Source organism: Notolabrus celidotus, chromosome 9, assembly GCF_009762535.1.
Source record: "Notolabrus celidotus isolate fNotCel1 chromosome 9, fNotCel1.pri, whole genome shotgun sequence".
Classification (NCBI taxonomy): domain Eukaryota; kingdom Metazoa; phylum Chordata; class Actinopteri; order Labriformes; family Labridae; genus Notolabrus; species Notolabrus celidotus.
The window spans coordinates 18,807,585-18,920,868 of record NC_048280.1 but is presented as its reverse complement, the minus strand read 5'-3'; the positions used below and the strand labels follow the sequence as shown (position 1 = coordinate 18,920,868).

The following is a 113,284-nucleotide window of genomic DNA, read 5'->3' as shown; positions in this document are numbered from 1 at the left end:
GGCCCAATGCCAAGGAGGAGGGCTTGTTTTCATTTAAAAGAGGGATGTGTCTATGTAAGAGAGAGAGAAAGAAATGAAAGGTAGAGGCAGGAAACAGAGATAGAAAAAAGAGAGCAAGAGAGAGAAGAAGAGGGGGGGTGATGAGATCATTTTCTTGGCCTGGATGAATCAGCTTTTCTGTCTGTAAAGACGCAGAGAATTCAGCACTGTTAATTCACACAAGGAACAGGCCACAGCAAGTCAGGCACTCCAAGGTGTCGGCTGCAGGGTTTTCCAAGAGGATAGCTAAGAGGACCACAAGTGAGAGAAAAAAGCACAAGCAACTTGCTAAATGTTTGTCACCAATAAGAAAAAACATGTAATGGGGCTGAGCTGTGAGAGGGGATAGAAGGCCTTCCTGCTCTTCATATAATCAATGGAGTAGTTAGCGCTTGGTTTTCCCCATCACTGGGACAACAGAAAAGAGGGTTAGGAACAGTTCAGAACTTGAGCTGGAACAAGTTACGTCCTATACTTTTACACTTTTACAAGTTGGATTATTCAATCCATCTTTTCACCATCAGACAACTCAATGATGCGATTACTCCCAGTTCAAAGCCACAGCGCAGATGCCAAAGTTATTCTTTGATTGTAGCAGATTGTTGGTTTCAAAATCTAAAATACTGCACAGAAAGTTCTGTCTATGACTTTAACTGGCTGGATGATCCATTAATGACCAAGTGGGTGTATGAAATGAAAACATGGAAGAGCTTAAAGGTTGTCTTAATATCCATATGTTTATCAGATGTTAAAAGAACATGGCTCTGGTTGTCATCTGAGATCAATAGGAGTTTGATTATTTTATTATCTGATACGACACACTGCTCATTAAATTCTGTTTATTTTCGAGGTCCATATCAAACAGGATTCTTTGGTTCAAAGATAATGACAGGAAAACGGTGATGTCAATGTGTCTTTGGCTCTGATTAAGTAAACAATAAGCCAAAGGATGAGTTATTGTCAGTTTCAGAAGGTGTGTGTTTCACAAGTGTTTGATGCTTTGTGGAATCAATGATACAGCGTCATAGTGACGCAATGCACTTGGACACAAGGCTCAGGAAGTACCTTGACTCACAACTGCAGGGGCACAACTCTGGTTTAACATGCGCCACCTCCTGGCAAGAGAAGCAGCAGCAGCCTTTAAGAGCTATTTGTGTTTCCATCTTGAAGTGTCTGGAATGGTAAATGGTCTACTCATTCGGTCAGCCCAAATCTGAAGAATATTATGACAGGAATAAATACATTTTGTCTCAAGGTGGAGGTTACTTTCATCATCACACACAGGAAACCATAATGCATGACTTCGAATTGTGTAACTCCTCTTCACCACCTACAGTGTCTATTATTACAGCAGACCTTTAAAGTCCAGTGGGCTTCCTCGTGTTCTAACTCAGTGACCAGGTTTCTTTTGAGAACTATTTCAATGAGACTTCAGTAGCTACAAAATCACAGCTGCCATCATTGGTCTGACTATAAAAATAAAAACCTTCACCCTCATAGCTATTAAGTTATTGGTGATTTTTAGAGGCAACTTACAAGGGAGATAATTTCTCTATTTGTGATTCAGATATTTTCACAACTTCATATTGTAAAGAGAAATAAAGCCAAAAACAATAAATGAGTAAAATTTTATTTCCCAAGTTTGTCACCATACAACTATCAGTTGTCAGGGAAAGGGGAGGCAACTATACTAACAAATGAAACATTTTGTATTACAATACAAAAAGGGAGAAACTAATCCGCATACATAAAAAAACAGCAATAAACATGTACAAGATGAATCATAAACACGGGTAAACTAAAATAGAAAAATGGAAACACGAGTTAAAGGAAACTGCAAAGGGTGTTTGAAAGCAGTTCAATAACCATCAATTTATGGAATCATAAATTAAAAATTCCTGTCTTAAAAAACAAATTCCAACAGAGGAACAGTTTAGGAGTTGTTCTTCAGTAGGGTCGCTCTCTGCGCTCCTGGCGAAGGTCCCTTAAAAATGAAAGAAGAAAGGTTTTTTTTGTCAGATTTCATTACACTTCTGGTCACAGCTTTGCATTCATGTACTTGATCAGAGTCTTCCAAAAGTCTAATGTGGCGTTCACACCAAACGAATAGACGCGAGTAGTGGCCTGGTGGTGCGAATCAGGCGATATGAATGAAGCAAACTGCAAGGTGAAAAATCTGAAATCCAGCTAATCTATTGCGCCCTGATAGCCAATCAGCTTGCAGATCATCCGGTGACGTACGGCTTCCCCAAACTTTGTGACACTACCTGCTTTTTTTTGGATCAGGAATAAATAGGAGCTCACTGAGGTGAGTTAGTGAAGAGGGGTTAGTATCCAGTAAGATGTGAAAAACTTTGTCACTGTAATCCAGCTATGGCTTCTACTAGGAAGTTAGCTCTACCCCCTTTAGGATAACCGGCTTCCCCATTCTATGTCCGCGAGCTCAACCTTGTTTGGCAATGGGCTGGTGTGGCCAGTAAACAAAACATTGTTGCGTTTACCTACGCTTTATAGCGCTGTCGTTTGCGTCTGGTGTGAACGTGACATTACAATGTATAACTAAGTAAGCAAACCAAACCAGCCTACCTCATATCCATCTTGCCACCTGGTGGGCCCATTCCTCTTCCACCTCTGCCCCCCATTCGGTCCATGGGTGGCCCCCCACGCCCAGCCCCACGGAAACCTCCCCTATCCATTCCACCGCGTCCTCTGAATCCACCACGGTCGCCTCCCCAGGATCCACGGAAACCTCCAGGGCCACCGGGGCCTCCACCACCTGCTGGCCCACCGCGGTCCATTCCTCTGCCTCCACGCATTCCCATTCCTCCTCTGCCTCTGTCACCACCTGGGGGAAAAGGAGGGCCACCTCCTAGCCCTTCAGGTTTGGGGGCTTTGCACTGGTTACACTCCATCCTCCAGGCAAAGTTCTGGTTGCCACAACCCCTATGACCAGACCACGGAACAAATTAACATGACATCTTTTAAAAAAGAGAAAGTTTAAAAAGAAGACGCTGAAAAACCAATACATACGGGTTAGGACACTCCCAGTCACCAGCTCTCTGCTGCATGTTACCTCCTGTAGGTCCGCCTCTGCCCATACCACGAGGACCACCACGAGGGCCAAACCCACCACGTTCTCCACCACGTCCCATCATTCCTGATCAGAAGAAATGACAACTCTTAAGCTTGGCAGCACAACATCTTTAAATGTTTACGCATTGAGGACACTGCTTGCTTTATGAGCGCATCAAAATGCTACAGGGCTCCTGCCTCCTTTAGGATTTTGTTCAAGAGCTGCCAGTGTTTCAGAACAACTGAACGTGTGAAACACTCGATTATCACTAACAACTGCTGTCAACAGTTACCTCCACGTCCCATCATACCATCTCGCATGGGCATGCCCCTCATTCCACCCATCATGGGCTTGCGGCGGGCCATGGATACCTTCAGTCTTCTGCCCTGATACTCCTTGCCTGCAAATTAAAGGGTAAAACCATTAGTTACATAAATCTCTATTCATACTTTATCTGGTACAAAAATGTATTAGAAATTCTATTTAGGTCTGACGGTCAGGATAATTAACACATACCATCAAAATGTTCCACAGCTGCTTTGGCACAGACTGGCTCCTCGTAGGACAGCGTGGCATCTCCCTTAGGCTTTCCAGAGTCCTTGTCAGTGTAGATGTTAATGGCAGGCTGTCCCAGTCTGCGGTTAATCTTGACACACAAAGAGATTTGGTTTTGTTAACATCCCATATAAGTTTTGCTTGGAACCAAAGGTGAGATTTAAGTGCTGCTCTTACCCTGATTGGGCCGACATGTTTAAAGAATTCAGCCATCTCCTCCAGGTTAGCTTTCTCAGTCAACCCTGTGATGTAGATTGTGCTGTTCTCGGAGTCATCCTGCTCTTCAGGGCGTCCTATAACAAATGCACAAGAAAGGTTAATATGTTGGAAAACAGTATTTTGTGATTAGACAGTTTATCATTCATGTCATGGAATACTAAAATGGTCAAAGTGTGATCCTACTCACCCATTTCGCGCTCTTCCCCGCCCATCGGTCCTGTTGTCCATCATTGCAGAGAGAGAGACAGATTGGGAATAGTCAGTGTGGGCAACTGAAGCTCAGTGTACAACACCAGAGGAGTACTACAACATACAATCCAGACATTCCTTATAAACGTGGTCAGCCATATTGGGAGGTAAAAAAAGAATGGCACCTTATGGTACACCAAAAATCCCACAAGTGATATCTTGAATTGGAAATAGAACACCTCAAACCCTTTGGCAAAAAAATGGTGTAAAAGCCTCTTAGACCAGTAAGAAATCCTAATAAAGCCCAGGAATTCAGCTCAGGAGATTTTGTAAAGCAGTAACCGACACATTTGAGTGAAAATTTGTCATTAACCTCAAAAACTCGTTGTCAAACCATAAGCAGTGACTGACTTATACCAAGTACCCTAGAGAAAATGGTCTCAGGCATTGAAATAAATTCCCAAATATTTTCAGATGTGTTCACGTAGATAAATTTGCATACCACAATGTAATGTCGGAGGATATTGACTCAATAAGTTTAAGGCTTGGAAAGGACTAACCAGTGTAATACTCGTTAACTTACCACCAGGCTTACTGAAGCCACCTCTCTCTCCAGCGCTGCTAGGGGGAATAAATGAAGATATGAAGGCGATTTCCTTTTACAGCCACTTCCATGGCTCGAGCAAAGTGGCTTGATTGAGGGATTAATGAAAACATTCTAACTAACCCAACAGCAACTAAAAATCTCCCCCAAACTATAAATACACAATCTTATTTGAGGGATTAGAGTATTAGCGATGTGAAATTCCTTGGTTAGCTCAGTACAACTTTGAGTTACATTTTGCAGTAGTGGAGACATTTGTGCAATAACATGGATAACTAACATTTGTTTTACTGCCTTTCAAAATGTAACAAAACCCAACATAATAACACAAGTAGAACGATTTCAGATGCATTGATGCCATGGGAATTTTAACTAAAGACACGTTACCACCCTGACAACAGAAGTTCTGGCAAAAATTAAATCTGAATTTGTTGTTTAAAGACAATGCATCTGAAATTTTACAAGAACAGGTGACATTCACCAAGTAATAATAAAAAAAAGAATAAAATAAAAAGGTACAATCATACACTGTTTGAGAAAATCAACACCAAAAACAATTGTACAGATTAACCAATGTTATGTTTAACTCAACACAAACACTTAAAATATAACCATCATGCTTAGAAAAACCAGCATCCTCAGTTCTTGAAAAAAGGCAGACCCCGAATCTTTGTTTAAGCTCCCTCCTGCTGCTTAAGCTGGCGGCTCTGTACTGAGTACAGATACTTTAAAGAGAATAGATGGTTTTAAATGGCTCTCACTGTTACCTGTACGGTATAAATGTGACAAAGCATGTTAAAAAGTGCTCAAGGAATAACCAAACATTTGTATTTCATACCACAAAACATTTAAACATTTAACAAAGTACAATGTGCCCCCCAACCTCCCCCAGAACACACAAATACCTGTGCCAGGCTACAAAGCTAGAAAGAAGCTCTTAATACTTACTGCTTTGTCTAAATTTAGAGTTAGGGTAGTTCTTCTATTTATGTCTTTGCTTCTTCTGCACTCCTACTTAACCCTGCATTGATAAGCACGTCTGAATCCTGTATTTGCAAAAAGATCACTGAATTGTCTCGAGAATGAATTATTTTGTGCATTTCTTGTGCTCACAAGCCCAAAAACACACCTCATACAGAGTTCTATTACTTTAAGGTTTCCTCCAGTTAACCTGAAATTATTAAACGGTATGCATGAAACACAAAAAGCAGTTCTGCATTCCCGACCCAAAAGTGATAGTTCAAAATTTATGGAAAAAAAAACATCCATTCAGACAAATCCTTTCAGCGGAAACCTGTCTAAATGATTTTTGGTTGTTGGTTGGGGGCAGTGACTCGGTTGCTTTTGAGAGACCAAATATGGTAAACGTAAATTAAGAAATGTTCCTTTATTTCTCTAGCGTGACAACCTAAACAGAAGTCCAAAACAACCTCTTTTGGTAAAACCTTCAGGTTTTGGGCAAATCTAATTTGTGGTTTGGTCAAAACATTACCACAACCGGAAAATGGTATGAAAGGTGATCTTCCACGGAGCAAACTTCTCTACAGCCTAGTCCATGGTAATAGAAGCTTTGATTGGCATTTCAGTGAGGGTACCATAAAAACAACACGTATTTAATTACCAATTTCACCATCAAAAGGAATGCAACACACATAAATGATATAAATGATGAGTTTTTGATGCTACACTCGGATGAGATTGGCTAAAACACTGGACTGCATCTGAACCAAAATGAACCCAGGCATCTCTAACATGCTGATTCAAGGAGGAAAATGTTCAACGCACGGTGTCTGAACATGCCATGTAATCCTTTAAATATCATTAAACCTGCCTTCCCCTCTGTACTGGTGAAGGTGTGACACCAGAGAAGTTTGCCAGTAAATGGCTGGAAAATAAAAAACAATGAGCAAAACTTGTGCATAAAGTGAGTCAAATTTTCCCTCAGTGCATTTTGAATGTCATATATGTTTATCCTTCGAACTGAGGAATTTCAGTTCATGGTAATATAAAACCATAAACAACAATGACAAAAAGCAGATAAAAGATTCAAAACTTTCCAAAAATAATGTGGAGATGAATTCAAATCATCTTTCAGTAAAAATATGAGGCTTTAACCCAAAACTTGACATGGAAATTTGAAAGAAAAGTTTGTTTTCTTTGTGTCTCTTCAGTTAATGCCAGCACTGTCTTTAGCACGTTTGACCCTGATATGTTATTGAGCCCTTCTTCCTTTCAATATTTCTGACCAAATACTTTTTTGCCAGAGACAGCCTCACAAATAAAACAGCCACAGACTGAAAACCCCAGTAAATGAAAAAGGAACAACCTTATCAGTGAGAAAATATATCAACCAAAAAGTTTCTCTGGAGTTAGTGTAAATGTGTATTTGGAATGCAACAACTCCTATTTGTAGACTGCTCCCGATCTCAGCACTGGTTTATAAGTTCTCAGGACACTACATTTGACCTAAAGCCTCCAACTTCATCATCATTAAGAAAAAACTTTGCATTTGAAAGTGACAAATCTTTTCATTCTTCCTAATACGGCGCTACTGTGATATTAAGATTGTCCGAACCCTCCTTCAAGAAACCTCTTTATAAATTTGAATAGCCTGCAGTGTGATTCTTCTACATTTCCCAAGGATTCGTGAAGTTTGCAGCCTTAATTTGCCTAAAACTGATTTGACATCAGATTTCTTTAAGGTTATAAGCTGTTCAATCTGAATGTTTATGCACAGGCCCCGGATCAAACCTTATTTGTGAAAATATAAAAAAGAAAAACCCCTTTCTTACCTTTGGCCAAATGAGAGGCAGGGCTGAAACTGCACATCAGCTACCAATTTGGATTATGTGAGATTAGATAACAGATCTCAATAATGAATTTGAATGAATAAATGATTTGAATTCACTACCATATATAAAGAAATTATGTTTTAAAAAGATAAATGTTATTTAAGAATATGTCAACTGCTGTTGATTGGTGACATCTTTCAACCCTACCCCATTGACCTCAGCACCTGTGGAATCAAAAGGAGGTTAAGTGCTAAGGAAAGGCACATACCCCATTCCACGGCCCATGCCTCCACGCCCGCGATGCATCATTCCACCGCGATCAAAACCGTCTCTGCCCCCTCTTTCTCCAGACCCAGAGTACCTTGAAGAATCAGAACCAGAGTATCCGGAACCTCCACCCTGGCCCTCCTGTCTGTAGTTGTCTTAAAAAGAGAAGCACACAATTAAGAAAACACTTCAAATTTTACCGGGGAAGGAAAAATAAATTGCACAGCAAAGCTTACTGTAATGGTTGTTCTGGTTGTAACTGGGCGGTCCACCTTGCTGGCTGTACTGGCTGGACTGAGGCTGCCCATAGGAACCAGAGGCCTGAGGTGGGTAAGCAGGGGGAGCCTGTTGCTGCTGCTGCTGGGTCGACTGCTGGTAGCCCTGCTGCTGGCCATAGCTGGTCTGCTGGGCCTGGTATCCAGCCTGTTGCTGGCCATATGCTGCGGGCTGGGAATAGCTACTTTGGTTGTAACTGGCCGGCTGGCTGTTAGCATTGTAACTGACAGAGACAAAGTGAGAGAGCAGAGTGTAAACAGATAAATGGACCTAAATATTGTGTGCAAATTTCACTTGTTCTTTCACCTTAGGTTACCTACCTTTGGGGGGCAGTAGGAGCAGCCTGCTGGCCATAACCAGGGTAGGCAGACTGGGCAGTGTACCCTGGTTGAGAGCCATAAGACTGTGAGGCAGCTGGAGCAGCAGCAGCAGGAGTGCTTTCATAACCACTGGCTCCATAACCCGTAGCTGACTGGGAGTAGCTATGAGTGGTAGACTGGGCAGCAGGATAGCCAGCTATTCAAAACCCAGATAGCAAAAAAGAAAATGTTACAGTAGTATTTCTGTGGCACAGAAGTGCAAGAATCTGCATTTCTGAATTTTAATAGTGATGAACAACATTTTAATTGTCCTAATTCAGAATCTGAGCAGTGTCAGTTTAGGATGCTTGTTCTAAACAAAATCCACCCAAGCCTACTCGTGAAATTTCAATGTATTTTGTTTTAATTAGATCATCAAAACCAGTTTCTTTCATAGCACATACCTGATGCCGGCTGGCCGTAAGAAGAGCCATACTGCTGTTGCTGTTGGGGATAGGTTCCAGCTGCAGGCGTTGTCTGGGTGTAACTGCCGTCAGCAGCGGCAGGTGCGGCATATGATCCATAATTCTGTTGACTGTAGCCCTGCTAAAAGAAACAACATTGATTTAAAAAAACGACTAATTTGCAGATTTCGTCATTTTCAATATCTAGATACATTAACAGAGAGGAAATGTTTGAATTGATCCAACAAGTATCATAGATAGATAAAACGATGCCTTTTCATTTTCGTATCATAAGATCCCGCTTTAAAACAAAAGGTGATCATGTCTTTTCAATCAGAGCTCCAAGTTACAGTCCACAACCTTAACCGTTTCTAAATCCTAACTAAAAACATTTTTATATAAGAAGGCATTTCTCCACCACTAATTCTTGAATTTGCTCTGCATTCAGATGTCTTGTTTTGCTTCAGTCTTTTTTCTTCCCCCTGTTTGCACCTTTTTATTGCTTTGTAATTCTTTGCTTTTTGTTGTGAAGCACTTTATAACCTTGTTAAGAAAAAGTGTTTTATAAATTAAGTTTATTATTATCAATGTTTTTGCTATTATTTCAACCATTTCCTGTTCCAGTTAATCTTCATTAAGTACCGAGATACATTTCTACCTGAACAAATTGAATCTAAATCTCAAGTCATCATTTGCAAATCACAAAGCAATCCAAATCGTTAAAAGATGTATCCTGCAGTGTGAAGAAATCTTACCTGTGCAGACTGCCCATAGCTTTGTGAGGGCTGGGCAGCGTATGAAGCATACCTGTGAAAGTAAATGTCAGAAGATGAGGAGTCTTCATCAAACAGTCATTTAATTCAGTATTATAAATCTTAATTTGCGAACAAGTAACACAAATACAGCACATTCAGTTACATGACCTCAAATTTTAGGTAGATAATCAGAGACTCTTACCCCTGCTGAGCACTGGTCTGATTGTAGCTGCTGTAATCTGCTAAAGAAGAATTACATGTTTATTAGATTTTGGTTAAACACACAGAGGAAGCCTACAAATCACCTTTTGCGCGCGAGCAAAGCTGCTAATGCTAACAGCACGCTCCACGGCCTGTCGTTAGGTCGCCATTTAGCTACACCAAGAAATAAAATACTTAACGAGGCCAAGCCGTACAACTATCAGAGGCATGCGGGGAGGTTTAAAGAAACATGGAGTTTGGAGAAACTGTAATAAAACTGATGGAAACACGGTGGAAAGAAAGAATCCATCCGTTAGACGGTAACGCAGCGGCTCGATGACTAGGCCCTGCGCATGGCTTCAGCTAACGCTATGCTGAAGTTCAAACAATTTAAAGCGAAACAAAGGTTTTTGCATCCATAATATCGATTGGTATTCATTCCACTGCAGGAATTGTTGAATGAAGTAACATATATAGTTCAGAAACAGCATAAAATATAACAATTTCTCACTCACCCGGAGCCGACGCCATTTTAGTGAGGCCGTGAAAGACGACTGGACGGAACTGGCGATCGAAGTACCTACTTCTTCCCACAGGGAGGATTCAAATCTCGCGAGATTAGTTCGCTTGAACCGTGACGCTACATCTGAACCGATCTGAACCTTATTTATACCGTCTATGATCTGAATCATTCACTTTCACGATTTAAGACTAAATTTAACCCTCCTGTTATTTTCGTTTCTAAGGGACGGCAATAATGTTTGTGGGTCAACTTGATCCGGGGCATGTTTAATTATCCAGAAGTGTCAAAACTCAAAAAAATCCCAATAAACAATTTTTAAAATCTCATTATTAACACCATTGCTAACCATTTAAATCAATATTTAGTGCAATGATTTTTTTTTAATTCTCACAGATCATGGTTCAATGAGGATAACTCACTCGTTTTTTGTTTTTTTTTTACATTATTTTAATGTACATTTGAAAGACCTTAATATGAATACAATAGTTTTACAAGACATAGATTTTTGTTTATTTATTTTTTATTTATTTTTATTTTTTTATGAAGTGATGTTGATAAAGTAACAGGAGACACCTCTTCTGTCACATGCTGCCCAGATTTTGATGCTGTATTTAGCTGGCTTAGAAGGTATATATTGCCTAAAATGGAAGGAACCTCTGAATGCCTCTAGCCTTTCATCCACTGTGACATTAGGGCCTGGTTTATAGAGTAGTGGAAGTTGCTCTACCCACTTGTCCCTCACTGTTCTAATGGCTGACAGCTTGTCTCTATTCGATCTCATCTCCTGCAGTCAAATGCCGAAGTGTCCTTGGGCAAGACACTGAACCCCAAACTGCTCCTTCAGTTGTTCAGCAGTGTATGAATGTCTAGAATAAGATTAGCTAATACTGATGGTCCCTTACTATAGCAGCCTCCACCATCATTGGGTGAGCAAGTAATGTAAAAGAGCTTTGAGTGGTCAGAAGACTGGAAAAGAGATATATGAGTAAAAGTCTATTTACCATTTACTATTTACTATGACCTGCTCAAAAGCTGACTTGATGTCTGCCACATGAGTCACTGCTATCCTAGTGGCTCTGTCTTTATAATGTTTTCTGTCTTTATACAGTTTTGCCTGACGTATATTTGGGATGAAGATCGCTGTATTTCCCCATTTTTGATGTGAATGTCTGCTTGACATTTTCTGGATTTGAGCGTACAACATGTTGCAGTAGGAAATCCACACAAGTCTTTGTACATGAGGCCCCAGGTGATCAACTTCTTTCATTTATATATGATGGACACCACCACGCTCTTTGGGACCTTCAATGCAGCAGAATTTTTTCTGTACCCAAAAATTTCTACAAAACATTTTTCACTTTTTCATTATGGAGTATTGTATGTAGAATGTTGAGGGGAAAAAATAATTTAATCAATTTTGAAATAAGGCTGTAACATAACAAATTGTATAGAAAAAGTGAAGGGGTCTGAACACTTTCCGTACCCACTGTATATAACAAACAAATCTAATATAATTTAGAATACAATCTTTCCTCAGAGAATTATTGTCTTGCATCCAATAATTCAACTTGAAGTCTAGTAAGAATGAAACTTTTTGTTTTGTTGAGTATTATAAACGCATTTAACTAAGAAGTTGCAAAGATGGAGTACATTTTCTCCGATCATCTTTTTAAAAATGAATGGAATGTTTTAAAATTTCATGTACGGTGAGGATATTAGTTAAGAAACAATTTTTTTTTCTGTTTATTCTTGTCGACGTTGTAAAAAAAATTTTTGTACATTTTATTTAAAGTGTGTTTCTACATTGGGTATCAAATCCTATACTCAAGGATGAGTTAAAAAATGAGCTGTTAACTTACAGAAGATAGTCTTATATATATGTATGAAAAATCATCAAATGCTGACATGCTGCCACGTCTTTGTTTTGTTTCCTTGTTGTTGTTTCTTTGTGTGTGAAAAATACTAAATAAAAAGTATTAAAAAAAAAAGATAAATGTTTTTAACTGATGAAATTGAAACTTAAAACATTTTGTAGATAACCGTTGAACTGAAACCTTGAAACATTCTTAAAGTGTAAAAACAACAATTTAATCAGAAAAAAAGACATCTGAATAACAGGTCTGTCTGTCTGTCTGTCTGTCTGTCTGTCTGTCTGTCTGTCTGTCTGTCTGTCTGTCTGTTTATGTATGTATTTCAAGGAAATTATTCAGTCTTATAAATTTTTCATATGAAAGGTGATAATGATTTGGTTGCTTGCATTGCAAACTTACCTACTGGGTGTCAGACCGTCACCGACCGCATTCTGCGGTGGCAGTAATGCGCCTTTCCTGCAGTTTGCCGACTGACAGAGACGAAGAAGAAGCTGACGTGACGTAGCGGAGATCGTGTTGTTCTTTCAGTGATGTTAGCTAACTCTTTTAACATTTTGCTCCACTTTTGCTGCTTAAACAAGCAATAAGTAATTCCAGGGTAAATGTTCAGATCGTTGGCTTGTCGCACGATAACAACACACTCCTCGTCTGTTCGAGAGGATTTAACAAGAAGAACTGTGAAGGATCCTCAGCATCAACAATCGTGGATGTATACCTTTATTAGAACACCCACTTCCAACTTTCACCGTTTTAGTAAATGAAGAGGGTGATGTAGTTTAATCCGTTTTATTGCTAGTATACTTGGAGCACACCGATTTTTGTTTATTAGAATTATGACGTAAAAAGATAAGTAAGTGGACAAACTGAAGCTAATCATCAACGATGTTTGATCGTATGATGTCAGTGTGGTTTTGGTTTGGATCAGATCGCAGAGGATTCTGTCTGGGAACATGTTTCTTGCTAACAATCATGCTGCTGATGTATGCGGGGGGCATCCAAGCAAGCCTCAGTTTAGGTCCAGGTGGAGACTTCCCAAGGGTCAGAGGTAACTGTACTCTGTGATGACACATGATAACATGGGTCCCATGCATATTTGATATTTTGGGATGGGTGATATCACAGCAATGTAACACATTTTTTAACCCCATTTTATTCTCCTTTCCTCAGATGTGTTCCTGTATGCTTACAGTCATGATGAGCTGCCCTCTCTTCTGATCAGTGTTGTTTTCCTGCTGTTGGTTGGACCCTGTCAGGAGCGTCGCTGGGGGACTGTTGCCTTCCTCGCCCTCTCCATCCTGACATTGGTCATATTGCCTTTTCTTTACACCCTGGTCCTCTTCATTGGAGGGGGTGAGGCGAGTCGGATCTGTGGTTACTCTGCCATCCAGCTGGCTCTGTTAACAGCGCAGTGTCGTCAGGTGACACAGAGAAGGCTGCTGAGGTGTTTACCAGTCTGGTTTCTCCCCTGGCTTGTTTTGCTGATCGGTCTGCTTCTGCTGCCCGGGACACCTGCTCTGCTTCACTTCTGCACTATCTGCATTGGACACAACTGTATCCTTCCCTGTTAATAGACTCATTTGGTACATGTAACAGGAGATATTTTCCCACCTACATATTATACTTGTTTTATATATTTTTTGTGGTGATGAAATTGGAGAAATCCATGGTAGTTGTAAATATATGGTCCTGTAGCCATGCTATTTAATGCTAATGTGAACCTTATGTGTGCCCCCCCCTACCAGGTCTGTCATGGAGCATATCTCTTCTTGGATATAACATCTGTTCCAAGTCTTTCTGAAGATTACTTAATCAATCTATCAGATCATCAACCATTTATTGTGACGTTACAGGAGTTGGAAGATTCAAGGGTCTTGGACTTCATCCCTGATTGGGCATATGTTTCAACATTATCCAGGCTAAGATTGCCAACTTATTCTACCTCACAGAGGTGCAGTTTGTCTCGTTCACATATAAATGTTTACTCTTAACAAGCATTATGTATGATAGTGGTTTGTTCCACCATTTTAACTTCATCTTTTGTCACACATCTAGATCTCATTCTCAGATGATGCCTGGAGACAATGCCATTGCTCCTCCCTTGAGGGATCCCTTGTTTTTTAACCACCACCCACAGCAGTATCCAGTTCATGCCTGGTTAACGACTGAATCTGCTGCACAGTCTGAGTCCGAGGTGTTGGAGGAGCAGATGCTGAGGGCAGGAATACTGGCCTCATTACAGGACGCACCTGACAACCCTGATGCCAAAGTGGAGGTTCCTAAATCGTCTGTTTCTTCTCTGCGGTTTGTAATCATTTATCCTTTTTTGTAGTTGAAACTCCTCCCATCATTTCATATTTCCAGTGTGTAAGAGATTATTTTATTTGGCTAAATGTCCACTGTTTCATCCCTCAGACTGCAGCAACTGGAGAAGATGGGCTTCCCCACAGAAAAAGCTGTTGTGGCATTAGCAGCCTCCAAACAGCTAGATGGAGCCATTTCCCTGCTCATTGATGACAGTGTTGGAGAGCAGGCTGTGGTGGTATCAAAGGGAAAGAGCCCAGTCCCATCTCAGAGTACATAGTTGGCATCACACTCCCAGACTGAAGGACTGTTTGCTCTTGTGCAGTACACTGGAAATAATGCTTAGGTTTTGCTGAGCGTCAGTACTAGACTTCCCTGTGGGCTACTTATACAAGTATTTAAATCATCAACATTTCAGTGAGGAAAAAAGTGTGAGGGAAGACTTGAGTTTATCTTCTCTGTATCATTAAAAGCAAATCAGAGAGAGTTAATGTCATTTATTTCTGCCGTAATCATGTTTAATAAACAAATGATGAGAGGTACCATGTTAAAAAAAACAGTGAACATCATTTTATTACATTAATTATTGAGACAGGATTATCTTACCACAATGAAACATTTTCACGAAAGAAACTTGAAATATGAATGGTTACACAACAGCATACAACATAAACTAACATTGATACTTTTTTAAATAGTTTCACAAAAAGTTTGATATAAGATGAAAAAACACACATCAAGTCTTTTCATCAGGACATTTAAAGCAGATTACCAGCACAGCAGCGGTAACATATGTTCAAGTTCCGTTAAGTTTTATTTCCTCTGAGTGTGTGTTGACAATTTCAAAATGGACAGCCAGTTTACAAGAGTTGTCTTTAAATGTTTTGTCCGTATTTAGATCATACATGGATCATTTATAAAGTTCACGTTCAACTGAACTCAAATATTTGTGCTTTTTTGTTGCACAGATTAAATGTAAATATATGTATGTATTGGAAATCACTTTATCAGTGTGTATTTGAAGGGGAAACACATCAGAAACCTACAAACAGTTAGCAACAAATATCTCAGTAAAAGTGGAGATGACTTCATCTTCATAGTGCACTACATAACATTGAGTTAAACAATATGATAAAAGTGTAACAAAATGAATACTACATGAAGAGGTTTGTTTGTGTACTTGTGTCCTGCAAACTGTACATGCGCAATATATTTAAATAGTGGAATCTTTTCAGATTGCAGTTACGTACATAGTGAAAGCATTACAAACTCAAATCCAGTCTGTCTACTCACATCTGATTCCTCCTTCAGTTGATTACCATAAATAACCCTTATTGTCCGGAGCTGTTCGTAGCTCGGGGAGCACCACAGAAGATTTTCCTTTTTTTTTTTTCCACATGTGAACATCTTTAATCTGAGGGGGCAGCTTTGTGGCCAAATAACTGAGACTCAAGAGGAGCTGCTGGGTGTTATGGTAAAGTGTTCAGTTATGGTGAGTTGTAGGGGTCAAACTAGTTCTCAGGGTCCGGAGGAGGATTGTGGAGTATCAGTGGAGTTTCCCTGAGGTGTCCCCCATCCTTAGACTGACAGTTAAGCCCAGAAAAGGTCTTAATCTGTTGAGTGCTGATGAGACCTTTGGGAAGGGGAATCAACCCAGCCTGTGATCCTCAGGGTGAGCGGGAGAGGGGAGGGGGGGGGGGGGGGGGGGGGGCTACTTCCCTCGAACCTTGGTGTCAGACAGAGGAGAAGCAAGTCGATATGGAAGCGCACCTGCTCGCTTATCTCTGTAGAAACTAGGGGAGGCTGTGCCAAACGGTCCGTCCCCAGACCCTAGATCAGGCTCTGTTGAAGAGAGACAGCAGTTGGAACGGGGCCTCCTGTCCGTCACCTTGTGTGAACATGTGATTTCTGTGCTCCTAATCCAAGTCTAACCTGATGTTGCTGCTAACCCGGAGGCCTCATGATAGACAGCAGGTGCCTGGTTTCTGGGATAAACTTAATAAATCACTAATAAGGGAGAATGTCAAGGCGATTTATCAAACCTTTCTTTGCCCTATTCTGTCGTACAGTAGGAGGTGCAAATGGCTAGAGGGGCTGCAACAGTTAATTTCAATCTTAAACTAATAAGATGCCTTTTTTCTGGCGGATTTATAATTGTCTTGTCTATTACATTGTTTAAAACAACAGAAAATGTCTTCTAATGGACTTTACTGTCAGTTTAAAACCCAAAGATCAACAATTTGAATGTGCAAATGTTCACTTTTGGGATGCCAAAACCAGCAACTGTTACACATTTTTCCTTCACAATGAATTTGATTTAAGTGGACCAAAATTGTGGTTAATTTATTCTCTGTCTTTTTGATTTATCAAAAAGGTATTTATTTTTCTTGCAGCTCTCCTAGCTGGACTTGGATACTTTACATCAACTTTTGTTCATGGCTAATTACAAATTAAAGCTTAAATGTTTTAATCATTATTTATTCAATCAGTTAAAGGAATAGTCAAATTTTTTGAAGTAGGGATGTATGAGGTACTTCTGAATATTGTATTACCCAGGGGTGATGCTGGTCAGCTTAGGCTACACACAGCTTTTATATACAGGCAGAGGGAACATATGTGTGAATGTGCTGTGTCTTGAAACAGTGCCAAACATTGTTGCTTTTGACAGCAAAGTAAGGCATGGCATATTTTTTTTGGCAAACACTTAGACCAACATTGGTATTTGGTTTGGGCTTCCTTAGAATTAGCTAAATTATGTGGTATAAATGGAAATGTCCAAAGCAGGTTGTTGCCTTGGTTGCAGGCCAGTACTCCTGATGGTTTCTCAATAAAAGGGCTGACTGGCGCCTCCTGCAGGTAACTAGTGACAAATACCTTATACAACCCCATTTAAAGAAATGAACTATCCTTTTGACTAAAAGGTGGAAGAACAAAAAATAGCTAATCTGCTTCAGTGTGAATTTAATGTTTGATATTTGATTGCTAATTATGGTATCATCACAGAAAAGTTGTATTAATTGTTGCAGAATTGTAATTGGCTAAGTAATTACATAATTACTCTTTTAAAATGGGCTCCACCCACTGTAAAAGAGTGAGAAAAGAGCAGGAAAAACACATGTCTACAAATATCTTGTGAAACAACTGACAATGTCCAAAATTGGCAAAATAGTGTTCTTGAAAGACATATGTGTCACAGAATTAATCAGTTATGAGTAAATAAGTATTCAAGTAATATTTGTGCTGCCATCATACTATAAGTGTGTCACAATCCAAACAATTCACATTTCTTATCTACATCTAGTTTGGAGATCCTTATTCAGCAGTTCATTGACAAGTGGGAGTCACAATTTGTACACTTCCCAAACTCTATCAACACTTTCTAGATCTTGTCAAAAAGGTGAGTGAGGGCCTTCAGAGCTGTGGGTGAGGAAGTCTCAGTGTTACCTGGCCAGATGATCGCCTCCAGCAGCGTCACCCTGCGAGCCAGAAGCTCAAGGTCTGCCTGCAAGTCGTGGAACATCTGCAAGCTAATGTCCTATCAGAGAGCAGTGACAGGGGGAGGGTGGGACTGTGTGAGGGGCTGGAAACACCAGCCCAAGTCCTGGGGCCGCTCGTGACTGTACGGTGGGAGTTTAACAACATCTACCCCCACCTTTGACCCCCGCCTAAAGCTGACCCTGCCTCAGGCCTCCTACTCACCATGAATACCGATCATAGTCTCGAGGATTAAAACCCTCTCGGCTAAGATCTTCAGCGCCTCTCTGATCTGATGTATCCCGTCCCCCTGTGAAGATAGATACAGCCGTCAAGGTAAGGAGCACAAGCCAAGAATCGCACGCCAAGATGCAAGTCTTTTTTTTAATTCAATACAGTTCAAGAGTTAGAAGGTTAAACACAGTCCACAAATCTGCCCAGCACTCTCAGACATATCTGCTCCCTGTATGTCTCTGTTTCTCCCTCATTCACTGACCATGCTGCTAGATGGAGTCAGTTTCTGCCATGCTGGGCTGGGCAGCATCAGCATGCATATTACAGACTGTATATATCACAGCTGCATTTATTAATCAATATTCACAAATGTATTAAGCTGATCATGCCATCTGCATTCCTGTTGTTGGGTTGCATTAAAGCCAGGCGTGTATTTTTGTTTAGCACCACAGCTTTCACTCTTTTTGTTACCCTTAAAGGACAGCTAGTACAGACTTGGAGGAACATTTTTAATGGATAAAGCTCCTAAAGCCTACTATCAAATAAAAAAAGTAGTAAAAATAGAGAAATACGCAGACCATCACATAAGAAGACATGCAGGGAACATCAGAAGCTTTGGTGACCAGGTGAGTTATTCCCACTTTTGTATGCTCTTATTAGTAAATCAAACACAGGACATATTTAATGTTTGACAAAAAGAGGCAGAGTGTCGCTCAGTCATAGAAAGACTTATTCCATTTTGTATTTAGCCATGCAAGCTGCAACCACTTTGTTCCAGATGGTTACGTCTCAACACTTGATTGAGAACCGTTGTAAGGACTGCCTTGAACATTTTTAGAGACACTCACATCCGGAAAAAGGATTGTGATATGAAGTTTCCCTGACTTCTTTTATTTAGCCCCATCAGCAAATCCATATCTTAGTGAATCAAAGGCTTTGGTTTTTAATTAGCAAAATTTGGCAAACTCAAAAGATGAACTCAGTAAGAGTATCTGCAAAAAAAATCTGCAAGCTAACGCAGTCACTCTGAACATAAAAGCTGATGATAGGGAACAGCAAGCATGACTAAAAGCTCTGGAGTCTTGTTAGCAGAAAATGAATCCACTAATGAAGAGGCTACTTTGCCTTCTTTCTGTCTCATCAACATTGTATTATGTCACTTATTAGAAACTTTTGTAATTGGTTTTCACATTCAGAGAAGAAAGTTTTTGTGGTGCAGCACTTAAAGATTAAATCATGCAAGGTTGTGGGATAGAGGGGGATAGCTGTATCCACTCCATTCACATCAGAGCACAACACCTCTAAACCCATCACGACCCACCACTGAAACATATGGAGTGATTTGGCATATACATTTATCTCATCACCATTTAAAGCCAACCAAAGTGATCAAATTTAAGTCACAGTTTGACCAGAAAGTGCTTATGAATTTCTTTCCGAAGAGGTTTTGATATCATCTTTCAAATAGTCAGAGCTGGTGCATGATGTTATAGCAAGGTACATTTTGTTTTTCACTCTTTGTATGTATATGCCAAAGTGGGATGCTGAAAAAGTGACTGTGAAAGGTAGCCATGGGGACAGTAGCTTGCAGAGGGAGTCAGACAGCTTTAGGGTCAAGAGGACAGTGTCCAGAGCACACCCCAAAGACCAACAAAAACAAAAACACATTAAAGGGTTCACACACACAAACAATAACAGACAGATAAACCACTAAAATCATATATACTCTAACAAAAACACTGTAATGAAACAGTAAAACAGACACTTTATGACTAAACAGCAGGAAAAGTATGGAGTTGAGAGAAAGAGAGACACATCCATAAACACAGTGATTGTAAAAAGATCATAACCATTACCAGAGATATGGGTCATGGTTTGACTACATTTAAGTTTCTAAGCAGACTCACTGCATTGCAAAGTGAACACGTGATGACATGAATTGAAATATCTTACATTTAGATTGCTCTTGTAAAATGTGAAGGAAGCAAGAAAAATAAGGGTTAGACAGAAACAGAAGAAATACTTAATTCAAAGGAATCTTAAACTTTAAATAATACTTCAAAGTCCCTGTGAAGAACATATGAAGTGTGATCTACTGACTACTCTCTTACCGGCAAACCCTTCTCTCCTGGCTCTCCCTTTGGACCCGGTGTTCCCTGTGAAGAAGTATTAACAACAAAAAAATCTGAATCAAAACATTAATGAAAGCAGAGCAGCACTTTACTGCAACAGACAGCTCTCATTCTTTGTGTCTCTGTGGGGTTTGTGGTGCTGCTGGGTAGTGTAGTTTACAGTAAAATAACCAGCTATGACATGTGTTGATGTTCCCTGAATGCACCCATATACTCAGGTCGTAATCCTGGAGGCAGCAGAGCGGAGGTGGCTTACCGACTCGCCTCTGAAGCCCCTCTCTCCTGGGTAACCCAAAGGACCCTGAAGAGCAAATGAACATTAGGAACACACAGATTTGTTTGGGTGTGTAGAATAAATAACTGAATCCTGCTGAATGTTATGAAGCTCTGGCTGTACTTACTCTCTCCCCTCGTTCTCCCTTTGGCCCCACAGGGCCCTGCGCTCCAGGAGCTCCAGATTTCCCCTGTGGTGAAAGGAAATATTAAGTGACAATGAAGAATTTCTTCTTTGTATAATTAGTACTAAGTAAGGTCCTGCAGTGTGGTTTTGAGGAAGCTTACATTCAGTCCTGATGGGCCAGGAGGTCCTACTGGGCCCCTGGGACCTGGAGGACCTATGCAAAGGATTAAAATAATCACATTGGCACCAGGTATGTTTACAGGCTTTTTAAAGTTTGAGGGCACTGGATTCAACCTGACACATGTACTGCACCTGTAAGTGTTTATGACTATAAATTGAGCAGCTTTCAGTGTGCAGGCTGTTTTGTGGTTGGCCTCTGATGTTAAGTGAGGATTTTTCCAATAAAATCAACAAGAATTAACCTAAATCCTTTTGACAGAAGCAAAATGTTACCAAAATGTGAAATCGATTAATATCCGATTTTGAAAGCTGACTGAATCTGTACATCTGTATTAACATTATAAAGTATATAATCCAATATCACACTATCTGTGGTTATCTCCTCTTTCTTTGTATGCTTAATAATTTGAAATATTTGTGTTTCACAAACTAAGTCAACACAAACACATTCTGTGCAGCAAAGGCAGAAACACAACATGGACAGAGACTTACCGGTTGGCCCGGGAGGACCCTGAGGTCCTGGAACAGGCGACCCTCGTGAGTCATGGAAAGTGTTGGTAAAGAACGGGTCTTTTCCACGGCCTGCGAAACAAAATGAGTGTGTTTAATGGAAGCTACTTTCCTGGCTAACGACCGTATTTACAAACAGGAAGAAGACTAAAAAGCAAAAGCACTAAGAACGTTTTTTATACTGTTTATCTTTAAGAGGTATGTCAGTTATTATAAATGATTCTGTTGTTGTTGTTTTGCCTTTAGGGGAGACAGTGAGACTCAGACCTGGTTCTTGTTACGGGCTCCAGTAATGTTTTAACTGATTGTCAAGAAATCCAAAGATTGTCGCCAAAACCTGATAATTTGTTGTTATTCACTTTATAGATGCAGATTTGTACTGTCAAAATGCATGTTTCTATTATAGTTCTATCTACAGGTGGGATATTTACATTTAGGGCAATGGTTGCTGTTTGGGTTGGCAAATTCAATTTAAAGATGACCTATTTGTAAGAAACCTGGGAGGAAGAGTTCTCCTAAAAGCAAATCTAAAGAACTTCCAAAAAAGTGTCAGTCCAACATTTGGAGTTGTGATTCAAAGAGCATGATCTTGTGAAGACTCCTGATGTTTTGCTCTGGTTGTGATGTAAGTAATTAGCAACGGGAAATGAAGGCTGTGTGCAATGCTATCGCAGCATGTTAAAGCTGCCTGAGAGGCTCCACTCAGAAAATGAAAACCCTTTTTATTACACAAGAGTAACCACCGGGGGGCATTGTTTTCCAACAAACACTCAAATGACTTCCACAGTGTAAAAAACTGCACCAAAAATGTGTTAATTTCAGCTGGAGACAAGTGATTCACATTCATAACAAGAAGTTACGCAATACTGGAAAAAAAAAGTCCATATCCAATGTGTAACATCTACAACTAGAGGGAAGAGGGTCAAGAGGAAGAGGGTGGTGAGTGTGTGAGCGATCGAGGAAATGTGCGGTCACTGGGTCACTCAAAGCTGACAGGAAACATGGATCCAATAGCAGCATGAGATATCAGGAGACACAGAGGAGGAGAAGCAGGAGGAGGATAGGCAGAGCCAGGAACATCATCCAGCTGTATAAAAGTTGCACACGCAGAAAGATCAGGATTAGAGAAGACATCCAAACATAGCTGCTCTGCTTTCTCTGACTATTACTAATCCCTTTCTTCATTTCCTAGTAAGAACGCTCTTGGAGCCCTTACAAACACTGAAAACAGATTTCTCTGCAACAGCCCTACTCTCCAGTCCTACAGAAGGGGATTCCAACCTCCTGAAGCAGACGTACAAGCCAAATAAGCCAGTGTTTTAAAAAGGAAGCTCAGCACAGGACTCCCTCCCCCTTCACATCCCCTACTGTTACTTTGATGTGAAAGAAATGGCTCAGTCTCGGAAATCATCATACCAACCTCAGCGCACCACAACTTTCTTCTCACAGGAACCCAGAGCTTAGAAATCGGTGTGCTTCATACTTTGTTTTACCACTGAGTCCACACATAAAATCCCCCAATGTGCTGACCTTGAAGGAGCCGCAGAGGGCCCCTGTCTTTCTCTCACACTCCCCCCTGAGCTGTCTGATCGGCAGCCTACATCTGGAAGTTGTTGAGTGACATCAGTGATGGACAGGTTCTCATCTCAGCATGTGAAGTGCGTCGACCTCAGACTGTCTCTGACTCAAGTTTAATACTCTTTGATACTGTTCTACTTGGCTGGTACACAATAAGGAGCAAGTAACATTTAAAGGATTACCACCATCCTGTCTGTTTTTCATTCTCTTTGTTTCTTTTGTTCCTCATTAGCCTTAAAACCCGTGGGAGCTCTCATGCAGCAGGAGAGAACATGCCCTCTAAACACATGAATATCAGCAGTTTGAAGTGTGTGTGAAACCTTAATCACGCTTTCCTGATAATGTGGACTTGAAAAAAATGTAGCTTAGCGGACCGCTGTAGCCTATTCCCCATATCCGCTACAAGCTTACAGACTTGTCGTTACAGCAGCTACTAGAATAATGAACCAAAAGACTGTCAAAGCTTTAGACGGTTGAGTTGGATTATAGGAAACATAGGTGCCAGGTTTTAAAATTGAAGAAAAAAATATAACTAATGTTGACCTATAGTGATTTGTATTTTTTTAAACTGTCTGTTAAGAGTCTGATGACCTAAAAGAATAAAGCCGAATCAGTGGATTGCTGTTTAAAAAGTCATATCTTTTAAACATCAGTCACGCTTAGGAAGCCAAAGCTGCTATAATGTTGTACTTCTCTTTTCAAGATCTGAATATCATTAAACATTTGAGGAACTGTTAACATTTCACCACCTGTCCAAGCTAGGGAAATACATTTGATAACATATTAGCACCGCTGAGTAACAACAACTGATGTAAACATTTTAGCTAACACTGTCAGCTATCCAATAGTTCCTGTGCTAGCAAACATTACAGATAGCTAGCTAACATTATCGTTAGCATAGATTTTAGTTTCTCCTACTGTTCCATAACTAAAAAATTGAAATGTTAGTCACAAAAGGGTTTGTCCATCAGTGGCTAAGAAGTGATTGAAAACTGTAGTTTAAAAAAAGAAAAGTCAGTTATATTTTGGGCCTTTTATTTATTTTTTTTGGTCCTTATTTATAGGACAACGGAGTCGAACCGGTGACCTCTGCGACAAGTGCTATAGCCTCTATACGTGGGGTGCTTAGACCACTAGGCCACCAGCGCCCCAAAAACTGTAGTTCATCTAGAAATATGACCCCATGTCTGTCAGAATTTTTACAATCTTTTGTATTTAATTCTCTGATTAACTCAGGATCAGTGAAATGGCAACTACTTGTCAGATTCTTTATGTTCACATGACTTCTAACTTAAGTCACATCAGAGAAAAGAAAGTGTCATGTAGAATGTGTTTCATAGGGACGTTATGAAGTCTGTAAGTAGTCTAGGTCAAGGTCTTACTTTGGTCAGGATCTGGGATGTGGGCACTGGCCGGTGCTGGAGGTCCTGGAGGGCCAGGTGGTCCTGGTAGACCCCTGTCTCCTGGGAGTCCTTGAGGACCACGTGGACCTGAGGGAAGGAAGAACAGAAACAGACATGTGGTGATAGAGATGAGGGATGGTTCAGCAAAGTATTATTTTAAATGTTTCCTCTGGAGAGGCAGAGCACAATAGTCGAAAAGTAGTGATACATTACGTGATGAAAGGAGGATATACCATGACAAGACCAGAGAGGAAACAGATTAGATAAAGTGCTGAATGATGCAACATAACTGTGCCTGGCAGGAGTGTGTGTGTGTGTCTTTATATCTGTGCCTATGTGTGTCGAGTAAGCTCAGCAGCTGGAGGGAGAAGGAGAAGTGAACTGGTTGACTTTGCTCATTTGTTAACAGGAGGAGGGTGTTTAATGGTCGAGTGCAGGGGCATGGGAAAACTCAAATAAACACAATTAAACTCTATAAAGTGTTACTGGAAATGGTTCATAGTGAATTACATGTTCCCTGCATGCACCCCACCAGCTTTTCCACATGTGTTTGTAACACAAACAGCCTGTAGTTGGTTCACAAGAGCTACTAGGGCAGTGAAAGTCTCCCGTCATTTCTCCGCTTGTCTTTTATTTTGGAGCAACTATATCTGACCTCATTGTTTAGACTCTCCTGCGGTAATTCTGCCCCCTAAACACAACCTCTCAGCCTCTGATGGACCTAAACTCACCACCTCTCTGTTTATGTGCTGATGCAACATACAATGACAGTCCACTAATTACTACTTTGCAAGCAAATTTTTTTTACAGATATGACACCTCTGTGGGCCATTTTCACTTTGCCTTGGTAAACACTGCAGCATGACCGACTGTGTTTTGGCTGCAGCGAGGGAGTCTGCAGGCTGCAATCTGCGGCACAGTGGTTCAAATGGCCAGTCAAAGTGGCCCTTTAAAATCTATGTGACATGTTGGGGAAAACAATTTTCATTTTGCCAGCAGAATTATGGTACCCTGGAGGATGGTGCGTCAAAATATGAGTCAAAGCTTGTAAAATAACTCTTCTCTAACTTATCAGGACTTGTCATACTGTACAATATCAGTTCTCCTAACACAATGAGTTCACTCTTCTCTCAATCTTTCCCATAACCTCATACTCTAAAACATATTTATCTCCATTTTCCATGACATTGGACACATTCCAGTCCAATGTTTATCTTTCTCTTTGAAATGAAAAAATCAGCACAATAAGGAAAACACAGCTTGGGATGTAAGACATAGCACTGGTTTTGGGTACTTATGTAGTAATGGAGATAGAAAAACAATAACACCACAGGCATATGGAAATCATAAGGACCAGGGATTTGTGTATATATAGCTCATGTTCGGTGCAGATTGAAGTCACATGGCGCTTCTCAGAAAGTGGGTTTGTAGTTTAACTTTTGCTCTAAATCTCATAGTTACCCAGCAGCAGGCACTGAGCAGGGGTCATATGCTCGCCTGTGAGGAGGGGCACTCCCTTCATGATCCTGAACAGAGGAATAACAGTCTATAGCCAGAGCAGATGTTGCGACACACTAATACCAACTTTTGCTATATTATCATTTAAGTCAAAGCTACCTATGGATTTACTTTTTCCTAACAGGTCATTTTTATTTGTACATAAGCAGTGAAACCGGAACATTAACATCTATTTGTAGTCTAAAAAACAAATGCCTTCTCTGCCCACTGGATGAGCCATTTTTGGAAACATATAATTTTATAATGCCCAAATGCCAGCATTTTACCACCAGCAGGCCTCAGGGGCCACAGGGACGCGCCGACATTCACCACTGGAGGGTCTGTGGGCTGAAAGAGTGGTTTAAGAGACAGACAAATACCGTGGAGCAGGATGTCAAGAGTCAGTCTATTGTTGGAGAACTCTCTGATTTTTCCACAGGTCTTTGGTCAACAGAGAGCCATTCAATTGTCTTTTCAACAGACAATAGGCTGAGCATACAAATGCCTTGCACACAAACCTTTGTAAAAAAAACTTTGTCAACATCTCCTTAGCTCAGCTTGGCTACTTACATGAGTAAATTCTGCTCTAAGTCCTCTCTTACCTGCAGGTCCAGAGGATCCCCTTGATCCAGGAGTTCCAGGTGGACCCTTCCACCCAGCATCCCCACGAGGCCCACTTGGACCTGGCATCCCTCGAGATCCTGGCTTTCCTAAAAGGAGGAAGTAGTTATGACATGAGTAATCATGGAGCCTTAAATTTTTTTTATCTTAAATAGTTCACTTTCATCAACTGAAATGCAATGGTTAAAATTTACCCTCTCTGCCAGGAAGCCCATCTCTCCCCTTCTCACCCTGAGGACCTGTGATGAAAACAGAGAGGTGGCTTAATTGAAACTCAAAGAATGGTCTCAAACCACCTGGAGTAGATGTAGTGTAATATCCACAGAGGGAGGATAAAACTTGTGCAGAAAGACTGTGTGTATGTTGTTATGGCTGATTTAGATTTCAGTTCCAAAATATGTATACTTTCCTCTACTTTATAAATGAGGAAATATTTCTATTTGACCCATTTTAAAGTCAATAAGAAAAGATGGCAGGCTGAATGGCAGGTATTTAATGCTGTTAAGGTGGCCTTAGTGAAAGGTTCAAAAGGTCTAAAGGTGTATGGGAACAACAATGAGTAAAATTAAGGTACCGTATGTGTTAAGTCCATTCATTTGTCTTAGGTAATGTCACTTGAGTCAGGATACTTTTTAGAATTTTTTTTTGAAGTACTTTTTAACTAATACACTTTTAATACTTCCTCTGACAAAGCAGCTGGGTTTGGGGTTTGAGATGACTTTCATGATCCAAAATGTCCACTTTTCCAACAGCCACATAGGGCTGACACTGAGCAGCACAGTCAACTGGGCTCCAGCTTTTTCTGAAGGAAATGAGCAGCACAGACAGTGTGTGTGCGTTCGTGGTGTGTGTGTCTTGTGGAGGAAATAGGATATGTATGAGCAGTGTTGAGCAGGTAGAGAGCAAGAATAGAGTTGCTGCTCTTTGAGAAAAGCTGCAGTGAGTGATTTCTGACTCAATTATAAAAATTTAAAACCCAGCAGTACACTGTGGAGCTCAGTAAATTTTATCTTTACTAATGATGCACAACAGTACGACAAACCAACCTGCAGGCCCCTGCTCACCAGGAGCTCCCTGAGCGGGCACAGCCCCCATCAGTAATGATGCCTCTGCTACGGCTCCTCCTTTTCCCTGAAGGTGGCGATGTGACACAGAAGCCGGGGCGGAGAGTAATTGGACCTGGGATCAGAACATGTAACACAAGAGATGACAATTAAACGAGGAGCTTGTTTCCTGACGGCCTTTCATATTTCTCATTAATTTAGATACTGCGGCTGAAAGAGTCTGATTCTTACCTTTGTCTCCAGTGAGTTCAGTCTATCGCTTAAAGCTGTGATTCGACTGCAGTTGAGACAATCTACAAAATAAAAAAGAATGAAAAAAGACTCTTTACCTTCAGGAAACTTTCAACTGTACTTTATCTTTGGTTTGGTGTCACATGCACAAAGAATGAAGATATTCCTAGCTCTTACTAGAAATGGACTCTCCTGTGCGTGCAGGCTGGCGTCGCAGCGTGGACGGTTTCCTCACTGCCTCTTGTGCTACAAGCAGGTTTGCCCCCTCTGTAAGTTAAGATAGAAAGCCAGAGTACATCAGGGTTATGGTTATTTCCTGGCCCTGAAAACATAACCTACAAACATTTGTATACAACATGATTCAAATAGCTGTAATCAGAGTTACACATTCTTCCAAAGATCTGTCCAAAACTGGATAAGTCCAAATGTTTTTGCAGTATATGGCTAATATGAAAGATTCTTGGGACTAATCAAATCATTTTTAAACAAAAATACAGACTCTCTGGTTTAGCTTCTAGAATGTGAGGATTGCTGTTTCTCTCCATAATATGTTGTTAAAAGCTGACCCCTTTTTGGCTGGAATGACAAAACAAGACATCTGAAGACATCAGGCTAGGTTCTTGGAAGTTATGACAGTGATAAATGTTTTTTTCTGAAATTGAATAGACAAAAAATGACTGATCATCCCAGAAGATAGCTATTAACATAAATAGGTAATGAAAATGTTAATTTCAGCCCATAAATCAGAGGAGCTACGTCCACACTCAATGATTCTGCCAGAAGTAGTTTTTCCCTTCTGCAGAGATTTTGGAAACAACAGTGTGGACGTGGCCTCCATAAATGGGTGTGTAGTGCATCAGACTTCATGAGGAAGACCAAAGTCAGGTACCCTTAACCAACCTTTAATAGAAACTTGTTTTCATACATTACTAATCAACTCATCCCATTATATATCAAGTGACAGGTGCCTAACCTCACACATAGTGTGTTGGCAAAGTTTAAGCCTATTTTAGAGGCCATGTACAGGTACTAGAGGAATGAGAAAATTAAAGATGGGAAATAATTATGAATTATTACTGTTCAGAGTTTAAAAATGCTCACATGCTTAAGTTATAATAAACACACCAAGGTCTCACTGACATCTGCAGTGATTGTGAGAATTAGGGAGAATGAGAAACAGAGATGATTTGAAGAAACAGACGAAAAGATGTCTCTGATTCCTTTAAAAAATCTGAGTAATCACTCCAATGATTTGGAAGTTGCACAGCATTTGTGTTGAGTGAAGGTCTGTCACTGGGAAACTCCAGAAATAAAATGTGCTGTTTCTCTGCTTTTCTCCAGGTGAGCTTCTTACTATCAGCCGGGAATAACTGGCACAAAGTCGGGAGGTTGAAGAATGCTAGAAATGGAAATCAGCAGACAGTCACAGCTTTTGTCTGTGTTACATTTAAAGAGACAAAGAGTGTGTTCTGTGCATCTTTGCCAATTTGCTTTCCTTTTGCCTTCTGTCTTTACAGAGCATAAAAAACTCAAAGCCTGGGAGAGAGGGCGTGTAAAGACAAACAATAGTTTCCTTGTGCAGACAGAATGGGTAGTCTCGGCTCGCATTCTGTGTCTTGCCTTCATTTTATGAAGTGTGGGAGGTTGTGTCTGTGGGTTCTGGATGTTTTGAATGGGCAGACCTTTGTGGCAAAGCTAGACTGACTTCTTTGTCCAGCTTGGTCTGGCTCTGGTAGGCCCAGGTGCTCCTGATACAAACAAGAGGCCGGGTTCAGAACCTAATTAGCCACCAGGAAGCACAACTTTGCCATTCAGTAGCCGGCAGATGCAGACATCGCCAAGTGCTACACTAGAAAGCAGCCATGATACAGCACCTGTAGCATTGAACTAGAGCAGGAAATTATACTTCTAGAACAGCTTAAATTTATTGCAACATAAGAGATCATGATCTGTCTCTAACCACTACAAACCCAAGAAAGAAAAATGGAGGAGCTTATTGTCATGAAGAAAAATAAACATTAGGGAACTTAAGACAAGGAAACATAACAGGTTTAATGTTTACCCAGACTGAGAAGACAGAAAGCAAAGAGGAGTTTGAATAGTTCACAGAACACATGATTAAGGGTAAAGTGAGACTGCACAGATGATTCACCCCCCTCAACTCTGAACTCATGAGTTCACCATTCTCAGTTCTTGGTATTTCTCAAGAGTATTACAAATAGTTCAGCAATTTCAGAACAATATCAGCATAAAATTGCAAAAAAAAATTAAGAATTTCATCATCTATAGAACATAATATCATGAAAAGATTCAGAGAACTTGGAGAAATCTATGTACAAATGGTACAAGGTTGAAAATCAATCCTGGAGAAATGACGCTGTACTAGAAATCACTGCATTTGCTTAAAATCACTTCAAAAACCACTGTAAATTTTTTCTCTGTAGCAAATGGATGTATTCAATCACAAAGGATTGCTCTGGATGGGTAATCCATCTCTTGCCCCATCTGGCGCCTCTTCTTCTCCCTGTAGAGTAAAGACAGTTCAAGCACCAGGATCCCCTCACCCACACTCAAGTTATTGTGTATAGTATTGAGCCGGCTCTGGCTCAAGGACAACTGTCTCCCACACAACCCTCTTACATACACACCTTTTCTCTGTCTGTCTGCAACAACCCATTTTAGATCCTGCAAGACCCATTGAGTGTCTGTCAGCTACAAAACTGCAGAGTGTGTGTGTTCGTCTTCAAGAGGAAGACTTGGATGCCTCTGCTATGATCCATTGCTCTCTTGGCCAACAATAACATCATCACACTAATGGATAGCCCCCAATAGACACGGCTTATTGCATCCCCTCTTTGTTCTCAGTGTGCTAATTGCCCCAGCAGGGGGGTTAAAGAAATGTGTGAATGTATTTGACCTTCGACCCCATGTTGCACTGGGCCCTAATCAGTGACTGAGTCAGGGAGTTCAGTGGACCAGAGGCCGTCCTGACATCAGCTCTCCACCTTTGTCTTACACACACACACACACACACACACACACACACACACACACACACACACACACACACACACACACACACACACACACACAAGAGTTAAGTCATTTGTTTACAAACAATCTTTGAATAATCTTAGCCCCTGCAGGTGCAATAAGCTCATAAGAAACTAAGCAGGAGATGAGAGGAGGTCACACTGGAGGGTTATCTTTTCTTATTCAATAATTGGGTCTGTGTATTATTGTGTATTATGAAGGATGGCATATGGGAATGTTAATGCACAAGTGCATGATAATATGCTCTGTATATTGTGATAAAGATATGCTGTTGCAGCCTCAAAACGCCTGAGGACTCGGGCAGCGACCAGTAAAAGAAACAGATTTTGAAGAACAACTAATGCAGATAAAACTGATTTAAAGTCAAGTTTATGTAGAGCTCTGAGGCCATCCAGGAGTCAAGAGGAGCTCTAACGGGGTACAGTCTTTTGAAGCATGTAGCTGGGGGCTAAAGTTTGACAGACCGATGAAACTGTTTGCTGAAATTGGAGCAAATGCTCTGCCAAGCCACACATGTACTCCCATAAGCCTGTTTTCCCTCAGCTGCACATCACTGCCTGACTAAGTAAAAACACAAAAGGTGAGGAATCTGATCAGCAGCCTGTCATATTAAAAGAAAATATTTAATTTTAAGTTTCATTTAACTATATCATACAACTATTATTTGTTTATTTTACTATTCTTTTACATCATTTACCTTAACATAACACTGACTGTATGTTTACTGGTGACTAAGTTAACTTTTTTAGTTCACCTTCATTCTTTTCTTCGTGGAGAATTCATAACATCACAAAAAGAAGCTTTAAAAAGTTTGAGACACAGTATTCAGATAGAAGGCGGGAGAATATTGCTGTCCTCAGACACAGACTCTGTTTGTGCGCCAACATCACACACACATTAGTGCCAAGTGTGAACAAGGCCAGAGGGGAAAGCCTACAGTCCGCACTGACTGCATTTGAGACTAAAATGCAACAACACATTAGCAGCCTTCTGTTACGGTTATGTCATGATATTATCATTAAGCAGCTTTGTTCCAGGCTTATTATTATTGGCTTCAGAGATCCCACTTGGAGCTCTGCTGGGGCCACCGCAGAGAGAGACACCTCTTGCTTGACACACTGAGGTGTGTGTGCATGTGCTATTGTGTGGGATTTGTCTTTGTGTGTGTGCATGGGAGTGAGTGTGCGAGTAAGTGCATGCTGGCTGTGTTATTAATGGGCCAAGGTCATTCCCTTAGTGATATTCTCCCAGTGAAAATAAACCAGAGCCCTCATGCTAAGAGCCCAGTTAGCCCTGCCAACCAGAGCCTGTAGACACACATCTCACACTCAGCTGCAACAAACTTCCTAATGCTCCAAGCTCATCACATCCTGCCAGGTTTGTTTGTTCTCCCCTTTTGCAGAAAGAGTAACAAAAAAATGAAAGAGTGATACTTTTGTTGTTCTCTCATGCAGTCTGCAGCACTGGCCGGATGTCTTTGAAAGCTTGTCTGTGCTTTTTCCTTCAGTCTATCTGCGCTGTCTCAAAGTTTGGAGTTAAAGTTAGTAGATACAGTACAGATCCTGGCATCAGTTCTGAATGCAAACATCAAAACACATACACACACAAAGCACACACAAAGCAGGTAGCAGACACAGCAGACTGTAAGGTCCTGATCCATCTCTGTCTGGTCAACTAGCTGAGCTCAGCGCAGCAGCATCATTAGTAACCAGCTGCTGACAGAAAACCGGAAGAAGTGTTTGTCTCTGTCTATGCTTCGCTTCGGACAGACTGAAGATAAACGCACACACACATGCACACAAGCATCCAGTCTGCTCAAAAAGAACAGCGCACTCTTCAAGATACGCCAAGCTGAACATGGTGTCATCTCAGACCACATGTTTGCTGAGTGTGCGCTTTCTTTTCCCAATTCTGTATCCAATTAAGAAAAATTGAGGTGTTTTTTCATTCTGTTCTTCTCCTTTTCACTTTATTCATTCTGTTATCTTCTTATAGTTCTTTTCAAAAAAATATTTGACAAGAACATGCACAGTGCATCACCCAGTTAATCATTTGACATGTGTGTGTTTTAACATCAAGCTTCACCACATTTATCCTGATCCTGATCTCATGATAGGTGATCAATACTTACCTGATTCAAACAGATTTGACTCAGAGCAACAACAGCCACTTGGTGTCTAACTGATTTAAATGAGTTCCAGATCTACAGATTTTTTTGATTTGGAGAAATAAAAAAGGCATAAGTACCGTATCTGCAACATTACCAATCACTATACTCAGCAGATACCCTGAAGAAGTAAAAGTAAGTCTACACCTTGCATGTACTAGTATAAGCCCGTACACATGCCACAAACTTCACATGCAAACAAGGGGACTTCCTCTCACTTCCTAAAGTTGAGGTTTGGATTTGATCACATAGGCTGTTTCAAAACAGCCTGCTACATACTCCCTACTAATGTAGTAGGCCTACTACATACTGCGTTTGAATTTAGTATGTAGTATGACTGTTCTGTTCAATCTGTGGTGCAGTATGCTGGGCCAGATGTCACGGAATTTCCGGTTTCGGAAAGCGGAAGTAAACAACATCCAAGCTGATAGAGAAACTGCTTCTTTAGAATCACTTATGATTTAAAAGTTAGGAAGTGGTTTATATGTAATTTAATAATTTTCACAGCACCTAAAAACTGAGTTCCCCCATCAAAAAAAGAAGAGAAAAGAAAAAGTGGAACGAGCGCTGTGCATTGTGAGAAACAGTATGCAAGGCAGACTGGTCCGATGCATACTGTGAAATTTTCCAGAATCAGTAGACATCCGGGGAGTAGTGGCATACTGCAGATTTTGCTCTTGTTCACATACTATTAACTACATATTGAATTTTGGCCAAATTAGTACGTACTGTTAGTATAGTAGGCGGTTTCGAAAACAGCCACTGTCTAGATGTCTTCATTGAAGGTCAAATCTAAAAGATGTTAGTCTGTAAAAGTGTATTAAAGCTGGCCCAATCAGCGTCCTTGACCTTCCAAACAGCTGATTCTTTCAGTCATCTGGTATTGGTGCTCTGGAAACCTGCACATGAACCCCAGTGTTAACCACTATTTCCCAGGGTAGCAGGCTCCTTTTATTAGGTGATTGCCTTAAAGGACACACTTCATCATTTCCTTCCCTTGAATTTTCCCCTAAGCTTGAGAAAGAGTGGCAGCCCACACACTGGACAGGTTCAGTTGTGATCACAGGTGAGAAGTAAGTGCACTCCTGCAAGAACAACTGGTCAGATAATTGATCTCAGAGGACTCGGAGGTGAGTCTGAATCCTCCCCCTCAACACGGTGTTTAAGTTGAAATCAAGTGCACCTTGGCTGCAGGTCTACATCTGCTCCGGTTTATTAGTCTACATGAGGTGTTGCAAAGACCTGCGGCAAATGAAACCATGCTGAGGCCTCCAGGACCCTGAGGTGAGACCGGGCAGGGTCACGCACACATTGCACCTCATCAATCAGCACAGACACTTAGGGCAAGGCAGAGTGGGGCAGCAAACAGTCGTCCCTCCACCTTAAACACACCCTCCAAAGAGCAAGACCTCCATCAGTCACAACAAAGGCAGAAAATAATTAATGACATTTAAACATGTCACTACACCTGAAGTAAAGAGTTATGTTCTCCTTTCTGTAGAACTTTCCAATGAACTCTTAGCATCTTGTGTGTGTATAACTTTTTTGTATCACCAAAAAGGTAATGTATTCTCAATTTTGTTAACATATCTGTCGTAGCCTCCACTTTTTGTGTCTTTAACCTCTTATGCCTTTTCCCCACTGTTAACAAACTACAATGTTAAATTAACTGAGCTTCTTTCACCATTTTGCACATCCACTTAAAGTGAAATGAATGCTGCAGAGGCCTTTTTTACTTATGACCAGCAGTGTTGTTTTACTAATCTTCTTCAATTTAGCCCTGCAGATTCTCACATCAGTCCTTTCAGCCCCTCCAGCCCCCTCCAGATGTGCTCTAACACAGCCTGTAATCTTTCCCAGGAAGGAGGAGGGTCTCCTGCCGCTCCTCCGGCCTCTCTGTGCCAGACAGAGCTGTCTTTAGCTCACCTTTCCTCTCACTCACTCTCCCCGTGTCTCTCACTCTCTCTGTTTTTCCAGCACATGTCTGCAGTGATGCTGATGGCAGTGGTGGGGTCTGCATCTCCCCCTCCTCAGCAGGCGGTGGTGTGTAATTACAGAGCAGCATCGGGGCTGAATGGTCTGACTGGTGGGGCGACTGCGGTCTGCTGACAGAGGTGTTTGTCTGGCCTGAAGACATGTGCTCCCACTGGCATTCTGGGATGGGAGACTGGCCTTGTTGGGCACAGACAGCTGCAGGGTGAGACCTCTTTGCACAGGATGCAGCTCTCACCTTCCATAACCTCCCTCCTGTCAGGCTTCCTGCTTTCCAGAGGATTCCATCATGAGACCCATAGCTATTTACCCCACAGAGGTTTTGTCCAGACTGTCGAGAAAACCTGCAGGGCACTTGCAGATACTAATTACAGGAAAATTGAGCTTTGTTTCGGAATCACTCACCAGGATTTGCCTCTAATTACTAAGCAGCACAGATCCACCTCCTCTGTTTGCTAACCACTTGTTTTTGGGTGTAGCAGTGTGGCAGTGTTCACTCTGAACACAAGCCTGAATAAGTCTTCTTGGCCATATTAGTGGGTAAAACAAAGCCCCTGAATGTCCACAACAGCAAGAGAGTCAGTTTATGTTCAAAGACAGAGCCACAACATAAAAACACAATCTGCTTTTTAAGCTGACACGAGAGAATAAAAACCTATGGGATTTAAAAATGGAATAACCGTAATTTGTGTATGCCCTATTAGAACCTCAAAAAAAACAAAACACAAGCTCATGGCAAAATGGAAACAATTTTCTCAGTGCAGTGAAAGCAAACAATCCTGCGGTCTATGTAAAGTGGCTAAAATTAGTGGTAGGCACATCTGTGGTGCTGATTTGATATAGTATGTGGTCTGGAGAGGCTGCACTCCAAATCCACCCGCCTGCCTTTAAACGTTTCCTCCACTTGAAAGCAGCAGATGTCTAATAAAAGCATGTGGCAGCTCACACCCAACACTTTTTATTAAGAGAGACACAATAACACAGAAGCACGATGACACCCAGCTCCTCCTTCATGGCCCCGCTTCACCCAAATAAAAGCTGCTTTGTAAACTTTTCCCTGGCGTCACTCTCCCTCTATATGACCTCGGTTGGCATCATCTCCAGTGATGTGCGACCCCCCTTTTACTCTCCATCTCTCTTAATACGTCTAATGTGGTCTCCAAGGAAACCAGTGAAAACATGACTCAAGCCTGCAGACCGGGACATGACTGGATGAAGTCACACACTCCTCTTCTTCTTCTTCTTCTTCTTCAGCTTTATTGCAGCAGGGAGGGGTCTGTCTTGTCTGTGACCTCTCTGTATAAAACTCTCCTCAAACACCGCAGTCTTTAAACGCCACTCCTCTCTCTGCCAAAAAACTGCTGCAAGTGGTCAACGAACACTAAATCTAAGAACAGCTGGATGGAGCAGAATTAGACATCTACACACATGCTTACATGCACACAAATTAAAACACATTACTCCTGAGTACAGAAGTTTTTAATATGAGCTGTTGAAGACACTGAGACCTAAAATTAGCAAAGCCCATCAACTTCAAGTGTGGCTGGGTTGCTTTAAAACTCATTCCTTACAGTATTTAGCCACCACTTCTTATGTTATTGACATCACAGTCAGAAATTGCACGAGACATTGAGGACATTTTACAGACAGCTCAAATCAAATCTGGTGGAGCAAGTAACAAAACAGACACATTTGAAGGTGTCATTCTTTATTTGACTCTTTAATTGAAAAAAGTGTATGAATTCTGCAAGTAATAGTCCCTGAAATAGACTCAAAAGGGCAACTGCAAAGAGTCCTGAAGGTCATCATAATGGTTATTGTTTTCCTGTTCTTTGTAACTTTCCTTTTACAGATAAGCCCAGCTAAGCGTCTTTATTTGTTTAAATAATATATAATAATCTGACCTCTTTTTCTCTCAGCGTCAGAATTCCTACATGCGACATCTCAGCAAACTTAGTGAGTACAATCTTTTGACAAATAGTGTCAATGGCCAAAAGAACACATATAAGACCAGAAATGTGTTTGTGATAACTTTTACATTAGAGATCACTTATTAAACATTTTATTACAGCACTTCACAAAACGACACTCTGGATATACACAATAAGAGGAAATCTCCTCAGAAAAATAAGCATCATTTGAAAATGTGTTTTGTAGAGCTGAAACGACATCATCTCAGCTGTGCAGAACGTTGGTGTGTATTGAATGTAATTAACTTAAAATCAAAACATATGAGTATACATAAATGCTCAGCCTGAAATAAAATCATGAACTTGTCATCAAAAAGAGTTGAGCTCTGTATGTGGCTTGAGTGTCAGTCAGTGGGATCTGTTATTTCAAACACTGGTTCTTTTTTGGCCAATGAAACATCCTTCTACTATGTTTGATGAAAATCAAGCCTCCAGTTGGGAATAGTTTTCCCTAATCCTGCTGAAGATCATACAAACAGGAAATTAGCACTGAATAGATAACCTTCCTTGCAGGGGTAATTACTACACAGTGAAGGTAAGTACTTACATTACTTGTTAGATTATTTTTAATGCACCTCAGGCTCATCAGACTTGTCTTTGAACAGCTTCAAAGATTACACGTGTTGGCAGCGAGCAACATTTCATGATTGAGCTAGTTCAGTCTGCTACGTGCACATAGCACTACAGAAGTCTTTTGCTCACACTTCAGTGGCAACCCAGCAAAACGTGCTGTTTGCTGGGTGACGTTCGTATAAAGTCATGGACAGAACAACTGTGAACCCCAGTGCAGCCATAACTTTAACAGCTCCCCTGGTGACAGGCTGCAGTGTAGCTCTTAAAGCCTGCCTCCTCCATTATAACAGACGTAACATGAGCCAAACTAGAAAATTAAAATACACATCAAATTAATGTTTCTCAAACATGCTTTCTGTCCAAGCGGTAACCTCCGGGCTCAAACTATGAAGCCCATGGGGAAGTGTCATACACTGCAATTCATCAATAATCCGCTTGAGGCCATGTTTACAGACTGGTTAAAAAAATGGCTTGGCCCTGCAAAGCTAATCTTTCTATCAGCACACACTGTACGGGGGGTGAATTTTTTTCTAAAGTGACGGTTCACAAGATATTAAGATTACTAGTTTTTGCCCAAATAAGGACATGACTGACTTGACTCCCGGACAGGGACACATAGCTGTTGGCTAAGAGGCTCAAACTCCACCCCTTTACGTCACACTCTGCCTGGTTGAGTTGCGCATTTCTAATATGGCTGCCGCCGTTGATTGGCTTCAGAACAGCTCTCAGGAACAGATGGGTGACGTCATGGATATTAAGTCCATTATACAGTCTATGACTATAACAGACAGAACATGAGCCAAACTAGAAAATCAAAATAAACGTCAAATAAATGTTTCTCAAACATGCTTTCTGTTGTTGCAATTAGTGCTTATCATGCTGATGATTTATGCTGATTTTGTACTATTGTGTGATGTGACGTCATGATTGACACATCTGTTGACTAATGCAGGCCGCTGCAGCATTCTTTAAAAGATTAGCAAGTAGAGGAGGAACGGTGAGAGTAAATGTAACAAACACAAACAAAAGAGTCATGGAACTTTCCATGACGATGAGTGTCTGCTTCAAATCAACAGAAAAATCTGTTCTGCTGTGGACTGTAGGGGATCTTTGACGTTGTATTGGTGTGTTTTTGGTTAGCAGATAAGATGTGACGTCAGTTCAGATCATGGGCCAGATCTCTTCTGCAAATGCCTCTGCTCGGCCAGCACAGTATGTCAATGCCCATCGAGGCGGCATCTCACAATGGAAGGAAAAGGAGGAGCACTGTCGATGTTAATACATAGTCAGTGATATGGACTCATCGGTAGTTAGCTACAACAACATTCACGTTAATCGTAGATATCATTTTCCTCTTTCAATTTGTGGAGAATTTGAGCTGCTGCAGCATCATACATATCGCGGGCTAACTGGACAGACCCTCAATTGTACCATGACAAAAAAAAACAGCCTCTAAAAGTGATCCTATACAACTTGCATTAGTTATTGCGGAGTAATTGCTCAATTTTAATCTGTATTCCTGTGGTTGGGATGAGTCTTGTTCTCTTGCGTTACTGCCCAACACTGAATAGGACCAAAGTTTTAATAAAAAGAAAGATGCATGAGTCATGACAAAAAGTTTTGCAGGGTCCAAAGAAAGATGAAAATATCCAAACAATCCGTTCCAGAGACAGAAAAAGTGTTTAACTGACTAAAAGAAGAAGTGTAGTACATACACTGCTGTTCTCAGCAAAAACACACTCCTGCTGCATTCCTGTCCAGCAGCCCCTTCACTCTGACCCTGTTCATTACCATACAGAGGCTGACAGGCGTTTCAGCTCTCTGCCCACAGCTGCAGCCAAGCGGAGCACCGGCCAATCCACGAATCTTCAGCTAAACATCCTGCGCAGTGTCTGCTGCTAAACACACTCAGTGCTGGGTGAGTAAATCCTGTGCCATGACTGTTTGAAGGACACGACTGGTCCAAATCACAGTTTATTTTCCCAAGGTTGGTCTGAACACACACTTATTTCAGCTTGAACACCAGCTAAATGTAGTTCCCCTCCAGTGAGTGGGAGTACACATGAGAGATATTTTTTTGATAAGTGATACTTTTCCTTAACCACCCATGTAAACAATAAAAAAACGATCCATTCTCTTTCTACAAGGATGCAGCAGGATCCATGACAACCAAACACAAAAGCTCCAGTGGAACACAATGACTGATAGTGACTGCACTCGTCCATCCAGAGCCAGGACATGACTGCCAGACTTGCTACTCTTACTCCCTTCAGGACAATATTCTGCTTCAATAGCAAACTAAAAACCTGCCTCACTCCGCACCGCTACAAATGAACTGAGAGCAGCAGACATGTGTGGTTAGACGTAGGCCAAAACTTTCTTCACTATTGTTTCCATTTTCCTCATGATTCAGCTTCTCTCAGAGAGTATTGTCCATTTCCTCTACCATAACAAATCATTTGATTTGTCAGTTTCCTTTGGGACGTTTCATATAACTCCCTAATCTCCATTTTGCCTGCATAAGTTTGGATTATTTTTCAGTGGAGGTATTCAGCCTTGCTCAGAGGTTTTTCAGTTTAAAAAACATTGGATGTAACAGTCTCATATGGCTTAGCAGTGCTGTGTCCAACACTTTAAAATGGGACAGCGGCAGAGGAGAAGAAATTTTATTTGCAACATCCTCTCATCAGCTAATCCCCCTGTCCCAGTGAATACGCTTCACTGCCAGCATAAATAGTCTGTAGGAACATAAACTATGGTCCCCTCTGAGCGTAGCAGTTTCAAGAATTACCCGTTTATTGCTGTCATTAAAATGAAGAAATTGTGTGAAATTTTGTACAATGATGGGATGTTAACTCAATTTTAGAAATCAACAGGAGGGGAACCAGAGAAATCATGAAATCCAACTAAATGTAAGGCCCAAGACTACTTTCACAAGGAATACATTGTTTTCCTTAAATGCATTACTTTTGCCTTGAGCTTCCACACTTTTCATATGTTTTTAATCACAGCTGACGCTGTTTCACCAAGAAAAATCAAGGAAAGTGCTACAAGCAGAAACAGAGACATTGAGAAACTTTGATACAGAGAAAGTTCACTTCCTGATTGGGTCTCATCATTCCTGATATGTCTGCCTCTTTTTTCTGTAGCCCTTCTCATTGTCCAATTCAAGCGGTGTAACGTCTCATCTTCAATATAAATGTCACAGAGGCATGAGGGTGGCACCAAGCCGTCCTATCACTGTGCCGGCACTAAAGGCAGTAACAGAGGCAAGAGAGGATCACTTTGAGCTGGCAGAGCACTAGCGTATGTGTGTGCATGTCTGAGTGTGTGTGTATGTCGAGTTCCTAATGTGTGTTTACCTCTAGTGCTTCTGCAACACTATAACACAATATGAATTCACAAATGGACACTAATTTCATGCCGTTGCAGAGCCATTTGAAAGTACAACGGCGTGATGACAGCAGAGCTGCATTACAGTGTTTTTGCAGACTTGCAATATAAAAAGGGCCAGAGTCTTTATTTGTTGTATTTTCATCAACTAAACAACACTATTCCAGATTGTATATGGATACATGTCACTTAGTATGCTGTAAATAAGGAAGTGTGGTCTTTCTGAATCATAGAAGAGCATGAACTGTTCATGTGTGACCTAACTTTATTTTCTTTTTGAGACCAATAACTGACAAGCGTTACAAGAACATTCATTTACAAGAACTCTGTGGAGTTATAAATACTAGTACTGTTGTTGTTGATGTTGAGCATTGTATTTCAGAACACTGATTGCACCATGTACACACACACACACACACACACACACACACACACACACACACACACACACACACACACACACAAACACACACACACACGATATTGTTTCTGATTTTGTATTGTAGATTAAGAGTTAGAGCCAGCAAACAAGCCAAGAAACCCAAAAGACTTCATATTCTTAATCCATCTTTAAACAGGTGTGTAATGTTGTGGTGAGATGAAATGTGGTTGAATACAGTATTTGTGGATTGTACTGAGGTTAAAGTAAGGATGATTTAACTAATTGATGTACTTGCATGTACTTTATGTTTCTGTCCGTGCATTCAAGTGCAACAGCGTGAATGTCTCAAATGTGTGACCTTCTGCAGGTTGTCATAACCATTTGCAGTTACTGGGTCTCCTTTGACAGTAAGCTGTGAAAACACATTTGTTTTAAGCATACTGAAACTTTAGGCCCCACAAGTTCTTGCAATGTATCACTTCAGAGACATAAGTTCTCATATCAGCACTTCAAGTACCTGGAGCAAGAAGAGGTTCCCTGACAGCAGATATGTTCATGCATGGAAGAAGAGCAGACATGAAAGTCTGGCTGATAAAAGCTCAGTGTGGCAGATATGCTGCATGTTTAAGAAAGTCCTTTGTGGTGGACATGGCTGAGTGGCATACAGTGTATCAGTGTAGACACAGTCCTGACATAACAGCAGGGCCTCAAAGCCTCTGATAGGGACGGTTCATATTCTCCTCTAAGATAAAAACATCCCAGAGATTGCAGTTAAAAAGTCAAATCTGAATAAACCAGAGGAAAACGCAAGACTACTCACAGGTCAGAGAGAAGAAGAGGCAATAAACTCAACTGACATCAGACATCTCATCCATAGCCACTAAATCTACACGGCTCTATAACACACAAACAGACACATATGGGTGAGCCCTCACAGCAGTGGCAGGGAGCCAGAATCAACATCACTCCCTCCGCACTGCAGCTTCGGCGACAGATTGATGTGTCTGCTGCACACTGCTGCCTCATTGTCTTCACCATCAACTCTGAGCATCACTTTTTACATTATATTACTATAAGTGAATCTCTGCACCTGTTAAAACACATAACACAGGACTGAAACTGACCATGACACAGTGCATGTGTGGTGTAAGTTTAAATAACACAGCGCTCCACCTGATACTACTGTTACATCCCTCCGACAGCCAGGGCCTCTGCTCTCAGTATATTCCAGCGGACTTGTATAATCCCGCGGCTGCAGAAAATGAAACTATAATTAAAAGCAGCAGGTTTGTGTTTGCAGCTCTCAGCTCTCTCCTCTGAGGATCAATAGTGTATCAGGAAAATCTGCACAGAGCAGCGATAGTGCGATCAAACTGTATGGAGATCAGCTGCTGGTGATTTCTGGGCTCCAGATGTTTATAGGAGGTGTTTCAGGTTCCAGACTGACAAATGAGCAGACAGTTATCTAATTACAGAGGAAACACAGATTAACATCAGACATACAGTAATGTTCTAATACGTATTTGGCTTCTAGTGTGAGCATCTGCAAAAGGGCTGGGTTATAATTCGGTAACATTCAATTACAGTGTATCGACTTTCAATGGACCCATGTCAAAGCGGATCAGTATACAAAAGTCTGTCATGTAAATTAATAATTGTGAGTCGTGATCTCATGGCTGAGTGATTGTCGGCTTGTTTTACATGTTTTTTGTCTGATATTATGAAAGCAGTTGGACAGTCCATACTTCAAGATTGTCATGTCAAAGAGGGAAGGTCATTAATTGTAGAAAAAAGGTCTTTAGATGATGGGACTGTCTATTTGTTAGTAGTGAGAAAATATTTGTTGCAGCATGTACAGTATATATATATATATATGTATATATATATATATATATATATATATATATATATATATATATATATATATATATATATATATATATACACATATATATATATATATATATATATATATATATATATATACATATATATATATATATATATATATATATATATATACACATATATATATATATATATATAATTCAAATAAGAGCTGTTGGTACCAGATCTAAAATTTGTCTTTAGATAGATATTTTGTGTGAACAATATTCTGAGTGAAATATTATCATGTTTAGTCTTATGAGGTATATTTGTTAATTAGCTGCCTACCCAGTGTTGACACTAAAATGTTTGAGTTAACCTGTGCTGCTTGTTTGTGCTTGTGTGTGTGGGTGTGACGCATGTGTACTCCTCCTCGAACCTGTGACAGTGAGCGCGCTGATGGGCAACCTTTAAAGGTGCTGTGATTTGCTTTGTTCGGGTGGGTTAGATGGCGGAGAGGAACAGTTTTCCGACAGCAATTAAGTTTAAGCCTGTTTTCTGCTGTTTTTAAACCAGAAAAGTGAACCCGAGTATGTCAGCAACATTAAATTATTTCAGTTACTGCAGCCGACTACTCTGTGTATGCTTTGTGGAAGATGTGCATCGGTAACTCCTCTACTAACCTCAGGTGGCTAAAGGAGAAAAGTTTGATTAGCCTCATCAAGAGCTACTCCTATAACAGTATCAGTAGTAGACTATGATACTTTCTGAAATGCAACATTGATGGCAAGCAGGTGAATGCATTGGGACAATATTTTAAGCTTCCAAAAATCCACTGGTTTCAGCTTTAGAAGTAAATATGAAGTACTTTAACAACATGGTTTTATCAGTGTTTTAACAACAGAATAATCTCTAGTATTGATTTCGACTTGTCTTACTTTTTACTGATTCTAAAGTATTTTACTAATCCTAATACCATATTGTTTTTTTAATGGTGTTTATTTTATCTCGTCTGATTATTATTTTGTAATCCCCAAAAATCCATCACCTTCTTCATTCTTGTGTTAGTCTAATATGTTGTTGCTGGTAATTTATTTTCTGTATTTCTGTTTGTTCTTTTGTGTAGCACTTCAGGCTGCAAGCTTTTATGTATGAAGAGTGCTATATAAATAAAGCTGAGTTGAGTTGGTTGAGTTCAGATAAATTATAACAAGATGCCAAAAAACAACAACATTGTGCAAGCGGAGTCTGTCAGCTTAGCAAAATTTTTAGCAATCAGTGTTTTTTCACAAATAGTATCCACATATTGAGGGTCACTGTAGCAGCCAAAAGTCTAGGTATCAGGATCAGTATCAGACAGGAAAAATAATTGTACTCTCTATCTCTTTTCAAGAAATCATAATAGCCCGATTTGGAATCAGGTTTCACTTGGCTGACTAAATATTTGTTTTTGGACCACTGCACAGGCTTGGCACACAGAACTTGGCCTCTTTAAAGCTCCTGCTGCTTTTTAAAGCCCAGGGTATCAAAGAGCTGATTGCCAGCCCTCTTTTTATGACTAAATGCTAATTAGCATTCAACCTTACATGACCTGACTCTCTTAGCAGAGTCAGAAAAGTCCTCTGGACGATTCGGATTGTCTTCCCCTTGTATGCTTACATGCAGAATTTGCATACATGAGCGTATGCATGCACACACCTCCAATCCCCGCGTAAAAACTTCCAGAGTGGGTGGGGTAAAAGTCTGTGTGAAGCTGAGCTCCCCTCACTCTAATCCCTGGGTGAATGGTGTGCTGTGTGCCAGGCATTCCTCTGTGTCTTTCTGAGGCTTTTGGGGGATTAGACCTCACTTACTTCCAGGGGCCGCAGGGTGGGATCAAAGCTGATTGGGCTTTTTTTGGTTTAAGGTGATAGCGTGTGGAATAGTGAGCCTCTGCTCAGGTGAACTCTCAGTGGGGCACTGGAGAACAGGACACCATCAGAGCTGAGACCTGAGACAGTGACACAGGCCGCACACACCTGGTGGGGGTCAAACTTGCTCTAATCCTGAATAGAGCTAACTGGAACTGTGTTGATTGAAAGCTGGCCCACAGGACATAAAGCCTTAATTCCAGCAATAATGCAGGTATGCTAGACCTGGAATCACTGAGGTTACAACAACATTAAACACAAACGAGAGAGATTTGAATCACTGCTCTCCTTCTTCATAGATTCAGCTACACAGTGTGTTGAGTATCAGACATAAATGAACATGTATGTGAGAGACTGAGCAACAATCTGGACCTCATTCCCCAGATCACTCACACCGCGCTGAAGGCTTAACACCAGCTAAACTTACATCCAGTAAAACTGATGACAAAACAAACATGATGACTGATCTGCAGTGACCTCAGAACAGATCCATACAGCATTTGACCTTTACCCCAGCAGGAAAAACTGGAGGTTTTCTATAATCTGTTTGAAGCAACACAGAAGAAGTTGAGGAAGTCCTTATCGTGACACAACATGTTAAGTATTGGAATTACTAAATAACCCGCAGCAAGACAAATACACAGAGATTGGAAAGCTTTGAGCGCTGGTCTTCTGTCAGAGATATAACAGTGGGATTAACAAGGCTAACACAGGGAGACCCTGTGGGTACTCTGAAAATAAACTGACTAGATCTTCAAATATACACACATATTAATGGGATATACAGACAGTATGCAGTGAGAAAACTCAACACCTAATGTGGACACATTGTGCTTGAGGTGGATAACATTAATTACCAAGTGTAGGAATTTCAGAAGCGAATCTGTGCAGCCTGAAATATCTGCAGCATCTCAATCTTAATGAAAAACATGTACATGCAGCATGTTTTTGAAACTCCCCAGGAAATAAACAAACTGACCTTTAGAGGATTTCAGCACCCTGCAGATAAGAATAATCATGACAGGCAGGGTCACGCAAACAAAAGAGAAATGTTGATAGTGCATGCACGCCACTTAAGATAACAAGATGTGTTAATGTTGTATTCCTGCTCTTCTTTTTATTAGTTCAGTTAAAAGATTAAAACCACTGGAGTCTTTAGCCAAAGAGTCATTTTACATCAACATGTTTAATCTCTGTTCTATCTGGTAAAACAACAACCCCCATATCAATCGAACAAACCCCTCCATGACACCTCAGGTCTGTGCAGTGTTACTCCAACATGTGGTCCTGTCTTATGTCTGCTTCCTCTGACAGATGGGAATACAGTGGGCCCTCAAGCATGCAGGGAGCTACGGTTTGTTTGTGATACGCACCATTGGAGATAAGTAGGCATGCTCTGTGATCTACAGAGGGGATGATAAGCTGAAGAGGGGCATCCAGAGCCGAGCGGGGCAGAGGACAAAACTACAGACACAGCCGACAGCGGGTGTTTTACTACAACTATGAGTCAAAACACCAGCAGGGTGCTGCAGTGTTTGGGCATGAAATCAAAAGAAATAAAAGAAGAGTAAGGGAGGAGCGGGCTGTTTGTATCACACCTGTGTGTGTGAGTTATGGTGCGAAGGTTTCTTATGGTTTCTAAGCTACTTACAGAAGGAAAATTGATTGAAAATGTTAAAACTCCTGCAAGTCTTGTAGTATAAAGGATCAGTGTATTCTCGGATGTACCCCCAGAGGACCAGATGAGGCTGTCGTCATTAAAGTCAGACAACACATTTTAAAGAAGGTAGAAAAAGTTGCCTTAGAGTGAGAGAAATACATTTAAAATAGTTTATTAAACACAATATAAACTAACAAACCAGCCAGTGGTGCATTAACACATGAATGTTGTATATATTCATGTGGTTTTGCCAACAGTATTTCTAAACTGGGAGAGAAGGAAGGAGTCCGCTAATGTCTTACATTGATGAAATCATATTTGACTTAAATGGGGGTTATCCAAGGGGCAACCTCCTGTCTAAAAATATGAGTTCAATGCAGAAGTGCTAAAAACTGCAGTTCATCGAGGATCCGCTTGAGGTTGGCTCTGGAAGTACCGGAAACCACATACACACCAATTAAAAAAAGCCGATCTTTACAGCAGAAATAAACATGTTTACAGCCTGGTACAAAAGACGAGTGTAGTCCGGATAGCTCATTTACTCGATCGACACACACTGTATGGGGGGTGAATTTTTTTCTAACGCGGCAATTTCGAAGATATTGAGATTACGAGTCTTCCAATGAGAGGCACAGCTGACTTGAGTGACAGGCGGGAACACTGTAGCTGTTGGCGAGGAGGCTCAAAGCCCGCCTCTTTACGCCACACTGGCTCCACAGCAGCAATATGGCTGCCAACGACGATTGGCCTTGAAACAGCTCTTCAGAAACAGATGGGTGACGTCACAGATACTACGTCCATATTTTACACAGCCCCTACGGGGCTATCCAACATGATACTGTGTGGTCTTTTACTTTAAATGTCTCGTATTTACCTAGCAGCATACTATAAAAACAATGTTCAAGCGTTAGAGATTACCCTTTCTGACTCTGACACCCAAACTTAGTTATCGGCAAATAGCTGCCACTCCAACTCTAGCGCCATTAAAAAACCTTAGAGCGACTACTGGTGATGTCAAAATTCAGTTTGCGGAAGAAATAGGCCAAAACAGTAAAATCAACAGTTTTATACTTGTGGATATTTTAGGCCTTAAAGACAGATTTATTATCTTCAGATTTGGGAATTTGTTTTTTTCGCTCATTTTTGGCTAGCATAACACCAGTGGGGGCCGCTGGAAAGGCTCTCAGTGATGCACTGTTCCTCCCTTCAGTGTTATTTTAGGTCCAACTCTTCTCTCTCAGTTTGCCAAAGCAGAGATGCTGCTAGGAAATAGAGTGCTCTGATGTTAATGTGACATCCTTTGTCAGGTTTCAGGCTGCAAGAGGCACACAGAAACTCTCCCACACTTTGAAACTGCAATTTTCTGCTTCTAGTACAATCGCAGAGAGAGAGAGAGAGAGAGAGAGAGAGAGAGAGAGAGAGAGAGAGAGAGAGAGAGAGAGAGAGAGAGAGAGAGAGAGAGAGAGAGAGAGAGAGAGAGAGAGAGAGAGAGAGAGAGAGAGAGAGCAATAAGAAAACTGCTGGAAAAGGTAAAAAAAAAAGGAGTGAAGATAAGAGAGGAGAGTAAAAAGAAGACAGAGAGAGGAAGACTGGGTGCTTCTATTCATTGTGTTCCTCCCCCTTTCACATCAGAATGAGGGTCTTATCTCTGAAAGGCTCTTCAACACAACATGCCTACAGACAGGGTCGACTAGGAAGACATGCACACAGTGATGAAAGAACACAAACACACACACATACAGAGGAGAGGAGTGAAAGCAGATTACAGGATCAGAGGAAACACACATCAAACCCTCACAGCAGAACCACCAGCGTCTCTACAGCAAAGAGGGAAAACATCAGGACAAACGAGAGGCGAACAATGCAGAGCCATCCATCATGTCTCTCCTGTCAGCTAATAAAACAAACTGTGTGATCACAGTTTCAGGTCAATGAGGGTCTGTCGACCCTGCAGGGCTCCAGCAGGGGCTGACATGGTGATGCTGCTGCCTTATCTCAGTACCGCATTACAAAGGAACACAAACTTCTCCTCACATACATACACACTCCTTCCTGCTGGCATTCACAGAGCTTTTTTTAATAACATCCTCCCTGCACTCCCTCACAGCCACTTTGAGAAAGTGCTGATGGAGGGAAGAGAAAAACTTCAAGACAGACTCCACAGTCGACACTTTACAAACATCAATGTACAGTATAACACTGTAGTTCCTTTATATAACTAGGGCTGTAATTAACAAAGATCTTTCAAGACAAAAATAAGATAAGACAAGATCAAACTTTTTTGATCCACTGAGGGGAAATTCTGTTGTAGTGGTAACACAAGAAATGGTAAGCAAATAATACAGTAAGTGTCACTGAAGGACAATCTGTCTGAGAGAAATGATGAATAAGTCCTGAATAAAGTGTTATTGTAATGTTTGGAGATATAGTCTGATACAGTCATTAGCAGCACAAGCTATTAAACATTTTATGAGCATCCTTTTGTTTTTATTTTCCATCTAATTTCAGTTAACATCAAAACAGTAAAGTTCAAGTGATATGAGAAGTTGTATTTGGTGAAAATAAAGTTCTTTACTGAGTTACGGGTCACAATAAGTGTGTCAGGGATTTAAAAAATATTGAATCTTCTTTTTTGTCTCTATATCATCTATATCACATAAAGAGGAGGCCCCTCCATGGTCGGCATGATGTCATTTATCAAACGCTCGCGGTCATAGCAGCCGTGGCAACATACCGAACTTTCAGCTCCAGAGATTAACACTCTTCTGTCAGAGTGAGCCAAGTTCTGACACACACACACGCACGCACGCACGCACGCACGCACGCACGCACGCACGCACACGCACACACACACACACACACACACACACACACACACACACACACACAGACACACACACAGATAAAACATCTGGTCTGTCTCTATTAATTTTTTCTCCTGTGTGTGATTGCAGTGTTTGTCTTGGGAGTATATGTTCATGTGTGTGTGTGTGTGTGTGTGTGTGTGTGTGTGTGTGCGTGCGTGCGTGCGTGCGTGCGTGCGTGCGTGCGTGCGTGCGTGCGTGCGTGCGTGCGTGCGTGCGTGCGTGCGTGCGTTCCAAACTTGTGTATCCATTCTGAGTGGCTGATGTCTGGAGTGTGCTCCTCTGAGCAGACCTGAAGGTCTTGGCTGAAACATTAAAGGTGGATGGATGTCTCCCACTGTCTGACTGTGAGGCCAAAAATGTAAGAAGTAAATCAAACTGTGGCACTACAACATATGAAGAGAGCGTTTGTGTGTGATCTGTCTTCCTCTCCTCCTCTAACAGTCATTGAACATCGACAGGTTAAAGTTCAATGTGGCTGCTCACAGGGCGGCACGATTAGCCTCAAATTCATCATTGAGATATTAACATGCACACATTTTAAAAGGTTACTTGAATAGGATGATATGACATACAGACTTTATGATGAAGAGTGGTAGGATGCTGCATCAGCCAACTTACTCCTTTGACAAAATCAGCTATTTTGATTTGGTTACTTATAAAAAACAACTTTTTGTCCACATTCAATCTTCAAATACACACCAAATGTGAACAGTTTATCTATCAGATGGAATTCTGAATACATGGACAATGCAATCACGCTCTTTAGCCAATCAAATGAAGCAATCCTCAGATGTATTTGTTTCAATTTAGTGGTGACTGCAAGGTCAGCTATAAGATGGCTGAGGAAGTAGAGAAGAGCATTAGGTGTCAAATCTGTGATTTAGACCTGATATAGACCTTGTGGTGAAAGCGACACTGTTCTTTTGCTATTTGGAAATTTTCTTCCAAAGATATGAAGAGTTAAAGACTTGGGTACGATATGAAAATAAGAGACCAGCAGAAAGATGTAATAGCTTCAGGTTGCAGCCAATATGCAGGCGACAATTCATATTATATATAATTTAAGCAATATTCAACATGAAGCGCAAGTTGCAGAACTTTCTCATATCGTGCAAACCCACACCTCATTAAAGATTTCAAGTTGCAGTGGTAAACCAAAAAAAAACATCAATGACGCCTCCCATGAGCTCTTAATTCTCTAACTCACCCACCATCCTTTGATATTTATCGTCTTTTAATTGATCCATAAAAGTAACCGTTCCAATATTACATTTCTCCACCCTCACATGAGACATGAAGGCTAATTGTGCTGACTCTGGGCTTTTTCTGTTTCATCTGCTGAGTGTTAAACTACTTATGTAAGCTGTGAAGTTCACAAGTGACAGTTAAGAGCAAAGCAGCCTTTAAAAGTTATTATGCACACATCTGCATAAAACTATACACCAGACTACTATAAAAAAAATATTCAAGCTTTAAAGCTTTATGAAAGCTTCAGAATTACACATGACATCATTCGGCGGTGAGATGAAAAGATTGAACCAAAGTGGAAAATGAAAGTCTGCTTCAGAATTTAAGTCCTCTTCTGTTTTTCTATGCAGCTAAAAGGGTGAAATCTAAAAGTGCAGAGAGTTATCATGAAGGCTAACCTGAGATGGCTGCACAGGTTGAGTTGATACTTCAACTTCCACATAAGTCTTTTTAAACCCTAGTATCTATACTTCTACTTGAGTAATGAATGTGAATAATACTGACACCTCTGCCTCATTCCAACAAAACCATTCCTATTGTTTTGTTATCCGATACTGGAGAGGTAACATAAAACACTGTTTGTTTTGACTCCTGAGACACTTACAAATGACTGGTAGAGAAATGATTCAAATGTAAACTGAGGTTAGTATTATGAGCAAAAACTACAGGCCACGGTTAGAGAATAATCTCAGTCATCCTTGAAAGATAAATGGGAAAAGAAACAGAATATGAACAAAGTGTCCTCTGTCAGAGTTATGTTTCACAATCCATCCACCCACACACTACAAGTTTTTGTGGCATTATTGCAACATCCAATTTTTTTAAGCCACTGTTCCAGATGGCAAGGAGTCATAACTTACAAGGCCACTAGAAGTCCTTAGTTGTGTATATGAAAACATAAGTATCTTTAGGCATTTGAGCAAACAACACAGCACTGTTATTTTTCCGGTGAGGACAGTCCCAGAGGGTCCTTTAAGTTAAACTTGAAACATGAACACAGAGCAAGAACCATAAAGTGAAATCCACTCATATCTATTTTTGACAACCACAACCATGAATTTATGGACTGAGCTAACAGGCAGGAAGAAAAACATTTGAAAACTTCTGTATCATAGTTTGATGAATTTAACAAATGTAACAAGATCTGCTCTTGATCTGCTTAATTTTTAAGACCCTATCATCTTTAAAGCTCCTAAGGAATTCTTTTAGCTGGTTATGAAACAGACTAAAACTAATACTGAAGCCTCTGTAGGACATATAAAAGCAAGAGAGACCATCAGGAACCAGACTGATTATTTAGTATTACCTTTTCCTGGTACAGGACCCAAAGTTCTTCACAGGAGCTTTTATGTTTGTTGTGAAGAAAAAGTGAAGCCAGTGTTCTGGGTAGTGTTTTTAACAGCTGAAATTGAGCATCAGCCACATCACTGAAGCAGGGGAAGTTTTCTGCAGCAAGCATCAAACTGCAACATTTCTGCAGTCTTTTCCCTCCGTCTCCTTAAAGTTCTAAACTGTTGGTGCAACTCTAAAACATCCAGCATAAGATACGATGTAAACAAACATGAACTCTGCATTCTAAACAAGTTTAAAGATGTTCAGATTTTGTTTCTGGGGGTGTCAAGGATGAATTCCTGTTAATCAAAACACATTCTTTAGCAATGTTTCTTGAATCCTACTGCATGACAATGACCTATTTTCCTTGACCAAGAAGCATGTCATTATTCTGTTACCCTTGCACAGTAAATTGTACCACTTATTGCTCTTTCATGCCAAAATCTACACTTTCCATCGATGATTCTACCCAAACTTTCATCAAACAACATTAGCAGAAGAAGCAAGTGGAGTCAAACTGCTGCTGATAGCAATCCTGGCTCCATCGGTCCACTGCACAGCCCCTCGGATCGATCCTCCAGGCACTACAAGAGAGGAGGGGCAGCCTCTTACTGCTGACAGAAGCTGCCTTGCTCTTGACAGAGAAACCATCTGAAAGTCCAGCAAACTCAGCTGCACTTTTGGAACAGAAAGTGGACTGGCTGCAGCTCGGGCTTAGGTTTCTGCACTGTCAGGAGCAGCCAGGGGAAAGGAATTCCAGCTTGGCAAAAAGAGGCGCTCTGATGGATGAATGAACCTGAGCAGTGTTTGTAATTCATCTCCCCTCATGCCCTTTGCCGTCACTGAGCGGATCAGGGAGTGTGTGAGGCCTCCATCACAATTACACATCCACAGTTAAATTAAGAGAGACTGAGACTTCACTGTTGCTCATGATGGAGTCTGGCAGGTTTCCATGCTGGCTACATTCAATCTAGGGGGGGATCAAAGGAAACTAGGCTTAAAAAGGACGTATTACTAAACGCTCTCATTTCTTTCTTTTAATCTCAGTCAATCATCTTCCTAAATGTTGAGGCGCTCTTTTTGGCTCTAATCACTCTTCTGATTTGCTGATACTCTGGCACTAAAAGGGACACATTGTACTCTGCTAGCATGACAAGCTCACTACATACAGCCCCAAAATGTCTTCAAAATGTAAGACTGACACCGTGGAGAAATGTCCTTGTATCTGTGCTGCCACCCAAGAAAGAATAATTGCCATTATTTGTTATGGAAAGCACAAACCCTGCTTTGCCCTTTCATCCCCATTGGCGTCCCATTGACTGCCCAATGCACCCACAGGGTAGTGGTGCGTTGACTGTGAGAGAGTCAGACAAAAGAAAAGGAGCGCCTCAAATCAAATTTTATTTTTTAAGGTCAGTAACATTACAAAAAGCTTGTGGTTATGGCTCGTAAAGAAGTATGAATGATGCTCATAATGGTTTTACTTTGGTCTGTTCTTTGTCTTTTTGACAGGCCTTTCCAGTAAAAAAAACCTCCATTTTATTCTCATCTCTATGTCTTTTTCCTGCCATCTCACGTCTTTGCAGGTATCACATTGTGACAATATGAGAAGAGGAAAACATATCTTGTTTTCTGTCTTCTCTCTTTCCTTTTCTACCTGGCAGCACTTGGAGGAACGTGTCCTGCTGGATGTGAGCCACCCTTTCACTAGTAGCTGATCTCATTTTACACACTCACATCTATGAAAGAGAAAGAATGGATTTGCAAACCCTCAACCCTCTAGCAAAGCTAGAGGAAAGAGAGACACGGAAAGAACTGTAACTCTCCACTTTGTCGAGAACCCATCTGTCTGCAGATTTAGTAACTCTGCTACAATAGGGCTCTGTTTACCCGAGTGGCTCGGTTTACACAGGCAGAGTGAGGGGTTCATATAAAACGCATTAACTGAGAACAATCCTTTTGGTCTTTTGTAAATAGGATGTAATGATGGGGAATGTCCAGAGAGGGTATGCATTTTGAAAAGGCTCAGAGAGGCTGATTTTTGTTCAGGCAGAGGCTCACTACTAAATCCTGTGTGGTATCTGACATAACAGAGTCTGCATCTAACACATTTTAGATTGATGCTATTAAATGAATTCCTTTATGTACAAAGATGTACAAAAAAAATTAACCACTGTCAGAAATAATGGTGAAAGTGAAACTAAACCTCTACTTTTCCCATTTTCAATGAGAAGCATGATATTTAGAAGATGCTTCTTTAGTTTAGGCAAGGCAAGGCAGCTTTATTTGTATAGCGCATTTCATACACAAGGGCAACTCAATGTGCTTTACATTGAAACATTAGAAGCATTGGAAACATTCAGACAGGCATAAAAGAACATAATTAAAATGACAAATATGATAAAACAGAAAAGAAAAGGAAAATTAGAAATATATTAAAAATTACATTAACTTTTTAATTTAAAGTGGGTTAAAATGAGCTAAGATAGGAAGGCAGAGGTAAATAAAAAAGTCTTAGTCTTTGATTTAAAAGAGGTGAGAGTTGGAGCAGACCTGCAGCTTTCAGGGAGTGTGTTCCAGATATGTGGTGCATAATGACTAAACGCTGCTTCACCATGTTTCATTCTGACTCTTGGGACTGAAAGCAGACCAGTACCTGATGACCTCAGAGGTCAAGATGGTTCATACAGTAGCAGCAGATCAGCAATGTATTTTGGGCCTAAACCATTCAGTGGATTCAGCAGGATTTTAAAGTCTATTCTCTGACAGACAGGAAGCCAGTGTAGGGATCTAAGAACTGGAGTGATGTGGTCTACTTTTTTGGTCCTTGTTAGCACTCGAGCAGCAGCATTCTGTATGAGCTGCTGCCGTCTGATGGACTTTTTAGGGAGTCCTGTAAAGACCCCGTTACAGTAGTCTAGTCTGCTAAAGATAAATGCATGGATGAGTTTTTCTGCATCCTGCTGAGACATAAGTCCTTTAATCCGTGATATATTCTTAAGGTGATAGTAGGCAGACTTTGTGATGGTCTTAATGTGGCTGCTGAAATTAAGGTCTGAGTCTATGATTACACCAAGGTTTCTGGCTTGGTTTGAACATTTCATCTGTGCAGATTGGAGCTGAGCAGTAACCTTTAACCTTTCTTCCTTGGCTCCAAAAACAATCATTTCAGTTTTTCTTTGTTTAACTGAAGAAAGTTCTGGCTCGTCCAGTCATTGATTTGTTCAATGCATTTACTCAGTGTTTGTATGGGACTATAATCCCCTGGTGATATGGTGATGTAAATGTTTGTGTCATCTGCATAACTATGGTATTTTATTTTGTTGTGTCTTATTATCTGACCTAAGGGGAGCATGTAGATGTTGAATAGCAGAGGCCCCAGAATGGATCCCTGAGGTACTCCACATACGATTTTCATCCGCTCAGATGTGTATTTACCTATAGACACAAAATAGTCCCGGTCATTTAAATAGGACTTAAGCCAATTTAGTACTGCACCAGAGAGTCCCACCCAGTTTTCAAGTCTGTCCAGTAGTATCTTGTGGTCAACTGTGTCAAAAGCAGCACTAAGATGAAGTGATACCAAAACTGAAATTTTGCCATTGTCTGTGTTTAAATGAATATCATTGAGGACCTTGACTAGAGCGGTCTCTGTGCTGTGATGTGATCGGAATCCTGATTGGAAGACATCAAAACAGTCATTTATCATTAGATAATTGTTCAATTGTTGAAAAACAGCTTTTTCAATAATTTTACTTAAAAAAGGGAGGTTTGATATCGGCCTATAGTTGTTCATTTCTGATGCATCTAAATTGTTCTTCTTCAGGAGGGGTTTAATTACTGCTGTTTTCATGGCCTGGGGGAAGACACCTGAAAGAAGAGACATGTTGACAATTTGAAGCAGATCTGAGGTCATGCAGTCTGAAACCTTTTTGAAAAATGGCGGTGGTAGAATATCAAGGCAGCAGGATGAGGATTTCAAATGTTGTATTATATCTTGTTGGTTTTTGTAATTTATTGGATTAAATTGTGTCATAGTGATTGAGTTGTTTTTTGGTGGACACACAGATAACACATTCCCAGTACCTCGTACAGTAGTGCTGACTGCTTGTCTGATTTTCTGAATTTTGGCAGTGAAGAAGAATGCAAATTCATTGCAGGCCTTGGTAGATAAATGTTCAGAGTTTAACTAGACTATATCAGTGGAACCAATGATACTTTCACCTCTCAAGAAAGATTTATTGATTACTGTTCTAAGGTCACTAGCAAATACCAATAATGACAGTCGCCATATTGGAAATGCTGACTTAACTTAACTTTTGGTCAACCTAGCAAGAGGCAAAGAGGCTGAGTTGAGGCAGACCTTTCAACTCAGGGCTAACAGCGACAATACGCCAACCGATAAGTCAAGTCAGCCAAGCCCCTAATTACCCAAAACCTCCATATCAGAAGTAGCTTGAAGATTCTCCTATCCTTTGTGAGTCTTTTCTTTAAAGGGCTGACAAGACATGGGACCACACAGGGTCTCCATTAGGAGAGACGGAGTTCTTTAGGTAGACATCATAGATGACAGTCAACAGAAATAAAAGGGCAATGACATCATCCTCTTTCCCTCAACCCACAGTCAACGATACCTATAGAACGAGCCGGCTGAGATTTAGCTCTGGAAGTGAGAGTGATTTATGCCCTGTCATTCTACATGCAATGGATATGCAGCGTGTATGTGTGCAGGAGCAGAGAAGGGCCTTGAGTGTGTGTCTGTTTCCTGTATCAAGTTCATTGATCACGACTCAGCAGTTTTAGCTTTTTTTTTGCATGTTTGTATGACCAGAGTCAACTGAAGTGTAAAACTTAATGTATTATTTTGGTCTGAGTCACACGTCTGCTGCACATAGAAACGTGATATATGTGTCTGTGCTTGTAAGAGCAGGTGTGTTTAAAGCTTTAAGCATGTGTGCATGTGTGCAAGTGCCTGCTTTTGGGTTTGCTGCCAGACCCCGGCTGTGTGCACAGCATGAATGAGTGAGAGAGCCATAAACACCTGAGGATGCAGGAACACACAGACACCCTCACTGGACTTTATTTATGCTCCTGATTCAGGATGAGGAGGAGGAGTAGGATGGGGAGTCGTCATGCACTGCTCGGCTCTTGCTGTGGCAAGGTTCCAACCAAAACACAGAGGCTGTTAAAGCCCCCCTGGATGAGTCCCGGGGGGGCAGCGGAGCGGACGGAATGCAGGCCAGGGTTTAGAGGTTCAGGGGTACGTCCTGTTGTTAATGAGCTCACCCTGCTGGGCCTCTCTGGTTCCTTAGCCCCCCTGATGCTGCCTCACCAGACTCACCAGCACTACCACAACCCTCCTCCTCCAGCCACACAGACTGGACCTGGGCCAATGAAGCCTGACACACTTCCAGAACAATGTACACAACAATCCGTGCCCTCGATTTAAACTCAAGAAGTGTGAGGAAGTGCTGAGTGTGCCATGCTGAAATGGTTGCAGAGTGGATATGCCTGAGTGTGCATATCTGTATGTTTTTGTGTGTGTGTGGGTAAGAGAAGCCCATGAGGTTTGACCCCAGATGATGCAGGAGATATGGGCACTCTCCTAAATGATGCATGTCTTACATGCTCTATTAACCCTGAGTAAACAGCACTCTGGATACATGAATACTCACACTTTCTGTGAGCACACAACAGAGCTCAAGTATAAAATATGTTGAAAACAAGTTACATTTTCTATAGAACAAATTGTATACACTGAGGCAATTGAGTTTTTGTAAAGCTCTATCACTTGAGACATCAAACTGCATAAACCACAGATAAAAGCTCCATAAAAGGGAAATGGAATGCATCTGTGTTTGAAACAGTTTGTTTTTTCCAAATAAATTGGCAGTGTCAATAGTTTTAAGAGGCACACTGACTCTGGATCTGTATTTGATTACACTTTCTTATCACATTTTTGCTCAGATCTTGTTATAAAGCCATTTGTCGCCACTCACATCATCTAGAAACTCTTTGTGACTCTATATCTTGTTGAATTTTGGTATAAGTGTTTACTTGTTTGTTTAATGGTAAAAATGACAGTATGTGCTAGATTGCATAGAAGGGTAGAATGATAAATCACATTTTATCTGTTATTGCAATACGAGCAGTCGTAAGACATCATAAAAGTCTGAATTTTTGATAATGAAGACGAGGCATTTTTATGTAAATAAGCAATGCCTTTTCACTCAGCCAGCACACGTTTCAACGTCTTAATGGATGCCTTGGTAATGGCTTTTCTATGTAGATGCAGTCAGATGAAGCTTGAGCTAGCTATCAGCTACCCTTACACTAATTTGTGCCAATTTAAAGATTAAAGAAAAGGCTTTTTGGGTTAATTTTGGAATTAGGGGACATGTTGCAAACACAAGTATTATGCAAAACAAGAACATATACACTAACAGTGAGTTATAGCTAAGATTAGGGATGCAACAAAAATTTGGCCACCGAAATTTTCCGGCCAAAAAGTGCATTTTAGATTTTTATCACTGAAACAACACGGCCGAAACAGAATGTTGTGATGGCGCAAGCAAAAACCGCAGCCAGCCTTGATAAGGGCCAATATGTCTGCATCCGTTATTCCTTTAATTGCAGCACTAAAGCGTCTTCTAAGCAAAGAAGTTGAGACGGACCACGGAGTGAAAATAATGAGAAGTACACTCTTAGAGTCTGTCAGCACACGTTTCACTGAGATCTATTCGGGTGCTCTGCACTTCATCGCGACTGTACTTGATCATTACTTGGATGTGGGAATAAAGAATTGGCACAAGAAATGATCCAGGCTGTGATGGATGAGGAGAACCCGCTTGCCTTGATTTTATTGAGGTAAGTACACACAGTCATAGCCATAAATGCAATGGTACTAATCATTGGCATAATCCTTCTCTTTCGGTGTTTCGGTTTTCGGTTATCGACCTTAGTTTCCTCATTTTCGGTTTACAGTTACGGCCAAGAATTTTCATTTTGGTGCATCCCTTGCTAATATTTACTCATTAATTTGGGTTTGTTTATATTACAATGTTAAAATTTCATTTAGCAGAGGCTTTTGTCCAAAGTGACTTACATCTGAGAGTAAGTGCAAAACAAGCAAAGATCTAGACAGGAGGAAGACAGCATGAGTAAGTGCCACAAACAGCTTCGAGCACAGGGTGTAAGTTCATCCCACTTCATATCATTATTAAAAGACACATTTCACATTGTCATTTCAAGTTCATGTAGTTTCTGCAAAGAAAGTAAGAAAGGCTAAAGTGTAGTGAGCAAACATGTACGGTATATATGTTAACATTCTATATTGCCATTTATATTTCTATTACTGAATGAAACAAAGGAAAATCCTGACTCTTTAATTGTCATTATATTTTTCTTTAAAAAAAATTCAATGTGGGGTGCCTTTGGCCTAGTGGTTAAAGCATGCGCCCCAGACGCTGCAGTCGTTGTTGCAGCAGTCGCTGGTTCAACTCCCGGCCTTGATCATTTGCTGCATGTCGTACCCCGCTCTTTGCTCCCCACATTTCCTGTCTCAATGAAGGTAAAGATATCCAAAAACATAACTTAAAAAGAAGTACAATGAGCAAAGCTTTTTTTTCTACTGAATTATGATGACTCAAACATCTTGAACCTGGCAACTCTGTCCTGCCAAAAACACTGGGCTGGAAACACAAACACAATTCTTGTAGTAGATTTTTCACAACTTTTACTGTTACATTAAAACAACTCCCTCAAAGGAACCACAATGCCAGAAGTGTACTGCTTTGACTTTATGCATCAGACATTTCATCTCCAAAGACAAGCTCTATAATCCTGCTTCCCTCTCCTGGCCAATCTAGTGAGACCATTCCTCCCTGGTCACTACGACTGGCTGCCTGAGCTCTGAAAGCAAACCAGCAATGACTCTAATTAGGCCAAATGCTGGTTGTAGTTCATACAAAACCTCTCCTCTGTTCTCATCTTCAGTGCAGAACTAATCACTACCATCAGAACCACTAGTTGTCCCTGCTGAGCGACGCATCAACCACATGAGCAAATGGAAATATATGCAAAAACCAGCTCATATAGCTCAAGAATAAGATGGGGGCAACAATCTTGAAGGTGTTATCCATGTTATCCAAGAGTGCAACGTCAAGCGGCAGTGACACTGAACTAGAGCGAGGAGGAAGGGGGGATGTTTGGGAGGTCTGTGCTACGAGAGGCCATAAATGATGTCATCACAACACCACAGCCATGTCTCTGTGATGTGGTGGTCTGTTTGTGGTTTCTTGTACAGGGGAGTGGAGGAGGATTGAAGGTCGGCTTCGTAAATCCCCTCCCACCGAGCCACAACACTCAAGCTTCTCTCATGTGGCGTTGTATATGTTTATGAACTTATAACAGAGACAAATGAGCAGCCACATCATCAGGACTACAGGGAGGGTGGAAAAAACACAGGAATATACTGTGGGAGAATTATATAATGTAAAGGCAACGGTTTTCATTAGGTTTTGTGCTTTGTGGTGGGTTTATAAACAGGGGCTGGGTGTAGGATAGTGGTGAGAAAGAGTTAACACTTGATTTAAGTGGGATTATGTGTGATATTTAAAACAAGAGAAAATAGTTTGCAAACGTTTTTAGTTGATGAAACCAAACTGAATAGCAAAAATTAGACTTTGCATTCATCATGATGTTAATTTGTATGTATATTATGTAGAAATATAATACATTATAAAATAAATAATATAATATAACAGTGTTTTGGCAGCATACAGGCTGACAGCTGACTCACTGCTCTCAGTGCTTCTTGCTATGTCCTTTCTGCCACTCAATAAATAACAAGGGAGAGGAAAGGTACTTGGATTCTTATGCAAAAGATGTGAGGTGAAAATCTGCAGCAAGGGCCGGGTTGTGACAGATATTATTAGCCCCCCTGAGTGGTCTGCAGGCAGTAATTGGGTCCCCTGAACTCATCACAGCTGTATGGAACCCACAGGACCCTGAACCTGCGGCTCTATCAATGCTGCCATTGTCCCAGCCCTGACGTAAAAACACCAAATATTCATTCCCCACTTAGAGTCTACCTACAGACAGTAGAGCTGTGCTGTATAGTACCTACGTCATGCTCCTCTATACCTGAGAGCTGAGAGATGGTGATATGTTAAAGGGCAGGGGGCAGACAGGGTTAATGCAGCTTTAATAACATCTGTCACTGAGTGGATCAGAGATAAGGTGACACCACCATTCCTGAGGAGGATTTAAAGAGAGAAGGATTTGAAGCTTTTCTTTATCTTTCTACATGATAGAAGTCTGGTTTCCAGTTCACGGGGTCTTATCCTCAACAGGAAGAGAGTGTCTGTTCTTATCCCTGCTCCTGATAGCGTGACCTGTTAGCCTGTAAAGAGTCCCGTCTGTTTGTGGGTCATTCAGTCAGTCCACTTCAACTCCTGGGTGAGGGGAAATGCCTCCTCTTTATTAGGGACAGAAGAATATTCTGGCTGCCACAGCGGGTGTGCATGTGTGAATTCAAGGGAGTGTGTGTGTGTGTGTGTGTGTGTGTGTGTGTGTGTGTGTGTGTGTGTGTGTGTGTGTGTGTGTGTGTGTGTGTGTGTGTGTGTGTGTGTGTGTGTCTATTTTCATCCCTAAAGTTTTTTTTTGCGCTGCGGTCTCAGCCCACTTTATTCCTCTCTGACTGCAGGAAAATCCGTTTTCAATGCAGTCTCAGGGGGAAGTCTTTGGAAGTAATAAATAAATCAGTGAGCAGAAGAGGCATTTCCAGCTCAGGAGCCAGATACATAAAAGTTAACTCAGAATCAAGGCTGAGTATGTATGAAACTTTAAAAAAGATTCAACCAAAGGACGGTATGCCTGCAGTTTTCAAAAAAATGTACTGCCATCTATTTTACTGACTAGACTCTAGAAGTTACAGGTCAACAAATAGAGCGTAAAGCATTCAGCTACATGAATATTTCATGAATAGACAACAAATAAAAACAGTTGTATCATAAAACATATTATATTCATACATCCTGTGAATCTGAAAAAAAAGACGATGCACTATGATATTCTTCCATAACAGTGCCTATCTTTTCTCTTTAGTCAAACCACAACCATAAAGTCATCATTCTAAACTCTATTATTCAAGTCCCGCAGCCTGCAAGGTTTCAGTTGCACAGTGTGAGCTCTCTATGTGGTTTTATGGAACATTTCAAAGAAATGTCAAACTAATATTATCATAATTACAAGTTTATGTATAGTCCAATTTAAATACTTGAACCCCTCTATGAATCATAATTGTGGGATTTTTTTTTTGTGCCTGATGCACATACCAGCACACACTTACATAAGAAGACAGGCAGACCAGAGAAGAAAAAAAGGTTTGATACTCTTGGTTTATTTATTTTACTGTTGGCTGCTCGGTATTCTCAGTGCTGTTGTTTGTTAATTAATGACTGTTATGATAATTCCCCTGAGCGGAGCCGCGTGGGCTGAAACGCTGGACGCTCCCATGTCTAATCTCATCTGGGGCCCTCAGCCCAGCTCGCCGTCACTTCAGCTGCTTCCAATTTAGACTCAGCGCTGGCCATTTACATAACAGAGGAATATCAGCTGCTGTGGCCTTCTCTGCACACTGCCCGCCTGCTTGAGTGTGATTTATGTGTCTTTGTAGATCTCCTGTTATGATTGCGCAAACACACTCTGGATGTGCTGACTGCAGATCTGTTTTTTTTTTGTGAATGGATTGCAGCAGGAGAGAGTAACATATTTAACACCTGCTAAAACGAACAGAGAGGGATACAGGAATGTGACCGGGAGAAAAAAGGAAGGCTGAATGAAAAGAAGGCTCCATGTTTGGAGTCTGTGGCTCTGTGTGGTCTAAGAGGAGTGGGAGTGGAGGTCACCTGCTCTTGTTCAGCTCTCCTCCCCTCTGACCTCAGGCTCCTCTCACAGCTACTAAAGCCCGCTGCCATTAAAGCAGCTAATCACGCCGAACAGCTGCATCCCTCACTGTACAAATCCTCAACACCTCACTCTTCCCACCCACACACACACTTGCTCTGGCAGTCAGACAGACACATAAACCAGCATCCACGCACTCCCACTCCTCTTTTTGCTAATGGCAAGCTGCAGCTGACGGATGTTTGAAGCGTTGGCTCTATAGCGTGGAGGCCTGTGATAAGCCGCGCTGAGCTGTGAAAACACAGATTACATTTCTGCGGCTTATTACAAACAGCGCCTCTGCCTCCCAGCCATACCGTAATTGGGACCCAAAAAAATGCAGCCTCCGCTTGGCTGTGAGATACGAATTGATGGGGACCCCCATGGCGGGGCTTTGACAGCCGTGCTAATTCAAGTCCACGTTCCTCCCATATGTTTCACTGCATGCAAACCAACCCCCCATATTATTTCAAGTGCTGTCCTCCATTAATCAAATAAGGGCTAAGACATCAGATGCAGTCTCTTACTGTAGTGCCATCTTCACACTTTTAAGACTCCAACAAGATGAGCAGATAGGGGGAGACAGTCAAAAATATCAATGAGTCTTACACGTTTCCACAACTGCAATCTGCACTGAAAAGAACCCTTTAAAGCCAGCTCTAATGTAATAATAATGCTTGTAAGGGTACATTTAATTTTTCTCCTATCGCGAAATTGTCTCTAAATGAGGCATAATGTGTATAGTTGTGTTTGATGCAGCATAAGTTAGGATATCCCACCTGAAAACAAGTATTTACTTACTAGGAATGCTGAAAGCCGTGCAGGCATACATTAAATCCCTGTTTCTGGCAGCCTATGAAAGTGCCTCCATCTGCAAATACTTAGCCTCTTTTTCTTTTTCTCAGGCTCAATCAGAGATAAAGACCATTGTTTTCCCAGGTCCTGAAGTAAGACAATATCTCCCAAACCTCATAGAAAACAATTAGGACTCAGTAATTACTCCATTGGCCTGGAATTCAAGCCAAGTCCTGAGGTCGAGGAAGAAATAAGAAACAAGAGAGTGAATGTGAAAGGTTGCTGTCTGATGCAGTGTTATCTTTCTCCATTAGGAGCACGATGATGGAGTACATTTGTTTATCAGCCATAGTGTGATGTAATGTTTTGCCTTTGGAGAACTCAGTTTGAATGTGTCAGGTCAAAAATCTTGTGTGGGATTGAAAGACAGCATGCATGAACTTTTCCTCTCTGTGCTCTGCATCTTTTGGACGAATGAAAAGGTATACAGACGTGTTATCCTTCTTACAGAGTGGAGCTGTTGATTTTTTGAAGCTGACTGACTAACGGACGCACAGAGGAGTAAGAACAGAGGGACTCTGTTCGATACATAAACATAAAAGTGGCCATGCTGCCTGCTCGTAACATACTTCCTCTCCTTTCTTGCACCTTAACATCTCCAGAGTCCTGCTGCTGTAGACATAGTTTAGATCTGCTGTAATGCAGAATGGCCTTTAGGGCTTTTATAGTGGCCTGCTGAGAGAACGATGGAGTTAAAAGCATAGCGGCATGAGTAAATAAGCGGATCACACACATTTTCCACAGTCTGTGAAAAACAGACGAGAAGAGGGAAAGGTATGGTGGGAGTGAAGGTATAACTAGCAAAAGGGGTCTTTAAAGATGTATGCATCCGGTCTTAGGAATTTATAGGATTTATGAGATAAAAGCAGTATGTGTTTAAAGTCTAGACAGTAGATTTCTTTAAGTATCTATTATGTAAAGATGATGCTTCATTACTGGAACTTTTAATTCAGCCTTTCTCAGGGTCAAACAAGTTCTCAAAGCTGTCTCAAAAACGTACAAAGATATGAGCCCCAATATGAAACTTGTACCCACTGAGCTACGAGTGCAGCTTTAACTTCTCTTGGCAACACTATGGCAACATATTTAAACACAATCCATTGTCCAGCTTTGCCCGTGTGTGCAAGCTTTTATTTCTCCTTAAAGTGGGTGAGAGAGGCAGACAGCAGCAGGGTGTCAGGTTCTGCGCTGGCAAGAGGTTGTGCTCACGCGGCAGGAGCAGAACAAAGCGCCGGTGGCTCTGGATAGCATCCATGGTGCCGGGGAGTAAAGGCCCTGTGAATGGGAGCTGTCACTTCCACTCAGCACCGCCTGTGATCTGAGCCACCCGGAACGAGGCTCTGATAAGTGGCTAATCCCAGCATCCCCGCTGGCTCGACAGCCCCCTACTGCCATGACAACCACGGGGGAATCTCCTCCAGCAACAACTTAATTGGATAATTTCCTCCTCGTTTGACTGTGTTCTTCAGCTTTTGTTAAGTAAAGTCTAGGTTGTCTGAATGTGAGTTTGTTTTTTGACTTTGAGATCTGGAGAAGGTCTCAAATGGGGAGACTGAGCGAGGCGGTTTTGATGCGTGAGCAGGCAGGGAGAGTGAAGAAACTGCACTCCAGCAGACTACAGGCCACAGCGAAGGCTGAAAGTCGCTCTTAGCTCACCTTAGAGTGGGAAAAGTGAAGAGGAAAACAGCTTCTGCTCTCCGCACCACAAATAAGCGACCACTTAAAGCTCTGTAAACATTTATTGTCTTTTGTGTCACAAGGACTGACGATTTACGTTACACCCAGTCAAGTCCTGGGTCCCTGCATAAACAGACACTCCACCCTTCTCCCCAGACTGCAGAGACACGGGGGCCAGTGCCAGGGGAAGTCATTATACACTGTTTGAGTGTGTGTGTGTGTGTGTGTGTGTGTGTGTGTGTGTGTGTGTGTGTAAGGGGGGGGGCAGCAGCTACTGTAGTTGAAAAATGAAAACAGCAGGGCTAGCATGGCACTTTAAGAGGATGTGGACTTGGTTGCAGCTGGACCATAAAGCTGAAAACCACACCAAAGAGTCAAACCCCTGCGTAACACCATGACTCTTAAAAATGAGCTCATTAAAAGTGATTAATAAAGCGGAGGGATCTGACTCACACCGAAGAGTCTGAGGGATCTCATTTCTTTACTTTATTTAGAGGACAGAAGCAGCCTTATGTAAGTCTAATGGAAATCACTCCTGTTGAAAAGTATCACTCACACACACGTGTGTTGGAAGGAACACACGCAGACTTAGAGACAGAGAGCGCAGATGTGATGAATGAGCACGCTTTAAGAAAGAAGAAATAAACAGAGCAGGCAGGTGATTCAACCTTTTTCTCTAAACCATTTCTCACTCTTAGATTGAGATTGTTCCCCCTCTGTGAGAGTCCTAAAAGTTGCTCATTTTTACCCACTGCTGTGTGTACATAAGTCTGTCTGTTTTGACTCACCTTCCTCACAGGCAGTACCGCTGAATCCTGGACAGCATTTCCACTCAAGAGAGGTCACAGTGCGGTAAACCACTCTGTATGAAGGTCTGACCACAGTCCTGTAGCTGAAAAAACACACAAAAGATTAAATCACATAATCACAGACAACAGCTGTCCATGTGTGCAGTGTGTGACTTTTGTCTTGTTTCTGTGTATGTCTCTTCAAGGTGATCAGGTAATGTGTTGTTTAGGGTTTATGTACAGTTATCCTTCATTTAGGTTCAAAAAATAGATTTGTTTTTTGTTCATTAACAAGCAAACAAAACACAAAGAAACTGTGTGGCCTGTTTTATAATTACTGACCTCAATGTGTTATCTTTTTTTTTTCCTATGTAAGGGTTAAGTTTTATTGAAAGTGATTCTATTTCACACAACTACCTGCTTATATATACATCATACACCTACAAATTAAAAGTACAAACAAACTGACACCTAATATTAATCTATATCGATACATCCCCTTGATACATCTCTGAGCTCTTATCCCCCCATAAACCAGGACGCAGTCTGAGATCCTCTGGCAGTGCTCTGCTTGCTGTTCCACGGTCTGGACTAAAAACTGAAGGGGACAGGTCCTTTGCTGTCAGAGCCACCCAACTGTGGAACGGCCTGCCAGAGGAAATCAGACTTGTAGTCAGTCCCTCATTTATTTCACTACTCAAGAGACACTTTTATCGTAAAGCTTTTATTTTGTGAATTTATTTTAATCTCCGACGTTTTATCTCTGCTTTTACTGACTGTTTGCTTTTATTGCTTCTCTGCTTTTATTGTGTTTTTATTATTTTTGTGAAGCACTTTGTTACTTGTATTTAAAAGTGCTATACAAATAAAGGTATTATTATTATTATTATTATTATTATTATTATTATTATTCAAAAAAGATTTATTGCATTTCAGATTCCAGGAGTGGTAGCGCTTCCAAGGCAATTATTTTCGTATCAGCCTCCTTTGGGGGTCAAATTAACGCTAAACTGAACACTTTCATTCACATGACAGTCTAAATATTATTCTACTTTATTGTTAGAAATTACATTAAACTTTACATATTTATTAATGTTTATTAAAAATAAAGATCCTTCAAGTTGTTTACTGATGCTATCGGAGAGTAACGTTTTTGCCACATTGTCAACAGGAAAAGGTGAAACCATAAACTTTATAAATGTGCCTGACTCGTTTTGACATTTGGGGTTGAGAATACATTACCACTGTTATGGGGTTTTGACCAATTAGAATCATGTTTTTAACACAGCAGGTTAATAAATAGAGTTAAATGCCCATTATGGCGGCAGAAATGAGGCTGACATCATAGACTGCTTAAAAGAAGTGGAAATAGCCACCACGGCCTCATCGAATGGTTTGTAGACTTCTGATTTGAAGCCTGTGGTTTGGCATGTAATGTGTTACTTCAGCCAGAAGTTATTTGGTCAAGGCTTGATTTGCATTGTGAAGCATCCTGGACGACTTTGTGGTCTGTACTCGTCAATGACAGGTAGTTATTAGGGATGCACAGACCTGATCCTGGTATCGGATATCGACTAGATCGGACTCAAACAGCTAGATTGGATATCGGTGACAAGGGGCCGATATATAGTGCCAATCCATATGGCAGATCTATTCATCTCAGTTCCATGCTTTTCTGTGTTTACAACAGCCATGTGCTAAAAAGCAATAGCCCTCCTCCCTGCCACAGGTACACTGCACGTCTGTGGGAAACACTACGTTGACATATTTTTTTATTTTTTCATTTGAAGCAGTGTTTTTATACAGAATATTTAATTCCTCGTATCCACTGCTGAGGTTTAAAGTTGAATTGTAATATCTGTCAGTCTGAAAATGTTCAATTTATTTTGGTTTACAAAGTCAGAAAAGCCTGAAGTTGCCAAAACACGATTCTATCCTCACATTAAGGAATAGAGATTGTTAAATCAATACCGGGATCGGATCGGCTAGTATCGGTATCGGCAGATACCAAAACCTGGGTATCGATTTCAGTATCGGGACCTAAAAAGTAGGATCGGTGCATCCCTAGTTGTCATGCCATTGAGCATACCCTGCTTGATTGTCAGTTTCACTCCTAATAGGACCAGAATGAAACTGAAGAGACTAGAAACTACAGAATCGGATTCCTTTTTGCAAAGAGTGCGGTTGCCTTCTACAAGCCATCAGAAAAAAATGCAGGTTTGAGTCACTTTCGTAATGTCATTACTTTGGACATTAAAAGCCAAAATCCACACCATACACAGTTTATGGGTAGCCTGGATGTTGGTTCTAACTAATATTCCCTGAAGAATAGTGTAAACATGTACATTTAAAAATGGCATTAGCTGTAAATTAAGTCCTCTGTAACTGTAAGTGAAACTGCAAGTGAGACAACAAAACAAGGATTCTGGGAAGGATAACTTAACTCCAGCTTTGTTAAAGTCTGGAAAAAGAAACACAATATTCAATAGATAAAGTACTCTTGGTGGAAGCTCTTCAGTCTCAAGTATGTTAGAGTGACGTCTTCTTTTACAAGATATACATCTTGCTGGTGCAGCAGCAGCAGCAGCTGTACAGTTATGTTCCCTCTGCAGCCTCACCTGCCTCCTGTGCATCCCTGTGGCCAGCGGCATGTCTGGTAAACCCTCTGGAGCACTGTCCCATTCTGCACCTGGCAGGTCACCGTCTTAGTGACTGTATGAGGACACCAGTTCCTGAGGGAGGAAACAGAATTAGGGTTAAGTCATGAATGCAGAATGTGGAAAAAAGAAACAGAACCCCATTTTCACAGTGATTACTAAAGGGAAGAACAGTGTTTTATTTTAAAACACCTTCAAACATGGGTTGAAATGAGCCATGCAGTTGCATTTCTCTTCTCGCAGTTTGTATTTGCTCCCCCCCCAACCCTTTTGTTTTCAAACTGCTTTATGGTGTTTACACGGTTTTAATCAGCCACGAGATTTGCAGGAGTGCATTGTGGGCTGTATTTACACTGTGGTTGCTCTATCAATACACATCCGTTTGCATTCGCCTCTCAAAGGAGGTTGAGTCCTGAGAAGGGAAGAAAGAGACGAGGTCCTAGTGTGGAGATTAGAGTTTCTCATCACGGGTTAATGCTGGGTCAGGAGTCCACTCCCTTTCTTCGTCCTGAGACATTATCAGGACTCGCTGAGGCTGGCAGGAAACAGACCTCCTTGTGAGGAAAGCTTATGTGAAGGTCAGAGTTTAAGATCTGATAGTAAGAATATGATCACCGGGAGCAAGGGAGAGTCAAGTGTTCTGGCCTTTATTCACTGACAAGTTATTTCTTCAGCCTGTAATGCTAACTTCAATGATTTCAATGAGGAAAAAACGAAGCAGTTTGGGCACTTTTTACCATGAGATTTAAAGCATAAGAATAAGAGGTGATTTGTTTATTTGGTCCTCAGTGAAAGCTCTGATACCTTTCTAAGTCTGTTCTTAACAGCACAGATTTAAAGACAGAGTTACCAAGTTAAGAGTGATGCTGTAGCTGTTTGAGCAACATTATGTTTCTACATTCTCAAGATGAAGTGTATAAATTAACACATTTTAACAAATTACCTACGTATGGCCACAACTGAAGTTGAAACATTGAATACCGTTACTGTAGGCTGTGTTTACATACTCAATAGTTGTAAAGAAAAAGGGTCTTTATCTAGCAGCAAAGTGGACTGTGTGGCTTGTGGCACAAAACTACACTTTGTGTGTTCTGGTGCCAATGTGTTCACAAGAGGAGAGGAGGAGGGGGAGTTTCCCACTAATGTCTGTTTGTCAATATGCAAGACCATATGTTTGTGTGTGTGTGTGTGTGTGTGTGTGTGTGTATGTGTGTGTGTGTGTGTGTGTGTGTGTGTGTGTGACCATTTACACTAAAGGAAACTGCCAAAGGCGGAGGATGCGAAGCAGCCCTGAACTGCTCCCATTAACAATCCACACATGTGGTGGCAGCCACACACACAGACCTGAGCTTGAAAAAAACACCTTACACTTGATCACATCACTTTATATTATTTTATGAATTAAACACTGAACCTACAGAAATAGTGTATCATTTACTGTGTGCTTTCATGAATAAAATGCTGGTTCGAACCATAGACTGTATAAAATAATGGACGTAGTATCCGTGACGTCACCCATGTGTTCCTGGGAGCTGTTTTGAAGCCAATCGACGTTGGCAGCCATATTGGAAATGCGGAACTCAACCAGGCAGAGTGTGACGTAAAGAGGCAGAGTTTGAGCCTCCTAGCCAACAGCTATGTGTTCCCGACCGGGAGTCAAGTCAGTCATGTCCTTATTTGGGCAAAAACTCATAATCTTAATATCTTCTGAACCGTCGCCTTAGAAAAAAATTCACCCCCCGTACAGTGTGTGCCGATAGAGAAATTAGCAACGAAGAGCCAAGCTATTTTTTGAACCAGTCTGTAAACATGTTTATTAATGCTGCAAAGATCGTCTTTTTTGAATTGGCGTCTATGGAGTTTCCGGTACTTCTGGAGCCAGCCTCAAGCGGATCCTCGATGAACTGCAGTTTTTAGCACTTCCGTATGGGCTTCATAGTTTGAGACCGGAGGTTGCTGCTTGGTTGAACAGTAAAAAGTCTGAGACGGTATATTTCCGGGATTATCAGAAAGACACAGTGCAGAAGAACAGCACAAGTTAAAGTAATCCTAAACTTCTCAAATTAAGCGAAATGGGAAAATCTTCTTCCAGGCATGTGAATTAAACACAGCCCAACTCCTTGTGTATCTAAGTACATTTGTAAGCCTTAAGACCACACATAAATGAAGACAGATCTATATGATTACCCATGATTACTTTCCCTTGTCCAGAAAAAAAATAAAAACCTTAACATGGGTGGAAAATTTCAGACACTGAAGGAGCTGTGGTCAGGTTAAGCTGTGAGTGCGGGGAGGGGATACTTACCCTAACTCCTCCCCACCACTTATCCTCCAGACCCAACAGATAAACATCAGAGTTTCCCAGGGTGGGAGGAGGTTTCACCTGGGAACAGCTAAGATGTTCACCAGGGGATACAGGGAGGAAAGTGGGGGTGGGTTTTATGGTCTCTCCCCCTCTCTTTGTATTGCACTTATACAATTACCACAGAGGAAATGCCAATCGCGGCTGCCCCAGTGAATGAAATAACAAAAGAGAGTTTACAATTTCCCAAATGGCTTGAAACTAATACCAGGGTAACCTGCATAACTCGCCAAAACTCATTTAAACAATGCCTTATGAAAACAAGGCAGCAAAGTCAATATTTTGGCGTGGACAAAGAGGATGAAGATATAAGTATACACTCATTTGATACCTTAAGATGATTTCATTGACTGGGTACAGGTAATGTCATTATCTCATTTAGGATGGGATTAGGAATCTGTCTCACTTACAGCCCTGAGGCAAATTTGTAGCTGAGAACGACAATACAATGGTCCATTGAATTTTATCTGGTTTTAATCATACAGGGCCACAGGTGCTCTCTCAGTCTTTCACTCTAAAATGTTTCATTGTCAACACCTTCCTCTTACTGGAGGCGCCCTGGTGTTATGAAGTGTGAAACCCACCAGCACCACGCTGTTTCACAGGCAAAAGCACCAGGCGAGCCATCAGAGAGTATCAGGTCTCTAAGCACACATGGCACATTTGGAGCGCCAGGCCCAAGCTAAATAAATCATCAGCTATCTCTTAACCGTCGCACACAGAAACAGCAGACGGTTAAGAAAGAAACCCAGAATCTTTAAGGGACAGACACATCACAGATTTTTCCCATCTGTTCCTCAATGCTGCAAACACTGAGACAGTCAAACGGTGAAGGGAAACTAAATGTAAATAAATATCCAGGCCCTCAGAGCACTTCTAAGAGACCTATTCAATCGGCGGACCAGGGGTTGAATCCGGCCCTTTAAGAACCCCAAATAGTCATTTAAACTCCTCAAAAAAATCAACAAAAATCTAAAGAATAAGATATAAATAATCAAAAAATACAACTGCTCCAAAAAAAAGGTTAACTCTGACAGTGTTGTCTCATCTATACATCATAAACACTATAGTTATTAGAAGATATTGTAAGATTATGATTTTATTAGTAAGCTTTTTAGTTCATATAGTAGTCATATCTCTTTTTAAGAAAATAAATGCAGATTTTATTCATACGTTTTTACCCAGCCTGTCAGCACAGCAGATTTAAAGGAGCAAGAATTAATACAAATTGTATTAACAGCATTGTGTTAGTAAAAAATAACAACCTACTTATTTTTTAGTGTTTTAAAGTTACTTTTTATGCCATTAAATTCCCAGATTTGCAGCTCTGACATAGGAATTTCCAAACTCTTTGTAATTTCCTCTTAAATCATACTTTTGCAAAAATGAAGCTCACATGCTCTGCTTTAGTCACAGTGTATGCCCGTATTTTGCCTTGTAAGCTCTTTAGTCTACATCTTTAATGACCACACTACAAAGTTAGTGCACTTTCTGCAGCATCAAGGGAAGAATACACTTGAGGTTAAGCTCTGGGAACTGACAAGAGGGCAGAGGAAGGCAAAACTCTGATGAGAAATGTCCCAGTTGCTCCCTTTCCTGCCACCCATCCATTCATGTACTGTGGGGGAAGGAGGGCCAAACATTCAAAGATATGTTTGAAATGCAGCCTGGACAGAAATCTGAAGGAATTTCTGTCTGTGGGAAAAAATACTTGTGGAGAACAAAGGACAAAAGATAGAGGTGGCAAAAAGCCAGGAGAGGAGAGGAGAGGAGAGGAGAGGAGAGGAGAGGAGAGGAGAGGAGAGGAGAGGAGAGGAGAGGAGAGGAGAGGAGAGGAGAGGAGAGGAGAGGAGAGGAGAGGAGAGGAGAGGAGACAATGGTTATTTAATCATAAAGTGGTCACACGAGGGAGTCTTAAATGGGGACGGGAAAGTGAAAGTAAAGACCATCATGAAGCACTGCAGGTCCCATTGAATATAAAAGAGGCAGATGATGAATGTGGTGCGACAACATATGACAAAGAGAGAAAAAGAGAGTGCAGTCACAGTGAAATTAATGAAGAGAGAGTGGTAGGACATTCCTGCAGTCATAATCTGCAGCTTCTGAGAAGAAAGAAAGAAAGAATAAGGAGGTCTTAAAGAGAAGAGTATAGAACAATCTGCAGGCATATATGCTTTGTCTGTATCCAAATGATACTTAAATGATAAGTCAAAAGAGAGTGGGCCAAAAGGACTAAAGGGATTTCATGTTGCTGGTTCAAAGCCACTCATACAAATGACAGTGAAGATCATCAAAAGAAGAAGGTCCTTGAAGGTCATGGCTAAGTGACTCCTCACAGCAGCCTCAGAGGTACCAGGAAAACTCATTTGTCTTCGTCTGTTGGATCTCTCAGGCGTGGACACCTGTGAGCTTTAAGTGCATGTCTGTGTTTGATAGCTGTTTGTCCTCTTTGAGCGTTTAGAGATGGAAGTAAAACAAAGGACTTCTGCTTGACCAAAGTATTGACCATTATCACATCTACTTCTCTATAAAGTTTGTTGTCAATCCTGAATGCTCAATCATGATCACAGCTGATCGGCTGTTACTGTGAGAAACACGTGCAGTTCTGATATATATAAAGGTAAGCTTTAAGATTGTTCCACAGATGAGGGCAGCCACTGCAAAAACTCTGTCAGCTCTGTTTTTTTGGTGTGTTGACCCCAGTGCTTTGACTGGAGCATGTTGGTGCAACAACTTAGACAGGTATGATGGTGCCAGCCCATGTAAAGTTTTGGAAACAAGTACAAAAATCTTGGACTGAATCCTGAAACTGACAGAAAACCAGTGAAGTGAAGCCTGTATGATAGTGTGAAGTGATTCTGCTGTTTCTTCCCAGTCAGAACTGTGCAGCTGAATCAACTGTAAGAGACAGTTGATCAACAGCACAGAACAACAATCCAAGTGAGAACAGTTATAAACTTGTGGATGTGGTTGACTTTCTCAAATTATTTTGGAGGAAGACAGGCCTTTGCCCTCCGCAGGAGTCTCAACTGGGAGAAGCTTGTCTTGACAACTGAACTGCTGTGGTAGTCAAACAGACTGCAGTGTCCAGTATAAAACTGAAGCACTGATATACTTCAATCAACTATTTTCCCCGTTATGGATCCATCTCTCATTTATTTTGTGATGATAACCCTTTAACATGTCAGAAAATTGATGCTTCCATAAATCTTGCTCTATTTAACCAGCAGTCCAACTCAAAGAGTTCAATTTTATGATGGTTGAAGACTACAGAAAAAAAGTATCTGGTTTCAAAAGCTGTATTTTTGCTTGTGTAGGGCTGCAAATTAGGAATATCTCCATGATAACTGAATCTCTAGGGAATTTTTTTTAAAGTTTCTGTGAAGATCTTTCAGTTTACGTTGATTTTGGTGGCCCCTGTGGTCAAAGATGTACATCTTATACCTTTGCTGACCTTGACCTGAACATAACCACGGTAGTCATTTCTGACAAAAAATCTCAACCTGTATTTTTAAAGTCAAATATGGACTCGTTGTAAATATGCTCTTGAAAATGTAATGAAAGGCTGTTTCTTCAGCCACTTATCAATCCTCTGGTCGGACACCAGCCCCTCTGCAGCAGTTTCTGGCATTTAAACTTACTATTTAGAAATGGTTAATCTTTTCTCTGAAGGCCTTGTTTGTTTTTGTAGGTTATAAAGAAGCAACCGTTTTTATTTAAGTCTGTTTCAGAACCATAGACTGTATAAAATATGGACGTAGGATCCATGACGTCACCTATCTGTTTCTGAAAAAGCTGTTTTGAGGCCAATAGTGCTGCTGTTGAACGATTATGACGTAAAGAGACGGTCTTTGAGCCCCCTCGCCAACAGCTACAGTGTTCCCACCTGTCAATCAAGTCAGCTGTGCCTCTCATTGGAAGACTCGTAATCTCAATATCTTCGAAATTGCTGCGTTAGAAACAAATTCACCCCCTGTTCAGTGTGTGCCGATCGAGGAATGAGCTATCCTGATGACACTCGTCTTTTGTACCAGGCGGTAAACATGTTTATTTCTGCTGTAAACATCGGCTTTTTTGAATTGGTGTGTATGTGGTTTCCGGCACTCCTGGAGCCAGCCTCAAGCGGATCCTCGATGAACTGCAGTTTTTAGCACTTCCACATTGAATTCATATTTTTAGACCGGAGGTTGCCGCTTGTTCAGAACCAGTGGAAAAACTTCTCACATAAGCTTTAAATTTACAGGCTGGCCCATAAAACATCAAGCAAACAGAAAAATACCTTCTACATTTTGCCATCAATCTGTGATGTTGTCAAAAGAGGTTTTATTTTGTTCAACTACTTGTCCAAAATAAACGTATTCTGTAAAAAATGACTTGAAAATAAGAAATAAAAGCAATGCTCATATTAGAGAAGGTGGATAACATCTAAGAAAAAGTCACAAAAAAATCAAAGTGCAGGTAAAGCTTTAGTTGATAACTGACAAACAAATGTATCAGCCACCAGCTGATTATTAAAGGAGCTTAGCCATTGGAGACTGCTTCATAATATCTGTGAAAAACGTCCTTGAGCACAGACATTATTTAAAGTCCTTTGAACGTCCAGATCTAAATCCGTTCTGCTTTAAGCCACTCAGGGCTCAGCCTCCTGGAATCTCTGCCGTATTCATTCCCATGCTTAAAGGAAATGTGGACATGGTTATGATGGGTGAGGAATGAGGGTGGCCACAGGGTTCAGACTGCCTGTCAGACCATGACAAGTCCTTCAAGGGGGGATAAAGAAGCGGGCGAGACAAAAAATAAAGAAGCAGCTACCTCTTTAACCCCTCAGTGTACCGAGCTCATACAGCTGTTAAGAAGGACAGGGGTGAACGAACACTTTATCAGCTCCTCCACAGAGCCACCGCCACAGAAGAGAAATTACTCAGGAGGAGTTAATCCCCTTTGATTTGGGTAATCACTGTGTGAAGACAGGGAAAGTGAAGGGAGACGGAGGACATTCTTAGTGAAGGTTTTCCTGTGACGGAATCCTTTCACAGGCTAAAATGAATATTCACTTCCTTTTAAGTTCCTGCATCCCATGACAAGTTCCTATCACTGAATGCAGAGCAGCAAGTGCTCATGGGAGAGCATTCTTTGCTCTAAAATCTCACTGCCACTGTTCAACCTTGTTGGCACTCCTGCTTCCAGGTCAGACAGCAGGTGGACGATGACATTGAGCTCTTCAAACCCACTGACCTCTCACACTAACAGCAGCCTCAACTCTGTCTGGTCCTGCCTCTTACAAACAGCGGCACACCAACTGTAAACTCCTCCACCATTCCCACAACAAGTGCAGATGTGGTGGAGTTCCAGCTGCTTGTGTTTAGTAAACACATCCGCAAACCTCTGGACATGATGAGTGACAGGAGATCTGAACAGAGAGGTGAGGCAGTGAAGCGAGGCTGAGAGTGCTGAAAGCCACCTGGACACACCCAGAAGAAACCGTGCCTCATGAAAGCGGAGGAGGTTTCAGCCCATGTATACACACACATATGACCTGAAAACATAAATATTTGTATGACGGGAATGGTCCTTTCGCCATGAAGCACTGGTTGGTCTCCATGCTCAACACTGGCTCTGTTCAGGGGGGAAGCAGAACTGGTTGGCGCTCTTGGCTTTGAGTTTATTCTGCAGAATCGTTTTCAGAAAGCACTGAAAGCATTAAATCATTCCCCCTTTTCTCACCTTATCTCAGGCTATCTACTTATTTCCAGACATTTACATCATCAGCCCTTCCTATTCTAACTACACAGATCATTTCAAGACACATCTTGCTGTGATCTTGCAGCTTTTATGTGGACCAAAGGTGGTGCTTTAAAGAGCTCCCTGACAACCTGAGAAGGAGCAGATGTTGCTCCTGCTCCCAATGTCTCTGTCCTGCTGCAGGTAGGAAAGAGCTCCCTGCACACCTCAGACAGTGACAGAGAGGGTGCTTTCAAGAGGAGCCGAACTGAAGGGAGGTGGGTGAGCTTGCAGACAACAATGAGGATGGGAGTCAGCAAAGCAAAGTGTGCTGCCAGCACAGGAAAAGGAAACAAACTGTCAGGAAGACAATGGGACCTGGTGGATGGATGGAGATGGGAGTAGCTCTGCAGGGTCATGCATGACATTAAAATACAATGAGTGACTTTTCAGGGTAAAAATAAAGACATTGGGTTATTATTGGCTTGTCGGAAGATAAATCATGCTTAAAACATGTTTCAGTACATTATAAGTGACTAAAAAGTGGTCGCTCTTACCTCTTCTGATAGACTGAGGTGTGAGAAGCTGCCGTCCCGGATGAGTAGGTTTTGTAGAGTCCCGTCTTCCAGGTCCCGTCCACTAACGTGCTAAGCCAGACGATCAGCACGGCCCAAAGCAAACTTTTTCTGCACAGCAAGGACACGCTCTCCGGTTGGCGCGGTCCCATTTCCGTGGCATCAAAAGTACGGCCAGAAAAGTTTGAATGAGCCCGACTTCCCCCGGTTAGAAAACAGACCGATTTGTGAATCCAGCTCGGTGTGTGGGTAAATATGTCAAACGGTACCGGGACGGCTGGATAAGACGCACATCCTATTTAAATAAAGTACAAGAATCAGGTCTGAGTGTACTTGCTTAGTTAAACAGCCCGCATTGATATACTGAGAACTAAAAAAAAACGCCGTCAAACAAACTCCCACTCCTCTACCTCTGACAGAGTGTCGACACGTGAAACAACCCGTTAATTTGTTGTGTTGTCTTCTGCTCTGCCTATCTCCGTCTGTCGGCGCGCACATCGAGCAGTCTCTCCTGCAGCGGGCATGAAAGCACTTTTATAGTCTCCTCTGGTCTTTTAAAAGCACTGCCTGCCTGCTGCTGGGTCTGTTTTACCCTGCCCCGTTTTTTACCTCTCTCAGTCAGAGGACAATGCGCGCTGGAGGCGACTGCACATTACGCACTGTTTTTGATCTGAATGAATTATGGGTAGCTGCTTCTCAGATGCTCATGAAATCAATGAAACTAATTCCCTCGGTGAACAACTCTGCATTTGGGTGAAATTAAGGGCTAATTTCTGTCTCTGATTATTTTTAAAAGTAATTTTAAAAAGTTAATAAAGTAAGATTCATCACAGTTTATAATGCTTTAACATTTTTAGTAGCCTATGTGTTTGGACAGTGGCTGTGGTCTGCAGCTTCTCTGTCAAAGCCATCAGTGCCAAGGTAAGCAGACAGTGGCAGCAGAATATTTGAGGTTACTGTAATGTCCCTGATCCATTCCCTGTGGGACATGTAGTTTTACAGTGCAAGCAGCCAGCAAACCACAGGGCTGAGGTTCTACTCCAAACTAAACACCTGGCAATGCAACCAAAATCTTTGGGCCCCAGGTTGTATATCTGATCTGTGGTTGGGGTGACTACACCTCTCAGGCCATATGACAGAAATACAGGTCCCAGCAGTGGACCAAAGATGCTTAAGAGAACTATAGTTTGTGTACTTTCAGTTTGTGAGAGGTAGTGTCAACACATTGACAATCACATAAGGGCATTTAGATTGGCACTAATCATCCTCCCTGTCCTTAAGGGAGAACTTTCATGCACTTAAGCAGGACTGTGTAAGCCCACCTGCTCTCAATCACAACTAACGGAAACAGTTAGGGATTGAGGGGGAAGGGCTGCAAAATGATGTGTCAGAGTTTTTTGTTTCGGGGCACCCTTAGTATTTTACGAGTCCACTCTGTGCAGGCAGCAGTGCCAAGCAGGAACTGGAGCACTTTAGGGTTAATATAAATCCCTGCAGTCACAAGCAGCTGAAAATAATTTTGACCTCTGAGGGGGAAGATGGGGTCGGTTCCATTGAGCTTTTTTTTTTCTTAGTCTTCAGTTTTTTCTTTCCCACTTCTATAGATCCCTTCCCCTTTATTGTGCAAACACAAAGCTGCAGCACCTTTTGTCTGTGTAGACGTGCATTAACTGAAGGACTGCCTACTCACGTGAAGTGACGGTTCATTAAACAGCACACCATTCTTTCCTTCTTTTCAACAGGGGGATACTATTACTCCCCTTGTAGTTTTGTCATAAACATGTCCTGATCTTCACTCTTTATGACAGTCGTACCAGCTCAAGCTGAAAAGAAGTTATCTAACCTTTAACCTCTGCCTTTAAGAGGGGTGACACAATACTGTAATAACAGAATAACAGGACAGTGATCTCATATGAACACTTAAAAGGAAATGCAATTCTGTCTTTTCTCTGTATAGTTACCCACAGTAAAGTCTGCTCAGCACATGATTACAGCTGCATTCTCACAAAGCTATGATATATGTTACTTGTGCTATGGCTCAGAACTGTGGCAGTTTTAATTTCTGTGACCTCACTGCTTCACCAGCTGCCACATCCTCCAGGGGCTGTTGGATTTTCAGAGTAAACTTCACCTGCTGAACACGCTGACCTCAGCAGCTTCGATTACTCAGCACTGCACCAGATCTGTTCATTAAATGTTAAAATGAAGAATACACTGCTACTTATACTGCAGAGGAAAGCTGAAAAGCTACATGGGTGAAGTGGAAAACTTTAGCAGCCTTTGGTCAGTGCTATGTTTTCCACTGCACACAGCAGTTTGTGTTCCCCTTATAACCTCAGCATAAATAATCAGCATCTACTCAGGTTTAAAAAGAAAGAAAGAAAAGTAAATGATTCAGCTGAGTTGTGAACTTTTATTGATCTATAAACAGTAGTAGACTTGGAGGTTAAAAGTTCCTGACTTTTCAAGGCCTTTTACATTTAAGAGGAATCACCGGAGCTACAGCCCAGCATGACGAGCTCTGTAAAGTCGAGTGCTGCCATCTAGTGAAAAAATAATGAAAACTAGGAGGAGAATAATGATCCACTGCTCCATTTGGTTTTCTTATGAGACTCTATCAGTTTGTTTTGACAAGCATCAGGCACCATAAATATGAATCAACATGTTGAAACTGACGGCATGAAAGCCAACCAGCTCAGTGAGGCTGAGGTCTGTCTTTAGTCAGCACTCAGGCATAAACAGACTCCCTGAAGGACCCAGTGAGAGATGTGCTCGGTGGTGAACAGGTCAGCCTCAAATACTAACCCCACACCCATTGCATTCCTCCGCAAGGATGTGGTGTACACAGGTGTGCGCAGTGTGTTCTGTGGTACAAAACAAACAAAAAACACAACAGTTAGGAAGAAATATGAAAAAGTACATGACATGAGACCTGCAGAGCTGTTGTTCACACCTGTAACCTGAGGCGGCGTGTCTCTATGGGAATGACTCTTAAAATGGGCAGTTCAACAACCAGAGCCTTTGGTTTACTCTTCACCAGGCAGCTGTTCTCTATGTCCCAGTCTGCTCCCTCCAGGTACAGGCCTGACACCAAGCAGCCTGCAGGAAGAAACACTATCATTAGTCTTTATCACTAATCACTAATCATGCTGCAGAGGCTGAGTGTTGTTTCATCACCCTGTCCTGGTCTGTCACTGACTTCATCCTCGTTGCGGTACTGGGTGACCTGTGTGTACAGTGTGGAAAGATCCAGAGGCCAACCATTTTTCCGACAAGCTGCTTGGACAAGGGCAGTCAGGTAGGATTCTGGGATATGGAGTCCTGAAAGCCACATGACTTTTGGCTCTCCCTCATCCACCTGTATAACACAAGAAACACAGTTAAAATGTGTTTCAAACTTGTTTTTTAGCTACTCTGTAACAATACAAATGGCTACATTTAATAGAGTGTCTGTCCTCACCCAGTTACTATACTGTTCAAAGCGCCTCTTGAAATGGCCCATCCAATTGCCGAGGGACTTCAGGGTGTCAGGTGCCAATTTCTTCCAAATGGCAGGGATGTGACCGTTAAAAAGGGCCCTAGCTACCTCGTCCAGCTCACTGCTCATACCTACCTCCCCAGCCAAGGCCTAGAGGACAAAAAGAGAATCAGAAATAATCTAAACTGTTGTTCCCTAATATCAAGCTATCTTTGCTCTCTCCTCCTCACCCTTTGCAGCTCAGCCAGAGAGCGCTGCATGCGGACTACAAGTTTGTTGAAGCGTTCCAATTCTTGAAGCAGCACCACTGCCGTTGGGGATATGTCAGTGCCAAACTTTTTACGGATCATGTCCATGTCAAATAACTTGGGCAGCTTGTTCTGAATGTCCAGTGCCACTTGGCTGATGTACTCTTCCCTGCTGATGCTTGCTCCAGATTCCCCTGAGGTAAAAGAGTGTGTGATAGATGTAAGAAGGGAAACAATTGAGGTATGGTGGCAAAAAGCATAAAGCATACATGATTTCTCAATGGAAATTTTTTCTCTTTTGAAATAAACTTTAAGTCTAGGGGTATGAAAATTCAAACTCCTACCTGTCTGAGGCTGCAGGTCTATGAGATGAGTCCACATGTCTTTTGCTGCCTGAGTGTAGTATCCTATCTCTGCGTTGGAGTGCAAACCCATTACCTCTGGTGTATTTGCCAGGGGTAGGGTCTCAATTTCATCTGTAGGGATAAGAGGATAAAGCTAATAAAAGAAAGTTGGGGGGGGGGGTTTAAAGTAAAAAGTAATGAAAATAACTAACCAACATAAGCTTTCTTCTGCCCAGTTGCAGGAATCTTGTAATCTACATCTTTGTTGCTGAAGAAGTGGAATTCTCGAAAGGTGTAGAACAAAAAGTCACCAAGGAACTCATCCATGTAGACAGTCAGGATCCTGCGGTCAAAGCTATCTATGGCTCGTCCGCCATACATCACCTGAAAATATTATCCACAGAAAGAGAATTTACAACATCAGCCAGACAAAAATATTCATATTTGGTTTACTTTCATAATGAACTCCGCCTCACCTCCCCTATAAGGTATTTAAGACTACCCCAGGGAATATTGCTGTCTCCTTGGTTGTGAGCTTTGGTCAGGTATGTGTTCAGTATCTCCATACACACCTGTTGAGCACAGTTACAATATTTAAATCAATGAAAAGTCACATTTTTTAATAGGCAGCTAAGCTAATAATTTGTTTTCACTATATTGATTCAGTGTAAATATGCCGCTTACCAAGAAGTCAGACTCGTTGAAGTCATAGGGGACGTTCCAGCCGATTTTCCCGTACTTGCGTCTTTCTTGAACGACAGCATGAAAGAAGGCCAACACGTACACCAGGCTGCGGAAAACTGGGTGTGGACATGCAGTCAAGGTCTCATGGGAAATTTTAGAGTATGTGGCTCTCATGTTCAGTTTGAGACCGTTGGGGGGCTCCGTCACCACCTGCACAAGAGATTATTTTTATTCTAGTTTTCAAAAAATGGTTATCATCAAGACAAGCCATTTAAAATCGTTTTTAACCCAAGAGGCTGTGGCAGAGATCGCCAGTGTTTTGGTTTAAACAGCGACACTGTTAACTGACGACTTTCAGCCAGATGCATCCCTCATAAACATCTTTAGATGATCATTAAATATCTGATGAGGACATTGAATCTTAAAACTCCCTCTGTGTTTCAACAGCTGTGTAAACTCCACAAAGACCTTTACATTCAGCTGAAGGTCTCCAGTTTACAGGGTCACTTTTAAAACCGTTCCACCGGTCGAAACGGACGTAGTTCAGGGGTAAAGTCCCTAGTTCCGGGGTAAAGTTCCTCCGGTCGAAATGCCCCTCAAATTCAAATTGGTCTAAAACTCAAGCTTCAAGTCTTGCTTAACAGTCGAAAATGCAGATAAACATTACAATAATTGAGATTGTGGTGCAGTTTCCTTAACACTGCGATCACTTTGCTGTATTGGAAAAGCAACAATGTCATATTTCCAACACCTTTCTTGTGCCCACTACTAGAAAGCGGAGAATCCACCATGTCAAAGAAAGCCAAAACAAAACCAAGGTGAATGTATTATGTGTTCCACCTTTAGAGACTTTTGTAGTATGCCAATTGGGAAATCCTGGATGGGGTTGGTGGTGATCCATAAGCGGAAGTTTGGGTGTGGCTTGGTGATCCTCTCTAATGACTTCTCCAGGTCCTTCAGCCATTTAACCAGCAGGTGGCAATTCTGTAGCATTAACCACAGACCAAGGGCCACCGCATCCTCCAGCAACTGCAGCGCCACCTGTACCACAGAGGACGATATCCCTGATCACTTTTGAATGATATGGTGTGATAACATAGAGACACAGCACTGAGTTCTCATGACCACACTGAAAGCTACACTGTGACAACAAAGTTTTAGTTACCTTCTCCTGGCCTTGGCCCATAGCAAGAAACTTGAACTTGTTTTGTCCAAAGCCTGACCTCTCTGCTAGCTTCATGAGGTCACTTCCTGGGTCAGAGCCTGGGCTCAGGATGAAGATAATAGGGGAGTAAGGTGTGCTCTGCTCATAGATTGCATCATATCTGATCACAGGAGGCTGGACATATCTATGAAAGAAATACAAGCATTTGGAAACTTAGCTGATGTCTGTATATAGCACAAACTGTTTATACAGTGATATTTTACACACAAACACAGTATATTTGCATCTTAACTGCATGATTGCGACAAAAACAGTCTCACTTCTCGCCCATTGTGACAGTGACGTAGTCAGTCACAGCTCTGTAGACTCTATCAACGCGAAAGCAGCGTAGCAGTAGCAGCTTCTGAAAGGCTGACAGGATCTCAGCATATTTCATGGGGAATGGAACCTGTTCAGGTCCATCCAGGTCATACCACTGAGGAGAAATTAATTATGGTTATATTCTGAATTGATATAGTAGAATGTCTGTTGCAGTTCTTGTTTTTGTGGTCACTTACAGACTTCCAGTCAGTGGAATTTTTCTCCACGTCATCAGGCAGAGAGCCAAACTGCTCAGGGAAGAGCTCTGCAAGTTTCACTATGTCCTCCCAGCCCTGGTTTGGAAGCCAGTCACAAGGCTTTTTACGTGTGCTCTTTTCCAGGGATAGATTACCTTTGAATGTGAGGGAAAAATATCAGACAAAAGGTATGGTTATGGGCTGCAAACCCAGGTTTTTACTCATTTGTGGTCACTATAATCTTCTTAATTAGCAATCTCCTTTTAACCACTCAGGATATCTCACCCTTGATAAAAAACTCCAACTCCTCCTGAGGAGCCCTCCCCTCTGCCTGCTCAATCTTGATGGTCATATTAAAAGAAAAGAGCAGCTTATGTCTCTCAAACAGACCTGAGGAGGAGCAGATATAGTTGAGGTTGTGATATTGACAAAGTAATAATAAACACAGTGCTTCTCTCATCATTCAATCATTGTAATGTTACCTGTGCACCCATAGTTGTACACACTGTATGTCAGAGTATTCATGATGTTCTTAAGTCTTTGAGGCAGAACAGAGTCAGGCAGAGATTTGCGCAGTGAAAAGTCAAACACTTCCATGTAGGAGGCTAGAGAGTACTGGTACATGCTATCCACCAGAGCCATTTCAGTCAGCACAAAGAACAAGATGGCACCACGCTTTGCAGCAAGCCTGTAGCCGTCTCTGAGTGTATCAATGTCCACAGATGTCTTCTCTGCCAACTCTAGTTTCTCAAACACCTGGTGGTCACAAGACCAAAAAGAGGAGGAAAACAATAGAATTAATGTCTTCAGTAAAAATGTCATTCCTCTGTCTTCACAGTTGCGACCTATTGACAAACTGACCTCGCTGGACTTCGACTTGGTCACCTCCAAAGTGTCAACCAGCTCTGTGTTATCCAGCATGTTTCCTGTAGATGTGGCCAGCTCTCTGAGCAAGGAGTCCCCGAGTTTCTTCAGCAACTTCTTATTGTTGCTTGTCTCTTGGATCAAGTGCTCACGCTGCTCCTCCAGCTCCTTCTTCTCAAAACCCATGATCACACTCAGCAGCTGGTCCTCCAGACCCTTAAGGGTTACTAGACATAAAACAGATACAGTAAATTCACATGCAATAGAAAAAATTAGTAAAAGCTGATAAAGAGGTACATAAAAAGACTACAGTTGCCATGCCAAAGGATCATACCAGTATAGTTTATGACCATGGCTTTTCCAAACACTGATGGGGAGTATTTGGGGTTAGCCAGCTTTGTGTTGAGGTACAGTTTAAAGTTGGGATCATAGTCAACCTCTTTGTCCCCTAGCATGAGGACCTGTCTGCCCGCTGCTCCTTTTACATTCTTCTCCAGGACATTATCAATCACAGGATCGATGTACTCATCCACATCTTGGAAAAGGAATGGGGAGCCATATTTGATGGCGATTTCAAGGTGCTTTAAGAAGTCTGGATCATTGAAAGATGAGATCTGGGGAGAAAAACAGTGATCACATTATCAGGACTGTACATGCACTGCATGTGCATAATATTTCTGAAACTGTTTAACAGTCAGTCATTCTGTAACTTGTGAGTGGTAGTGCCATTACCAGTTTCTGAATGCAACTTTTCATACCTTTAGTTTATTGTTTTCTTCTTTCTTCTTGATCCAGTTGAGTGCTTGCTGTTGAGGGTCAATACACATTGGAAACCGACTTCCTCTGGTTGTGAGGATTCCATTCTGCACTGAGAGTTCATCTGGAGGCAGGCCCTCTGAGCCCCATCTGTCACATTAGGTTAATTCAACACAGTTAGCACTATAATCAGTTTTTAATAAAACCAAAGGCAACATCCAAATATATGAAACAAGCACTTCAAAAGTCCTATGTTCCATAGTACAAATATACATTACATATTATCTCCCTTAGTTTAAAGTTTTAAAATCATTACTAAGCCTCACCTGCTGATTTCAACCTCATCAGTTAGAAGGCTTTCGATTCTGAACGGCTGACTCAATGGGATTCCTCTCTCCAGCACATCTTTAGCCCATGTTTTGTAAACCATCTCATTCCTGAAGTCCCAACTGAAGGCCCCTTCGTAGCTCAGGAAAGCAGCAGATATCAGACAGTCACCCAAGAGGCGTACCCGCCGCTGCTTCAGCTCCTCCAGGTCTTGTGTCCATCTGGGTGGGCAGAAAGGAGGGATAGGTGGAAACACAAGTTGGTGAAGAAAACAAACTCTTGCAGGGTTTGTAGGTGCATAGTTGCAAATGTTGTCCTCACCGTTCATTCTCAGAGCTCAGGCCTGAAATAAGTTTGTCAGCAGCTATCAGCCTCCTCTCCATGAGCTCAGCCTCCTCTTGCAGAGTCTCTTTCTCAGTAATAGCAGCTTGGTACTTCTCTCCAAGAGCCTGCAACTCTTGCTGGAGAGCATTGAGCTCACGCTGAATGCCTTCCAACTCACGCTTACTCTGAAAGAAGTTCTTCTCCAGGCGTGCCAACTAAAGAAAAGAAAACATTACCCTCCCTCCTTCTTTCCTTCCTTATTCTAGAACGTAATGAAGTAGCACTTAACATTGCAACATTACCTTTTCTCTCTTGGGTTTTATCTCCCTTGCAACTTCACAGTAACCCATTATAGCCTCAACAAACTTAAGCATTCCTGCCCCAGCCTTACTGATGCCTTGCATCTCCTCAAAACTTGTCTGGAGACTCTTCAGGAAGCCTTGCCGGAGGAAACATCAAAGACAACATCTTTGGCATACTTACCAAATTAAAGTTATTCACATTTGCATTTTTATGGTAAGTCGACTTACCTTTGACAGTCCTGACCTGGTTGTTATTTATAGAATCGGGATCCATCTCCAACAGTGAACGCAAGAAGTTAGCCTCTGACATCATACCCTTGGCTGCCTGCCAGCTGACCTCCTTGTAGCCGCGTATCACCAGGATGCATTCACAAACCACCTGCACCTGTTTGGGCGGCTTGGCAAAGGACCTGCATAATGGCCAAGATGACCATCAGAACAGTGCAGGCAGAAAGAAAAGGATAGATTCATAAATGGCTCCGAGTCCTACATTTAAATGATTGATCATAAATCAAAAATGAAAATAAATCTCTGCGTAAGGAGGAGACTTTACCGGATCTCTGTGACGTCAGATTTTCCTAGGTCTTGCAGGGCCAGACTGGCTGCCTCTAATGCTGGCAGCGCTTCAGCTAGAGAACTTTCAGCTTCTGCCTTCTCCACTGCAATCACCTTGTTCTGCTCTTCAATCTCTTTGGCTTTGTCTTCTGCCAGAGTCTTTTTCTCCTCAGCTACAAGGACATGTTGTTGGTGAGTTTTTTGCAACAGCTGTGTTTGGTGATGCAAAGCACAGTACATTGCTGTTGGTATTGCACTTTGTTAAGGGACGCAGGTACTGACCTACTGTTGTGTTTGTGGTGAGCCCATCCAGCAGAGCCTCACAGGCTGTGGACTTCTCAGCGAGGACCACCTTCTGATCTGCTAGTTTGACATTCAGCGTCGCCAGCTGCTCACTGGCCTCCTTCAGTTTATCCAAACCTCCCTCAAGACGTTTGCACTGAGCTGGTACAGGGGAGAATAAGGTGACATAACAGTCTCTGAAATCATTGCAAACATATCAATACACAGCAGCTTGCCATCCTTTCCACAGCAGGTGCTGCTGTTTCTCACCCAGGATGGATTGGTCCTTTTCCTCCAGGAGGGCTGAATATGTGCTTATGAAGTCCAAATAGTTCTTTGGGGTAACAAAGTTGCAACGCCTGAGTTTCTGCAGGAAAAGTTTGCTGTAGTCATCTACGGAGCTGTGAACCATGCACACATGAGCTATCACTGCTGCAGTGTGTGCTTCAGGAATCATTGGACTTTCGCCTAAGAGAGAAAATAAATACTATGTGAACAGTACTCCAGCTGTAGCTCTTCATAACAGATAAATAAAGTCATGATACAGTTAAAGTGCATTTAAAAAGATCAAACTATGTGAAATTACACACCAAGGAACGACTGAGCCACAGCAAGCAATGCCTGTGGAGGCCATGGCAGGAACCAGTCGATCACAGTGTTATTCATCAATCCTGAAAAAACAACAATACAGTTTTTTGGATGAATTAGTAGTTAGGTAAAATCAACAGAAGTCTAACTTCAAAATGTACCTGGGAAGTTCCTGCAGCGTGTCCTCAGGGTGTCTCCCACTGGAGACATGCCTAAAACGATGTGAAGATTGTTGGCACTCTTGTTAACAAAATACTGCCACACACTCTCTTTGGATGGACCTGATCCCATCTTTAGAGCCTCATCTCGTAGCTGGTTGAGCACTGACTCCTTCTCATCATCAGGGAACAATGCAGGAACAATGCCTACAAAAAGAGCAGGATCAGAGTACCACATCTGCCCATTTTAATAAAGATATATATAAACTTAATGCCAAGTTTGAGTGACATCTAACCAGAGGTGAGCATGTTGTTGATGAGCTCCAGGAAGCCTTCCTCAGCCACATGGGCATCAGTGAAGAGGAACACTGTCTTCTTGTTTTCAATTCCAAGCTTCAGGTACAGCGTTTTCAGGTCGTCACGAAGGTTTGACTCACTGTAACCTCTGCTTAGCGTTATCTCAAATACCTGAGGGAAAGCAGATTTTGTTAGTGGATGATGGAGATGTAACTGAAAATCAGTATGTGATGTTTGACAATGAATACTCAAAAAACAGCTTTAAAAAGGTCCCTAAGATTGTACTGTTTAACGTTACTTTAAAATCTAAACTTCGCTCCTGAGTTTCAGTTTCATCTTCAGCAGCTTTTAAAGACTGACAATTCCACATCAACATCTACAGCTGTATTTCTAAGCTTCTTGTTCGACTGTGCACTGAATACTGTTTAAGTAGCAGATTGAAATACTCTCTCCCTATTGCTTGGCATGTCTAATGGTGACCACCTCCGTAAAAGGGTCCATTTTACTTCCCTTACGTAGGTGCAGCAGCAGCTTATACGACTTTTATCTTTACATTCTTAATAAAAAAAAAAATCAGCTCTTTAGAACACATGTGGTTTGGGATTTTACAAACCTCACAGCCAGCAGTAAAGGCAGCAAGCTTTGTAAGAGACTGCTTGCCAGAGCCCCCCACACCGACAAGCAGGGCGTGGCCACGGTCAATGCGAATTATTCGGTGAACTCGGGTCAGATGTTCCAGAGCGTCATCAAACAGCACAAGGTTCATCCTTGATTTGTTCTCATTGTATTCCTCTAGAATCTCCTGCAGGATGTAAAAACAGATCTTTTAGGTCTCACCGTTTCTAATAAAACAGAATTTGGCTGAAAATCTTGTAATAGAGGTTAACAGCAATACATGTATTATCACAATATCACAATCCTAAATAGAACATTACACACAGGCCACCCGTCACACATGGTAACTTGTGAAATAACTAGGTATAACCTGAAACAGGGCTTTTGAAGCATCATAGTCCTGCATGTCCTCATAGACCCTTGGTTCAGTCTCACTGAGGGCGGTCCTGTAGTCTCCAAAAAGAATTGGGTCCCTCATGCCTTCCTCCAGGTCTGACTTAAAGTGCTCCTCAATCAGGTTCTTTATGTGTCCTTGGACCTGGAGGTAAACAAAAGCACATTAGAGACATATCAAAAATGAAATAGTTCACTATAAAACTTTTTTGGTACAACAGATTCTGAACATGCATTTTTAATAAAGCTTAAGAAACGAATGTGTTTGTTCCTACAGTCAGTATAAAGGAGAACACAGAGGGAATGTTAATATCATTATCAATCAAATTACCAGGGCTTTGTCAGTTTGATCTATGAGTCTGTCATGGAAGATTCTCAGGCACTCATTTCTCCAGACACGCACAAATTGGGTGACAGTCAATAACCTGTAAAAGAAATGATTTAAAGCACAGAAATTTAATAGAACAGATCAGAAAACTGTAATATCTTTGTTAATCTGTAAACAGGGAGATAAGCGAGTGCAGACCTGTCAGGTTTGGTTAGAGTCAGCCCGTTGTAGACTCTTGACAGGTCCCTTAAGTTGAAGATGTAGTGGAACTTGGAGGGAGTGGGTGGCAGATCTTTGATGATGTTGTTGTACAGTTCCAGTGTGCAGAAAGTGACTGTATCACAAACCTTCTGTATGGCATCCTCAAACGTCTGAAATATTTAATCAGGTTAAATACATCTTATTGAATAAAAGAGATCCTGATATTTTTTGGATTTGTGCTGTATGAGGTACTCACTCTGGTGTGGCCTTTGATAATAGAAGCATAGATGAGGTGGAGGGACTCCATGGCTGGAAAGGGAATGCTGAAAACACTGAAGAGCGAGACAAAGCGGGGATCCACCTCATTCCTCCCACCTCCAGCTTTTCCCATGGAAGCTACAAAGCCAAGGTCCTTCAGAACTTTGTAGTTGAGCTCCTTTCCTCTATCATATATGCCTCCTCGGTCCAGTAACAGCTTCAGGAGTGCTATAGGCTGCTGTGTGCCGTAACTATCCACCTGGATAAGTATAAGGTATACAATATTAAAGCCAAACTCACAGGATAATCAATTAAGGGACCTGGTTGATAGTGAAGAGTGTCTACCTTTGGCATATTCATGTCATCCATAAAGACCAGCAGCCTCTTTCCAATAGGAGGCCCATAGATCTCTTTGGTCCTTTTCTCCACATTGGCCTCCAAGTTCCGCTGCAGGTCCATTGAAGTGGTTCTCGATGAGAAGTTGATGATCAGTGTAATCTAGAAAAAGGGAGGACATTCAAATGAAAGTGATATTTCAAAAAATATGAATGAAATGATGGTTAGAAAGTAAACTTACCCTGGTATCTGCATCAAGGTTCTTCAGGAAGTTTAGAATGGTGGCAGTTTTGGAGGTGCCAGACTCTCCAACCAAAAGCACTGGCCTCTTGATTTTCACCATCTGTTCAAGGATCCAGCTGGTTCTTGTGGTGTCGATAGTCGGCACTAAAGCAAAGTGAAGGGAATCAAAGTGGAAGAAGCAGCTTAGAAGGATAAAAAGGCTGCAGATGCATATGCAGGACTCTTGAGTTGTCCCTGCCTTACAGTTCACAGAAATTAGCTTTACCTAGAATATCAGCAAACTTCATAACAGGGTTGTGGATGTATTTGGTGACCAAGGAACTCCAGGGAACCCACTTCTCAAGTGCTCCATCAAAGTGGAACTCATAGAGAGTTGGCAGGTATCCTGGAAGGATGAAGACATTTTGTTTTCAAAAATAAGACAGACAGGTAACATAATCAAACACACATGGGAATACAGCTGTGTTTGTGTAATGTAACCTCAACCTGAACATTTATTTAAACATTTTCCTTGAAATAAGGCCTCTCACAAATATACATTTATAAAAAATGCTGTATAGGAAAATAGGTGGGATTCAAAAAATAATGTAGCATGTTCTATACACTTTCACACTCACCTTAAAGTATCTATGGAAGGCTGTGACATTTAAGCCAGTTAATTGTAATCACTTTATGTGAAATTGAGTATAAATATATATGTGATCTTTTTCATCCAACCTTTTAAGAATGCATTGTTATGAATCAACTGGAATGGGTCAAATGGTCAGTCATATTTTTAAGAATAAATAAGTACCCACAAACTGTGCCTAAAATGGCCTGTACCTAAAAATCTTGCTTAATTGTTCATAACTGTCCATACACAAATTCTCATTTGTTACCTGGGATCTCACCGGGCCCTGCCAGGCTTTTCTCATCATGTACTGTGGTCAAACAGGAAAGCTTTTTGATGAACTCATCAAATTTGATCCTGCTGGGCTCCAGCAATGTGGCCCCGAGGGAGCAGTACAGAGCTTCAAGGAAGTAACACTCCAGGACGTCAGTATTGCTGGTCTCACTCTCAAGCAGTGCATCCAGTGTCAAGCACAGCTGAGTCACCTGAACAGACAGCCAACACACACACGCACGCACGCACGCACGCACGCACGCACACACACACACACACACACACACACACACACACACACACACACACACACACACACACACACACACACACACACACACACACACACACACACATTTCAGGTCATTTTATTCCTTTAAGATATTATAATATCCATACTGGACTTCAATTGCCATGGGTGAGATGAGCCTACCATGTTCAGATCTGTCTGAGGTACAACAGTCTTGAGTTTGTTGCCCTGCTTGCCATCAACAATACCATCCACGATCATATCAATAGAGCTGTGCACATATTTCTCAAACAGTTTGTTGAGCACTTCTTGCTCCTGGCAAAAACAAAGACAGTGTTGAGTTGATTTCAAATCACACGCAAGTGCAATTGTAACAAAGTGTGTATGTTGTTTCTCGTACCCCGCCAGGTCTGTTCTTCACCCATCTCTGCCAGTACGGGGTGTATCGCAGGTTTTTGGGGTCAACAAAAACCATTCCACATCGGGAAACAGTAGCAGGAGAAGCATACTGCAAATCTCCAACCTGAAATGATTCCTCACATCATACTCTGACAGTCGCTTTGTAGAAATGTGTGATTAAATCTACTGTACCCTTCAGTCAGTTGGCAACAATCTTAAGATTCGGACAAACCTCAAACAGCAGGGCACAGTGATTCTGTAAACGGATCCGTTCTCCATTGGCAAGTGTGAGGAGCTTGTTGTCATCCATTACTGAGTTCATATTCTCCACCCACAGGGCATCCACATCTCCATCAAACAGGATGTACCTGTGAAACAAGGTACAGGCCTTGATGTAGTATTTAAACAAAAATGATTTCTCCTCCTTTTCTATGGATGCATGTATGTACACAAATTAACTGATTCATTAAATGTCTAATATGTTCTTTTTACCTCCTCTCTTTTTTGTCAGTGGGCTTGTTTATATCACGAAAGATGTTGGATAAAATCCCATCAGTCCAGTCTCGAGTGTCCGGATCCAGAATGCCATAAAGTTCAATGACACTCATGGCTTTGGGGTTCAGAGGATACATCTTAGTATTTAATCCCAATCTGATGATGAGATAAATAAAGATTTCATTGTCCACTAATAGTTTAGGAAGGTGGTGTAATTCTGGACATCTACTCGGTTTGCATGTACTTAGTCTGAGCTTGACATAATGTGCTGATCACAACTGATTTCCCTCCACCCGTTGGGCCTACAACCATCGTAGTGTGTCTGGTCATCATGGTCTCATACATCTGCACCACTTTATCCACCTGAAATCACAAACAGCACAAAGAATTGGCTATGTCTGCATCCGTATAGGGACGCTTGTATCCAAAGAATCAAATCTAAAACGCCACCTGGTTGGGAATTAAAACATATTTGTGGTCTTCTATGATCTGCTCCACTGCATCATTGAAGTTTGGATAGCGAACACGAGGGCAGTCCAGCCCAGGAAACAAGTCTGAGATTAGCCCAAGGAACAGAGGCACATCCTCAAACACAAACTTTGGCAGGTTCATGTCCCTGAGAGCACGCATCAACACCACATCCTGTGAAAAGAACAGACAGCGAATAGGTATCAAAAGATCGGAAAGTAACCATAATATGCTGAAAATATCTTAACATAAAAAATCTGTATGTTTGGAAGTCTGAACTTCATGACGATCTGACATCATCTACATCTTGCATTGGGCAATGTAAACTTTTCAATCAAGCTTCAAAATATTTCACTCATAAATAAAGTCCATGTTTAAAGTGAGGGAAAAGAAAAGGTTTTGATTTGTGATGTGAAAATGAGGCATGTCGACCTCATGAAGGTCTGGTGAACTTCTCTTCAGCTCTCCTGCCATCACGAGGACAGATTTCAAAGCTCTCAGACCAAAGTCGTAATGAGACTGTTTGGACAGCTGCTCACGAGCCAGCTTATACAGTACAGTCATCTTCTTTGCCAGCACCTGAATTGAACAACAGTGATACAATCCTCTTCAAGACACATGAACATTTCCCAGGTGTAAAAACATTTTAAAACATTAGAAAACACTATAAATTATTGCATTTATTGCTCAAACAAGAGCATCAGATCAATGGTAACAATGCATTTTATGTTTGGTGAATTTGCCCCTCACCTTGGCGATGAGGAAGCCTTCAGAGAAGAGCATGATCTCACAGATCTGCTGCAGGTCTGGCACAATGACCACGACAGGCCTAAAGAGGGCTTTGACTGATTCTGGCAGCTCTGTGCGTCCTGCATAACCTGGATTCATGGTGATGAAAATCCCCATGCGGTCATCCAAACTTATTTCTTGCCCTTCAAACTAATGGGAATAGAGCGGTGAGAGCACATAGTGAGGGGAGAGGGAAAAGTGAACGCTAACAACTTAAATCTCCACAAAGTGAAAAAACAATTAACCCCCATCAAATATTATGATGTTTTTATATGATTTTGAATTTATGAATGACAGGTTCCCTACAACTACAACAGACTCACTTGAAACTTTTTATAATGCAGGATAAGTGCATTGCGGATCGTCTGGATTTGAGAGGAGATAACCGACAATACAGAGGCATCGATACGGTTGAACTCATCAAAACAGCCCCAAGCTCCACACTGGGCGAGCCCAGAGAAGATCTTACCCACAGCCTGCAAACACAGCGGAGGTACAAAAAGTTAAAAAACTAAATGAGACCTCCAAATAACATTGTTAGTTTTATACATTGAGACTCTGAGACCTCCAAATAACATTGTGAGTGTTATACATTGAGACTCCTAGTTGTCATTTTGTCAAAAAACTCTCAAATGTGTATTTAAAAGCGAAAAACAGATGTTATCGGGATGACGTCATAGATCAGCCTGATGGCACTAAGCAGAGACTAAAAGTGGATCCATCCTATAGCAGGGGCTCTCAAACTTTTTGGAGCCAGGGACCCCTTACAGGTGAGAAAATTGTCCTAGGACCCCCTAAGATGCGAGAGCAGATGCTTTATAGTGAATCTTTCGCTGCTTAGCTCTCACAGTGTTCAGCCCCAGCGCTGCTTACAGCAGAACTTTGTTTTGATTGGTCAGCATGGCGGCCATGCGGCCAATCACATGTGAGGATATAGGATATAGGTGATGGAGGGGAGGCTGTGTATCGTGGCCAAGCGGCAACCTCCGGTCTAAAAATATGAGTCAATGCGGAAATGTTAAAAGCTGCAGTTCATCGAGGATCCGCTTGAGGCTGGCTCCGGAAGTACCATGAGTCACATACACGTGAATGGGAAAAAGCCGATCTTTGCAGCAGAAATAAACATATTTACAGCCTGGTGCAAAAGACGAGTGTAGTCTGAATAGCTAATTTCTCGATGTCCTCTCACTGTGAGGGGGGTGAATTTTTTTCTAACGCGGCAATTTGGAAGATATTGAGATTACTAGTCTTCCAATGAGAGGCACAGCTGACTGTGGGAACACTGTAGCTGTTGGCTAGGAGGCTCAAAGCCCGCCTCTTTACGTCACACTGGCTCGACAGAAGCAATATGGCTGCCGCTGCCAATTGGCTTCAAAACAGTGTTCAGAAACAGATGGGTGACGTCACGGATACTACGTCCATATTTTATACAGTCTATGATCGTGGCTTTATCTGTTCCTTCTGAGAGGGTAAGGGTTAGGGTTCTTCTCAAAGACAGGGCAAATTCTAACTGAGAGGAAAAATCGGATCAGCCCATCCAAGCTGAGGCATCTGATTTTTCTCAATCCCAACCTGCACTGAGGACCAGTTCTGTTTGCATGAGTTTGGTTCTGGTTCCGTTTGCTTGAGTTGGTTCTGGTTCTGTTTGCTTGAGTTTGATTCTGGTTCTGTTTGCTTGAGTTTGATTCTGGTTATGTTTGCTTGAGTTTGGTTCTGGTTCTGTTTGCTTGAGTTTGGTTCTGGTTCTGTTTGCTTGAGTTTGGTTCTAGTTCTGGTTGCATGAGTTTTGTTCTGGTTCTGTTTGCATGAGTTAGGTTCTGGTTCTGTTTGCTTAAGTTTAGTTCTGGTTCTGTTTGCTTGAGTTTGGTTCTGGTTCTGGTTCTGTTTGCTTGAGTTGGTTCTGGTTCTGGTTTTGTTTGCTTATCCCTGATAAGTACCCTGAGGTACTCCACATACGATTTTCATCTGAGCGGATGAAAATCGCATGTAGAGTACCTCAGGGATCCATTCTGGGGCCTCTGCTATTCAACATCTACATGCTCCCCTTAGGTCAGATAATAAGAAACAACAAAATAAAATACCACAGCTATGCAGATGACACACACATTTACATCACCATATCACCAGGGGATTATAGTCCCATACAAACACTGAGTAAATGCATTAAACAAATCAATGACTGGACTAGCCAGAACTTTCTTCAGTCAAACAAAGAAAAAACTGAAATGATTGTTTTTGGAGCCAAGGAAGAAAGGTTAAAGGTTACTGCTCAGCTCCAATCTGCACAGATGAAATGTTCAAACCAAGCCAGAAACCTTGGTGTAATCATAGACTCAGAACTTAATTTCAGCAGCCACATTAAGACCATCACAAAGTCCGCCTACTATCACCTTAAGAATATATCAAGGATTAAAGGACTTATGTCTCAGCAGAAACTCATCCATGCATTTATCTTTAGCAGACTAGACTACTGTAACGGGGTCTTTACAGGACTCTCTAAAAAGTCCATCAGACGGCTGCAGCTCATACAGAATGCTGCTCGAGTCCTAACAAGGACCAAAGAAGTAGACCACATCACTCCAGTTCTTAGATCCCTACACTGGCTTCCTGTCTGTCAGAGAATAGACTTTAAAATCCTGCTGATGGTTTATAAAGCACTGAATGGTTTAGGCCCAAAATACATTGCTGATCTGCTACTACTTTATGAACCACCTCGACCTCTGAGGTCATCAGGTACTGGTCTGCTTTCAGTCCCGAGAGTCAGAACGAAACATGGTGAAGCAGCGTTTAGTCATTATGCACCACATATCTGGAACACACTCCCTGAAAGCTGGAGGTCTACTCCAACTCTCAACTCTTTTAAATCAAAGACTAAAATACTTTTTTATTTGCCACTGCCTTCCTATCTTAGCTCATTTTAACCTACTTTAAATTACAATTTTAATGTAATTTTAAATATATTTCTAATTTTCCTTTTCTTTTCTGTTTTATCATATTTGTCATTTAATTGTGTTCTTTTATGCCTGTCTGAATGTCTCCAATGCTTTTAATGTTTTAATGTAAAGCACATGGTTCTGGTTCTGTTTGCTTGAGTTGGGTTCTGGTTCTGTTTGCTTAAGTTGGTTCTGGTTCTGTTTGCTTGAGTTTGGTTCTGGTTCTGTTTGCTTGAGTTGGTTCTGGTTCTGTTTGCTTGAGTTTGGTTCTGGTTCTGTTTGCTTGGGTTTGGTTCTGGTTCTGTTTGCATGAGTTTGGTTCTGGTTCTAACTCTAACCCTAACCTAAACCCTAATCATAACCCTAACCCTAACCCTAACACTAAACCGAACCCTTATCCTAACGCTAATTATAACTCTAACCCTTACCCTAACCCTAACCCAAACCCTCATCCTAACCCTAATCCTAATTCTAACCCTAACCCTTACCCTAATCACAACTCTAATCCTAATCACAACTCTAACTCTTACCCAAACCCAAACCCTAATCCTAACCCTAATCCTAATTCTAACCCTAATGCTAACCCTAGCCCTAACCCTAACCCTAGGATCAGGGTGAGAATGGTTTCGTAACAGAATAAATGCTCAAAATTGGGCAATTATAAGGCTTCTCATAAGAACACTGTATATAAAAGGGTTTTCAACACACAAACCATTATTTTTTGCAAAGTTAAGGTAAAATATACGGCTACAAAATATCCTAAATTAAGAGCCGTTCTAGAGTCGAAAGAGCTGGCTCTTATTTGGGAGCCGAGTCAAAAGAGCTGGCTCTCTGAAAAGAGCTGAACTTCCCATCACTAAAGCACATGCTTACTACCATTTGCACTCATAGTTGCCCTTGAAACTATTTGTAATGTAATATGTATCAATGTAAATACTTCAGACCTGTACCATAGTGATAAACAGATGACACTTCAATTTGAATCAAGTAAATACCACTTGTAAACTTTAAAACAGAGGGTCATTTCATTCTTTGTGGACTCAACATGACAGCATTTATACTTTTCAAGTAATTGATCTTAAACGCTTTCAGAAAATTAACAGTAGCAAGACTCACATATCCCTTCGAGCCACCAAATGGTATCAAAACAATGGTGTATATGCTGTTTTGTAATGACACAGCACAATTTTATAATGTATTAGAAATGTATTCAAATTATTTCACGGACCCCCACCCTATGGTTTGCGGACCCCCAGGGGTCCCAGGACCCCACTTTGAGAACAGCTGTCCTATAGGGTTCAAAACTGAGCCTTCTTCTCACTTGCTTTATGATTGTAAGAGATAATCATTCTTATTTTGTAAAAAAGTATCCCATTAAGAATAAAATTGATGAGTGCAGGCTTAGCTATCTCAGATTTACAAATCTCTACCAAGGCCACCTGTGAGCCATGTAAGAAATAAAGCAACTTGTATCCATCATTTCATCCCAATATGACTTCTGGCTCCAAAAACAAAAAGTGTTAAAGGCAGAATTTGGCAGCTGGCAAAGGTGAAGCGTTTTCTTGCACAGCAGCACTTTGAGACAGTAATCCATGCCTTTATTACTTCTCGGCTGGATTACTGTAATGCACTTTATATTGGAGTTAGTCAGTCTTCCCTCGCACGTCTCAAGGTGGTTTAAAATGCAGCCGCTCGCCTCTTAACTGGAGTACGTAAGAGGGAGCACATTACTCCAATCCTGGCCTCCCTCCACTGGATGCCTGTGCACTTTAGAGTCCATTTTAAGATTATTTTATTTGTTTTTAAATCTTTAAATGGTCTTGCCCTGCCTTACCTCTCTGAGCTCCTCCCCCCTTACGCTCCTGCTCGGTGCCTCAGGTCAGCTGATCTGCTGCTCTTGGAGGTACCGAGGTCAAAACAGAAGCTCAGAGGGGATAGAGCTTTTTCTGTTGCTGCTCCTAAATTATGGAATGGGCTTCCCCTCCACATTAGACAAGCCTCCTCACTTTCCATTTTTAAAACTCGTCTTAAAACCCATTTTTATTCCTTGGCTTTCAACCCCACATGAGACTCTGCTCCTGTATTAGTGTTTTATGGTTTGTTTTTTGTTTCTATTGTTTTAATTTTTTTATTATCCTGTGTTTTAATTGTTTTATACCTGTGTTGTTTGTCTATTTATGTACAGCACTCTGTTTCGGCTGTGGTCGTCTTTAAAGTGCTTTATAAATAAAGTTGAGTTGAGTTCAGTGAGAATGCCAAACTTGATATTTCAGAAGAGCGGTCAACAAACCAAATTATGTTGTCCTTGTCTGATCATACAGTCAGATTTTTATGTTGCTGAAGGTTTTTGCAGAGCAAGCTTCTTACCATGTAGTCCATTCCCTCACCACAGTTTGTAACCACACAGAGAAGACCCAAAGCCTTAGCCAGGTCTTTGGTGGACTCTGTCTTTCCAGTACCAGCCGGCCCTGCAGGAGCTCCACCCAGGTACATAGAGAGAGCCTGCATCACAAAAATCCACATATTAACACCCAAACACCAGGCCTGATTGTTCTACTTGTGGAAGTTTTATCAGGTGGTTGGAATGGTGAAAATTAGTAAAGTATTTTGAACCTGCGTGAGGGTGAGGTAGATTCGGTCTGTCAGAGGGGTTATCACCAATCGACCGTTCAACCCCATGTATTCATAGCCGTAAGAGAAGGACGCACTGCACTGACGCACAAATAGGTTGTCATGTTCCCGGAGCCAGTAGAATCTTAGCTGGCTTTCCCACTCGAACTCTCGTGCATCCATTATGCTGCAAAATAATAACATGTTGATTTTAGGTCACTTTATATTCAACTACATGAGTTACACTTTCAGATGAAAAGGAAAGAGTCAGGGTTGGTAGCAGTTAAGTTTACCTGTTCAGGACAAAGCTGTCAACAATATCTCTTGCATGGACATCGATAATGAGCACAGTGTTTATTTTCCGTCTGTCATTTTTCTTCATAGGTTGAGTAATGCGTGATACCAGCTCATCAATTTGCTGGTGCATTTTCTTGGCATAGTTCTTCAGTGCATGCTTGTCTCCTTTCTTCACACATTTAAAGACATCCTCTACCTCCCAGGTCCACCACACTTGATTTGCAGCCAGCACCACCATGCCCTGGTACAGCAACATCCAGTCCACCCTGAAAGAGAGATAGGAAGAATGCTTTTTCAGAGGATCATTTGTACATAAAAACCTCAGAAAAGCTGCCAGCAGTCTTTGCACACACCTGCTCCTGTCTTCACAGTACCGGAACACTGCCTCCTTGGTAATGAGTCTGTTAGTTCTCCTCATCTCATTGAGTATTCCGGTCATCCACTCCTCCACCCGGCCCTCCACTGGAATAGGTCTCTTCAACTCCATCACCTCACCCTCGGCAGACACCATAGCTCCCGCCACTGTCCCCCCGCTGCTGTCCGCATCCAACCTCAGGGATGCTATGTTGTCATACATCTTGCAGAGCAAAGAAAACAGAGTTATGAAAAAAAAAAGGTTTCACTCACACACAAATACACAAAGCAAGAAGTGGTCCACCTCATCCCTGGCACCTTGATCATGTGTTCCTGGACACAGGCAGGGTCACTGCTTCCCAGAATGCTGAGCAGCTCATCATCAGAGATGAAAAAGAAGCGAGGAAAAGCGTTCCGCTTAGAGTCCAGGTAGTCATTCAGACTCTTCTGGCACTTCTCCAGACCATCAAACAGGGCCTGCAGGTCTGCTAGCCGGTTTGGAATCAGGCAGCTTCTCTTAATGTTTGGACCCTTCACTGTGTCTTTCATTATCTACATGAAAAACAAAACAGACAAATTTATGTTGAAAAGTCAAATTATAAGTTAAATTGCTTCCATCAGGCTGATATTATTGTAACACTCACTTCTTTAAACCTTTTGTCAATGTTATCAAACTTCTTGGCCTCCTCGGGTAACTGCAAGCGAATGTCCCCACCGATGAATATGCTCTCCAGGTACATCCATTTCCGTTGCACCAGCAACCAAACCTGTTAAAGGATTATTTTTCGTAAGGGTTCTATGACTAGCTTAAGTATGATCTGAGGGATCTCACCGACCTCTATTGTCTCACTGATGAGGGACAGGTCTTTTTCCCATTGTTGAATGGTCCCAAGGAAAGGTCCAACAAAGCGGCTGCCTGCCATACTCTGTAAGTTCATGGCATCGTTGTCAACATTCATGAGGATCTCATCCACTGCACCTAATATAGAGCCACGTTCCTGAGTGCCTTTAACATAAGGCAGCACGCTGAACTTCATGTTTTCCCAGGTCTCCACAACCTCCTTCAACCCCTGGAGGCACACATTAACACAGAAAAGGTTTTGTAATTGCTCATGATCTAATTGGTATAACTGGTCCTCAATTTAAGTTTGAGATAGTTTAGAATTTTGAAAGCATGCCTTCTCAATACTGAGCTCCTTTACAGCTGAAGTAACTATGTCACCGATGACATTAGCATATTTGTGAAGCTCCATCGAAAACATGTTCTCCAGAGTGAAGCTGTCAGGGTTCATCTCAAAGCTGGTTCTGGTCCTTTCCATTAGTTCCTTCCAGTGTCTATGGCCAAAATGATAAGAAACACATGCAGCTGTTTTATTGCATCTTGACATATACGTCATCTTTGTAACATTTTTGTTTTTCTACTCTACTATTATTTGTCTCTTTGGGTGTCAGATGTATTATATTTAGGGTTCTGGTGTCAATATATAGACTGACCTGTCTCTGAGGGATTCATTCTTCAGGTCCAGCAGAAGAGGGAGAGACTCCTTAAACTCTTTCAGGTGTCCCTCGAGGAAGAAGGCCACAGGTAAAGCTCGCACATCTTTGGGCAGCTGCCTCAGTCTTTTGATGAAACCCTCAACACCGTCTTGTAGGAGCTGGATGTCTAAATCTGCCCACAAGGTCTGAGACCACTCTGTCTTTGCATCCTATAACATGCCAGGAAAAACACATTAAATACTAGAAGAACCATGTTAACCACACTTATATGTAATATGCCTCAATATGCATTTTTTTAATATGTCAGCAACCACATCTGACCTTCTGAGCCTTATGGACATCATATATCTGTCTCAAGCCTGCCATGTCCTTCTGCATGCTGATAATTTCAGGGTACACAGTGACCTGCAGGTCCAACAGCTTCTCTGCATTCGCTAGCTCCTGTCGTTCTGCCACTACCTTAGCGAGTTCTGCTTCATATTTACCCATAATGGATAATCCTGCAAACAAGAAATGAGACAGACTGATTCCTATATCATACTTCAAACACAAACTCCATGTATATGATTGTTCTGAATTAAACAGCTTATGACATGGTTGGGGTGCACAGGTACCTTTCTCCAAATTATCTCCTACAGCACCAGGACCATGCATGTTGAAGCTTTCTCCGAAGATGAACAACTCCTGGTGAAACTCTTCTATCTTCTCCTTTGTTGTCTGTAAATGTAAATAGGAGGAAAGGTTCAGAACAGTGAATGCTGATTTAAAATCAGAACAAAACATGCTTTTCTGGTTCAGCAGATTCTGTTGGCTGGATGTCTTACTGTGGTAAATGATTTCTTGACAGTTGTCAGACTTCGATCCACTTGTCTGGATTCTGTAAATAGATCACTCCACATTGGGCCAATACTGGCAACAAGTTCCAGTTCATCTTCTCCAACCTTGATTGATAATGAGGCCAAAAAAAAGTATTAACTTGTGTTTTCAATAACAACAATAAAAAGTTTGAAACACTCAACATACAGTACCTTAAGTTTGTACATGGCCAGTGTTCTGTATCTCTCTTTGATATCATTGAATCTCATCTCCACGTCTAGAGACATGTCCCTGATGTTTGAAATGGTGCTCAAGACAGACTTCAGATCTTCAAAGGTGTCAGGGCTCTGTTTAAGCTGTGTAGAGAGTTGCTGTTGTATAATAAAGCAAAATGATTAATCACCTTGAAAAAAACTTACAAAAACACATGACACAAACAGCATAGAATGATTCAGTACCATGAGTTCATCTCTGAGGTTGAAGAGATCCTCCTTCGTCGGCATGTGGAGGAAGGTACCAAGTGAACTGATCCAGGAATTAGCATTCTCACACACAGAGAGAACCAGAGGCTCAAGGTTTATGTGCATGATGTGCTCACACTTAAACAGCGGCTCCAGCAACACCTCCTGATTGATGCTACACAGGAACTGCAGCTTATCATCATACATGACACAGGATGGTTTTTTTTGCAGCAAACTTCTCATTGACAATTGTTTTGTTCTTTTTCCAAAGGAGCAGATAGCGTTTCCAATGGTTCAGGTAGCGATCCACAGAGAAGAGCAGCCGCTGGATGTTCTGGGACACTTTCATGGTGCTCTCATTTATCTGAGGATGCTGCCACACGTCGCTGAAGAAGCTAAATGATACCGGCTCATTTTCACCGCCTGTATGTTGTTGAGGGCACTCGATGCAGGTTCCATGCATCCAACGCACAAATTGCTGGAACATAAATAAATGGACAATCAACACTTCTAGATAAGAAATTATTTCTTTGATGCAGTGATACATTAGAGATCACGATGGCCCCACCTTGGTGCTCTCTATGCAGTCTCTGATACACTGCATGAGCAGCCAGTAGATCTCATTGCTTTGAGGCAGAAGCACTATTGTAGGCGCAGATACGCTGGCGTCAACTTGAAAAAGAGGGGTATTTCCCAATAGTGCCATGTTGAAAGCCTGAATGTTCCTAAACGTGACAGTAACAAGAGAGACATTACAATGGTTGACATGTGTTGTGGAGCTTAACAAAATAATAGGGATTAGTGCCACTCACAAAAAAAGATCACTTCAAAAACCCTGACAACATGGAGTTACCTCAGCAACATCTTCACAATGGATTCGAACACCTTTCGCTCCCAGTACTTGTAGTAATCTGCCATACTCTTGGCTTTTCCACTGCTTGTTTCCAAGACCAAATGTTCTGTCTCAGTGATAAGGGGTCCAATGGCAGCATATTTCCTACTCAGCATACCTGCAGTCGCGGCCCGTTCTTGCTCAATGCGGCCACAGAACTCCTTGATACCTTAAAAAAATCAATCATGCAATTGGGGAAGTAAGTTTTAATTCTTGTGACACAGTTACTGTATGAAATAATTCAGATCCTTCCACTTGTTCTACCTGGTAAGTCGTTGGATTTATCTGGGACTGGACATTTCAGTAATCTGGCCACTTCCATGGACTGCAAGATGGACTCAATATCCCGCTCATTCTTCTGAATCTGTTTGACAACTGACTCAAATTTAGAGACAGCCTGAACTCCTCGGCTGATAAAGTCGGGGACAGCTAAAACCAAACACAGTTGTGATTTAGAATATTAGAGAACATTTCCAGTTCATCAGACTATAAGAACTTTCTAGACACCATACCAGAAGAATTCCAGTTTAGTCTTTTGCATCCATCTTGGATCACTTCTTTGACCACTTTGATCTGTTGAGCCAACATAACAGACTTTACCCCACTCAGTCTGTCCATCACAGAGTGGTAGCAGCTGATGAGGTTGTTGAGCTCATATGCATACCTACAGACAAGAAACAGGTCAGACCAAAAAGGTTACATCAACCTGTGGATTTGTGGTTTGGGACAAGCTCTGTGTTTAACCATGGGTAAGTATTGTTACCTGATGAATTTGTGCTCCTGTAGAGCAATATTTTGAGCCAGATAGGGCAAAGCCAAGCCCAGAGACACAAGGTTTTTTGCCTCAGAAATGATGTCCCTAATCCCAGGAGGAAAGTTTACAATAAATTGCACACCCTCTTGGCCACTGTCAGTTGGAGGAGTATCCTTGAATTAAACAGAAAATGATCAAGAGTGACTTAGAATAATTATTTTAACTGCATTTTGCATGTTATTTGTTAACAGTTATAAGAAAGTTTATTTTCATAAGAAACAAAAGATACTTACAAGTTTTCCCTGGGTTTGGTTTTCACTGCTGCTCTTGACCAAGAGTTTTTTTTTCATCAGCAAAGGCAAGTTGGTTTTTGTCTCCCCAAACCAGTCCATATATTTCTTCATCTCATAAGCTTTGGTCTTCATTCCTATTTCCACATACCTATCTTTAACCTGAGTAGAATACAGCAAAAGTCACGAAAATGCTTTTGATATGAATGAATATCAAAGCATTAACCCCTTTAATGCTGTGAAACAGCGATATTACTCACAACTTTGGCTAGATCACTCTCAGTCATCTCTGCCACCTGTAGGAAGGGAAGGATGGTTTGTTTCAGGCGGTGAAGAAGAGATCTCACCCATCTGATGGCTCCTGCCACAGGAGGGTCATTTCTATTTAGCGGCGGCTGGTCCATCTGTGCCTCATAGATTTTATTTATAGTGTCCAACTGAAGAAAGACAAAAAAAGTCAACATTTTAGAAAACTTCTTGTGCAAAACAATGCTCGCCTGTCACAAAGACAGTATCTTCCCCCGGGCTGTAACTCTGATGAACTCTTAACAGAAACAGATCCTCAAAACAAACACTGCATAACCCTGTGAAACAAACACTCACTGTGAATACAATAACTATTCATTTTGTATAATCTTAAAACAATTATAATATATTATAAATCTTTATCACATATTCTTATCATGATAATATCATCCTCTCATCTACATGTACCTATGTACACTGTTATTAATGTCATTACTGTCAAAATGATATACAAACATATATATTGGCCTAATGTTTATTACTACATACATGTATATATTTGTTCCACCAATGTCTTTCACAATCTTTTCAATAAAAGTTAAATGTTGAATGTCTAATGTAGGTTTGTACATATTAGTATAATGTTCATGTTTAATACAGAGAGAGTAATGTTTACTGGAGTCCCATTCCTTGTATATGCATGGCCAATAAAGCTGATTCTGGTAAAAATACATGTATATTAAATTCAAACAGCAGCAAAAGGTGCTGAGTTGAAAATATAAGCAACACTTCATTTTGGTTTATGGTACAGTACCTCTTTGAGGTACAGAGTCAGCGCGTCATTAAACTTTGTATTCAAATGGTTGCTGATGACCTCTCTGGAGCAGATTTGTTTGAATTTCAGAAGCATGTCGAAGGCAACAGCTGAAGAGCGTAGTGTTTTCAAGGACTGATCGATGAGCTTGATGGCCTCTTCCTCTATAGACTGAGAAGACATAAAAATAACGATAATACATTTTATTTATATAGCGCTTCTCAGAAACTCAAAGACACTGTACAACTGTCAAAATCAATACAAGCAAGGAACACAAATCGAACAAAACAACAGTACAATCACAAATTAAAAGCTAATTTAATTGGAATTTGCGGTGGAAAAACGCCTTAAACAATGTTAGTGTGTGTTTCTTCAGTCAGTTGGCCTTAAAGGTGAGTTTTTAATAGGGATTTGAAAGCTGAAGGGTCAGAGCAGTTTTGGATGTGGGAGGAGAGTGAGTTCCAGAGGGTGGGGGCGGCTACAGAGAAGGCTCTGTCCCCCCAGGTTAGGTGCTTGGTTCTGTGAGGTGGAGACAGGAGGTTGGCATGTGAGGAACGCAGGTTACGGGAAGGAGTGTGATGGTGGAGGAGGTCAGTGAGGTAGGAAGGGGCCTGGTGGTGGAGAGCTTTGTGGGTGAGGAGGAGGATTTCAAACTGTATGCGGTAGGGGATGGGGAGCCAATGAAAATGTTGGAGGACGGCGGTGATGTGGTCATGGGGGCGGGTGCAGGTGAGGAGGCGTGCAGCAGAGTTCTGAATGTATTGCATTTTATGGAGGACTTCGGATGATGTGCCGTACAGGATGCATGACAGTGCTGAACAGAAAGTTTTATAGGAACAAACTGACATAACACTGATTTTACCATTCTTGTTTGTGCAAAAAATCATATATGCACAACTCACGTGAACAGTCCTGTCAAATTCCTGCATGATCATTTTCCAGCTGGTCATCTTACAGATGTTGAAGGGGTTGAAACTGACACCCTCCAAGGGTGAAACCAGACAATCCACTTTGCATAGCACTTCATCAATGCTGTTTGGGTCTCCGGTCACAGCTTTTAGCTCAGGGCCAAAAATGTTTTGGAACTCCTCCAAAATCTGCACCAGAAATCAAACTTTCATTTTTATACATTCAAAAGGCAATTATTGAGATGAGAGATTTATCAATTCTAATCACTGACCTTTAAAACATTGTGCAGGTCCTGGCAGACAGAAGCCATGTAATCTGTCCTCTCAAACAGTCTCTTGCGATCAAATTCCCAACGTGGATCCCTGTTGGATTCTTCAATTTCAGCACGCACCTCGAAGTAGGATGACCTCCATCGGTCCAAAACCCGCTTTGCATCATTCACCTTGGATTTGGCCTCCTCTCTGTTATCCCTGTTAAAGGCAGAGCACATCTTAAAGTTATACATGAACAACAAACAAACATATTTCACGAGTGTTTCTGAATGTAAACAAATGTTGACATTACAAATAAGGTGTAATTTAAACTTGATCTAAAATCTGAAGTTTAAATGTGAAAAGGAAACGTAATCCCACATACTTGAATATCGTGTGTACATTAACTGTAAGATTCACACAGTCACAAAGCTGCCAGGCAATCCGCTCCATCAGGGGGACCATACGCTCATTTGTGTTGTAGTGACAAGAAATTATCCACACAATCTGCAGGCTTTCCATCAGTTCTGGGATAGTCTCCAGGATCACATCAAAATTTGCTCCACTAGCCAAATTCTACAACAGACAGTAATTCATTTATTTCATTTGAGTAAGTAGACCAACTGTATATTGTAGTCAGTATTTTGACATGAAAAAATGTAGTTACTACTACCTCTTGGTGATTGGAAATGACAAGAATATTTAGTGACTATGTATTCTTGAAAATGTTTACCATGAAATGTCTTTCCAGAGTTCTGAGGAAGCGTAAATTTTCCTCCGCTTCCATACGGTATTTAGTGAGCTTGGAGACTGCTCCACCCAGCGTCTGAACAACGCCTGCTTCTGCTTTGGTCATCACCTTTCGGATCTTCACCACCATAGGCAGTTTGAGCTGCTCACTCAGAGCACTCAGGATAAATGCACGGTCCTGCCAAAAATAGATTTCAGCCAAAGGGCTGGGTGCCTGGAGGAAGATTAGAAGCAAATGTTTTACATTTGTCTTTTGATATCAATCAATCAATCAATCAATCTTTATTTTTATAGCGCCAAATCAGAACAAACGTTATCTCAAGACGCTTTTACAAACATAGGAGGTCTAGACCACTATATGTCAATATATATCTAATCTATCAGAATATATATCAAAAAAAAAAAAAAAAAGAAAGAAATGTTCATCAATTGATATCACTGCACATGTTTTATGCTTTCTTTCACTAGCAGGGATTTGATCTCTTGGTTACATCTCAGAAAGCAGCGACTGCTCATGTGAATTCTGTGGAATTGACATGAGACATTGACATTTGATGTTCACAAACCTGTGGCTTTTTGTTTAACTGCTCCTCAACAACAATGGTAATGTGTGTCTGCCAGTTCATCACACACTGCTCTAACTCTTCAACTGTCTCTGGATTGGAAAGCAGTGCATCCACTCCTGGTTCCAGATCCAGCTCAGGGATATGCAGCTTAATCTCCTCTGTGCCAAAGAGACTGAACATTAGATGGTCTGTGTTTTATAAAACACTATGATATGATCATTTTCAAGAGCCTGATTTTATTCTCTTTTCACCGGACCCCTTGAAAATTGTATGATGTATCATATTTTACTTCTGATAAAACTGTTTCAATTTTTTCACGTTTAAAATAAAGTTAAATTAAGGCCTGCATAGCTGTAAATCTGCAAAATACTAAAGGGAAAAATGGTGAATTTCGACTGGTTGCTGATCATACTGCAGACTTTGATCAAATTAATAAGTTATCTTACATGACAAACAGGAAGCCTTTTGTATATCTTAAAAAACACACCTTGAATCTGAAGATGTGTAAAAGTTGCGTTGATCAGCCCCAAATACTTTTGCGTCCGGTTCAGCAGCTCGTCACGAAATGTAAAGGATCCACTTGACTCCACCGGACTCTCCTTTTCAGTCTCTTCACTCTTCTCCTCAAGAGGGGAATCTGCACTGGTTTGATAATCTGCACCACTGATCCTCATCTGGTGGGTGGTTAAAGTGAGTATATGCACCTGGCAAAAGACAGGGGGGGAATTATGCAAGGTTGATGGTGTTAAGTGTTGGCATGTATGTTACTGTTTTACTGCTTTCAATTGTGTGTGAATTCATTTTCATTTTGCTTACGTGGGCAAGTTTTTGTTGCACCACACAAAGTGGGTCTCCCTTTATCGTGCTAGTGTCAAATAGCTTGGGCATGAGAACACTGGCCTCATTCATGTCCAGTGGTTCAACAATAGTCTCTATTGGAAAAGCAAATAATGATCTCTTGGTTATCATGTCTGTTGTGCAATAGAAGTTGATAACAGCTTAATTGTAATGACACTGAGCTAAAATCTCACCCTTTGTACTCCTGAGAAAATAGAAGACTGCAGATTTCAGAAACCTCTCTGGGTATTCATCCACTGCTACATGAAGCTCGCTGTGATAGACCACTTGAACCTCCACTCTCTGAAAATACAAAACCAGACATGGGTTAAAGAATGTTACAATGTTACAATGTTACAATGTCATTCAGCAGACGCTTTTATCCAAAGCGACGTACATACGAGAACAAGAACAACACAAGCAAAGATCTAGACAAGAGGAAACAAGATCAGTAAGAGTAACAAGTGCTTCAAGTAAATTTTCATTCACAAATTTCATTATTATTATTATTTATTTTTAATAAAATAAGGAACATCTACAATGAAGCAACCAAACCATTTAAGACCTTCCATTATCATCATCAACAATTAACATCACCACAATAATGACCAAAGTACCAAGTGCTGGGTCACTCAAGAGCTGAACACAGATTCCCAGAGTAGAGCAGGACAGTGCGAGTCAATTGTAGCTGGACGACATGGTCTGCCCCCGGGGACAACAGTGGAGAACAGTCTAGCTAAGTGCATAGTGCTTCCTAAAGAGCTGGGGCTTTAGCTGTCTTTTGAAAGTAGAGAGGGACTCTGCAGTTTGGGTTGGGCAATTCATTCCACCATTTAGGGGCAACAGAAGAGAAGAGTCGGGCTAGTGATTTTGAGGCCTTGTGTGCTGGAAGCACTAGGCGCTTTTCAGAGGCTGAGCGTAGCGGGCGAGAAGGGCAGTAGACCTGGATGAGGGGTTCCAGGTAAACTGGAGCAGTTTTGGTGACTGCTTTGTAAGTCATGATTAGAGTTTTGTATCTGATGCGAGCTGCAACTGGAAGCCAGTGTAGCGAAATGAGCAGGGGAGTGACATGAGCTGTCTTAGGCTGGTTGAAGACCAGACATGCTGCTGTGTTCTGGATCATTTGCAGAGGTTTAACTGTGCATGCAGGGAGGCCTGCCAGTAGAGAGTTGCAGTAGTCAATGCGTGACATTACAAGAGCCTGAACCAGAAGCTGTGTTGCGTGTTATGTCAGGTAGGGTCTGATCCTCTTGATGTTATACAGGGAAAAATGGAAGGACCAAGCAATCGAGGCAACATGAACCCTGAAGGTTAGGTGGTCATCAATCATGACACCCGGATTTCGGGCAGACTTAGTGGGCATGAGGTTTTGAGATCCAAACTGGATATTGATCTGTTGGTCCACAGTGGGATTGGCTGGAATGATAATAATCATAATTATAATAAAAGAATGATAATTATTATGATAATAATAAAAAATGTTATGCTCTTTTCTTGTATACAATGATTACATGCACTCATATTTACAACGTTCTTCAAATTATAGATTTCAATGACACAATTTGAAAGCATTTTAGACAAGAGGTGTCTTGTAAAGGTGTAATCTCACATGGCCAGGACTTGCTTTTTGAGTCTTCTCTGAATGTAAGGCCAACTCTTCTCCACTTTGGGTCCAGGGCTTCTTATCAGGATCTTCAGAGTCTCCATCTTCATTTTCTGTGTTTAAAATCGATGTAGTTAAATGCATAGGTTTAATTCTCAAATAGTTACCTGGTAAGTTACAGTATATAACTTTGTTTTCTAGCACAAAGTAGGGCTATATCTTTGTCAACTTACCAACTGATGGGATTTCAACTTCAGTTTCTTCCGCTCTGATAGTTTTAAAAAACAGAAGACAGGATAAGGAGTCTTCATCAGAGACCATGTTCAAAAACCGGATGATTTTTTCTTCTTCCTCTCCATCCTCCCGGTTGAGAAGTTCGTCGAAACAGTTGGGACCATCAGGTAGATTAAGACCTGCAGAGACGCGCTGTCGGATCCATGCTACTCGTAAATCGTCGTGGACCATGTCGATACATTAATTTTAATCGAGGGAATAAAAAATGTTCACCTCTTTCCGGTTTTAGACCGTAATTTAATATTTTCAATCACTTGTAGATTTAACAAATACTCGAGGAATGTTTGTCGATCCGCTTGCAGTTTCATGTTGCCTGGCAACCATGAAACGTCTGGCGTTGGCTGCACCGCGAGAGCGCAGGGAGAAATTTGTTCCCTGAGTTCAGACTGGAAGGATCTGAAAACTACGATGGCCCTGAAGGAGAAAACAAATTTACAAAAGATGAAACACTTTTACAAGTTAGAGAAACATGTAAATTTAGGAAAACAAATTTACATTCAAGAAAACAAATTTACAAAAGATGAAACACTTTTACAAGTTAGAGAAAAAATAAGATTTAAGAAAACAAATTTACATTCAAGAAAACAAATTTACATTTAAGAAACCAAATTTACATTTAAGAAAACAAAAATTTACATTTAAGAAAACAAATTTATATTTAAGAAAACAAATTTACAAAATCCAAATATTTTTACCAAGGCCAAAACAAATTTACAAAATAAAAAAACACTTTTACAAGCTGTGAGACAATTTTACAAACAGCGGAACACTTTTACCATTTCTGAAACAAATTTACATTCATTTTTAACAGAAAGGGAATCCGATACTCTGTTTGGTACCGGATCGTCGAGGCCGAGTCGACAAATGCTTTAACATATTTGAGGTATTTGCACCGTGGAGTTCTGCGTAGTAGAGTGTGTGACGTAATCATAGACGGTATAAAATATGGGCGTAGTATCCCGGACGTCACCTATCTGTTCCTGAGAGCTGTTTTGAAGCCAGTCGACGTCAGCAGCCATATTGGAAATGCCGAACTCAACCAGGCAGAGTGTGACGTAGTTTGAGCCTCTTAGCCAATAGCTATGTGTTCCCGATCAGGAGTCACGTCAGTCATGTCCTTATTTGGGCAAAAACTCGAAATCTTAATATCTTCTGAACCGTCACATTAGAAAAAAATTCACCCCCATACAGTGTGTGCCTATAGAGAAATTAGCTTCGTAGGGCCAAGCCGTTTTTTGAACCAGGCTGTAAACATGTTTATTAATGCTGCAAAGATCGTCTTTTTCCCATTCATATCTATGTGGTCTCCGGTGTTTCTGCAGCCAGCCTCATGCGGATTCTCGATGTATTGCAGTTTATAACACTTCCGCATGGGCGTCATAGTTTGAGACCGGAGGTTGCCGCTTGGACGTAATGCAACCTACGGAGACGTGACGTGACATCGTGCTGGGAAATGAATCGTTAAGAAGAATCGATAACATTTGAGGTGTACAATTCCGATGGAATTGATCAATTGGAACCGGTTCTAAGTCGGACCGGTTTTCGATTCCCACCCCTAGCAATGATGCGACTTACAGCTGTTCTAGACACTGTAGAACACCTGGGGTGCATCTCAAAGCTCTAAACTGCAGTCTCTCCTCGGCCGAACCGGAAGTACTTACCGACGCGCCATTTTAACTTGCGTCCCAAAGCTCTAAACGCTGCTGGAGGAGAGAGGAGCGAGGAGCGAGGAGACTGATCCGAGGAGGGATAATCGAGGAAACACGAGAGCAGACTTTGCGGAAGTCTTTTCTCTGACAGACACGCCCCCTTAT

General features: G+C 41.4%; 4 protein-coding genes across 12 annotated transcripts; 1 reads left to right on the top strand and 3 right to left on the bottom strand.

Annotated features, from left to right (window-relative positions):
* Nucleotides 1–1,653: 1,653 nt before the first annotated feature.
* ewsr1b (EWS RNA-binding protein 1b) lies at nucleotides 1,654–10,364 on the bottom strand. 7 transcript variants are annotated; one of them, XM_034691361.1, is made up of 15 exons: nucleotides 10,249–10,364; nucleotides 9,735–9,774; nucleotides 9,533–9,584; nucleotides 8,778–8,919; nucleotides 8,335–8,530; nucleotides 7,975–8,237; nucleotides 7,740–7,893; nucleotides 4,659–4,696; nucleotides 4,074–4,103; nucleotides 3,845–3,960; nucleotides 3,629–3,758; nucleotides 3,423–3,512; nucleotides 3,070–3,196; nucleotides 2,626–2,982; nucleotides 1,654–2,023 (listed from the first exon to the last, which is right to left on the bottom strand). In XM_034691361.1, the coding sequence occupies exons 1-15, from the start codon at nucleotides 10,262–10,264 to the stop codon at nucleotides 1,987–1,989; spliced, it is 1,788 nt and encodes a 595-aa protein (XP_034547252.1). In that variant the 5' UTR covers nucleotides 10,265–10,364; the 3' UTR covers nucleotides 1,654–1,986. The 7 variants fall into 7 exon arrangements, with proteins under 7 accessions (XP_034547252.1, XP_034547247.1, XP_034547250.1 ...); XM_034691356.1 differs by having other exon boundaries at nucleotides 3,405–3,512; nucleotides 10,249–10,363; XM_034691359.1 differs by having other exon boundaries at nucleotides 3,405–3,512; nucleotides 8,778–8,916; nucleotides 10,249–10,363.
* Nucleotides 10,365–12,560: 2,196 nt separating this feature from the next.
* rhbdd3 (rhomboid domain containing 3) lies at nucleotides 12,561–14,970 on the top strand. The gene is made up of 5 exons (XM_034691923.1): nucleotides 12,561–13,172; nucleotides 13,295–13,678; nucleotides 13,949–14,075; nucleotides 14,180–14,428; nucleotides 14,540–14,970. The coding sequence occupies exons 1-5, from the start codon at nucleotides 13,010–13,012 to the stop codon at nucleotides 14,706–14,708; spliced, it is 1,092 nt and encodes a 363-aa protein (XP_034547814.1). The 5' UTR covers nucleotides 12,561–13,009; the 3' UTR covers nucleotides 14,709–14,970.
* Nucleotides 14,922–78,370, bottom strand: emid1 (EMI domain containing 1). 3 transcript variants are annotated; one of them, XM_034691922.1, is made up of 16 exons: nucleotides 77,692–78,370; nucleotides 69,013–69,126; nucleotides 66,395–66,498; nucleotides 27,930–28,019; nucleotides 27,753–27,814; nucleotides 27,504–27,636; nucleotides 26,652–26,696; nucleotides 26,439–26,546; nucleotides 24,319–24,426; nucleotides 21,341–21,430; nucleotides 20,830–20,882; nucleotides 20,670–20,732; nucleotides 20,525–20,569; nucleotides 20,248–20,292; nucleotides 18,128–18,212; nucleotides 14,922–16,270 (listed from the first exon to the last, which is right to left on the bottom strand). In XM_034691922.1, the coding sequence occupies exons 1-16, from the start codon at nucleotides 77,859–77,861 to the stop codon at nucleotides 16,140–16,142; spliced, it is 1,446 nt and encodes a 481-aa protein (XP_034547813.1). In that variant the 5' UTR covers nucleotides 77,862–78,370; the 3' UTR covers nucleotides 14,922–16,139. The 3 variants fall into 3 exon arrangements, 2 of the variants coding, with proteins under 2 accessions (XP_034547813.1, XP_034547812.1); XM_034691921.1 differs by lacking the exon at nucleotides 18,128–18,212 and adding an exon at nucleotides 17,873–17,963 and having other exon boundaries at nucleotides 77,692–78,344; XR_004632404.1 differs by lacking the exon at nucleotides 18,128–18,212 and adding an exon at nucleotides 16,361–17,963 and having other exon boundaries at nucleotides 16,177–16,270; nucleotides 77,692–78,344.
* A 1,732-nt stretch (nucleotides 78,371–80,102) lies between these two features.
* On the bottom strand, nucleotides 80,103–111,803 carry dnah10 (dynein axonemal heavy chain 10). The gene is given in 79 exon segments (XM_034691914.1): nucleotides 80,103–80,573; nucleotides 80,663–80,808; nucleotides 80,887–81,067; nucleotides 81,170–81,337; nucleotides 81,418–81,629; nucleotides 81,780–81,911; nucleotides 81,992–82,163; nucleotides 82,256–82,351; nucleotides 82,464–82,673; nucleotides 83,304–83,504; nucleotides 83,629–83,812; nucleotides 83,949–84,103; nucleotides 84,186–84,340; nucleotides 84,471–84,575; nucleotides 84,668–84,941; nucleotides 85,047–85,276; nucleotides 85,384–85,663; nucleotides 85,808–85,955; nucleotides 86,132–86,353; nucleotides 86,454–86,671; nucleotides 86,759–86,895; nucleotides 86,987–87,168; nucleotides 87,312–87,486; nucleotides 87,596–87,757; nucleotides 87,866–88,063; nucleotides 88,186–88,266; nucleotides 88,345–88,548; nucleotides 88,638–88,809; nucleotides 89,252–89,440; nucleotides 89,624–89,791; nucleotides 89,978–90,071; nucleotides 90,173–90,345; nucleotides 90,432–90,692; nucleotides 90,779–90,931; nucleotides 91,011–91,156; nucleotides 91,278–91,397; nucleotides 91,891–92,107; nucleotides 92,329–92,460; nucleotides 92,546–92,668; nucleotides 92,777–92,912; nucleotides 93,037–93,195; nucleotides 93,284–93,402; nucleotides 93,490–93,681; nucleotides 93,940–94,086; nucleotides 94,258–94,446; nucleotides 94,620–94,772; nucleotides 99,597–99,731; nucleotides 99,843–100,026; nucleotides 100,133–100,402; nucleotides 100,490–100,713; nucleotides 100,809–101,042; nucleotides 101,135–101,257; nucleotides 101,327–101,560; nucleotides 101,669–101,825; nucleotides 101,985–102,196; nucleotides 102,309–102,487; nucleotides 102,602–102,704; nucleotides 102,812–102,928; nucleotides 103,016–103,174; nucleotides 103,262–103,489; nucleotides 103,491–103,742; nucleotides 103,833–103,989; nucleotides 104,118–104,325; nucleotides 104,421–104,585; nucleotides 104,669–104,820; nucleotides 104,920–105,083; nucleotides 105,204–105,362; nucleotides 105,461–105,637; nucleotides 106,261–106,431; nucleotides 107,163–107,357; nucleotides 107,441–107,639; nucleotides 107,806–107,996; nucleotides 108,154–108,384; nucleotides 108,737–108,894; nucleotides 109,224–109,440; nucleotides 109,553–109,668; nucleotides 109,768–109,876; nucleotides 111,183–111,289; nucleotides 111,410–111,803. Coding segments are annotated over 79 exon segments (13,737 nt in total). The 5' UTR covers nucleotides 111,642–111,803; the 3' UTR covers nucleotides 80,103–80,426.
* Between the last annotated feature and the right edge of the window lie 1,481 nt (nucleotides 111,804–113,284).

What these genes read in the sequence shown, in the direction of transcription:
- ewsr1b (XM_034691356.1), bottom strand. An exon ending in GCTATGGGCAGTCTGCACAG is followed by an intron (nt 8,920 to 9,532) that starts GTAAGATTTCTT and finishes TGTTTCTTTTAG; the next exon opens with CAGGGCTACAGTCAACAGAA. An exon ending in AACATGTCGGCCCAATCAGG is followed by an intron (nt 3,759 to 3,844) that starts GTAAGAGCAGCA and finishes TTGTGTGTCAAG; the next exon opens with ATTAACCGCAGACTGGGACA.
- rhbdd3 (XM_034691923.1), top strand. Translation starts at nt 13,010, where the DNA reads ATGTTTGATCGTATGATGTCAGTGTGGTTTTGGTTTGGATCAGATCGC. An exon ending in AGACTTCCCAAGGGTCAGAG is followed by an intron (nt 13,173 to 13,294) that starts GTAACTGTACTC and finishes TCCTTTCCTCAG; the next exon opens with ATGTGTTCCTGTATGCTTAC. An exon ending in TCGTCTGTTTCTTCTCTGCG is followed by an intron (nt 14,429 to 14,539) that starts GTTTGTAATCAT and finishes TTCATCCCTCAG; the next exon opens with ACTGCAGCAACTGGAGAAGA.
- emid1 (XM_034691921.1), bottom strand. Translation starts at nt 77,861, where the DNA reads ATGGGACCGCGCCAACCGGAGAGCGTGTCCTTGCTGTGCAGAAAAAGT. An exon ending in CGGTACTGCCTGTGAGGAAG is followed by an intron (nt 28,020 to 66,394) that starts GTGAGTCAAAAC and finishes CTTAACTTACAG; the next exon opens with AGGGGGCAAACCTGCTTGTA. An exon ending in CACAGGAGAGTCCATTTCTA is followed by an intron (nt 27,815 to 27,929) that starts GTAAGAGCTAGG and finishes TTTATTTTGTAG; the next exon opens with ATTGTCTCAACTGCAGTCGA.